Source organism: Emys orbicularis, chromosome 1 (genome assembly GCF_028017835.1).
Source record: "Emys orbicularis isolate rEmyOrb1 chromosome 1, rEmyOrb1.hap1, whole genome shotgun sequence".
In the NCBI taxonomy this organism is placed as follows: domain Eukaryota; kingdom Metazoa; phylum Chordata; order Testudines; family Emydidae; genus Emys; species Emys orbicularis.
Genome location: NC_088683.1, coordinates 214,268,405 through 214,412,583, shown reverse-complemented (window position 1 = coordinate 214,412,583; position 144,179 = coordinate 214,268,405). Strand labels below are relative to the sequence as shown.

Sequence of the window (144,179 nt, the reverse complement as noted above, 5' to 3'; positions counted from 1 at the left end):
CAATGCACAGTAACATCAATTTGGGGTTCTACTTAGCTCAGCCCAAACCTCCTCTCCCCACTCATCTCCACTCCCATACTCTGCTCTCAGCTACACGGCTGTAAAGCCAGAGCAACTCCATTGACAGCAGGATGACCCTGATTATCTTCAGTGTTTTGAGGGCATTACAAATAATTTCCATAAATGGGTTTGGGTAAAATTGGGCCTGTTACTAGAAACGTGGGTCACAGGAGGGAACACAGACTAGATTTGACTTAGAAAGCACTTTGGATTAAAGCAGTTTGGATAAAAGGGGTTTCACTGTACAGTAGACAAGGTTAGATATCAACTTTTGCAGAGAGAGAAGAAGGGTACTGATCCAAATAAGTAATTTCTGCAAAGAGCAAACTTATGTGTCCAAAGCTGAACTACTAACTTAGGGTATGTCTACGCTACGAGAGTAGTTCGATTTTACTTAAAGCGAATTTGTGGAACCGATATTACAAAGTCGAACGTGTGTATCCACACTAAGGACAGTAATTCGACTTTGTGAGTCCACACTAACGGGGCAAGTGTCGACATTGGAAGCGGTGCACTGTGGGTAGCTATCCCACAGTTCCCGCAGTCCCCGCTGCCCATTGGAATTCTGGGTCGAGCCCCCAATGCCTGCTGGGGCAAAAAATGTGTCGAGGGTGGTTTTGGGTAACTGTCATCATTCAACCCTCACTCCCGCCCTCCCTCCCTGAAAGCGCCGGCGGGCAATCAGTTCGCGCACTTTTCTGGTGATTGACAGCGCGGACGCCACAGCACCGCGAGCATGGAGCCCGCTGTGATCCTCGCTGCAGTTATGGCCGTTGTCAACACCTCGCGCCTTATCATCCACCTTTTTCAGAGGCAGATGCTGAGAAATCGGGCGAGGAGGCTACGGCAGCGCGGTGAGGACATTAAGTCTGAGAGGGGCACAGACCTCTCACAAAGCCCGGGACCCCGCGCCGTGGACATCATGGTGGCAATGGGTCATGTTGATGCTGTGGAACGGCGATTCTGGGCCCGGGAAACAAGCACGGACTGGTGGGACCGCATAGTGCTGCAGGTCTGGGATGAATCACAGTGGCTGCGAAACTTTCGCATGCGGAAGGGGACTTTCCTGGAACTTTGTGAGTTGCTGTCCCCTGCCCTGAAGCACAAGGACACCCGGATGCGAGCAGCCCTGACTGTCCAGAAGCGAGTGGCCATAGCCCTCTGGAAGCTTGCAACGCCAGACAGCTACCGGTCAGTCGCGAATCAATTTGGAGTGGGCAAATCTACCGTGGGGGTTGCTGTGATGCAAGTAGCCAACGCAATCGTTGAGCTACTGCTCTCAAAGGTAGTGACCCTGGGAAACGTGCAGGTGATCATAGATGGCTTCGCTGCGATGGGATTCCCAAACTGCGGTGGGGCTATAGATGGAACTCACATCCCTATCCTGGGACCGGACCACCAGGCCAGCCAGTACATTAACCGAAAGGGCTACTTTTCAATGGTGCTGCAAGCACTGGTGGACCATAGGGGACGTTTTACCAACATCAACGTCGGATGGCCGGGCAAGGTTCATGACGCTCGCGTTTTCAGGAACTCTGGTCTGTTTAGACGGCTGCAGGAAGGTATTTACTTCCCGGACCACAAAATAACTGTTGGGGATGTGGAGATGCCTATAGTGATCCTCGGGGACCCAGCCTACCCGCTAATGCCCTGGCTCATGAAGCCCTATACAGGCGCCCTGGACAGTGAAAAAGAACTCTTCAACTACCGGCTGAGCAAGTGCAGAATGGTGGTGGAGTGTGCTTTTGGACGTCTGAAGGGGAGATGGAGAAGCTTACTGACTCGCTCTGATCTCAGCGAAACCAATATCCCCATTGTTATTGCAGCTTGCTGTGTGCTCCACAATCTCTGTGAGAGCAAAGGGGAGACGTTTATGGCGGGGTGGGAGGTTGAGGCAAATTGCCTGGCTGCTGATTACGCCCAGCCAGACACCGGGGCGATTAGAAGAGCCCAGCGGGATGCGCTGTGCATCCGGGAAGCTTTGAAAGCTAGGTTCCAGAGTGACCAGGGTAACCTGTGACTATTACGTTTGTTTAAACAGAAGCTGAACCTGCCCCCGTTTCTTTACCCAGTTAATGTTGACTATCCTCTCCAGTTACCAACCCTCTTCCCCCCTTCCAACACACCTTTAAAAATAAAATAAATGAAACTTTGTTCATTAACACCGTTTTCTTTATTAAGGATTTCGCGGTAAGGGGTTGAAACTGGGACTCAGACTGTGGTGGGGAGCGGGTGTAGTGATGGAAAGGACGCTTCTAAACTCGAGGAATGACAGGCTCCTGCTCCTAGAGCGGTCCGCAGTGGTGGACTGGTTGTTTCAACGGAGCCTGCCACCCCTCCTTTTCGGGACTCTGTGTGTGGGGGCTATGTGACTTTGTGGCGGGGGAGGGCGGTTACAGATCCCCTGCTGCGTGGCTCTGTCATCCAGGCTAAGGACCGCTGCATAAGATCTGTAACCGCCCTCCCCCGCCACAAACTCACATAGCCCCCCCACACAGAACATGAAAACCACCTCCCAGACTGACCAGGGTGCCTAGTGACTACAATGTGTGTGTGACCTTCTGCTGAACCTGCCCCCGTGTCTGTACCCTGGTAAAGGTGACTGTCCTCTCCAATTACCAACCCCCTTCCCCGCCTTCAAACACACTGTCCTCTAAAAGAACATGACGGAAACAGTAATTAACAGAAACGTATTTTTTATTAAGAACTACACAGTTAGGGGATGAAACTGGGACGGGGGCTTGGGTGAGGTGCATTTGGAGGGAAGGAAAGGACGTATCAAATCTTTGGGAATGAGAGCCTTCTGCTACTTGAGCAGTCTGCAGGGGTGGAATGACTGTTTTCACGGCCCCTGCCGCCCCTCCTTCTTGGGACTTTGGGTGAGGGGGGTTGGGACTTTGTGGCAGGGGAGGGCGGTTAGAGATAGAATGCAGCAGGGCTCTGTCCTCCTGCCTCCGGTCCTGCAGAATATCTACAAGGCGCCGGAGCGTGTCTGTTTGCTCCCTCATTAGTCCAAGCAGCCTTTGAGTCGCCTGCTGGTCTTCCTGCTGCCACCTGTCCTCCCGTTCGCTGTGTGATCGCTGGTATTGCGACATGTTCTCCCTCCACTGGGTCTGCTGTGCCGCCTCGGCTCGGGAACAGACCATAAGTTCTGAGAACATCTCGTCCCGTGTCCTTTTCTTTCGCCGCCTGATCTGCGCCAGCCTCTGGGAGGGGGATGCCGGGGTAGCTCGGGAGACACTCGTAGCTGTGGAATGGGAAAAAGGGAGTGAATTCCTCACAAAGATACATTTTTGCGAACAATGAATATAGTCTTTCTCTGTGAACAAGACCATGCACAGTACCTATCACATGTGCACTCAGTACAAGGTCGAATTTTCTGTCTTCACATTGAGTGCCTGGGGTCTTGCTGTACAGATCACACAAGCGAGGCCGGACAACGGAATTCGGCTAGCAGGTGGCCATGGTAAGCCGTAGACTTTTGGCTGCTTAAAGCTTAATTTACAGCAGTGCCCTCCTTTCACGTTCCAAGCAATGCTCCTAGCGTTGGCCAGTTCCTGCTGCCGGCGATCCGGCCAGCATGAACTCTGCCCCTGTCCCACCCCCGTCGCGGCTGTCCCCGGGAAAGATCCCTGCATGCTGCCGGCGAACTGCTCAGCATGAACGGTTCGCCTCCCCGCCCCCACCGCGTGGCTGGGCTCGGGAAAGATCCCTGCACGCTGCCGGCGAACTGCTCAGCAGGAACGGTTCGCCTCCCCGCCCCCACCCGCGTGGCTGGGCTCGGGAAAGATCCCTGCACGCTGCCGGCGAACCGCTCAGCATGAACGGTTCGCCACCCCGCCCCCACCGCGTGGCTGTAAACCGCCAGTTACAGTTATTTAAAGGAACAGGCAATCAGTCCCCATACTAAAATTCCCCTAATTCAAACCAGGTCACCATGAGTGATATCACTCTGATGAGGATTACGGAGACAGAGAAAGACTGCATGCTGCGTGAATGCCAGCAAACACCAGGGCCGTATGCCGCCATGCTTTGCCAGGCAATGATACCGGAGTACCTGCTGCTAGCCTGGCGCGGAAAAGTTTCCTACCATGGAGGAGGCAATAAGGCCGCTCTCCCCAGGAACCTGATGCAAAGGCTTTCACATTACCTCCAGGAGAGCTTCGTGGAGATGTCCCAGGAGGATTTCTGCTCTATCCCCAGACACGTTAACAGATTTTTCCAGTAGCTGCACTGGCAACGACTAAAAAGTAAAGCGCCTAGGGCAAACTAATCATTAAAAACCCATTGCTAGCATACCATGCCTATTCTATTCAAAATAAATGTTTAAAACACTTACCTACTGATCCTTCCCCTGATTCACGGTCTGAGTTACCGCCTTGGGAGGGTTGGTAGGGGATCTCCGTGAGGGTGATGAAGAGATCCTGGCTGTCGGGGAAATCAGCGTTGAAAGCGCTGTCGACTGCCTCGTCCTCCTCATCTTCCCCGTCTGCGAACATCTCCGAGGAAGCGGCCGTCGACAATACCCCATCATCAGAGTCCACGGACAGTGGTGGGGTAGTGGTGGCGGCCGCACCTAGAATGGAATGCAGTGCCTCGTAGAAACGGCATGTCCAGGGCTGGGATCCGGAGCGTCCGTTTGACTCTTTGGTCTTCTGGTACGCTTGTCTCAGATCCTTGATTTTCACGCGGCACTGCGTTGCATCCCGGCTGTATCCTCTCTCCGTCATGGCTTTTGAGATCTTCTCGTAGATCTTCGCATTCCGTCTTTTCGATCGCAGCTCCAAAAGCACGGACTCATCGCCCCACACAGTGATCAGATCCAAGACTTCCCGATCAGTCCATGCTGGGGCCCTCTTTCTATTCTGAGATTGCATGGTCACCTCTGCTGGAGAGCTCTGCATCGTTGCCAGTGCTGCTGAGCTCGCCATGATGTCCAAACAGGAAATGAGATTCAAACTGGCCAGACAGGAAAAGGAATTCAAATTTTCCCGGGGCTTTTCCTGTGTGGCTGGTCAGAGCATCCGAGCTCGGACTGCTGTCCAGAGCGTCAACAGAGTGGTGCACTGTGGGATAGCTCCTGGAGCTATTAGCGTCGAATTCCGTCCACACTAACCCTAATTCGACATGGCCATGTCGAATTTAGCGCTACTCCCCTCGTCGGGGAGGAGTACAGAAATCAATTTAAAGAGACCTCTATGTTGAAATAAATAGCTTCGTTGTGTGGACGGGTGCAGGGTTAATTCGAGTTAACGCTGCTAAATTCGACATAACCTCCTAGTGTAGACCAGGCCTTAGACAATATTAAAGTGCAAGTATAAATAATAAATGGTACCTCCGTTTGTCACGCAGTAAAAAGAGCTAGAATGCACAACTGGGAATAGGTAGTTTGGAAAAAAGGCTAATGTGGAAAAAATAAGATAGAGTTGCACTAGTAATATAAAGTAGCCTGTGATTTATCAGTGTCTACTGTATTTCTAGCACTTTTTTTATTCAAATAAAGCCATGTTTTAACTCCTCTGAGATTACTTTTCAGCAACATTTAGCATGTTTCCAAGCAGGACTGAGGGTCACGAGTTCAAGACAGGACTTGTGTTCTTTTGTCCTCAGGCCACCCGATCTGAGCCACAGACATGACTTATTCAGCTGCGGTGAAGCTGCTGGTAGGAGGGGATAGTCTGCCTTGTGCATTAACGTCTCTTGTGAATTATCTAAGGAACTAAGACTGATATAGGTACAGACTGAGGCAGCATTTCAGCTATCATCCTATGCTGGCGAAAAGCAACAACTGATTAAAAGGAGGGGAAAGAAAAAGGGAGAGAAAAAGCAAAGATGTAATTTGGGGGGAGGATTTTTAAAATGTATATTATTTTCACAGTTACACAGAGGGAAAATCATATTAAATATCATATTCTTCTCCATCTTGAAACTATGTATGAGGATCTGCTTTTAGGTTTCTTGTTGCCATGCTTTTTATTAGTGTTGTACATTTTCTATTCCTTTAACTGTAAATTGCTTTCCAATCAACATTCCCTGACAAGGCTAAAGAGAGAGGCAGCCAGAGGCTGTTGCAGTACAGGGCCAGTCAGAGGGAGATGACTCTCATTCACATTGATGACACCACAGTGTTATTTTTCTTACCTTCTGTGACCTTAAAGATCAGGGGCCCTTGACCATATTGCTTAGGCAATGAAAAAGCACAAGTCCTGCTGGACTTGCAGGCTGGGGGAAAGAGAACCTCAGAAACTGGGAAAGGAGCTGTCAGCCTTCATTATTAATATCCAGCTGTTAATATTTAATGTCATAAAACTGCAGCTCCCTCCGCAGCATAGTCATCAGACATGCAGGGGTCACACCAGCCGGAATTCTTTAGACTGAAGATTCAGTGTCCCTGTGCTGTAGCTTCATGCCAGGACTGCTAAAGGTGTGCTAGATGTATTGGAGATGAAATGTTGGGAGCTTAATAAAGCCTAAAAGACAAAAAAAAAAAAAGAGGTTATGTTACTGTTTTCACAACCAACCCTGCTCTTTGAACATCGACCCTGTGCATTAAGCCACAGGGTACATGCATCATGTAAAAATAAATATGGCACTAGACAAAGTAGGGCAGCATTAGCATATTAAGGATGCCACCACTGCAGCTTAATGTGAACGATCAGATTGGTGTTCCATGACTTGTGGGGTGGGGGAAGGGAAAATTTGAACAGAGCAAAACACAATATAAGGGGAAGGTTGGGAAGAAGATGGAAGGATAACAAGGGAATGTTTGGACTCTTGATCATTAAAGATGCTGCTAGACGAAATAATTCAAACTAGTCTCGTTTGTGTGTTTTCATGTTTTTTTGGGTAGGTACTAAAATTAAAAGTGCAAGTTTGTCTGATTCCTCCATTTTGCAAATAAGGAGGGGAGGCAGAATTTTAGCCTGCCTCTGGGTGGACATTTACAGAGTGGTTATGTACCGAGCCTTCATTGTTATAACTTCATAGAAAAGTCAAACAGATGTGTTGTTACCAGGGAGCAGACTGTTTTCCTCTAACCACGTGTCCGAGTGCATCACCTGTCTTGGCCCAGAGCCCAGGATCCTAAATCCACTTCACAATCCTGTGTCCTCCTGTCAGCAGTTTGGTTTGCTCTGCCAATAAGATACCGCACGGTATTAAATTTTAAAGAATCCTTTCTCCTCCTCGGCATAGATTCAGATAGAGCTCCAGACGCCCATGTGTTCATGAATCTTAGAAGTCAAACAAATTGAACAATATTTTAAAGGCAGAATAGTGTAATAAAAAGTCTGGCCATAACATTGTGACATGCAATGTGAAAACAAACACGCTATGTTGCACTACATCTGCTGCTATGTGGCTTTTCCATGACTCACCTGCTTCTGCCTATAGGTCCTTAATCAAAGGAATTTACGTGAATAGGTGATTAGCATCAATAGCAATGACATCTGATTAGTAGGACAAGCAAAGCCCCACCTCTTTGTTCACCTCCTCTTCCAAGTTTTTGAAAAACTGACGGGTTGTAGCCCACGAAAGCTTATGCTCTAATAAATTTGTTAGTCTCTAAGGTGCCACAAGTACTCCTGTTCTTTTTGCGGATACAGACTAACATGGCTGCTACTCTGAAACCATTTACAGATCGTGAGTCACAGCCTGTGAATGATTGTATCTGCAGACAACTGCTGCAAACTAGGACAACATGAGAACTTCAGCTGTTAATTATAATAAATATTTTCATAATGGCTGGCCCTTCAAAATTAGAAAGAATAGTTAATGCAAGGATATGCCCTTTAACCATCCCATTTTATTACATGGAACACTAGGGAGCCCAGCATACTAAGATTTGCAAACGCAGATTTGATATTGGCTGAGAGACATTAAACTACTTACCCAGTGCTATAAAATGCATAGGTACAGTACATCATCTTTTCACAGGAATTTCATCTCCATTTTTTTTTAGTTAACGCTTCATAAGCACTTAATAGTTTGTGTTATTCAAAGAAACTTAGTGCACCAACACGCCTCTCACCACCCTGGAGAGACACAACTTAGCATTGTTTTACTTAAAATAAATCCCTCTGCTGTTACTAAATTTGGCATCTCTTGTGTAGATTCTATTCATGTGTCTAATGTCCAAGATGTTCCCCCATTAACTGGTTGTTAGGAAATTTGGCTTATGTTAAAGATCTATTGGGCCGTCCTATCCCCTGTTTATTCCACACAAGCTCTATGTAAATAAACCAGTTTCTTCAGTGGGGTAACATTGTATCATCCAAAATTATTTGATTATAGCAAAGTACTGTAGTGAGCTCTGAACTAATAAATAGTGCAGCTGGGCTGCTGGGGCTAGAACTCCTACATAGCACCAGCCCAGCAAGCAGTCAGAGAGGCTCACACATTCAAGTTTGGGAATCCAAGTTAGATACAAGGGTCTAGATCCACAAAGGTGTTTATGCTGGAAATGAGGAACCTAAATACCTTTGTGGATGTGGGCCTAGCTCCTTGGGCTGGCAGGATGTAGGTTTGCAGTGGACAAAGTGTGATCAACCCTGGGAGCAAGGAGAAAGGACTGGTGCGTCTCTCAAGAGCAGCCAGCCAGGGCTTAAAGTGACAGTGATAAATTCAGAAGGGGGCCAATCTTTCCCTCACATACTGTGGTCTTTGTGGCCTTTAAGAGCTAAGTATGGAGGAAAAGAAAGTAAAGAGGGTGAAATGGGACTAATCCCAGAAGACACTTCCTTCCCTCTCCCCATCCCGCCAATGTTTTTGTTATTGTTTTGTTTTGTTTTTGTTGCCCACTTGTCACAGGTGGGGAGCTAGGCTCAGCTTGGCCTGGGATGCATCAGCTACAATCCCCCTCCTCCCCAGCTCATCCTGAGCCGCTGAGGATGAGCTGGCTTAGGTCAGTTATTAGGCTCAGCTGGAAAGGAGATGGGTGATTTCCCTAACAGGCTGGAAGAGCTGGGGGAAGGGGAGTTTCTGTCACTGTCTCCTGGGAGCGGAAGAGGCTCCTGAGGCAGGCTATGGAGATGGCCAAGGGACGAAGGAGCAAGCCTGGGAGGAAACCAGACTGGGTGGAAGGGTGGCCCAGCAGGGTGGAAGACCCTTTTGTTTTATGTTTCCTTTGACGCTATTGTTTAAGCTTGTCAGTGGCCTGCCTGAGGATACTGACAGAGATGGTTGCCTGCCCACAACCTCGCTAAAAGGAAGATAGGCTATAGCTGAAAGCCCTGAGGCAAGGAGGGTTAATCTCTGTCTCATTAAATATCCCTGGGGAAACTGAGGTAGGGTGAGTGATGTCATTGTGGGCCACACGGGGGTGCTGTGGTGGTTGACCTTACCACACTGCTATACAAATCAAATTAAATGGGTGGTGGTTGCATTGTATGTTGTTTTACATGGTCTGTAAAAGGATTCATACTAACTGAATGTCACCCCAGGTAATACTTACTGCTCTCTCTTCCTAGAGGGTTGTGTTTTACCTTGGGAAAAGCATCAAAAGATACCTTCAGTCAAGGTACCAAACGTGTGTAGTATAAAAGCTGCTCAGGAGGGAGGACTAAGCTGTCCAAGCAATAGCCAAGTTTAGCCAATGGACAATTGCTGTGAAATCAGAGCCTCCAAAACATCTACGAAGTGTTTCTTCACATTCATCAGGTAGGGAGATTCACATGATTGAGGTGGGGCAGATGAAGGGAGTTACTCACCATCATCATTATTTAGTTGTACTACAGTAGCACCCAGAAGCCTCAACTGAGAGCAGGGTGCCTCATTATGCCAGGCACTGTACAAGACACCTCGTGAGTGCAAGGAATCCCTGCCTGAAAGCTTCAGGTGCTCTCTTTCATCTGGATCTGAGCATGCTGCTGCAGCCCTCCATAGAGACTTAAATCCCCTACGTTCCTCTGCCAGGCTAGCCACTTCTTATTTCGAAACATAAATATATTTTATAGAGAAATGAAGTCTGCCATTCTGAAGAGGGGAGTGTTTTCACACCCCCACTTCTCATCTAAAAGAGCCACCATTTGGCATCTCAGGTGAGAGTATGAAATTATGACACCAGAATTGACTTTAGGTTTTTCTGATCTTCCTTGGATGATTGCTTCTATAACTTACAGAGACAGAGAGAGTTTGTATTCAAGTGAACACATAAATTAATATCCATACATGAAAACGATGTGCGGGGAGTGAGGTTGGCTCAAGCATGAGTTCACTATAATGTGCAACACGCCAAAGGAATGCTTGCTAACATCGCCTTATATTGTCTTTGGAGAGCACACCTGTAGCAGTTCATAAGTATTTTGAAGTAAAATAAAACACTTTAGATGTCTTAAAGTGGCAGACAAATGTGTGGTCTTTTCACTCATGTCATTATGTGGGAGAGAATGCCCTGCTACAAAAAATGGTTCAGTCTTATGTTTGGTTCTTGATGTGACCCTAATTATGGACCAGATTATGATACACATACACAAACTGAGTATGACCTTACTCCATGAATGGCCCCATGGGTTCAAAGGATCTACTTGTGAAATGAGGCACAATTCATCATAACTAAGGATATCAGAATCTGGCCCTATAATGAATGGCCGTAAAGTTCTGCTAGTTTTCATGCTTGCTAAAAGCTTTTATTTTACAGCCAGGGCAGGGACAAAATTATTTGTTTTTCTTCTTTCCTCAATTTCCAACAGTAGCAATATTACAGATGTTAAAAAATAAATAAAATCAATGTGAGCAATAGAAAAACTCAATCCAAAGTTTGTTATAAACATGTCACTGACACTTTAAAAATCCCAAAGCATGAAATTCTGGCCACACTGAAGTCCGTGGCAAAATTCTAAGGAAAGTCTATGGGTATGTCTGCACTTCAATTAAACACCCATGACTCGGGCATGCGGGGTTTGGGCTAAGGGGCTGTTCAATTGCAGGCTGTAGGACCCTGCAAGGTGAGGGGGTCCCAGAGCTCGGGCTGCAGCCTGACCGGAACATCTACACCACAATTAAACAGCTCCTTAGCCCAAGTCTTGCAAGCTCGAGTCAGCTGGCACAGGCCAGTTGCAGGTTTTTAATTGCAGAGTAGACATATCCAATGAGACCAGGATTTCACCCCAGGTCTCCTTACACCATGTTATGTTAGAAACATCAATCAATAGGTTTTTGTTTGCTTCTCTCTTCTCTGGCACAAAACTTTTTAAAGTTTAAAATCAAACATTATATATGAAACATCAAAACAGTTCCAGACATGAAGGGAAGCTTGTCATGCTTCTTCTCCTACACAGCCATGGAACTGTAATATTCTGTGAGCAAAGACCGACAGCGAAGGTTCTCACAGTATTATGATCATCAAATATCCCTGCCATCAGAAAACAAGGAAGAGTTCTGTAATTTGCACTGGTGCTTGAACCAAATGGAAGCCTTGGACTCAGCTGTGACACTTGAGTTCTCCCCAGATTTGATGACAGTCATATGCCAGTTTGTTAGACTGGAGAGCTCAAAGTGATCCTGAGAGGAGCTCTTATTATTCTACGTACATTGTCTGGAGCTCATGGCAGAAGCCTCCGCTGTAAAAATATCAGCCAGAAACATGCTAAATAGTTGCATCCTGTTAACAAGATGCAATGGTGCTACAATCACACACATTGGCATTGGGGGAGGTGGCCAGTCAATGACTAAAGTGCAGAAAGCATCTTGCCATGCAGCTTCGGAACAGGATTTCAGACTGTTCTTGCAAGTGGAGTGGATGACCTCTGTCCATGAGATGTGTTTACTTCTCCTTACATTTCCTATGGATACCTTTAGGAGATAGCAAAAGAAAATCAGATGGAATGTTTTGGTTATCTCTGTCTTTTATATATCATAGGTGTTGGGGCCAGCTTCTTCTAGCCAAACACAAACACAGCAACTATTGGAGCTTTTTCCCAGGGGGCATAATCTAAACTTATTTACCTTACCACCAAATCTCTTCTTTGTATAAACTACTCAAGGCAAAGTGTTGCCTCCTGACCCCCTTACCAGCATGCTGTATTAATTGTAACAGATTAGTGTCTTTGTACAGTGCCGAGCAGGTGTGGGGCCCTTGGCTGGGGCCACTAACATAATACAAATAAATAATAATAATGTTATCAAGGGCTTTTTAGACTAAATCTCTCCCACATAAGATTTCCTGTAAAACAACAGTCACAAGGTTATAGAAATAAGAATAAAACTTTTGAAATCTCTAACACTTAGAACTACAAAGTAAAAATAATAGTAGGTTATAAAAATAAACAGTAGTATGAACTATATGAATGTATTATATATGGAAAGTGTGTGTATATATATATAAAGGGCCCCACACGTGCTCGGCACTATACAAACATGCTATTTCAATAGAAACATTAAATAGGGTGCGTGTGTGTGTATAGAGAGAGAGAGAGAGCTCTATTGTGCTAGGCCCTGTACAAATACCTATGAAGACATGGTCCCTGCTCCAAAGATATTACAATTTAAGACAAGCCATATGAAAATCTATCCAAGACAGCTATTAAAATCACTTTTATAGTAAACCTACACTTGCTCCGTATTTAAAACTTTGCTGCATATATAGTCTCAGATCAGACTAGAGTCATTCTCCAGCATGTCCGTACAGATAAAGTGGACACCCACCCATCTTCCTTCTTTTTCTTTGTTGTATCAAGGAGGAGTTATGCAACCTGAAACTATAATCCCTTTTTCCTCCAGGCTTACAGAACAGCTCAAGTTCTTCCCACACAGGTTCCCTTCACCATCTCCGTGAGCTAGAGCACACCTGCTTGACTCAGTGCCAAATGAACTCACGTCAGTTACCCAAGTCAGCAAAAAATGGCTCAAGAACTAGGATTTCTAGTTTACCAAGTGATGCTATGATGTCACCCTGTATATGGCTAGAACTTCAAAATGCATCACAGTGGTTAATGTAGAGGTGTGCAGTTCTAGCCTATAGGTTTACCTAGTTTGTTTGGAGGGGAGTGTACTTTTGGGGTTTGGGAAGAGTTAGCAACTATACATCTGGAAACGAAGTAAAATGTGGATAACAAATGTAATTTTTGCATTTCTTGTCTACATCTCTTGTACAAGATCTTGACTTTCCTTTGCGCAAACTCATGGGGGGAAAGATCCCCGTCGTCTATTCCTTTGCAAGTTATGGCAAAGCCATTAACACTCTTACAGTATGTTTTGCTTATGTGAGGCAGCTAAAAAAGGAGCAAAGAGGACATGCAGTGGGAAATATTATCAGCCAGCACTCTCGGGCATTTGAGTATCCTCCATAACATGCATAACGGAATCAATTTAAATCTAGTGAAAGGGACATTGTCTGATAAAGTAATTCCTCTTTGAACACAAGATGGCAGCCTTAAATAAATGCAACCCTGCACAGCTTTTAATCTTACACATCATTAAATTCCTAATTTACACATTATGTTTTCGTGGGCCAACCCATAACTCATTAGTGTTGAACTCATGAGTTGTAAAGATCAACACACTAGACAAGTGCTAGTCTTTACCTGCTTTTCTTTTGGCAGCAGTTCTCAAAGTGATAGTAAAAGGAAAGTTTCTTTTTTAATTTACCAGAGAACCAACTTTCAGATTCAACATTAAAAAAAGATTTTATCCTGTGTACTTTGTGCACCCCTTTAAAAAGATGAAAAACTTTCTAGGTGCTGTTATCTACCCACATATTTTACAATCTGAGAGAAGGATATGCAATAGCTCTTATTTGTGTGTGACACTGAAGTTTCTGGGCAGACATCTTTCTGTGGGAGGATTTCAAACGAGCCATGAAGAGAGAAGCTAAATGGGCTACAAAAACTGGAATTTTTGGACCGGCTGTCCTCACTTCCCCTTAATACTCCACACGTAAAACTGTGTTTTGTTTCTTCCCTTCTTGCAAAGTGTGTGTTGAAATCAAATGCCTGCAAAATGTCAAGCATAGTATGAACTGCTGCAAGACGTGCAGGGATCTAGCAGCAGTACTTTAAAATTACACACTAACCATGTTGTTCGTGGATCCTCACAATAGAGCGGTGGACAGTGATGGAAGATGATTGTGTGATCAAGTGTACAGTGTGACATGTTACTGCAGCATATATAATAATGTATTGTTTTAGAGCATGGAACAAAGACCAGGATATGAATTCAGGTCTTTTTGCTAAAACACAGGGCTGAGAGTCCAGAATAATGGTCTCTATTCCCAGCTCTGCCATACGTTTCCAATGACTTTGAACTACTTATGCAACTGCTGCATGCCTCAGTTTACCCACCCCAAAAATGGCCATACTACTACTTTCCTAATACTTGAAGGATTTATGTAGTGGTTCCATGCTATACCCCTGAAAACTCACCCTGGAATTAGAAAGTCAAGCTGAATTCTTTCCTTCCAATGCATCATCATCATCACTAAATAATCTCCAGGCCAAATGTACACCTTTCATGACATCAGTGCAACCCCATTGTCTTTAGCAGAGTTACACAGATGTCACTAATAACATCATTTAAAAACAATGGGATTGCATAAACATAAGGAGAGGAATGATAGTCTTGTGCTTAAAACACTGCTATAGGCCCCTGAAAAAATTGAGTTTAATTCCCAGCTCTGGCCAATAGTTTGGACAAATCAGTGAGGGCCAGATCCACAAAGATACAAAGGTGTCTAAATGCAACATTTAGCCCTTTGTGGATGTAGCCCTAAATTGGATTTAGGCACCACTGACATTCTCACAACCACCACTCTATTGCCACCTAACCCTCTAGGTGACTAAATTTCTGCCAGAGGCGATGTCCAAACCCACCTAAATCCTGATCCTGCCACACAGGTAACAAGCTGCTCTGCACCCTCACTCACACCTAATCTCCCACAGCATTCTCAAAATAGGTGTTCTCCCATGGAGCATTGCAATGCTTAATTCCCTTTGCAGACCTAGCCCTTCATCTTTCCAAGCCTCAGGGTATGTCTATATGCCAGGTTCATTGCTGTGTGGACTTCTGGACTTGGGCTAGAGCCCAAGCTCTGGGATCCTCCCACCTCGCAGGGTCCTAGAGCCTGGGTTCCAGCCCAGAACGGAAGTCTACAGAACAATAAAACAGACCCACAGCCTTAGCCCCACGAGCCCAAGTCGGTTAGCATGGGCTAGCTGTGGGTGTCTCGTTGCTGTGTAGTTATGAGCTCTGGTCAAGTGTAGGTAGTCTCTTGGTCTATCCAAGGCCGTGATCAAGTGTCTTGATATTTTGGTCTTTTGGCCTCGAGATGAAAACCTTGCCTTTGTTTCTGGGACCTTGAAGTGAAAAAATTCTCTAAGTTATACCCTCAGATCCCCATCTGCAAAAGGGGTCTAATACTTTTGCATTTTGTAAACGGGGCAGCTGTGAGAATTAATGTAAGAAGCACAGACACTAAGGTGATGAGGGCGGTATAAGTAGATGAACAGAAATAGAGCCGTTATTACTGGAGGAGATGGGAAGCACCTAGCTTCCAGAGCTGGCAATCGCAGTATTGCTAAGTATTGTGATATTTGGTGTTTTCCCTAAAGCCTCAGCATTCATGAAAAAAATGGTCTGGTCCCCATGATTGCAAAAAGCTTGAAAATTTGACAAGTGCAGCGCAACAGCTCAGGACTCAAAGGGCAAATTGACGGAACCCCACAATTCATTACTTTTTTTAAAAATCTCATGATTTTTCATCAAGCTTATGATTGGGGAGGGGCCTGATTCATGATTTTTGAACATCTGAGACTGGTGCTACTGCAATTAAGGAAAAATAGCACCCCTGTGAGCTGGGTCAGTAAAGCACCAGGGCGGGGGGGGAGGGGGGTGCCCTGATGCCTGGCAGAGCAACTGTACTGGTAGAGATGGCGCCCTGGCAGGGACCAATATTATTAACTTTATCCCTGCAGAGCTCAGCCTGCGCCTGCTGCCCAGGCACCAGGGAGATGGGCTCAGGATGTGCACAGAGCCAGGGAGGTAAGGAGCTGCAGAGGGCAGGCCATGCACAGAGCAGGGGGTGGAGGCTAAGGGGGTGCAGAGGCAGAGCGTGCACAGAGCAGGGAGAATGGGGTGAGGAGCTGCAAGGGGCAGGGCGTGCATGGAGTCAGGGGCTGAGGGGCTGCAGCAGGCACAGCCCCACGGGGCAGGGATTGGAGAATGCACCTGCCACAACAGCCCCCCCTTCCCCCACGCAGGGTCCGTGCCCCCCCTTCTCCTGGGGGAGGGAGGAAGGAATTAACCCTTTAGGCGCTGCAGCGGGCTGAGCGAGCGCGAGGCAGCAGCCGGACGGGAAGCGCGTGCCGCCGGCCCGCGGGGGGCTGGCTCTGGTGCAGCGGAGGAGTTGGCAGCGGGCGCTCCCGGGGGTGGGAGCCGACACCGTCACGCGCCCAGCCCGGCTGCAGCGGGAGGAGGAGGGTGCTGCCGCCAGCACCCCGAGCCCTCGCGTTCACCGCGCGCAGCCGGCTCCGGGTCCCCATATCTGAGCCTTTCCCAGACATACCGTGTACCCCCCACAACACATCCCCACAGACACCTCCCATAAACACCCCCAAACCATCCCCTCACAGACACCCCCAGAGACACAGCCACTTCCCCCCCACAAACACCCCTTGTACACCTGACAGACACCCCCCACAACACCCCTGTGCCCCACAAACACCCCATGCCCCCCCCCAGAGCCGTACCTCCCCACAGACACACACCTTGCTCCCCGATGGACACTCTGTAGCTGCTGAATACTCTCCAAATGCCCCCCTGTTCTGTGCACACCCTGCCCTCTGCCGCTCCTTACCCCTCTGGCTCTGCACACCCTGCGCCCATCTCCCTGGTGCCTGGGCAGCAGGCACAGCCTGAGCCCTGTGCAGGGATAAAGTTAATAACGTTGGTCCCTGCCAGGGCATCATCTCCATACATATACACACATACACACACACAGAGAGAGAGAGAGAGAGAGAGAGAGAGAGAGAGAGAAGCAAGGGAACAGGAGCAGGAAATAGGGTGTTTAGGGAGCGGGAGCATCATATACACCTAATACACTTGGGCCATAAGGCCAGTAACCCCCCCAAAAAACAAAGAACAATCAAAACAAAACTCTGCAAGAGTAAAAAAGCAGGCAGAAGTCCAGCAGCAGAGTGGGGACTACCCAGTTTATTGTACTGAATGCAGCATGTATGATTACCTCTGTTGTGGGCAGGTGACGTGTGCATTTGATGCAAGCAACTCATGACCCTCAGTGATGCAGTATGGGCTCCTGAGACCAGAGTGTCTGAATTGGAGGAGCTAGGGGAGACAGAGAGGTACTTAGCGGAGACTTTCCGGGACATAGTAGAACAGTCCCACACCCAGTCTGACAGCCTTGGTGCTGTTGAGGAGGATGAATGTCTTGGGGAAGAAAATCAAGCTGGAGTGGAGGGAAATGCTCCCATAGTTGGGACCCTCCTTCCAGATAATGTCATGGAATCCTCCTGCACTGAGGATACCCTTCCAGGGGAGGGGACCCCAGTTATTAGGAAGAGACAGGTAATAGGAATGGGGGATTTTATCATTAGAAATATAGATATTTGGATTTGTGACGACCAAGAGAACCACGTGGTGAATTGCCTGCCAGGTGCAAAGGAGGTGGGCTTCTTGAGACATCTAGATAGACTTATGTGCAGCACTGGGGAGGAGCCTGTGGTCTGGTATATGTAGGTAACAATCACATAGGGAAAGATAGGAGAGAGGTCCTGGAGGCCAAATTTAGGCTGCTAGATAAGAGATTAAAGTCCAGGACTTCCAGGGTAGCAGTCCCTGAAATGCTGCCTGTTCCATGCACAGGGCCAGTTAGACAGGCGGACTACAGGTCTCAATGCATGGATAAGACAATGGTATTGGAAGGATTTAGGTTTATTAGGAACTGGAGAACTTTTTGGGAAAGGAGGAGCTACACCTGGAAGCCACGGGAGAGGCAGTTCTTGATTTAGTCTTAAATGGAGCACAGGGTCTGGACCAAGAGGAGAATATAGCTGAACCACTCAGTAACAGTGTCCATGATGTAATTAAATGTACATCCTTGTAGGGGGGAATACTAAAGAACCCACCAGTAGCTTTTAACTTCAAAAAGGGGAACTACACAAAAATGAGGAAGCTAGTTAAATGGAAATTAAAAAGAACAGTCATAAGAGTGAAATGCTTGCAAGCTGCATGGAAACTATTTAAAAGCACCATAATAGAGGCTCAAACTAAATGTATACCCCCAAATAAAAAAAAAACAGTAAGAGGACCAAAAAATGCCACCATGACTAAACAACAGAGTAAAAGAGGCAGTTAGAGGCAAAAGGGCATCCTTTAAAAAATGGAAGTCAAATCCTACTGAGGAAAATAGAAAGGAGCATGAACTCTGGCAAGTCAAGTGTAAAGGTATAATTAGGCAGTGCAAAGAAGAATTTGAAAAGCATTTAGAAAACTAAACTAACACTAAAACTAACGGCAGAAAAAATAAAAATAAAAAATTAAGGACTTCAGAATCAGGAAGCCTGCCAAACAATTAATGGTATGTAACCTATCGCTTAAATCAGCCTCTGTACCAGATTACTGGAGGATAGCTAAGGTAATGCTTTTTGCTTTATTTTCCCCCAAGGCTCCAGATGTGATTTTGGCAATTATTGGCTGGTACACCTAACTTCAGTGCCAGGCAAATTGGTTGAAACTGTACTAAAGAATAGAATTATCAGACATAGATGAACTTGATACGTTGGGGAAGAGTCAACACAGCTTTTGTAGAGGGAAATCATGCCTCACCAATCTATTAGAATTATTTGAGGGTGTCAACAAGCATGTGGACAAGGGTGATCCAGTTGATAAAGTGTACTTGGACTTTCAGAAAGCCTTTGACAAGATCCCTCACCAAAGACTCTTAAGCAAAGTAAGCAGTCATACGATAAGAGGGTAAGTCCTCTCATGGATCAGTAACTGGTAAAAAAATAGGAAACATAAGGTACATCCAGACTACCCGCCGTATCGGCGGGTAGCGATCGATTTATCAGGGATAGATATATCGCGTCTCGTTAAGACGCGATATATCGATCCCTGAACGCGCTCCCCGTCGACTCCGGAACTCCACCGGAGCAAACAGCGGTAGTGGAGTCGACGGGGGAGCCGCGGCCGTCGATCCCGCGCCATGAGGACGGGAGGTAAGTCGGAATAAGATATGTCGACTTCAGCTACGGTATTCCCGTAGCTGAAGTTGCGTATCTTACATCGACACCCCACCCCACCCCACCCCAGTGTAGACCAGGCCAAAGGGTAGGAATGAATGGTAAGTTTTCACACTGGAGAGGTGTAAATAGTGGGGTCCCACAAGAAGCTGTACTGGGACCTGTGCTGTTCAATATATTCATAACTGATCTTGGAAAAGGAGTGAGGTGGCAAAATTTGTAGACGATACAAAATTACTCAAGAAAGTTAAGTCCAAAGTTGACTGGGAATAGTTACAAAGGGATCTCACTAAACTGGGTGACTGGAGAACAAAATGGCAGATGGAATTCAATGTTGATAAGTATGAGGAAATGAACATTGGAAAACATAATCCCAACTATGCATACAAAGTGATGGGTTCTAAATTAGCTGTTACCACTTGAGAAAGATCTTGGAGTCATCGTGGATTGTTCTCTGAAAACATCTCAATGTCCAGGGCAGTCAAAAAGCTAACCATGTTAAGAACCACTAGTAAAGGGATAGATAATATGACAGAAAATATCAAATGCCACTGTACAAATCCCCACCCTGAATACTGCATGCTATTCTGGTCACCCATCTCAAAAAAGATATTTTCGAATTGAGAAAGATAGAGAGAAGGGCAACAAAAATTATTAGGGGTATGGAACAGCTTCTGTATGAGCAGAGATTTAAAAGACTGGGAGTGTTCATCTTAGAAAAGAGAGAACTAAGGGGGAATATGATAGATATCTATAAAATCATGAATGGAATGAAGAAAGTGACTAAGGAAGTGTTATTTATCCCTACACATAACACAAGAACCAGGGGTCACCCCATAAAATTAAAAGGCAGCAGGTTTAAAACTAAAATAAGGAAGTACTTCTTCACACAACACACAGTCAACCTGTGGAATTTGTTGCCAAAAGTATAACTGGGTTAAAAAAAATAATTATGGTAGATAAATTCCTGGAGGATAGGTCCATTGATGGCCACTAGCCAAGATGGTCAGGGATGCAACCCCCATGCTCTGGGTGTCCCTAAACCTCTGACTGCCAGAAGCTGGGACTGGATGACGGAGAATGGCTCACAAGATAATTGCCCTGTTCTGTTCATTCCCTCTGGGGCATCTGGCCCTGGCCACTGTCGGAAGACAGGATACTGGGCTAGACAGACCATTGGTCAGACCCAGTATGGCCATTCTTTTGTTCTTATGTATCCCTTGAACACACCCTATACCCCCCACAGGCTCATACCCAGTACCCACTAAACACAGCCCATATCCCCACACACATACACACTCTGTAGTCCCACACACAGACACATACCTCATACCCCCTGCACAGTGACCCCATACCACTTGCACACACACCTTGTACCTCAAGCCCAAACCCTCTGCAACCTCGATACACTCATATATACCATGCATACACCTCCATAAACACCCCGCATGCACACCCTGTACCCCTGCATCCCTCAGATCCTGTACCCCTGAAACACAGACACACTATACCTTCCCATACACACATACCCTGCACACACAGATAACCACAGAAACCCCAAATTGTACTCTGCACGTGCACATCCCATCCCCCACTGCCCGGCACACAGACCCTCTGACCCCGGTACACACAGACACACCATATCCCTGCTAGCCCAGGCCTGCCAGGGCAAGTGATGCCAGGCCTTCCAAAGTGTGAGTGAAAGACAAGACTCCACAGGTCTCTGTCTGGGAATCAGAACCAAGATAGGATCACAGAGGCAGTACAGGTATGTGAACAAAATCTAAAAGAGTCAGCTCTCTCAGCTACCTATTAGAAGTAGATACAAGGTGGGCAGGATGGGGATTCACATTGTTTGGGTTTTATTCCTTGTATCCATTTGTCCATTCTCTTTCTAGTGATGGGTTGCTACACACTGGGAGCATGATGCCATCTCTTCCATAGGCGGCGAGTTCTATGAGCCCGTGGTGCCTGGGACCCAGCTCCACCAATGTTTGAGGCCAGGTCTCTCCCTCAGCCCTGCATTCCACCCCCGGGCACTCCCCTCCCCCCCCCCCCACGTGTCCCCTGGGTGATTTAAAATGGCCCAGGGCTCCCACCCACCACCGGCAGCGCAGCAGAGCTGAGCGGCTTCCTTCCTGGTCGCTCCACTTGGCTGCCAGCCCTTCCCTGCGGCCCCTGGGCAGGGTGGGTCTGTGTTTACGTGCGCTGCTCCCGCCCCAAGCGCCCCTGCGGCCAATAGGAAGCTGCAGGAGCAGTGCCTGGGGATAGCAGCATGCTGAGGCCCCCTGGCCCGCCCTGCCTAGGAGCCCCAGGTAAGCATTGCACCCCACCACCCCTTCCCAGAGCCTGCACCCCTACCCCTTTCCCACACACCCCCTCCCATCCCCAAACTCCCTCCCAGAGCCTGCACCCCCACCCCCAGCCCAGAGCCTGCACCCAAACTCCGTCCCAGAGCCTGCACCCCTCACCCCCTCCTGTACCCTCACCCCCAGCCCGGAGCCTGCACCCAGCACCCAAACTCCATCCCACAGCCTGCACCCCTCACCCCCTCCTGCACTCCCACCTCTTGCCCCAGCCCAGAGTCTGCACCCCAGACCCTCTCCCCCATCCAAACTCCCTCCCAGAGCCCAACCTCTCACCCCTTCTGCACCCAAACTCCCTCCCAGAGCCTGCACCCTGCACCCCTCCTGCACCTCAATCCCCTGCCCCAGCCCAGTGCCTGCACTCCAGACCTCCCTCCCCCACCCAAACTCCCTCGCAGAGCCTTAGGTAGGTGGGGGGTGGATTTTGGGGGGCGGAGTTTGGGGGGGCAGGCTCTGGGCCTTCTGGGCACCACCAAAATTTCTACAAACATGACGCCCCTGATCTCTTCTATCGCCACCCAGGGTTAGATATTTTTACCTCATCACTTTTTGATTAAAAGACTTTTGTCATTCCTGATAATGCAATTTGGACAGTGGAGAAGAAGGTGTTTCTTCTTGGTCCCTTTGGTTTTAGTCACTACTCATCCTTGTTTCTCCCTAGTTTCCAACTCTAGTTTATGGTCACTGGTTCTGTATTTGGTGAGAATGTATTGTACCTTTGCATCTTTTATTGCAATGGGGTAGTCTGCTAATGTGGGATCTGTAGCAGTCTAGGTTGTTGTTTTTTATTTGGTCTTCCTAGTATTTGTTTCTTGGTTGTTTAGATGTCTAGTGTCTTGGCCATTTTTCAGTTGAGAGCGGAGTTTCTTGCTGCATTGGTCAGAAAGTTGGTGTTGCTGAGCCTAGGAAGTGATATATGAATGGATCGTGCTTTCATGTGGATTAAAGTTTTCATCCTCTGGTGCTTTGTGGTGGAGTAAGCATGCGCTGCTTTGGCTGAGAAGACACTAAACAATCAGGCTTCATCTACCCTAGAGATCTGAGCTGAGATTTTGTTCTGTGCCTCCAGGACGTACAGCACAGAATGCAGAGCCCAGGGGGTTGGCGGGTTTCAGGCCGCCCTTGCACCCCTCTAATTCTGGACTGCTCCAAGGGGGCCAGTTCAGCTCCCCCTTTTCCCCACAACAACCCCCCTGACATAAATTAGATAAGTTGATTTGGCTGCCCCTGCTGCTAGCTCAGAGTTACATCCTGAGCCAGCAAAGCTGCTTTGATAAAGAGACGGATCTGTGAGGGATAGAAATAGGAGGCGGAGAAATTTCTGGAGAGGGCTTTCTAGGGGCAATTGCTATTCAGCTGACTAATCTCCCAAGGAGCTGGGGTCAGTGGGGCCTCTTCCAAGCACACATCTCCCGGACCCCCACCCCAACCCCAAAACACACACGTTGTTTGGAGAGCACCTTGCATAGGTGATAGTATGAACCAGTTCATAGATATACGGTCGGCATTTTATCTTTGAGTTGTTTAGAGGGAATCCTGGATGTAGAAATTGTTCCAAAAGGGTTGATAGGTCAGTGGCATATATGTTGGAAAGAGTATGGTTGGGGTTACATCCATGTTTTGCTCTCTTTTAGCAAGCTGCTTATTTTTAATGATGCCCTATGTTTTTCCACCAAAGCCATATTGTGGTAACTTAAGGGTCAGTCCTGAGGGTCAAACTGAGTCAAAAGCTGTTTCTTTGTCTATCTATGAAGTTGGCAAATATCTTTGTTTGTTTGTTTTACGTTTGTTCCTGATCAAATGTAAGGTAAACATGTGACCAGTGGTTCATTTCTCAGGGAGAAATCCAGTTTGACTAGCGGGAATACATTGTTGTTAGTCAGATAGTGCATTATTAGCATGCATGCTAGTGAGATGGTTTGGTGGTTAGCATGCCTGCCACACACTTCAGAGACCTGAGTTTGTGCCCCTGCAGTGCTGCAGACTTTGTGTGTGACCTGGGGTCAGTCTGTTAGTTCCCCATCTGTAAAACAGCAATAAATATTACTTCCCTACTTTCCCAGGGTATTGTAAGGATTAATACGTTCGATTGTGGTGCTTACATATTACAGCAATGGGATCCTAACGTAATAACTACCTAATAAAAGGACAGTCTATTTTAAGGATGCTACAGATGTAAATGCAAACACAGATTCCTCTATAGCTATATGGACTGAGGACATTTTTGCTTTTGTGTATTTAGTCCATCCGACCATTATCTCAGAGAAATGTCTGGACTGGAGTCCCATCCTGAGAACATGATAGCATGATCAGGTCATCTGAATGAAACAGGCAGATACCCCCTCCCACAAACCTCATATAAACTCTTCATACCCCCCATATTCCATGTGCACCCACATGCATGCCAGTACATCCTATATGCACCACATGCACACACCCAATATTTATCAGAAAGCACTATCATGTATGTAACCCAAATCCTCCCACACACAACACAGGCACCCTATATGCACCCCATACAATCTCCATACACACCTTTCCACATGCTCCTTTTACATCCCATACATGTGCACCCCATATAAAGAACATATGCATGTTTCATACATGCACATGCATTACATCCCCTCTAGCTGCTAACCCACAGAGAACAGCCCCGTACTGTTCTCAGTTAATGGCATTACTTCTTCAACTCAACTAGTAGAGGTCTGTGCTTTGGCATTGAAAGTTCCCTTCTGCTGACCATTGGAGGGAAAAATTAAATATGTGTTCCCTATAAACCCCAGCACATGCATACCCTATACCTTATATAGGTACATGCATACTGTACACTCCCTCTCTAGTACATAGGGAGTTTCTCTCTCTGCCATTTGAAGAAAATCCCCCATCTAATTTATATATTTTATTTTTAAATCAAGAAGACAATGTATCCTCTTCGCTGAGGTTCGGGGACAGGAAAAGGAATACAGTGACAAGATGTGGGAGGCAAGGCTGGGAAAGATATTTCTGGGGTTGGGTATGTGGATTCTGGGGGCCATTGATGTCAGCTGGGAAGCGAGAGAGACAAAAGTTCAAAACACTTCCCTGCAGCTGGGAACACCATGGCCTGCTTCCAAGAGGGGCTTCACATCTGGGAAGCAACTGCCTGCGGGTAATTGAGTTTGCTAGAGTTGCCTCTCTAATTAATAAGTGATTTGACTTGGAGATTGGAAATAATAGTTGAACTGATGGCATAAGCACAGGGGCATTGGGGCTGCTGCTGCACTATTAAGAAAGGCCTTTCCTGCAAAATCTAATGACACTATATGGCAGTTTGAGGAATGTGAAGTTGTTTGCCCAGGAGACCAACAATGTGATAATATTGGCATATAACCTTCTAGTATTTGAGTAATTAGTTGCTTAGCTACTTTGGATAGGTCATTATTTTGCAAACTGGAAACATTTGCAAGTGGTGATATTTTCCTCCTCTATGGTGAAAGAGCTAAACCTGTTCTGGCAGCGTTCAACTCCTAGAAATATATATGCATAAATTGTTTCTAATGAGACCATCTGCCTTTTATAGCCCCTTTGGAACTAAATAGTACCCAAAGACCACTCTGTCTTTTAGATAGCTGTGGTCAGAAAGCCTGCTCATGCCAGTAAAAGTATATAGGATTTTACAGATAAGGTAGCTTTTTTTATTCCTACAATTCTAGAAGGTTTGTATGTGTCATACTACTCATGTTTATTAAAATTATTAGAAATCACTGGCCCAGATCTCTTTAGAGACAGTATCTAGTTACTACTCTGCTAAATTAGGTAGTATCTCAAAGCTAGCACACATTCTGATAGTTCAATTATGGGAGGGGGGAGCTTTATAAGGCTTCTTTATTATCTCAATATGTCTCTTTATAAATGAAAAGCTTTGTTTTAAAGGGACACTCCATTTAAAAATCATGGCCCAAATTTTCAAAGTGGGCTCCTAAAATTAGGTGCTTAAATTTAGGCACCAAAATAAAAGTAGCCTGATTTTCAGAGGTGCTGCCTATCTGCAGTTCCCATAGAAGTCCATGCCATTCCTCTACAGTCAATGGGAGCTGCAGGTGCTCAATATCTCTGAAAATCAGAGGTGCCTAAATATGGCTTTAGGCACCTAACTTTAGGGAACCAAGTTTGAAAATTTTGAACAGGATTTTTTAAAAAAAGCTTTTCTTGACTTGTGTTCAGAACTGCCTACCTGTGAATACAGAAATAATTTCAAAGCTTACCACTCACACTGTTTGACTAGTTTCTGCATTTCTCTTGGCTTGAACAATTAAAATAAACTAGTCAGTTTTACTTTTGCTCACGGTTAATTTTTAGTGAGTTTCATGTACAAGTTCTTACACAGTAACAGAGATGTAATGTTACAAAGAAGGGTGTTTGTTTGTAAAAAGCTTCCACTGGATATTTTTGTTTTTTAAATTGTGTAAATGTTTGTATTGATCTTAGCTTTTACAAAAGGTGATTTTTACAAAACTTAAATTTTGGTCTAAATTATACTTGTACAATGTCTCTCTTTCAACATGCTTTGCAGTTTTCCTTGGAGAAGATATCCATTGTATGTTGGCTGTATCCTAGAGAGATGATCTGGTAAGTAGAAAGTAAACATGTTGCACATTTTTTCAGAAGCTCTGAGAGAAGTTAATGAAGCCTGCGAAGGACAAAACACCGTACTTTCAGTTAGACGCATAAAACAATGCATTATCCTGGTAACTTGAATAAACATGGCATCTAGTTTCCTTGTATCAGAATGCAAGTATCTTTGATTGGTTGGTTAGATGTCGTACACTGTGTCTGGTATTTTTCTTAAATCTCCTTCTTTCCTCCCATTTCCCCACATTGTATTACCGTTGCTTCTGCTCCACTGGTGGTAACAAAATTGGAAGCATCAGTGGCTGGATTACTGTAATTCGCTACATCTGAAGCTGAATGGGAAGACAATACACTGACTCCAGCTGATACAGAATGCAGCTGCCCACCTCCTCCCTGGCCTAGGCCCACTGTGAGCAGGTCAGGCCTGTGCTCAAATCCCTCCACTGGCTCCCCGGCAGCTTCTGATGCCAGTTTAAGGCCTTGGTCCCAATCTTCAAAAGCTATTCATGGCTAAAACCCCAGCTACATTAAAAACGGAATTTCAAGCAACAAACCACTGAGACAGTTGTGTTCCTCTCGGACAAGATCACAAAGCCCAGGACACAGCACGTGAGAGCTGGGGACAAAGCATTCTCTGTTGAGGGCATTTGGCTATTAAACAAACTTCCACAAGAGATTAGGCAAATCCAGAGTCTGACCATCTTTAGAAAATGCTGCAAAACCTTCCTCAGAAAATGCTGCAAAACCTTCCTCTGAAAAAGCCTTTTCACCATTGCAAGTATGACACTCGCAACATTGATAGGCCCTTTTACGCAGACACTGTCCCACCAAAAAAAATTACCCTTGAAACAAATACATCAACCGACCCACAAATAAATACATCAATAAAAACCAGGCAGAGTTTGTTTTTTTCACCCCAAAAAGAGAGAAGTTCCAAAGACTCCATGAAGTCCACTAAGGACTTCACTATTGCTATCCATTTTATATGTAAAGAGCTCAAATACTATGGTGATGGGTGCAATCTAAAACCCTAAAATAGATAGATTGGTAGTAGAGATAGACCAGCATCAGTTTAACCACGGTGTCATCTAACTGCTCAGATCATGTATAGATGACCCAGTGGTTAAACATTTGTGGCCTGTCTACACTAGTGCTACCACCAATGAAACTGTAATTAAAGGGACATTTTTAGAAAAATGGTAGCACAGACAAAGCCATAAAGTCCACTTCTGGATTATCTCTATTAAAAGAGAGATGCAGACACTGCTAGGTATGGAAATGCACAAAAGTGGGTTTTAGGCGGATGATTAGTAGGTCATCTTCCTTGAGTAAGTCGGATAGTTCTGTGATACTCTGTGTTGTATTAAATATTACCTGCCAGGTCATGTTAATTAACATTCCATCTGTCATAACACAGCAGGGTAGCGAACGGAGGGTGGAAAGATAAACACTTTTCATATTCGCTGCTAATTAGTGTAGTTTATAAAAAAAGGTGTGTGTGTGTGTGTGTGTGTGTGTGTGTGTGTGTGTGTGTGTGTGTGTGTAGAAAGGTAACTGAACTTCCCTGAGTGAGTCGGGTATTTCTAGCACACCCATGATTAATTCAAAACTATAGACACTGAGCCTGGTGTAGTCTAGTCTTACTTATGGAAGGGTGGTAGCCATTCTGTAATTGAGGCTGAAGCTAGCTTCCCATCATAAGTCTGAATTTTCAGACCTTCCCCCACCTCAGAAAGAAATGGTTCTCCTTGAAATTTCACTTGCCATATTTCATTCCAGAGTAGAATTTTACTGGGCAGTTTGGTAAAAATCAAATAAAGGAGTTTTAAAGTTAGTGTTTAAAAAAATTACCTCACCAACTTTTTTTTGGCTGATATTAACTCTAGAACAGCTTGGCCTAGATGTGCGAGGGGTGGAAGGAGAGCGAATGCTAATCAAGGTTTGTGATTCCCAGTTCACATAGACATACCTGCTATAGCTCTACTGGAGCTAGTGTGCTGAAAGTAGTGTAGCTGGCATAGCATGGGCAGCAGGTAAATATTTGGACAGCTAGCCCAAGCCGCTACCCTGGCTACACTGCTATTTTTAGCACACTAGCTCTAGCAGAGCTTGCATGGGTACACCCATGAGAGCTGGGAATCACACCTCCCAGCGCAAATGTAGACATCCCCAAAATTATATTTGAGTGACGCTACAAGGTAGACTGAGAGTGAGTGATGAAAGATTGGCAGTGGGAAACATGCTGGATCCCTTAGCTCAGAGGTGGGCAAACTATGGCCCACGGGCCACATCTGGCCCGCGGGACCGTCCTGCCCAGCCCCTGAGCTCCTGGCCAGGGAGGCTCGCCCACAGCCCCTCCCCTGCTGTCCCCCTCTCCCCCACAGCCTCAGCTCGCCCCGCCGCCGGCGCAATGCTCTGGGTGGCGGGGCTGTGAGCTCCTGGGGCAGCGCAGCTGCAGAGCCAGGGCCTGACCCAGTGCTCTGTGCTGCGTGGTGGTGGCGACTCCAGCCGGGCAGCGCAGCTATAGCGCCACCAGCCACTGGTACTCCAGGTAGCGTGGTAAGGGGGCAGGGAGCAGGGGGGGTTGGATAGAGAGCAGGGGAGTTCGGGGTGGTGGTCAGGGGGTGGAGGTGTGGATAGGGGTCAGGGTGGTTGGGGGGGACAGTGGGGTTGAATGGGGGCAGGGGTCCTGGGGGGGGCAGTCAGGAAGGTGGGGGGGTTGGATGGGGTGTCAGGGGCAGGGGTTCCGGGGGCAGTCAGGGAGAAGGGGTGGTTGGATGGGGCAGGGGTCCCGGGGGTGCCGTCAGGAATGAGAGGAGGAGTTGGATGGAGCAGCGGGGGGGTCCGGGGGCAGTTGGGAGACAGGGAGCGGGGGGGGTGGATGGGGCAGGGGTCCCAGAGGGGCCGTCAGGGAACGGGGGGGGGTTGGATGGGGCAGGAGTCCCAGGGGGGGCAGATAGGAGGTGGGGGCCAGGCCACGACCCCCTCCCCTAACCAACCCTCTATACAATTTACGAAACCCGATACGGCCCTCAGGCCAAAAAGTTTGCCCACCTCTGCCTTAGCTGTTCATTTCCAGACAACAGGATTTTTTAAAGGTGCGGTATTGTTTAAAAAATGGAGCATATTGATTGTGGTTGTAATTGCTAGCTGAATTCCATCAAAACACACTTTCAGTGTAATTATTTTTTTAAAGTATTTTTTGTTTCTGAACACACTGTAAATATCAGCATGGTAGGCCTGCTGCAGGACCTTAATGTGTTTGAAGGCCATCCATACACATGCACAATGCCACAAATATTGCTGTCCAGTTTGGAAACCATAACTGCTGGGATCAGAGAGAAACTTCCCTTGCAGCTTTTGCCATGGTTCCAGATTGACTTTGCTACAACACAAAACGGCAGTAATTTTGTTTTGCACCTTTTATTTTTAAATTAGAGAGGGGAGGAATTCACACTTTGATCAAGAAAAGAGGCTAACTCTCAAAATAAATCAACCTGTGCAAATTGTTTCATTTACATTTAGCACATTATGGGCAAAGTAACTGTTATAGACACTAATGAAATAAGGGCACCCAAAAGCTGTGGGGAAGAATTAAAAATAAAAGCTCATGAGAAAACCCCAGTAAATAGATTTGAAGGCCAGAAGGTGTTAGCCCGAGACAGTTGGAACTAGGTTTTCCTTTACTGAAGATGGGCTATCTGCAGTGTTCTACCCCTCCACATCTATCATCAGTAATTGTGTAGTTAAGACAGGGGTAGGAAAACTACGGCCCGGGGGCCGCATCCGACCCTTCAGACATTTTAATTGGGCCCTCGAGCTCCCGTTGGGAAGCAGGGTCCGGGGCTTGCCCTGCTCCAGCACTCCATCTGGGGAGTGGGGTCGGGGGCTTGCCCCGCTCTGCGCGTGCTGTGGCTCCACGTGGCTCCTGGAAGCAGCGGCATGTCCCCACTCCGGCTCCTATGCATAGGGGCAGCCAGGGGGCTCCACATGCTGCCCCCGCCCCAAGCGTCGCCCCTGCAGCTCCCATTGGGCTGGAACCATGGCCAATGGGAGCTGCAGGGGTGGCACCTGTGGATGGGGCAACGCACAGAGCCGCCTGGCTGCCCCTCTGTGTAGGTGCCAGATGGGGGACATACTGTGCTTCTGGGAGCTGCTTGAGGTAAGCACTGCCTGGAGCCTACACCCCTGACCCCCCTCCTGTGCCCCAACTCCCTACCCCATCCCTGATCCCCCTCCCGCCCTCCAAACTCCTCAGTCCCAGCCCGGAGCACCCTCCTGCACCCCCAACCCCTCATCCCCAGCCCCACTCCAGAGCCCACACCCCCAGCCGCAGCCCTCACCCCCCGCACTCCAACCCCCTGCCCCAGCCTGGAGCCCCCTCCCACACCCTGAACTCCTCATTTCTGGTCCTACCCCAGAGCCCGCACCCCCAGCCAGAGCCCTCACCCGCCCTGCACCCCAACCCCCAATTTCGTGAGCGTTCATGGCCCGCCATACAATTTCCATACCCAGATGTGGCCCTCAGGCCAAAAAGTTTGCCCACCCCTGAGTTAAGACAAAGGCAGACTGAGGTTACAAACAGTCAGGTGGTATTTATTAAGAGTAACAATAACAGGCTAGAACTCCCTGCAAACTAAGATAACGCAATAACAGCTCGGTTGTTAACACCAATGATGTAAATGGGGGTGAACCCCAGAGCCCCAAACCCTATACACAATGAGGAACACAGGACTAAACAAGAACGACTCTACCATATCTTGCAGACACTGGACAGGAGAACAGGAACAGGAACACAGACGAGAACCAGGATCTGAGGGACAGGTGGCAGGAACGGGAACACAACAGGAACTGGACCTCAGGAATTTCAGTGACAGGTAAGTAGATCTTCAGTATGTTGTCTTCTGTCTTCTATTCTTGATCTTGTCGTCCTGCATGCTGAATGCGAACGCTATCTCACGTGATGATGGAACAGGTGAGTGGAGGTAAGTGAAGGGAACCTTGGTAGATGTTACTGGTTCACCTCAGTCCTAATCCCTCAGGGCTCTAGCCAATAGCAGGACTGGTACACTGTGGGGGGGTTCTATGCCTCCCTGGGATGACCTACTTCCACAGCATCCAGAGACACAGAGAGCCCCTCAGAGGGTGACACTCCCTTATATGCATTCTCTGTTGCTAGGCTGATTCTACTGCCATGAGACACTATCTTTCCCGCCTTTTCCTTGTTTTGGCGCCAAACTCGAAAACAGCGCCAAAAGTTGAAGGAGAAGGGATGCCAAGATGGAGGACAGGTTGTCCTTTTACCAATCCAAAATGGCGACTATGTGCACTTAATAAATTGAACCTTTCCTACCCAACAAAGGGTCCACTGTAATCATCTAGTCTGAGCTCCAGCCTAACAGCCTAACATAGGCCATAGGACTTCCCTGAAATAATTGCTGTTTGCACATAGCTTGGACATGGGGCTGGCCCCTGCAGTGTTGTCATAAATGTACAGCATATGAGAAGTGAAAAATGTGACCGGGGGAGACGTGATGATGGTGCGGCTTTATCATTCATTCATTCTAACTGGGATTTGTGCATGTTAAGAGGGGCTTTACCTTTTAAAGACAGTTAAAGCAGGTGAACATAAGATAATAAACACGGGGTGAAATCCTAGCCCCATTAAAGTTAGTGGCAACATTCCCACTGAGTTCAGTAGGGCCAGGATTTCACTCAAGGGAACGTTATCAATGGACAAGAGACACTTGCCATCAGAGACAGTGTTTAGCACCCTTTTCAAAAAGAAGGAAGAAATGTGAGAGCACCCTCAAGACAAACCATTTCATTCACTTCAGTAGGTTTAGGCACTGAACAGTGGAATCCAAATTTGGGGGGTAATTGCTATCTCTTGGTATTTCAGAGGCATACACAGCAAGTATTAATTTTGACTTCCTACCATCTCTACTGCCTACCAGAAAATATTTACTGAAGTGTCTGTAACATCGTATATTTTGGGAAGTGAATAATATAAAAAATTTTTAGAAAATATTTCTCTCTTATATGGTGCTACAGACAGGTTGGCAGTCTTACACTGAAGGAAGTCTAATGAATACTTCTGAGTAACAGGATGGCTGTGGCTGTATACTTCTGGCAGGTAATATGATGCAAGATTACAATTCTACACTTCAGCAAGCACTGGACGCTCATTGTCTTAGTGAGTCCCATACAGTGTCATCTGAATACCAGAAGGTGAATTCCTGAAATTAAACAGACATCATGGAATGTTAAAATTGTCTTCATCTAACACCTTTTGTATTAAGTCCTGTTTTCCAGGCAGTAGATAAACCAAAATGGCCTATGTACTTAAATAGTCATCAAGTTGTGGACAGATAAAGCAAAGCAATCGCAATCTGGCTAGCAGCATTAATGGGTGAGCGTCCTTAGAATCAGCTTTTTTAAACCTTTCACTAATAATTTTTACTTATATTCAACCACATACATGATGTAAGAGCATTGTGTATCGTGTGCTTCATTTCCCCTCCTTCACCCAAACCTCTTCTGCGGATGTGCAATACATATGTGTCATCTTTTCCAATAAGAAAATTATGTTGCTCTCTAGCATCCCTGGTCAGTTCAAAGTTGGAGAGTGTGTGTCGTAACCCCTCACCTGCCAATGCTGGCAACATTTGCAGATTTATTTTTAAATTCTAAAAACAGCCAAACCCCCATTAAATCATAGCATCAAAATATTGCATAAAACAAACCCTTTATAAAATAAAGTAGCTTACAGTCTTTCCTCCATACATTTCCTTTTCCCTTTCTCTTCCTAGTCTTCACTTTTATCTCCATCATATCTTCAGTGTTTTCAGTGTCTCTCCTACAAATTCTTCAAGAATTTTTCATCCTCTTTAAGATGTTTGTCTTTGTTCAAAGACTCTTTTCTTTTTTGATTTGTCCCTTCTCCCCTAACTATTTTTACCTTTGGTGTTTTCTCTGTTTTGCCCTTTCCCCTCTGATGGAGTTTCTCCTTCCCTAGACTAGTGTTCCCTCCAGAGTCCCATGAGCACCCTGGGCCTCTTGTGATGGAGGTCAGAGTGTGATCACCTTCTATAAGCAGATAGTGAGTATTTTGGAGAGTGAATGGCTGACAGTGGATTAGAGGGTGTCATCCTCCAAATGCTGATCAGTGCAGCCCTCAGTATGGGAAGTACTTACCCTGACGTCTCATAATTTGTGACTGCCTTACAGCTTCTGTGTTTGGGAGGAGATGTGTCCTTAGCTTTTTCTCTTGCTCCAACTGCACTGTCCCTCTGAAGCTAGCAGTCTACCAAAATTGACTGGGCACCAAGCTTGAACTGACACGTTATTGTCTGCTGCTTGTCCAGAGGCAGGTCACTGGCTTCTCCCTGGTTCTAAGGTGGAACTTTATTCTTCTCCGTGTTCCTTTTACCATTGTAGATATAGAGAATTCACAGTTGCTTTCCCCATTGTGTTAATAAAAGAGCACCAAATCTGTTCATTTAATAATTCACCATTATCTGAACAGATTCCAGTTGGCTCTTTAGACTCTCAGTTTCCCCTGGGACTTTGTGGATAGCAAAGAATCTATAAAACACATTATTTAAAACATACATGCTCACACCCGCCATCAGCCTTGGTAACTGTCCCATAACTGCTCTTTTGCTTGTTTTGCTCAGACGGCCTGTCAGCACCCCTGCTTCTGAAGCAGTGTAGCTGGTGCAACTACCCCTTTAAGAGCTGCAGCCTCTTACAGCTGCCTCCTCTTTGAGGCTATACTCTTCCTCCTCCAGGCCCTAGATTCTCTCTCTGCAGGATGTCAGCTGTCCTCCTTGTCTCCTCTCTTCGGTGGGATGGCCTCCTTTGCTCTTACTGTGATAAGAGGTTTTGGTTTTTCTCTCTAATATACCCCCTAAGAGGCTGTTACTGCTCTCTGCATTTTTCTGATTTATACCTGCATTTATTTTATTTCTCTTAAGGTCACACTGCCTTTCTTTCTTCACCCAACGCAGTCCAAAAGAGCTCAGCTATAATACAATTACAACTAATAATATTCTGCTGGCTAAATGAAGCCGTGTTCAGTCTACCCCTTACATCACAGGAACTAACTGGTATTTAGCATAGGCAAAAAAATGCTAGTCTAAGATTTACTTGTGACTTTATTTGTTTAAGTGGCTTCCTTAATTCATTATTTCCAGGGAATTGTCAAACTAAGGAAGTGCATGCCCTGTCTGACACTAATTCTGACTCCATTAGCAAACACTTTTCACGTGTTACATTGACAGGTAAATCCTAGAATGGAGTTTGTTATACTAAATGTGTTCTAGCTGACCCTTGAGCCCTGTGGTTGTACTGTGATTGGTTCTGTTTCAGACTAGAGGGAGAAACGATGGACCATCAGGTTTGTAATGCCTCACTTCCCCAGTCTGAACAGTGGCAGCACTTTTTGCTCCAAAACAGAGTGCAGCAGCAGCAGATTCACATGGCCGTGATGTAGTTATGATGGTACATAGAACAGACTTCCATCTTGGCAAAGGTCAGTATGGGAGGATTTAGATTTCGTAAATCTGTCAAAATTGCATCTTCCAGCCTCGGTCATGCTTGGCCTTGTGCTCTACTTCCTTGGACCTCTTCTGCACATGGGGCATGACCCCACCACTGTAGTCATCTTGTTCAGGATCATCTAAATATCTCCTCATTTGTGACAATATCAAACCAACGGATGGTGAGAATACACCATAACTGTTGACAGTAAATATTGTTTAGTTTACTCTCCTCAGCTGTTTTTAATGGCCATGTTTCTGCTCTGCTCCATATAACAGAGTTGTCATCACTACTGCACTGAACTCTCATATCTTATGAGCATTCATATCTTAGTTGTCACATAGACATCCCGCCACCCAGAGGCCTTTGAAGAGTCTGAAATATTATTGATGCAAGACCAATCTGATGTCTGACTTCTTCAGATATAGAACCTCCTGCTGTCAGCCGACTACCCAGATAAATAAAACTATTCATCCACTCAGTGTCATTGCCAGCTACATGCAGTGTTGGCAGGTCATTCATTTCCATTTTGTAGGGGGCATGCATAGCTTTGGTTTGATCACCATTGATCTTAAGTCCCATAGATTCTGCAGTTTTCGCAGCTCTTCCAGCTGTAGTTGGTCTCTTCAAGTAAGGCAATACCATACACATACTCAAGATCCTCTAAATTATAAATGTCACACCTCCTACTTTGGCCTCAATCAGATTTGTCATCAAATAGTCTATTAGAACATTAAATAATGTAAGTGAAAGAATGCATCCCAGGCATACTCATGATTCTACTGAGAACCCATCTGTAATACATCCCTTGACCCATACCCAGGAACTGTGAGAGAGTTCCTCTCCACTACTCACATTAAGTCCTCTGGCACACCAGACTGGCATAGCAATTTCCAAAGTCCTGGTCAATGCACTGTATCAAAAGTGGCTGCAAAGTGTATAAAAGCTTCCTTTTGTCGCTCTAGTCATTTCTCAGTAACATTCTGCAGAGCATACATAGCATGGACTGTAGATCAACATGTGTGGAAACCACACTGGTTATCTCAACCAGTTTTGGGTTGAGACAGTATTTCAGTCAGTTCAGTAGTATGAGCATAAACACCTTCCCTGGGACTGACAGCAGCACTATTCATCTATAATTTGAGCAAGCTTATCACTCTACATTTTTTTAAAAAGGGATGATGCAGTCCCTTATCCAATCTTCTGGAATGTGACCTGTTTCCCATACTTTTAAGACAGCTCTATGAAGCCGGTGAGCTAAATTCAGGCCTCCACTCTTTAGCAATTCTGATGACATTTTGTCACTACCAGGCACTTTATCATTTTGTAACTGTTTGACTGCAAGCATCACTTCCTCTGATGTCATTGGTCTATTTTCCGCTGGATTCATTTTTGGATTAAGTGGTAAATTTACATCTTGGTGGGGATCTGTTAATTAATTCACAAAATGTTCATCCAATACTTAAGTTGTGCATCGACAGCCTGGCAGTATTCTTCATTTTTGTCCTTAACTGGCAGAAACCAGGAGAATGGATGCCGAGTTAGCACCTTCAGAGTCTCAAATACACATTTCTGGTCATGTCTTTCAGAGACTTCTTCCACCATACTATTTCACCATTGATTATGATCATTCCGACAGATCCTCTTGGCTGCTGGTTCAAGACATTTATTTTCTTCTACTGACTCAACTCTGAGCTTGCTGTGCATCTATTCTGCACCACACTTCTTTCTCCTCTCCTGCAGTTAGATGGTATCATCTGTAATCCAACGTTGCTTTTTCAGACTTCTTAGTCCCAGCTGTCCTCCAGCAATCTCTGTGATAGAATCCTGAAATAAAGTCCACTCTTCCTCTGGCATGGACAGCTAGTCATCTACTTTAGAATATTTGTTGGAACTCTCTACTGCATAACTATTAGTGATCATTTAATCATGAAGCATATCAACACTGAAGTGTTTCTATGCAACTGATACCCTTCTCTGGAACTTTATTAAACAGAACATCATTGTTGCTATTAGGAGTCGATCAGATTCCAGAGCAAGGTCAGTACTATTTGTAACTTTAGCGCCCTCGTGGCCAAGATGGAGTCTGCTCTGCAGGCAGCTCTGGCCAAGAGAAGGCGTGCGCAAGAATGCAGCAGGAGAAATCCCTTCCACCCCAGGGGCACCTGTTCCACACCCCCCAGAGTGAACACACCCACCCACAGGAAAAGTATAGTGAATATAACAAGGGAAATATTTATTTACAGAGGGATGAGAGGAGAAAAACAACAAGGGGAAATATAGGGGGAGCAGTAAAACAGGGCTGCATCCAAGCCAACGCTCCACGGGCCCAGTGGTAACACAGTCTGGAAGGGCAGACCCCGAGCAATGTGTCTGCACACAGAGTTCAGGAGTCCTGAGCAAAGTTCCAGTCCAGTAGTGAGTGTTGGGTGCTCCTGGTCGTCTTCGACGCCAGTGAACTTTGCCCCAACAAACCCCTCTGGTGCCCTCTTCTGCCGCTCTCTGCAAAGCCACACAGAGCGACCACCTCCCCACTTAACTAGCTACAGCCTCCCTCCTTGTTCCCAACGCAGAGTCAGAAGCCCCAGTACTCACAGCCCCATGCAGCTCTGGGCAGACGTGATACTGGGTCCTCCCTCTCCCTCTCCTTGGAGCTCCAGCGCTGCCCCCTGGGAGGGGGAGAGTAAGAAAAAAGGAGGGAAACTCCAGGGGGCAGCGCTGGAGCTCCAAAGCTTTGGACTGGAACTTTGCTCAGAACTCCTGAACTCTGTGTGCAGACACATTGCATCGTGTGGCACATATGTGCTAATAACTACCTCACGTCCTATTTTCAACCTGAAAATGGCAGCTATTACGCATGGAGAATAAGCCTGACAAGCCAGTTGTGCAGGTTGCACCCTCAGGGACAAAACCAGAGCAACTGCAATGTGTCCATCAGCTGTATCACAGGCATGCAGCAATCAAAAGTTCTGACCACTATGAGTCGGAGTTGTGCTCTCAATGTTCAAATTCCAATATGTCTCCTGCACACCACATATATCAACGTTCAGTCATTGTTCCACCGCTCTTAATGATTGAACATTCCACAATCCCATCTTCAGATACTGACGTTGCTGAAGACGTAAACATATGCTCTTTATATCAGGTGTTTTCCCTCCTCCCCCACCATCATCATATAGTCCAACTCTTCTACATATCACAGAATAGATGAATCTTGGAGCTTAGTTCTGCTGTGAGTAGCAGATGAAACTGCCAAAGCAGATGAAGCAGGTGAAACCACTGAAGTTTTATGTCCATTTTTTCCAACGTTGTCTGGGCTTGGAACCGGCACTAGGAATACGGAACTCAGTGGTTTGGTTCCAGACCAGAGTAGAGCTACTGGAAAACTGCCATTACGTCTGTGCAGGCCACTCACCATTTGTTAGCTCTCACGTGGATTTTGTGCAGGAGTAATACAGCAGTGAGCCACAGACCCACTGAGATTCTTCTAAAACCAAGCTCCATTAGAAACAAATCCACTTTTATGCCTAAAAGTTAAATATTTTGAAATGTGTACAAAAGCTTTTGTGGCCTGCAGCCGACATGTGAAATGGCCCTGGATTTTACTGTGCATATCTTCATATCTTCATATTAAAGGATACATTCAAAATAATGAAAAATAGACTTGACTTTATACAAGTTCTATAACAAAATAAATTGAGGGGAATGTGTTAACTTTTGTTTTATTTAACTTTGCCAACTTTCAAGTCAAATCTCAAGCACCTAGAAAGTTTTAGAAAATGTTTAATCTAGCTCAGACAATTTCCTGTACTCCCTTACTGGACCACCCCATTTTCTGAAATGCTGCCAAATCGTCTTACTTACTCGATGGCTCCGGCTTGCTATTCTTTCACAATTTCTTGTGTCCTCTAACCTCCACCCCTAAACTGTTGTGTGCTCCTTAATATAGTCCAGAAAGAGGAACCTCCTAGAATTCTCTGTAAAAGCCTGATTAAACAAACCACTAGCAATAGCCACCAGTTGTCACACAAGCTGTATCTGCTAAAGAATTGCACCAGCATAATAGCCTGACAGTCTGATTAAACTCGTGCGAGTGTGTCAGGTTAGTGTGTCTGCACTAACCATCCGGTATCAGGTAAACACAATGCAGCATGGCTACTCAAAGCTCTCCCTGCCAACACTGTGGGCCTGTGAATTCTTGCATCTAGCCCATAATGCTTGGCAAAGCTCCCTTGAGCATGTGCATAGAGTCTGGTTCAGTAGTCCCTATTTGCACCTGTTCACATTCGTGGTTTGTTCCAACGGATGCTTTGAATGGTTCTGTCCTGTACCAGGAGCCACACATGTGCTGTGAGGGACAGAGGCTACACCCGTCTACCTCACGCTTTTAGTGCAGATACTCTGGTGAAGAACCACTTGTCTGGCGCCTGAGCCACTGCAGGCCTGGGATACATAATGAGGAGTACCACTTCTTTCGGGTGGCAGGGGTCAAGGAGGGAAGGGGCCTGGTTTCATTCATTTTGCTCTTTTAGTCAGTAATTCTTATCATTGTGTTTGATTTGCTGTTGTTTGTTTTGCAGCTAAATTAAAAGCTTCCTTCTCCACCTCCCCCCATCCTTCCTATTAGCCCAGGTAGATCCACTTAACTCCCCAGGTGTGCTACCACCCATTTGTCATCCCAAGTCCCCTCTGCATTACATGTGGACTGGAAGAAAGGGGCAGAGTTCTGGAAGGCGGCACTCCCTCCAAACGTGGGCCTGGCTCACTCCTCTTTTTGGAGCTTAGAAGGAATCACCGGAAGGGCAGTTGCAAACCAAACCAAAACACACCATTACAATGCAAAGAATTACTGAAGAGATGAATTAAAAGAATGAAATCAAGACCCTTACCTCTGCAATCCCTCCCACCCACACCTGGTAGCCTCCCTTCATCATAGCAGGCCTCCAGACTCAGAGCCAGTCCAGCAGGGAGGCCAGTGACCCTCTACCAAGGCATCTGCAGAGGATGTAACTCCTGCCCTGCATGGCACATTCACAGCTCCTCATGCAGAACAGAAATAAGCACTGAACCAGTGCAAGTAGCACCAGTTCATTCACCCCAGTGCAGGCAGGAAATGGTGCATTTCTATAGTGAGACGCAGCCAGAGGAGGACAATGGCAAGGTGGAGTCCTAATGGTGAGCTGCCCTGCAGGGGCAAGGAGGCCTCTGGCAACAGTGTGGATTTGCAGGCCTCATATTCAAATACTCAAAATCCAGAGATTTCCCGTTGGAGCTGAGGGTGCATGCACTATTAGATGACCACACTCCTGCCTCTTCCATTCATCTGCAAATCTCTCCCCTGAAAGGGCTGGTAGGTTGGATTTCCAAAGCCTTGTGGGTTTTTTAAAATGTTTATTTTTTCATTCTGCACAAAATTTGCATGAAAGGGGATTAGCAGGTCTATACTTTATAAATAGGCTGCTTGGCAGAATTCAAGTTTATGTTTTCATAATTTTGACAGATAATATTGCTGTTTATTTGTAAGCATTTTTTAAATTTTTATCAATTTAAATTTTCACGTTGCACAAAATTATGCATTTTTTATTTTTTTATTGATTTACATTTTCATAATTGTGAGAAATTATGAAGCAGGTCAGACAATAATTATTTAATGACAGTAGCTGTTGAGATTTAAAAAGTTAAAGCTTGATAACCATTAAAACACAAATGGTCAACATCCCATGTCAAAAGATACAAAGTAAACGTCCTTACTTCAAACTCTAATAAGGAGCATTTTTCTTATTTTTGCCCATTTCTAAATGTTGATCATTATCGACTGAAATATTTTTTCACTGGTTTGTATGTGTGTGTGGTGAAATAGATGTTTATTAATATTTACCAGTAAAAATTTAATCCTTCCAAGCCTATTTATAATGCATGTTTGGATGAAGGATATGGTATAAGATATTACTGTATTATTACTAATCAAGCTATGAGATATCTTTAAAAGAAATTAGCATATTTAATAAATAAGGAACCCACCTTCCTCCTTTAATGGATTAAGGTGCACTATTCTCGAGTTTTCCACATTGATACTACAGAATCATATTCTAAGTTATTTAATACCCATCCCTAGTTTGTAAATAAATCTGATTTTAATTACATTGATTTTTGATTTAGGTATTTGTAGTTGATCAGTCAATAGTGTTGCAAAACTGAGGGCACGGTAAATAAGAAACTTTATCCATTGTATGTGTTCCTAATGCTCCCATCCTTAGGAGGCACATGTGAACATTCTTTTTTTAGCTCCATAGGATCCAGAAAACCCTAACCCCCATCTCCAGTTCCCACTTTTGACTTCAGAAAACACTCTGAAATGTATGTTAGTGAAGAGCTAATTTGGACCTGTTTACAATAGCATTATTATGAACTTTTATTTTCACAGGCCTTGTGTATCATGCCAGCCCAAAGAGATATGTGTAAAATGCACTGTTCAAATGAATACCTGGAATCTGTAGCTGTTGCCTTGAAGTTACCCGGGATATATCATTAAACCTGTAGCACTGGGGCTGGGGTTTGTGGACTCCGACTGCTATGGTTAGTAACTTTGAGAGTCTACATTTTAAGGTTAGTACCAGGAAATCAACTCTCCTGGTGTCATGGGGTTAAACAAATACCTGATAAGTAAATTTATTTGACAGGTTTATTTCTTTTACAGAGAGGCCTGGCACTGGAGGAGTCTATTTTAAAAGTATCTCTTCCATGTTCTCTCACAGACACTGACTGAGATGCTGAATCACTTTTGGGGTTTGAGTGAATGGTGACAAAAAAGGTGAAGAATTAAGGTAAGTAATAAACTAGCCCTTTTTTGTGATTAAATAATAACTATTGGACAGGGACTATCTTTTGCACTATGGCAGCAGTGCCTAACACACTTTGGGTGTTTCTGAAGAGTCAGTAATAATATTGCAAATGTTGTGCTGCAAAACGCAATAACCTTGTTAAAAAGCAATTTGCCCCCTCAAAACTCCACTGAATGTATATATATATATACACCTGAGAAGGGCAGATTAGTGTATTTTAGCCCTGAACACTCATCTCAGAAGTAAGCCCATCCTGGAACTGGGCTTTTTTCAGGGCTCAGTCTTGTTTCGTTTTCACTGAAACTCCTTCTACGTTCTGGAAATAATGAAAATATGAACATTTCAACAGCCTGATGCCCAAATGGGTAGATTTTATTTACTTCAAACAGCAATTGTGTGTGTGCTATGAAATAATCTTGGTGACAGATAAACTGTTTTGTCTACATCAAGATAAGATCTGGTCTGAATCGCCAGTGTCTCCCGAATAACACACCCTTTCCTCTTCTGTGCTTTCCAGCAGCAACAATCACTGCTTGCCTCGAGGAAGATAACAATGTGCCTTTATAATGCATTGTATTGACATCTATTTATTGACTTTGCTAATCAAACTTACTTTTAAGGCTTTGAAAGCAATGATAATCAAAGGCCCTTTGTTCTCTGGACACAGCTGCCATTTCAGTCACTGTAGAGACTGCACACCTTGCACCACTGGAGCTCTGACAATTTACACCAGCTGAGTCTCAGGTCCCTGCAGCACTCAGAGTCTAGAGTCACTTGTGACATGGTTCTGTTTTGATCCCTTGGTGTTGACAGTGGCCATCCCCGGTAAATTGCCTTTAATGGTGAGGAAGACTATGTGAAGCCAGCTAGTGTCTGATGTCACTGGTGAAGTGGCTATGCTTAACTCTAGCCCTAGAGTTAAGGATGTGAATTTTGAAATGGTTCTAATAACATCCAGGGTATCTCAATGCCATGGAGTAAGGCTGAACTGTAATTGTAGTGCTCCACCGTGATGAGTAGGTTAATGAGATCAACTGACAACTCGCCAACCCCACCTACATAAAGAACTCAAATAAGACCCCACACCACAATTTACCAGGAATTTTAGGGATTTCATCAAATCCTTCCCCAAACAACTGGAAGAGAAACTCTACAAACTCATCCCCCACGAACCCACCCCAGGGATTTTCTACATGCTTCCCAAGATACACAAACAAGGGAACCCAGGATGACCCATCGTATCTGGCCATGACACTCTTACTGAAGGAATATCAGGACTCATAGAAATCATCCTCAAACCACTCACCACACAAAGGGCCAGTTTCCCCAGGACACAACTGACTTCCTCCACAAACTCCTCAACATTAACAACCTCCCTCAGAACACCAGCCTCACCACCATGGATGTCACCTCCCTATACACCGACATCCCTCACAATGACGGCATAGCTGCCAGCTTCAAATATTTAAAAGTCAATGGACAATCCTCAGATATCCGCCCCAAACACATCACCAAACTCATCCACTTCATCCTCACCCATAACAATTTTACGTTCAACAACAAACACTTTGTCCAAACCATGGGAACAACCATGGGTACTAAGATGGCTCCCCAACATGCCAACCTCTTCATGGGCCACCTTGAAGAAGAATCTCTGGACAAATGCATCACAAAACCAATGAGATACCTGAGATACATCGATGATATTTTTATCTTCTGGATGGACGGCTTAAACTCCTTCATAGATTTCCACCACAATCAGCTCCCACAATGGAACCCTACAAACAATTATATAAAAGAAACCCATAGATCACCACATCTACCTGGCTAGATTCAGTAACCACCCTAAGCACACCAAGAAATCTGCGATCTACAGCCAGGCACTCAGATACCATACCACAGAATATGCTTCGAGGAGAAAGTCTGGGATATACACCTTAACACACGTAAAACCACCTTCACCAAACAAGGACATGCCACCAGAGAAGTAGATCATACCATGGAACGGGCCACCCAAATACCCTGAGAGAACCTGCTTCAACACAAAAATAAAACTTTCTCCGATTGCACACCTCTAGTTGTCACCTATCACCCCACACTGGAACCCACACGGGGTATCATCAAACAACTACATACCCAATGGGGGGCCGCATCCTGAAAGAAATCTTTCCTGAATCCCCTCCTCTGTCCTTCAAACAATCCCTCCCCACCCCCCAACCTCTCCACGCTCATCCTCAGAAGCAAGCTCCGCACAGCCCAGGACACACCAACTCAGAGATGCACCAGATCCTGCCAGAACAACAGATGCAAAACCTGCAGACATCTCTCCACTGCTACAACACCCCCCACAACACACCTTTCAGGATCCATGAGTCCGACACATGCCTGTCACAACATGTGGTGTACCGCATCCAGTGCACTAAATGCTCCAATAACAACTATGTGGGTAAAACCAGATAATCACAACACTCTTGAATGAACTCACAGTAAAATGATAAAAGACAAAAACCCTCTTGCCTGTCTTTGAACACTAGTCACAAAGCGATCATGCTACATCTGACCCATTAGCCCTCATCCTCAAAGGAAACCTGCACAACATTTTCGAAAGATGAGCCTGGGAGTTTAAATTCATAACTCTGCTAGACACTAGAAATCATGGGCTGCACATAGACACTGGATTTATGGCTTATTACAACACTCTGTCACCCACTAACCCCTGCTTTTTGTCCTAGAATTGCAGTGGTGTTAAGGGGCCCCTCTACCTTGAATGGGCCCTTAGGCTATGTGTTAACTACATATGCTAAACAATCTGCTACACCTTGCATTTAGCTGTGACACTCAGGCTAGGTCTACACTGGGGGGGGGATCGATTTAAGATACGCAAATTCAGCTACGCGAATAGCGTCGCTGAATTCGACGTATCCTTTCGACTTACCCCGCTGTGAGGACTGCGGCAAATCGACCGCCGCGGCTCCCCCGTCGACGGCGCTTACTCCTCCTGACGAGGTGGGAGTACATGCATCTAGATGAGACGCGATAAATCGATCCCCGAGAAATCGATTTCTACCCGCCAATCCGGGCAGGTAGTGTAGACTAGCCCTCAGTCTTAAATAAATGGAGATATACCTATCTCATAGAGCTGGAAGGGACCCCAAAAGGTCATTGAGTCCAGCCCCCTGCGTTCACTAGCAGGACCAAGTACTGATTTTGCCCCAGATCCCTAAGTGGCCCCCCTCAAAGATTGAACTCACAACCCTGGGTTTAGTAGGCCAGTGCTCAAACCACTGAGCTATTTCTCCCCCCTTGTCTTGAAGAAGAGTTGTGTGTGGCTCAAAAGTTTGTCTCTCTCACCAACAGAAGGTGATCCAGTAAAACATATTACCTCCCGGATCTTTGGCTCTCTAATATCCTGGGACTGACACAGCTCTGACGGCACTGCATACTGTAATCAGATAAGGCAGTGTCAATCATCTGCTGCAACCTTGTGGCTGTATCTACAAACTCATCACTGGCATCGTGACTGAGAAGAATAAATAAAATATGAATAACTCAAAGCCTCACTTTAGGTTCAATTTTTGTACTTTACTGTACAATGTCCTGCGGTAATATGGACAGGGGCAATATGGGAGGGGTGAAGTGGTACGCGTAGCTGTGTGCTTGGACCTAGCCGTTGCTGGGCCAAGTGTTAAGAGGCAGGATTTTTGGGGCTAAACACAAAAGTATTTGGAACTGATAATCTCAAGGGGGGTCATGCGATGTCTCAAACAGTTTAAAGCCAGGTTTGTGCCTTTGTAGTGTTATAGCAATTTCCAGCCACAGATCTCAAAGCCAACCATTGTTATCCCCATTTTACAGAAGGGGTATCGGCAGAACAGAGAGGTTACATGATTTGCCCAAGATCACACAACAAATCTGTGGCAAAGTTAGGCTTAGCAACTAGGTCTCCTGACGCCCAGCACCATGCTCTATCAATAAAAACATAGTTGCCTTTTACCCAGGCTATTTAAGAGCTATTCAAGACTAAGCCAGACTATTTAAGAGATGCATCTTTTGAGCATTCCAGCTATGGAGTTACATTTGCATAGTTTATTTGCCAAGGGTTATTAATGTTGATGAGTTGTTAAATAATCTGCCCTTTTCATTTCAGAGGCTGTCAGGACAGGCCTTCATGTAAATTGTACATCAGCAATGGTTTTACGGCACACAGGCATAGGGCTTTCATTGAGCCTTTTCCCTGAAATGTCTACAGCTACAAATACTGAACTGTAGCTCTGACATCTTGAGTGTCTGCTCCCTGTGTTGACTAGCTCTACATCGACATCCGCAGTACATTAAAATGGCTCCAACCAAGGAGCCCAGGAATCAGCCCTTAGAACCACTGACACTGAACAGGCCTGAGGAAGAGCTCTGTGTCAGCTCGAAAGCTTGTCTCTCGCACCAACAGAAGTTGGTCCAATAAAAGCTATTACCTCAACCACCTTGTCTTTCTAATAAACAGGCTGGAATTCCTGCCTCTGCTGGAGAAAAACCTAACAGATCAGATGAAGATAAAACCATCTGCACTTGAAAACAAAATGATTCTCTTTTAGAGAAAGAGCATGGAGATGTAAAGGTTGAAAATGTTCCTTAAAACTGCCCCACCTTGCACCATGCCCCCAGGGATACAACCACTGAGGGAATGCCTACACTACAGCAGCATACTAGACACTTCCTACATAGATGGAAGGGTTTTTTTCCATCAGCGTAGTTAATCCACATCTCTGAAAGGTGGTAGCTAGGTCAATGAAAGAATTCTTCCATTGCCCTGGCCTCATCTACACTGCAGGTTAGGTTAACCCAAATACAGAGATTAGTGTGCACCATTTTTCACAGCCCTGAGTGATGTAGCTAAGTACATCTAATTTTTAAGTGTAAGGTAGACCTGAGATTACAGTTCTAGTATATGTTCTTCACAGAGAATGAAACTACATCCCACCAAGGCCATAAAGTCCTTGGGTATCTTGAGATTAGCCAGCAATAGACTGGGCTTGGTTTCTCCAGAAGAGACTTCACTTCAGCCTTTGACCTATGACTGGTACAGAAATGGTGGGGGCTAAGTCAGAGGGCACCAGAAAAAGGAAGAGCTATAGGGACCACTTTCCAGTCGAATAGTTGGATAGCTCTGTACAATCATCTGGAAATTCTAGAGAGAGAAAAATAACATGTGAAGATTGAGCAGAACTTTGCAATAATCCATGTGTTCCCATGTGCCTAGTAATACTCATTACCTTATCAAATTCACAAAGCCAGAAAGAAACCTAAGTATAGGTTCAATGAGGTATTTAAGAGGGATTTCAACATGCACTGGGGCAGTGAAGGAACCATCCCATCACCCTCATTTCTCAACCTCAGCTGAGTCAATTTTGTTCTTCTTTCTCTGCTTCTAAAATGCCGGCCATGCTCAGGGGGAAAGAAAGCTTGTGTTTCTCTGTGTTTAAATAGGCCCACAGAAAAAGAAAGTGTAAGTATGCTGAAAGTGACTAACACAGATTACTAGCTGATGAACCACAATACAACTATTCAATACATAGCCCTTCATATGCATCCCATCTCCTCTCCCCTGGCATGTGCCAGTAGAGTTCAAGTGGCTATTGAATTTCTGAGTTTTTAAATTGATTTTCTGCAGAGCATAAAATAATAATGGTGCTTTAATAGCATATTCTTTGCACATGGGCATTTTCCCTTATTTCGCTCACCCTCCCTGCTTGGCATGTTATCAGTGGTCAGGGATGAAACACAATTACCCAGTGTCCTGCGAGTTAGAAGGGGCGCTGCAGCTAGCACCATCTCCCCAGTCCTGACTGGGGTATAGGCCTAAGATCCTACCTTTGGCTGAACCTTAGATTTCCGAATGGCCAGCCACTCTAAAAAGCTTCGCTTTATTTTACGCTGAATACATTGCCACACCATAATGGTGGTCTAGTCCTACATACCGCTCTTCCTATGGGGGATTGACTTAACAGAACACTAGTAAATGTCAACAGATTCTATGTGGGGAGTGCCTGACTGCAGAGATAAGGGTGAGTGGTGCAGGTCCCTGCTTAGCTGTGATTGAAACGTTTCCCCATGACAGCAAAGGACAGGCTATGGTGAAGTGAGAGTAAGATGAAACTGCGGAAACAACAGTGCATGCTGAGCCAGTCAGTACAGTGGTGAGTAGCTTCTCATCAGCAGCTCTGCGTGCTGCAGTCAAGCTCCTGGATGTGTGTAACTGTCTTTTTCCATTTTAAAAACAGACACCACACTGAACATGTAACATCTGTGAGAACCCTGAACATTGTTTGACAAGCAAGATGGACGTGTTTCGCTTCTCTTCCTCTGCCCTCCCAGCACTGGTGTACATTTTAACCACCCTAGACAGGGCAAAAGCAGTACCAAACTTTTGATTGTAATTTCAGTTTGCCTGTCTGAAACATACAGTACAGTAGCAACTAATCTGCCTATTGCTCACCCCACTGTTGAAGAAATTCTGCTGTACTCTTGCTGATGTTGCTGGTATATCATTCATTAGCCAAAGTTAAAATGTATAAATTGATTTTTGTATTAAATAGATATTCCTGTTCAATTATTGACAATTTTGTGACTGGCTTAGTATTTCAATTATTCTGATTTTTTAAATTACGTTATTTTATAGATGCATATTTACTTAAAAAAAACCCCACACAACTGCATCTATTAACATATTTAAGAGAAAATAAACCATCCAGGCTGCTGTAATGTACTGTGTAGCATTACTTTGGGTGCTTCCTAAGCTAGGAAAATCTTATTTGTTTAATAATAATTTCCTCATGAATATGTAAATCTGCATCAGTGCAATACTTCACTTCTGTCACTATTAATGAGTTGCAAATTAATGTAACAACAAAAGGAAAATCTATTTAGTGGCAGAACTGTACTTCATACCTGGTGAAAGAGAGCAGCCAATTCCCATCACTTCAGTCTCATGGAGTGTATGTGTGTGGGTGGGTGGGTGGGGAAAGTTAACATCTAGACCAGGGGTGGGCAAACTTTCTGGCCTGAGGGCCGCATCTGGTTTCGGAAATTATATGGAGGGCCGGTTAGGGGAGGCTGTGCCTCTCCAAACAGCCAGACGTGGCCCAGCCCCCGCCCCCTATCCAACCCCCACTGCTTCTTGCCCCCTGACGACGCCCCCCAGGACCCCTGCCCCATCCACACACCCCCGATCCCTGTCCCCTGACCGCCCCTGGAGCCCCCACCCGACTGTCTCCCGCTGCCCCATCCAACCCCTCCTCTCATTCCTGAATGCCCCCCCTCGTCCGGGACCCCTGCCCCATCCAACCACCCCTTCTCCCTGACCGCCCCCGGAACCCCTGCAGCCATTAACCCCCCCCCCATTCCCCGCCCTCTGACCGTCCCAACCAGTATCCATACCCCCACCCCCATACCCCACCCCGAACTCCCCTGCCCTCTATCCAACCCCACCTGCTCCCTGCCCCCTTACCGTGCTGCCTGGAGCACCGGTGGCTGGTGGCACTACAGCCGCACCACCCCGTTGGAGCCAGCCACGCCACCATGCAGCACAGAGCACCAGGCCAGGCCACGGCTCTGCAGCTCCGCTGCCCGGCCGCCCAGAGCATTACGCCGGCAGCGCGGCGCACTGAGGCTGCGGGGGAGGGGGAACAGCAGGGGAGGTGCTGGGGGCCAGCCTCACGGGCCAGGAACTTAGGGGCCTGGCAGGAGGGTCCCATGGGCCAGATGTGGCCCACAGGCCGTAGTTTGCCCACCTCTGATCTAGACTAACGCCATACTACACTATTTACCCAGCTGTGAGTTAACACTCGTATAGCACTTTTCACCATTTCCAGAGCCCTTTACAAAGCATTATCATTCCCATTTTACAGATCAGGGAAACTGAGGCACAGGCATTGCTGGGAGGAGAACAAGGAAATGTACCGTGTAGAATGAGGTAAGAATTGCAGCTGTATAAAGCATCAGAAGCAGCAAAAGATTTGAGAGTTCTTAGTGAAATCAAAGTTGAAAGGCAGTGCTTCTTGTACCAGTTCATCATGGTTGTCACTTGCAAGGAGATACAATCTCTCCACTCTGCAGTCAAAGTGAACCAGTACAAAGCAAACAAAAGATTGGAATACAAAACTAGCATGATTAACCTAGGAGTGAACATTATATACACACACATACATGCTGAGAAGCATTACATGCAACAATTATTTTAGATCTGTTGGGGTGTTTTTCATCCCCTAATGAGCCAATCCAATCTCATGTGTGTGTCCTGTCTGATTCCTCCCCAAAATAGGTGTATCTCCAGAATATGTAGAAATGAAATGTAAATACAAATCTGTTCCAATAAAATATCAAAAATTATATCATATTTGTGGCATCAAATCTTTTACCAAAAATTCCCCTTTTCTACCTGTGAATCAACATAGATGTAAAAATATAGTGCTCACAGACATAATTTTAAACTTAGACACTATTTTTAAAACTACTTTAAATTGTACAAGTTAAAAATAGTAATGACTTCAGTTTTCTTTTATAAACCAAAATAATCTTAGTGTTTAAAGACCGTTTCATCAAGTATTACAGAATCTGTAAGGGACTAGAGCTACTGCTGCCTATATTTACCTCACTCTGACTTACTGATCAGTTCATATTAATGCTTAGTCCACAGATCAGTTCTCAAGTACAACTTGTGCTTGGCACAGAAATGAAAGGGGGGGGAGGAGAGTAGGGAGTAGTACTTTCTCTATTATGGGATCAGCATGGCCTCTAGTTGTGGTTAGAGCACATTCACGGCTGCTCTACTTTACCCTCTGCTTCCTGTGGCCCCGAGTTCTACGCTGGGAGCTACTATAGGATTGCCTCAATAGCGGTGTTGCGGGGGTACTCCCTTACATGGAGGGCACTCCCCAAGGGCTGTTTTCACCACCTTTAAGCCACCAGATACCTTTCTGACATTCTTTCGCACCAGTTACTATGTCTATAGCTAGAAGTATTACTTTCAAAGCTCTTTGGAACAGGGCTTCAGCCAGGCCGCAGGATTCTGGAGTGTGTATGGATGAAACAAAACCCCAACAAACCAGCAGAAAAAGGGCACCCTTTTAGGGGAGAAAGACCCCAAATGGAAGACTGCATTTGTATTCAGGGACCTAAAGGAATATTCAGCCCTGTTGGGAGCTAGACGGGGCAAAAGGTAGGTTTAAGCATCACAGACCTGAGCTTTGTGCATCACTCTAAGGAACCATTTCCAGGATCAGACTTACTCCCCACCTCGCCTGGAGCAGAGTGTTTTCTAGACTTCCTCAGCCATCACCGAGTAAACACCAACCAAAATAAACTGTACACTGAGAGATCTGAGAGAGCAAAAGTAGCCACAGGCACCACCACAGTTCCCATCTGGTTTGTAAGCAGCTGAATCTGACTAATTACTGATGGGAATTGAGGGAAACTGTCGTGGGCAATGCCAGATTCTGAGCAACATGATTCCAGACAAGCAGGTGGGCAGACTCGGAACTAGAGAGCAGCTCCACTGCCTCCGAAAGATGTTTATCGAAGACAACTGGGCCAGCAAGGTCACCACAGCACATTCTGGCAGGTGTTTGGAAAGGAAGTAGTCCTACATGCTGCATCATAAAAGAGAACAACTTTTTTTTTAAACCACATCAGGGGATAAATGTTATAAGGAACTCCCCTACCATTGCTGTATTTATATAGCATAGACAGGTCCTTAATGTGCACACAAACTTTGTTACAACAGTGCAGGTTTCTAACTGTATTTGAAAATAAAGTTCTGATGTGGACAAGGCATGGGTGTATACTGAGCATTGTGAAAGGACCCCATTGGCTGATGCTGAAGGTTCTGACTAGGCAGATATTTATTCTGAGCACATTTCAGACCATTCCGAAGGAGGTGGTTCAGAAAAGGAAATATACTTCCATTTCCTGTTTACCCACTGAACATGAAACCCACAGAAATTTCCCTCCATTACGCTCCATGCCCAGAGATGTGGTCTCTGCCAATACACCATAAAGTGGTATTCAGCCGATAAATACCCAGAAATCACCAGCCAATCAGCAAGCAGCTGATCAAACAGGTCCAAGAAACATTTGTTTTTAATACTTACACACAACGTAATTTCTATGCTCAAACCCTCATTTCCACGGCAAGAGTAGAAATGTAACCAGCAACTAAGAACAAGAACTTGCCACTTTCAGCTGTTAGCAGACAGCCGAGCAAAGCAAAATGCCTGTTTCCAAAATCCAACTGCAGACTATGTATTCAAAAGAGGAGCTCTAAGACATGTAATTTTTTTTTTTTTTTTTAAACAGGGGAACTTGCATTTTAAATGTAATTTGCTTTTGTGCAAATACTGTAAAACTGCTTCAGTGAGTGCAGTTCTGCTAGATAACCTATGACCTTCTAGAGGCATCTTGGCTTCCGCCACCCACAACATGTGGGTGTTGGGCCTATTTCTGATCTCACATTGTCATAACTCCTCTGACAGGAGGTAGTCTAGATTTAAATTGGTGCCCAGATCAGAACTGGCCCATTATGAGTAACACTACTCCTAGCTGGGGGGAGGAGTCAATGGGGGAAGGTGCCAGAAGAGACTTTAACCCTAATGCTTTATGTATTCTCAGCCCTTTTAGGAGTCAGCCAACCTCTAGCATTAGTTAGGGCATCTCTGAGGTTGCACTAACTTCACTGCTTCTCATGGACCTCCATGAGCCCTGCGAAGCAGATTTCACTTGCACACTGTGAACCAGCCAGAACCCCTGTATGCCACTAGTCCTTCTTCCCTGTACATCTGGGACTAACACTGAGCTCTGCGGCAATTGGGGAGAACACTCAAGGGTACAGGAGGTATTCTCATGGATCCATTTCTCACCTCCTTTTTGGGCCTCATGCATTTAGAGAAATTTAGATATTCTTTTTCAGGAAAAACACTCAGTTATAACTTGCAGATGGCACGATATGAATCGTTGCTGTATTTCCCCAAATCTTAATACAATGGAGGAAGTGTCACAGTGCAGCAGTACAAAAGATAGAAAACAATCCAAGAAAAAATAAAAAACCTTACTGTGTCTATAGAAAGTCAGATGTTTGTATGACAGCCCTCAACAGTTCCTTTAGATGTCAGTCCTGTAGGCATTTTTCTTTGTTTGGCTAACTGCACTGCTTCTAAACCTATTTAAGCACATTATGGTAGTACTGGTCAGAGATAACATCCAATATATTGCAAAACAGACGTAAACCTCCTTATAAGTGTTTGGTTTTCACACAGGGCACACTTTAATATTAGAGATGGATCTGAAACAAAACTCGGGATCTGGTTCACAGTGGGAACCTGTTCCTCTAATGTACCAAACTTGAACACTGAATCAAAAGACCAAGACAGTTAGGAAGGTTTAAATCTACATTTGGAGGCCAAAACCCCTGGATTTGGAAGAATTTGGGTTTCAGGATATTTTGGTAAGGCACTTTATAAAGGTATGAAGTTTAGAACCAGGAATTTGGTTCAAGGCTGTCTCTAATGTAACAGGAGAGCACACATAAAATGCCCAGTGTGCTCACATACTCGATGCCTCTATACAGAAATTATCTAACAGAACATGTATCCTTTCTCTCCCCCTCCCCGCCCCCTTAGGAACCACTGAGAAAAAAATTCAATCAGTCCAACTTTAAAGATGACAAGTGGGAAAAACATATTAAATGGATTCACCGTTCTTTAACTAAAATGTACTCCAGAAAGTCTTGAGACTACTGGTTTTTAAACGTCTGACCCTGTAAAAGGCCCATGAGATATTTTTCTTTTGACCTTGATAGTAGAAGGCTAATATAGATTCCACATCATATTTTATAAATTGCTTCCCAGCACCTGCGCCATTCCTGCTTGGCTCCAGTAAATGAGATCAGATCCTCCTTTTACAAACTTTAATAAGTCAGTTTGTTTTATAATCGTGCAGAGAATAAAACTCATTTCAACATCTTAATTTTCTCAACAGTTTTATTGCCTTTAAGAAAATTTTTGTAAAATATAAATACAAAGGCAGGAGAATTTACTTACAAAGTTAAAACACAGATCTCAAACGTAAACACACAATTCAGAAAATTTTAGTTTATGTACAGTTTCAAGCAACTTCAACATATGTTAGTTTTTCAATATTTTACAAGATACAGAAAAAATAGTTCAAAGTCTTCTTTAAATAAAGAGCATAAAATGTTTAAACATATATAAACAATCCGGTTTGATGTGTGAAAACTAAATTTCACAGTTTTTAAATTAGGATATAAAAGTTCATACAATTAGTTGGTGTATATGGATATGGTTTTAATTTATATTACAAGCTATTGAATTATATTCAATAGTGCTTACCTGGCCAAAGCAGGTAATTCTGTAAACAAAAATAATATCATGAAGTGCCTTACCAAATTCTATCTCCCAAACAAGCCACATGACTTTGATCACATCACCTATAAAAGTATGTTCTGTGTAATCAGTGCTTTGTATGAAACAAAGTCAATGTGTGGGTGTGTTATATTTTTTAAATGTGTTCCAAGTAAAAACAAAAGTATCCCAAAGCCTGTGTGCATTTAAAGAAATATTATATAACAATTTTGTAAAAACTGATTAAAGTTCTTAAAAAAAAAAAAAAAAAAAATGTTCCAAAGTCCATCAAACTGGAATTCAAATCTCTTATATAAAGGAAAGATATTTTAATATTTAATAGTGTCCTTTCTTTACAGAAACAATTGCATTTTTAACACATATACATAAAGAATTAACTTTATATGGTACTATACATTAAATGGCCTGGTGGCTCACCAATGGATATCAGAGAGATTATCATCATCCGGATGCAACCACTCAAGTGAAGATCCAAGTAAAGTCTGAAGTTCACTTGTAAACTCTACTAAGTCCAAGAGTTCCTTGCTTTCCGGATTAAAAGCTTCAAGGTCCTTAGCACAAGAGAACAACTGACTCAAAGACGTCTGTTTGTAAAACTCTGCCTCGGTGATCGTGACAACTTCTACATTAGGGAAGTTGCAACGGAATATGCGGGATGACATTTTCAGCCTCTTTACTATGTCCGACAGCAATAGCCAGTTTCGTGGTCTGCAGAACAAACAAAACAAAAAAAAAGGGCATAAATAATTGACAAAGTTATAATCATCCTGGTTATGTAAGCAGTAGCTTTACATTGGTTTCAGAGTAGCAGCCGTGTTAGTCTGTATCTGCAAAAAGAACAGGAGTACTTGTGGCACCTTAGAGACTAACAAATTTATTAGAGCATAAGCTTTCGTGGGCTACAACCCACTTCTTCGGATGCATATAAATGCATCCGAAGAAGTGGGTTGTAGCCCACGAAAGCTTATGCTCTAATAAATTTGTTAGTCTCTAAGGTGCCACAAGTACTCCTGTTCTTTTAGCTTTACATTGTGTGTCAAATCCTGCTCACCATATTCCTGCAAACACTTTCACTGGCATCAATGAGACTAGCTGTGGGATTAGAATTTAGCAGTGTCCAGATGCATGTAGACAGACATACACGCATACTAATGTCATCCATGGCTTTTGGGCGACAGGCTGGTTGTATGATATATTAACATAGGCCCTGACCCTGTAAATTGAGGTACATAATTTTACACAGGTGGTGAATAGTCACACTGACCACTACTCACGTGTAAATGTTTACACGATGAAGCCTTGCTTTTTATTTAGCAGTCAAGAATTAGCTTACAGTTAAACAATCAGTATCTTGGGCAGCTATGAATTCTAAAGAAGCAATTAATGGGGAAAAACAGTGGATTTTTCAGATTAATATTAAATTTTTGTGTGTGTCAAATTTTGATTAATGTGCATTTAACCACAGTCAAAAAAGCTAGTCCAACATGGCTTATAAACTCTTCAGAGATAATAGGTTATGAAGAAACACTGTAGTTTTAAGTTATGCAACTGTTGCAAACTACGAACAGTTGTTTACTGAGCTAATTCACACTCAGGAGAGACTACACAACTGAAACAGTCCAGGTTTCTTCTTGTGATTAACAGTGTTCCAGTATCTGTATACAACCAACATGCTATAAGCCATTTCTCGATGTGTTTGATCCAATGCATTATTCATGGGTCAAATCCAGCTCTGCATCGGAGCGTTAAAACTGTAGTAACGCTGCCATGTCACTCATGAAGTGTCTATTAAGTGATAAAGAGATGCAAATTCACAAGGAAAAATTTCAAGATAAAATGTTAAATTACTTAATATTAATCTGCCAGAAGCAAATGTGTTATTTTGGGACCATCAAGATCCTTTTTTGGGTGGTGGGAGGACGTTTGATATGTCTTGGGTTAAAACAGTAATTCACTCTTTTCTGGGCTGTAAAACCAGCTGTCTATGCTAACAGCATTTTGTAAATCACTTTATACTGTGGCAAATACAGTTAGCACACGCAGAAAGTTTAGACTGCAATTTCTTTGCGTACCCTTACACTTTTGGAACTCCACCGTAGAGCTGACATATCAGCTTTCTTCCCTACCACCTCGCACAGTAGCACACTGCGTATGAATAATTGTATAGAAATACAACGTAGAGTTTAAATTGTGTTATTCTAAAAGCAGCATTCAGGCACTGACTCCTGCTACCCCAAATAGATTATTTCATAAAGTTATATCAGTTCTTACCCCTGAGAGAGAGACACTTGGATGTTGTAACATGGCAAGAGAGGCCCATCTGAAAATTCAAATTCAAACACATCGCTAAAGCCATCTTCATCCTCATCACTTGGGCCAGGGGGATTTGCCAGGATGTCAAATCCAGATTCATCTTTTGGATCTAGTTGGGAACAAAAAAAAAAAAAAAAAAAGCCAGGTCCAATCAGCATTAGGAGCATATTGCAAGTCTTGCTTTATCATCCTGTAACTGATGCAGTAAATAAAACTAGACACTTCCCTTCAAAACTTCCTCTGGCATATAGCAAAAGAACACCCCCCGCCCCCACATGCTAGATAATGTTTTGAAACTCCTTCACATAAAATAAATAAAGGATAACATTTGCTCACCGCACACAGAGCTGCCATAGAAATCCCAGTACAAACCAGGGTCATCAACACTTCGACCCTGCAGGTCAGTTAAATACTCTAGAGAGGGAAACAACAACAAAAACAAACTAATCAGAATGGAAAGCTGTATGATACACTGCCTGCTAAGCTTGCCAGATTCCAATATGCATATGTCATACCTCCTATCTAAAATCCACAACATAGTCTTGATGCACATACTATGAAGAATACCATTCTTCTGAATATTCCTGGAATACACTTTTCTCATCTCCCCCCTAGCCCCGGTGGGTCCCTTTCACCCACTCAAAAACATCAACAAAACCCAACTCTTTGCAGCGACGGATTTTGACCCATGGATTCCTGAGCTTTAAACTGCAGCATCTTAATTTTCTGAGAGATGCAATCCTGACCCTTGAAAAAGTTCAAACTTTTCATCCGCCACAAGTCTCAAAGATAAGGAATTTGGGAGGTAAGTAGCAGACATGAGGAGAAGGGAAAAGGTTTTCACACTAAGGGCTGGTATTCAGTAGGGATCCAGGCTGCTGCGATCGACTAAGAGGGGGAATTAAAAAAATTCTCTAAAACTGGACACTAAAAGGTAAAAATCTGTATCACCTCAATAGCTGTAATTAATTATACTTAACATACTGCTATTATATTTGGTAATTTTATTTTCGTTTCAAGCAAAATTTTATGTACCAATAGAAACTACACTGATCAATGTCCAATTAGCTGGTCTCCAAACAATAAAATCTGATGGCAGCATATCATACATCCCACATAGCATATAAGGAGACAGTACCCATAGACATGCTTCTAATTTCTACTACTCAGTGTTTTCTTGGTATGCAAAATATAAAGTCACTTAAGTGTGTTCTAGTAATTGTTATTTACATTGAACAATAAAACTTTGGTTGTTTGGTGCCTGGGAGGCAGAGACAGGAAATGTCACATTACATTCACAATAGCAGACAGAGTATAGAGTTACTCACCTGTTAGAAACGTTTCCATCAGTTCACTGTGTGTCATTTTCACAATAGTTCTACCTGAGTAGGTAGCAAGTGTTGGATCAGCGCCATAAGAAAGTAATAAGCGGACAATTTCTAAGTGATCATTTTCTACTGCATCATGGATAGGCCTAGAAAAACAATGTCTTAGTGTTAAAATTTTAGAAACAGTGGGCCAAGTTTACCCCCTTCCCCCCCCCCCCCGTTACCCCAGCGTAACTAAGGAGTGACTCCACTGACTTCAGATCAGGATTATACACACACAAAAGACAAATTAAAAAACCAACATAGAACTATCAAGAGATCTACTAATCACTACCTTGCACAGTTTGCTTGTGCATCATTGTTTCCATCTTTCCCCACACTGTCTTTTCAGAGCGAAAGCAATTTGGAAAAGGCACTTTTGCTATATGCTTGTACATTGCCTAGCACCTCTCAGTTGCTACTGTAATAATTACACTGATATAATGGAGTGCAGAAATTGAACAAAATTGTGTCACCACAATATACTTCACTATAGGCAAAGCACAATAACATTCCAAATTTCAGTCAATTTAACTTAATTGGATGGGCTGGGGAGGACACACTTACATATCTACCCAGAGGATAATTGAAAGTCAAAGTTACCCAAAGGTTCTAGCTTATGTACATAGGAGCCATCTGTGAAAACTTGCCATGAATTAATATGGAATAGTATATTTATTTAAGTGGTAGTTTATATATTCATACCATGATTAATAAATTCCACTTGCAGAATAGTATTCATCTAAAACTCAAAAATGCTGCATTAAGATTAATATATAGTAAAATTATATAATAAAGTTAGAAGTTTTACAGCAAAACATTAAGAATGTGAAAAAAACTAAAAATACCCTTTGAGCCTATAGAAGCAGTAATTATTATATTATGCATGCATCTAATTCTAAGTTAAGACCCCCCTAAATTGTAATTAATTTCGGTCTTTAAAAATACTGAGTACATGTAACTGGAGTTATTTTAAAGTCAACATAGTACATCATAGCATCTAATGAGAAACATGTCTTAAAATCCCAGCTTTTAGAAGGAAGCGAGTAGAGGAGGCATGTGGACCCAGAAGAGGTGTTTACATTCAACAGACTCTAAAGCAGAGTAAATTCACTTTCTCCAAAAAGTAAGAGTCCTTTTATAGACTTCCACTTTTAGACTCCCAGGTAGGAGCATTGTTACCACTAAACATGACACGCAAGGGAACTTAAGCTTTCAAACTCAAGTATTTCCAGACAAGAAAAAGTAAGATACTGTTTACAATTATCAGAGGGGTAGCCGTGTTAGTCTGGATCTATAAAAAGCGACAGAGTGTCCTGTGGCACCTTATAGACTAACAGAAGTATTGGAGCATAAGCTTTCGTGGGTGAATACCCACTTCGTCAGACGCATGTGGTGGAAATTTCCAGGGGCAGGTATAAATATGCAGGCAAGAATCAGTCTAGAGATAACGAGGTTAGTTCAATCAGGGAGGATGAGGCCCTCTTCTAGCAGTTGAGGTGTGAACACCAAGGGAGGAGAAACTGCTTTTGTAGTTGGCTAGCCATTCACAGTCTTTGTTTAATCCTGAGCTGATGGTGTCAAATTTGCAAATGAACTGAAGTTCAGCAGTTTCTCTTTGGAGTCTGGTCCTGAAGTTTTTTGCTGCAGGATGGCTACCTTTAAATCTGCTATTGTGTGTCCAGGGAGGTTGAATTGTTCTCCTACAGGTTTTTGTATATTGCCTTTCCTAATATCTGACTTGTGTCCATTTATCCTTTTACGTAGGGATTGTCCAGTTTGGCCGATATACATAGAGTGGCATTGCTGGCACATGATGGCATATATTACATTGGTGGACGTGCAGGTGAATGAACCGGTGATGTTGTGGCTGATCTGGTTAGGTCCTGTGATGGTGTTGCTAGTGTAAATATGTGGGCAGAGTTGGCATTGAGGTTTGTTGCATGGATTGGTTCCTGAGTTAGAGTTACTATGGTGCGGTGTGTGGTTGCTGGTGAGAATATGCTTAAGGTTGGCGGGTTGTCAGAACTCCACTGGCCATCACCTACAGTCCTCAGCTAAAACCTCTCCAACGCATCATCAGTGATCTACAACTCATCCTGGACAACGATCCCTCGCTTTCATAGGCCTTGGGAGGCAGGCCAGTCCTCGCCCACAGACAACACGCCAGCGACACCATCACAGGACCTAACCAGATCAGCCACATCATCACCGGTTCATTCACCTGCACATAGCAAACATCCTTAACTCTGACTCTGCATCCCGACCTGCTGTGCACTCCTCACTAGTAACTGAGTGTGAAATTCATCCCCATGCAGAGGGCCAACGAAAGTGTTGAGGGCCATTTACATCCTCAAAATGGGGCTTAACTGGGACTCTGGTGATGCACAGGTCTTGTGCTAACCATCCACAAGGGGTGAAGTCCTTCCTGAATTAATATAGTCGTCTTATGATGCAGTTTCTAAGTAACTTCAGGAGAGGACGTGGGTATATCATAATGGTGTAGCATCAGAAGCGCTGGAAAAGGAAGGTAAAGTGGTGTCTTCCAGCAACTCCATAGTTTTTCTGGTGGATGAAGTTAATTGGGTTGTCCATCTTAGAGTGTAATTACCAAAACTGTGTGCGCTTTTTATTCAATTCTACACTATACAGTGTCTTATACTGCCCTCATCACGGTAGCATCCAAGTACCTTCCAGAAGCACACGATGCAATGTGACTAACATCCGTCACATGTGATTCATTCTCGGTCTCATTCCCCAGATGGAAAATTGTGTTAGTGTGGTGTCTTACTTTTATAAATGTTATGTACACTATTCTGTGTGTTGATATTAGACAAGTGGAAGATGTGCACCTTACACTTGGTGTAGAAGCTGGTGAGGTTTGAGGTGGTTCTTGGTTCCTGTGGAAACTTGTCCCACAATTTTTTTTTTATTTTATTTATTTACTTTTTAAAAAAACAGGCCACTGAGAAAACTCTGCCTCTACTATACAAACAAATTTACCCTTTCAATGGACAGCTAGATTGTGCCAGAGGAATGGAGTTGTCAACTCTGGTCCTCATCCCACAGCTTTATGAGATCTTTTAGATATCCTGGTCCCAAACCAATGAATGCCTTGAAAATGTGGATTAAGACCATTAAGTTGACATGGTATTTTATGTCATATCATAGATTTTTAAAGTCAGAAGGGACCATTATGATCATCAGCTATGACCTGCATAACACAGGCCGTAGAACATCACCCAGTAATTCCTGCTTCAAGCCCATAGCGTAGTGAGCAGAGAACCAGTTCAATATGCTTCTGGTGGCCCATGCAGCCGAGGCTGCTATGGAGAAGAAGAAATTTTGGAGTTTCTTGCTTCTACGCTCCTCTGGCACAACGAAACTCTGTACAATAAGGGCAAAGCTGGTCTGTGCTGGAGACAAAACTTTCTCAAGGGCTGGTCTGAGACAGTGGAGTGAGATCCCCCAGAAAGCAAGGATCACCACAAACCTCACCACTTTCCACTCCAAGCACAAGGCGCATTTCTTTGACCTTGCCTTCTCCAACACAAACACATAGCAACATGCATTAAAAAGAGACAACCAAGTGTAAAACCCTACCAAAACAAGACACTCCACTACCCATGCTTTTCCTGCTGGGGAGGATGAGAGAACAAACAACATGTGACAGATGTATAGCCAAGTGGCTTAATGTACTACTCTAAGGCATTCCAATACTCTGGTGATGAGCATGGTATAAGAACGTATATAGAAGAGAAGCTAAAGTCTGAGTCACTGGCCCATATGTGACTGTTGAGCTATTGTGTATATCTGTATTGAGAATAGGAGAAGGGACAACATCTGAACTATGTTGAAAATGCACACAAGGTCTGGTACCTGTAAGGGAGTAAAGCAGATACTTGTTGCCTAGAGGGGATGAACACTGATAGCAGGTCAGAGTTAGGCTGTTTGCAGACATTAAGTACAAATTTTCTATTTGTATAAAATTAGTGAAATTTATTGGAGCCTTAAACTTTGAATTCTTTGGCTTCAGTGTCTTTTATCATTATGATTTTCTAACAATGATTTTAATGAAGTGATATTTATTTACAATCTTAACTACGTTTTAAAGAAGTGGTTTGTCTGAGATGTCCCTCAAAGTCGGTCTACAGAAGGAACATTGTCCAAAAGTTGCACCAGTGTCACTAAATCAATGTAGTGGCCCTGAGAGGGCCTACGCAGGGGAAGCAGTATCAGATCTGCTGTATCTTCTATGGGAGCATGCCGCTCCTGCTCCGTGGGTCACGCAGAGTGTGAAGAGGTCTTTCACAGCAGGTCTGACTGAGCAGAGGAGAGATCAGAACACCTGCTGCATTCATTGTCACCCCTCTGGGGCAGGCTTGGCTCAGGCAACTAGAGATGGGCGCAGAGGGCCAGCCCTGCTCCTCTATCTCCTCCTTAGTTACCGGCCTGTGATGACTGCAGCTTGCTGTGCAGAGCAGCTGTCTAACTTCCCCCACACCAGCAAGTGACCTGCAGGAACTGTTTCCCCTACTTTAGTGGTGCAGGAAGCCTGCACAGGAAGCAGCTGCTCTTCAGGGCCTCAGAGCCCTATCTTTTTTACGCACACACACCCCAGTGGCAAGCAGAACTGTTTGAGCTTCCTAACCCTCCCTCCCTGCCACCGAGAAGCACCTCTTTTTTGTCTCCCTCAGCTGTCTGCAGTTGGGTGAGAGAGTGTGCCCGAGTGAGGGAGGTGAGGACGCTGCTTTTTTAAAAAAGGAGCAGGAGTGACAAGTTAAGGTGGCTTGAGAAAACAATGGGAGATAAAAGACCATGAAGAAGGGGAGGGCACAACACAGGGAAAGGAAGAGAGAGCAAGAGAGACAGGAGGAGGAAATGAGAAAAGGAAAGAACAACACTCAGAACAAGAGGAAAATATACCCAGAGATAGGGTAGAAAAAGGAAAATTAAGAGGAGGAAAGATGGGAGAATAAAATATGGACAGTCGTAGCACTGTCAGCGTACGGGGTTAGCAAATGAAGCCCCTACCAAAACAGTGTAAAGGCACAAGCAGGTACTAATATTTATACTGATGAAGGGGAGATAAGGAGATTTCCTGTTTCTAGTGGAGTTTATTGCCCTCTCTGTAAGCTGCTAAAGGCCTTCTGCCAGGGATGACAACTTTTACCTCAGGTCCATAAAGATACACCAGACTGCATGAAATAATAGTTATTTTAAAAAAGTTCCCTTGGAATTCCCATACAGGGCTTTATTCACTACCACCCTCAAAAAGTATTTTTTATAGGAATTTCAAAAAGAATTGCTACCTATACCTACAGGTACAATTAAAGTGGTACAACCTGTGTGTAGACAACCCCTTACAAATACAGAAGGCCCCTCCTTGGGAACAGGGGTGGGCTGCTAAAGCAGTAGCATCCTACACAAAGCCTGGATTCAAATTCTCTACCATGTATCACCTCTTCTTAAAGGGAAATTTGCAAGCAGGGGTTTATAATTCCATCACTGGGTTCTGGCAATATGCAAGCCATTCAAATTTTGTGCTCAGTCTTTATGACACCATCAGAATTCCCTGGCTGCAATGATAGCCCTGTAATTTAGTAGTTTGTTATTTTATTAGGCACTGTAGTGTGTGTGCGCCAGATTTTTATTTAAATACAAACCTTTATATAAAGGGCTGTCCTATAGAGCATATGAGGTGCAACCCGCTTGGAGGGTGGCTACTCCAGTTGAAGTTCCTCTAGTAAAATTAGCTGTTACAGGAGATCATCTTGTCAAGATTAACACAGGAAAAAGCATAGGAAGACACCAGTTTTGGCATGGTCCTCTTAGGAAGAGGACTGACTAAATTCAGCTGCTAAAACAACAAAAAACTGGCTGTGAAGAGTGAGTCTAATGTCCTAGAGAACTGACCACAGAATTTGTGACAAGAGAGAGAGCCTGGTAATAGAAATGTATGGATGCAATGTGCATCAGACTTCAACATCCCCAGCCTAAAACTTTTAGGTTTAAAACAGCCTGCATCTCAGCTGAAGAATGTCTGCTCATCATGAAAAAATGGAAAAAAGTGTACATAGGGTTCTTACAAATAAGAAGGATGAGATAAGGCCCAACATGCCAATAATGGTACTTGCAAATATCAGATGGTTGTCTTACACCCGTTGTTGAGCAAATATATTCCTATCTGGGAAAGAAAATGTTTATCAGAACCCCTTACGCATAGTCTATCTACTACTATTATTTAAGGGGAATACAGTTAATAATATATTTGAGACATAACTTAAAGATCTCAACCTTTTCTACAATAATCTTTGATTAGCCAATAGTTTAGCAACAAAATAGACATGTATTCGCAAAGGCTGACACACTACAGCAATGACTAAGTATTCTAGTGAATATTCACGTAGCACTGGATTTCTAAAACCACATTTAACATCCAAAATCACTGTATTCAGTACAGGCTATTCTGCCACCTTTGTTCTCACTGAATGATACTTTAATTAGGGTTACCATTCGTCCAGATTCTCCCGGACATGTCCGGCTTTTTGAGTTTAAAAATAGCGTCCGGGGGGAATTTGTAAATGTCCGGATTTCTCCCCCCCATGCAGAGCGCGGCACGGCTGACAGGGCAGCCAGCCGGATCGAGCCACTCGCATGGGGCTCCGGCAGCCAAAGCCCCTCCTCCGCTTCCCTCCTCCTCTCCCCTGCAGCTTCAGATCACTCCCCTCCTCTCTCCCCCCCTCCACCTCCCTGCATTCGCAGATCGCCAGCCATTCGCATCGGGCCTCCAGCAGTCTGGAGCTCCTCCCACTGCTCCCCCTCCCCTGCTGCCCAGCGCGCCGCTCAGCAGCACTCTGCGAGGGCGGGAACCGGGCTACGCGCTCCGTGGGAGAGTGCGGCAGCGTGTCGGGCTCCACCCGCTGTTCTGAGCAGCACGGTAAGGGGGCCAGGGGGTCGGAGAAGGGGCAGGGGGGTTCTGGAGGGGGCAGTCAAGAGACAGGGAGCAGGGGGAGGGTTGGATGGGTCAGGAGTTCTTGGGGGGGGGCTGTGGATAAGGTTTGGGGGAGTCAGGGGACAGGTAGGGGGTAGGGTCCTAGGGGGGCAGTTAGGATGGGGGGGGTCTCAGGAGGGGGCAGTCAGGGGACAAGGAGCAGGGGGGTTGGGAGTTCTGGGGGGGGCTGTCAGGGGGCAGAGGTGGGGAGAGGGATCGGAGCAGTCAGGGAGCAGGGGGGTTTAGATGGGTCGGGAGTTCTGGGGAGGGGGCAGGGAGTGGTTGGATGGGGTGTGGGAGTCCCGGGGGTCTGTCAGGGGGCGGGGGTGTGGATAAGGTTTTGGGCAGTTAGGATGGGGAGGTCTCAGGAGGGGGCAGTCAGGGGACAAGGAGTGGGGGGGGTTGGGGTTTCTGAGGGGGGCAGTCAGAGGGCGGGAAGTGGGAGGGGCTAGGGCGGGGCTCCCACTGTCCTCTTTTTTTGATTGTTGAAATATGGTAACCCTAACTTTAATCCACAAGCAGTATCACTGATTTAAAATTACTACTCAGTGGGAGTATGGGTAACACGACTGTGCCCTACTCATGACACCAAAACGCAGTTGCACCATCTAATTTCTTCTGTTACTCAGATTTTTTTAGTTCAGCAATATTTCAAAGGATTTGGACCCTTCAAAAATATCTGGGTAAGTAATAAACAATAACACCCAAGTATTACTCAGGAAACTTTCTTCCATTCATGTACTTTGCCTTATTTTCTATTTTAAATATGTATCTCTAAAAATGCCAGAGACAAGAAGAGACCATCCAGTGACTTATCAAACCTAAGTTATTTTTAAAGTACATATCAGTATAGTACCCAGGCACTGAACATGAGGAAAATTATATGCATGACAATTGTCCATAGCAGACTTACAGTGATTTCATAAAACCCTCAGATTTCAGGAAGTCACAAAGACAATGTCATATCGTTCAGACTCCAGCAATAACCTCAGCTGTCACATCTTTTCATTGACAGAGCCAACCAACAGAGCTGACCAAAGGTAGAAGGCAATAACTAATTCAGATCCTACATTTGGTTAACTGGGATCAATTTGAAAGCCAAGACAGGCAGACCAGAGAAACAGATAATGCACGTATCTGTTGGATAATGCACTGTGGGTTGGCCTTAACGAACTCACTTCAACAATCTGATGGAACTCTGAGAATCATTGGTTGGCAACATCAGCGTTCCCCATCAGAGGGCAATGATGCATATTTCGTTCAGTAAAAAAAATAAGGCAGTCAACATTTTGTATTTGACTATTGTTCCTGGTCTGATAAGTGGAGAACATACTCAGTAGCAGAAGAGATGAAAAACACAAGGTGGCTGAGAACCTTTTTTTTTTTTTTGGGGGGGGGGGGGGAGGAGGCGGCGGCACATACAAGCTTACAGGGAAAAATACAGTTAAGGCTCCAAAGGAGAAATGGTATTTTTCTTATGACCAGCACTATCTTATACTCAGATATACACTTGGCTATACAAGCCAAAAAGGAGGAGGAGATGATCCTCCTCAAGGAATCCGTCACAGAAGCTTGTGCTCTGTATCCTGCTGAACTCTAAGAAACAAACCTAAGCAGATCTGATTTGGAATACACTATCCTATTCAGAAGCCTTTGAAAAAGCTAAGAGAAGCTGCCACCAGGAAGCAAAGGGAACCACAAGATGATTTCTGAGGGCAACACCTATGAGTGAGCTGTTAAACAGACAAGATGATGATAGATTGTATTTTAAGACACATTTTTTTCCAAAACACGGCAAAGAAATATGATTAGCTCCTGAGTGCATATGTACTAATATTTCTTCCCTGGCATAACTGTAATAATCTCCATTTGTGAATTTGAACTTATACATACTAACAACTGTTTGGAAACTTTCTTAAGACATTTTTCTATACGGATTATTCTGGCAAGTGAGCTAGAAACCATTTAGGATTCTTTTTTATCGCAACCTTACTTATGCATGACTGATTTAGGGAGTCCCAGAGATAGTAGAAAACAGTTTGGTGGAGGGTTTTTTGTTTGGATGTTTAAGATCTCCCCCTTTCTCTCTCCTTTGTATTTTTTAAGAGGTGGGTCATGGGAAAGGAATTTTTACTATTCAGCCCTAGATTCAATGTTTCTCCAGAAACATCTTTCCAAACTGATGGGCTGGTAATGACAGACCATCATGGACTTCTAATGGACCATCTCTAGCAGGACTATTGGAGCTTTGTTTTTCTGAATCCTCCCTCCAACTATTTCAAGTTGATATGCAAAAACTTTAAAAACAAAAGAGACAGATTCACAGTTATGCTAATTTTATGTCCTGGCGAGAAGGTGGGATCTGATAAAACATTCAAGTTAACTAACTGCAGGAGCACCTTACCCCCTAGATTTTTAAAAGTAGAAGAATATAAAATAACCTGCCCCCAAGAAATCATGCTCCTTAATACATTTAAGAAAAGTTGTCACCAGATCAGTTCCTCCGAAACGGTAGAGGATGAACCATTTACGATTAAATTCGATAAAGAACTTTCTTAGCACAAAGAGATACACATTCAAAGCTTGAGAAATCATGCATGGCAACTTCCTCAACCCCCACATTACAGAAAGAGGCTCAACATCTACTCAAAACAGGAACTAAATGCATACGGGGATTCTGAGGAAGGCAAGATATGCCAGCAGAGGAACCATCAACTCAAAACACCAAAGGAACAGACCTACTTTAAAAAGAGTCGTGTTTGCTAAATTAAAAGGAATTTGTTTTAAATTAAAAATAAATCAAATCAGAGTATCAACAAACACAAATATAGCTAACACAAGAGGGGCTCTCTTGGGCACAAATTTTAATGGAGGAAAAACACAACTTTAGCAAAAATAAAGGATGTGGAACGTATAAAGAGGATCATAGCCTTCAGGTATCGTTTCCTCTGACTGTTCAATAAGAAACTTCATAAAGCTCCAGAAAAGCAAGTATACTATTTCCTAGAAAAAATACCAGTATATCAAACACTATTAAAATTCACAGGTAAAACAAGCAGTAAATCAAACAAGCCACAATACAAAAATGTGTTTCCCACAGTGCAAAAGAAAGTGACATGAGCGTGAAGATTCTCTCACGTCAGTTTTGGACAATAGAAAAAAACAAAAATGAACTGGCAGTTAGAGGCTAGATGTGCTAAAGAAACATGAACAGGAGTACTTGTGGCACCTTGGAGATTAACAAATTTATTTGAGCATAAGCTTTCGTGGGCTACAGCCCACTTCTTCGGATGTAGCCCACGAAAGCTTATGCTCAAATAAATTTGTTAGTCTCCAAGGTGCCACCAGTACTCCTGTTCTTTTTGCGGATACAGACTAACATGGCTGCTACTCTAAAGAAACATGGCGTAACTATTTCAGAGGAGTTCTAAATTTTCTTGTGTATAAACTTTAGCTAATGCCAGAACTTACAAGACCAAAGAGTGAGAGATCTAGAAAGGACACCAACTTTTGGAGAAATGAATTTCCTTTAATCATTCTTTCAAAACAGCTAATACCATGTACGTGACATTAATCCCACCATGTGTTATTTCGTTAATATGCCACAAAGCACTAGTTATTTTATTTTAGTAACTATAACATTGCTAACCTGGTTCCATCCTGAGCGCTGCAGTTAACATCAGCCCCATACTCTAGGAGATGTCGCACAATGCTCAGCCAGCCTCTGGCGCAGGCCTCATGGAGGGCACAATAACCTGCATTGTCACGATGATTTACATCACAGACCTTGTTTTCCAAACAATACAGAACCACTTCCTGAAAATAGAGAAGGTGGGGGGGGGGGGGGAGAGAAGGATAGGTCATGTTATTTGTTGCTGTTGAGATGTGCATACCTTTAACATGTTTGGGTTCTCTCTCTTTGAATGAGGGGGGTGTGGGGGAAAGAATCATGTGGCTCTCATCCCCATAGAAGTATCATTTTGAAAGTCAAAGACCGCTATTTTTTCACAAGCAAGGCAGCATTGTATTGCGCAGCACTAAGATCTCTATGCACACCAGTGGGATTTTCTGCATTAAATAATGGTAGAAAACACAGAGAAAGGATGTACCCATTTCACACTAAATTATGGCCTCTGTTTCCTCAGAATTTGCTTGGTGTAAACTGTTAGAAAGGTTATTAATCTTACCCCCGTGTATTAAAATATTAATACGAAAATGTTCCAAGCACAGCAGTAATGCATTCAATGTTAGCTTGATAAAAAAAGTTTTTAAAGACATGAAGGACAATGGTTTCCATTAGAAAACTAATCATAAGAAAATCCTAGCCCCAATGAAGTCAATGGAGCCAGAATTTCACCCACAGTGATTTTCTTCATTCAGAACTAGAGCCAGATGCTCGTTTCCAATAAATAACCTATCACTGTGGGAAGCCATGTGGATTTAACACAATTCATCTTGCAGTCAAATGTACCATGGTTGAAGGCCTAGGCCATCCTCAGCTCTGTGCTCTCATGCAACCTTGAAACAATGACTGTTCCATCACTCAACCAAAAATTTGGGATTGGTGCAAGTTTCATTTATTTGTGTGGGAGGCAAACAAATGATACAATACATAAAATAGGTCATGTGCTCTAAGATTAGCTGCAATCCATTAATTTTGCATTCTTTACCTTTAAAGGTCAAGCAGTGAACTATCTGCACGTTTATTTGAAAGCAATGTGGGGTTGTTTCCTTTCTCAGACAGAAAGTAATAAAATGCTGGGTGCAATGCATATATTCTTTCAGTTTCAAAATCTACCGGAAAGCCTACAATAATCTGTGCTCTTGGTATACCTGACCTGAGAATTGGTATCTAGGATACAGCATGAAGCTGTTCTTTTAGCAGGCCCTCACTAACCAGACTAAAGTGGATAGCAGCAAGCTAATGAGCTGTCTATCCCAGCCAAGGAAAGAAACCCAGTCACATGACATTGGGATCAAGTGCATCAGCCACTTACTGCTGGTGCACCGATCAATTTACCTCGATCCCAGCAGTCTGGTGTCTCACCAACCAAAAGCTTTATTGTTCCTATTAATAATTCTGAAGGCCAAAATCAAAGAACTATGGTTTTACCTGAATTCCCCCATGTCTACCTGAAAGGGTCTGTATAATTAATTCTGGAACCCGAATTTGCTTTAAACATAAAAAATGTTGATTGAAAATTTTCAGACCAACGGATTTTTACTTTGGTAGAAATTCACGTGTGCGTGCAGAGACACATTTTAAGGGACATCATAAAAGGGACTGATAAATGCTGCAACAAATCGTTTTCTTTGGTAGTAATTTTTCACTGTAACAGGAAAAGATTTAATAATGTTGGTTTCAAATATAATACCGCTCAACTGTATATAGTTAAACACAATAGGCCAAATTATGCGCTCAGATTTGCATGTGCTTATTTGAAGGTGGAATATGGCACAATCCTCTTTAAAAGATGGGCAGCATGTAGCCCACTTACTGGACTCAGTATGAAGCCCTTACTGGTTGCAAGCTAGCTGCCTTTTAGCTAACAGCAGTTCCTATAATATTGAGCTGTAGTTTTAAAATGAAGTTACTCTTTAAAACAATTTTTAAGCCTCCAAATTTAGTTTTTATTAATTTTATTTTTATTTTTGTAAAAAGGAAAGACTTCCTAGGACAAAACGTTTACTGGACCAAAAGCTAATTTTGTTGGACAAGTTCATCTTAAGAGGCAACAAGAAGAAGGTTATTAACCACAAAATGTAAGCATGAAGACCATAAAACTCTACATTGTTAATTAATTATATGCCTCATTAACATTTTTTTAACATGATTTACTCAATTCGTAGAAAATTTAACCATCACTGCTGAATGTATGAACATGTGGCAGCACAAACATTTTGGATTCATAAGCCTCCCCCTCTTTAACCTTAGAGAAAGGTTGTGAAGCTCGCATGGGTCAATTTAGATATATTCACGTGGGCCATTTAAAGCAGTGATCTGAACATCACATGCTTAATAAATCCAAAGAACCAACTAGCTTGCCACCAGCAAAAGCTACACCATAGCTGTGGTCACTACCTGCAGTTTCTTTAGCTAAATAGTAAACAGTCATGGTAAGGAAAACACCACACATTTAAAAAGCTTTAACATATTTAAAATAACGAGGGCAGCTCTCTCTCCCCCCTCCTCCCTCCCAGATCTGAATGGGAATCTCTCCCTTTCCACATGAAAATGCAGGTCAGCTTTCTCTGTGCACCATGCTCTCTCACCCTGGACCCACAGACGGCTATATGGATTATCCTCCACCCAATCCAGTGTGGAAACCACTGGATAAGATAAAACAGCTAAAGTCTGTATTCCCTTTTCTGCTGAGCCACTCTGCACCATGGAGGTAGCCTCCTCCCGACCTAACGGAAGGAAACCCAGGAGAAGCGGCCAGCACAGCTTCCATGCAGCCTTGTGGAAAGGGGACTAGGGGAGAGCAACATGTGGCTGGGAGGTGGCACAGAAGCACAAGGCTCTGGGAAGATGGTCCTATCCTGCAGGGCATCATGGGGATCCATGGATTATGCAGGCCAAACCTCCTGCATGATCCATAATGAGGCAAACCCCATCCTCTGGTCTCCACTGAAACAATGGGTAGAGTCCCTGAGGGGAATTTCAGTCTTCTCCTCCCAGGCTCCTCCTGCATTTATTGCCCTCCCCTCATCAGCTACCAGGTGTCTCCCTAATGCCACTGCCTTTCCTGGCATGATGTAATCCTGAATTGACTTCGGGTGAAGACTGTTGAAAACTTTCAGGTACAAACACTAACTAAAAGCACCAAGCAGAATGAAAAGTAGCATTTGAGCTCAAATCAATTCGGTATGCAAGCCTTTAATGTGTGGCTTTATGCTCCCTATAGGCGGAAAAAAAAAAAAAAAAGTGTGTGCTTAAAATTGTACTTAAGTAATTTAAATAAATATTTATTTGATGGACCCGTACAGAATGTACTTGTAATACTAATATCCTAGTTAACTAAGGGCCTGATCCAAACCGCCTTGAAGTCAATGGAAAGACTCCCATCAATGTGCTTTGGATCAGGCCCTAAAGACATACAGGGCCAAAGCCTACTCCATCTTACTTGCTTACGTAGCCCTATTGGCTGCAGCCAGGCTACACATCTGCATAGATGCAAGCCAGATTGATCACTAAATACTTTGTGAGTGTGTGTGTGTGTGTGTGTGTAAAAGGTGAAACAGGGATATACACAAACAAATGCTCCAGTCTAGGGAAAGTGACGCTGTCCTAGTCATCTACACTGTACTACACAAGAATTAGAATTTAAAACGTTCTAACATGGTCAAGGAGGTAAAGTAAGGCTTCATTTAAAGACAAGTAAATGGACAGCCTGGGTAGGGGGCTTGTAGAGATTCTATAGCTTCCAGTGCTACTCTGCCCTATTGCAGAAAGAGACCCCTTTACTGCCAAACAAACCACTCAACTTTCTGAAATTCCAGGCATGTTCTTTATGCTAGCCACCTACAACAGGGTTTGATGGCAGGATTATAAATCATCATTCAGAATGGCAAGATTTTGGGGGAGAGGGGAGACAAAAGCACATTTTTACCTGGTAAGAAAGCAGAGGGAGAGAATAGTTTTATCAAAGACTTGTAAGCAGTGTCAAATACATTGCCTTCATTTAAAACATGACATCAGTGTTGTACCCTCTTCAGAATTATTTGGATTTGTCTACACTTCAGTAAAAAAACCTACTGCATGGCCACGGCTGGCCTGGGTCAGGTGAATTGGGCTTGCGAAGCTCAGGCTGTGGGGCTATAAAATTGGACATTTGGGTTTGGGCTGAAGCCTGGACTCAGAGACCCTACGAGGGGAAGAGGGTCTCAGTGCCTGGGCTCCAGCCTGAGTTCAAACGACTGCACTGCTATTTTTAGCCCTGCAAGCCAAGCCCGAGTCAGCTGACCCAGGCTCTGAGATCCAGTGCCACGGGTTCATCATCGCACTGTAGACATACCATTATAACCCCAAGGAGTCCTCCCCACTTTCAATGTCATGTGGGTGTGCAGAACTGGCAAGGGAATGAGTAACGACAATTGAGAGCCTCTATCTACAAGGGCACTGAATAGAGAGTTCCAGTAATTTCTCTGGATGAAGCTAAACTCCCATTTTCCAGTGATTCTCTCCTACTGTTTCACTAGATACAAAGAGCAAATTACAGTTAGAAGCAACATAAGCATAATGGGGTTCTTAGACCTATGCTATGCATCATTCAACTACATATCTACTGAAGGCTCCCTACATGCACATATAATTTATTTCAGCAAATGCAGCCCCAGAGCAAGGACTACAATAGAAGGACCTGGTCCTAGGTGGAGAGGAAGCTGAAAAGGGCCTCATTGTCTTGCTTTGCACAGAGCTCTGCAAATCACAGAGCTAGTCCTGCCTAGAGAGACAGATGAAGTGTCTTTTAAATTTATATTTGGAGTTATTTGCTGGTGACTCACAGAATGCTACACCGAGCTCTCTCAGTATACTTGGATATATGCTCTCTAGATCAGGGGTGGGCAAACTACGGCCTGCAGGCCAGATCCTGCCCGCCAGCCGTTTTAATCTGGTCCTCGAGCTCCAGCTGGGGAGCGGGGCCTAGGGCTTGCCCCCCTCCGGCGCTCCACGCGGCTTCCAGAAGCAGCAGCACGTCCCCCCTCTGGCTGCTACGCGTAGGGGCAGCTAGGGGGCTCTGCTCCGCACACTACCCCTGCCCCAAGCGCCGCCCCCGCAGCTCCCATTGGCCAGGAACTGTGGCCAATGGGAGCTGCAGGGACAGTGCCTGCGGATGGGGCAGCGCACAGCAGAGCCGTCCGGCCTCACCTCTGAGTAGCAGCCGGGGGGGAGGGGGGGGGAGGGGAGTGGAAAGAGATGCCGCTGCTTCCAAGAGCCACTTGAGATAAGCGCTGCCCAGAGCTTGTTTACCTTACTATGTGAGAGAGTTTTAGGCCCTGATTCTACCCAGACTTATGCATGTGCTTAACCTTATGCACTGTGTGTAGTCCCATTGGCATCAATGAGACTACTCTGAGTGCACATGAGCATCACACAGCAGTCTGACATGGAAACTGTGGGTCAGATACTCAGCTACTGTGAAGAAGCAAGAGGGAGAAAGACTCTGGAGCACTAAAAAGAAACCCTACGTTTAAATTTCAGGTCCCATGGGAACAGAAATAATGCAAATTATAAAGATTCCCACAGCAACTGCATAATAATATAACTCCTAGCTAAAGTGAGAAAACCCAGAACTAGAATATGTGTTTGTCTAGGCCAGGGGTTCTCAAACTGGGGGTTGGGACCCCTCAGAGGGTCACGAGGTTATTACATGGGGGGTTCTGAACTATCAGCCCCCACCCCAGACCCCGCTTTCCATCCAGCATTTATAACGGTGTTAAATATATTTAAAAAGGTTTTTTTAATTTATAAGGGGGGAGGGTTGCACTCGCAGGCTTGCTACATGAAAGGGGTCATCAGTACAAAAGTTTGAGAATCACTGGTCTAGGCTTAACAAAAGATTTTCCAGACTAAACTCAGCCTTCCAAAGTTGGAACAGGCTTCTGCCTAAACTGGGGTTCCAAACAAGACAAAATCTTTATGGGCTGGAGCAAATCTTTCAAGCTGGACAGGCCTCTGCCGAAACCTGACTTCCAGGCTGACTCAATCTTCAAAACTGGAGCAGGCCTCTGTCTAACCCAAGCTCCCAGGCCTAACTGCCTCTTTCAAAACTAGGGCAAGTTTTATAGCTCCTTATCCCTGCTCTGACTAAATACCATCAAAATCAGTAATCACACTCACGATGAACCACTTTTGTCACAGCAATACTTCGTAGGATTGGGACCCTAATATGATATTACAAAATATCCCCTCCCCCAATAAATAAAACCATGTTTCTGAGACAGCAGAGCTGGTGGATTCAGCAACTACTGATTTTTGTAGAAGCCAGGTCTGTTTGTTTAGAGCAGTATTAATGCTGAGAAGCGTCAAACTCTAAAAATATTTAGAACACTTTCTGCAATATATCCAAACACGCAAGTGGACACACCAAACATTACGTTCAGGCTCAAATATCAAAACTGTCCATTTTCTTTTGTAAATTACATGTCCTTAATATAAAAGGAAAGCAAAACCAGAGCTCATTAAAGCTCTCTGTACACCACACGGAACGTTAATTTGTGATTTTATACAGTGTCAGACAATATAGTGGTGGGGTTTCAACCCCTTATAAAACCTTCCTAGGTAGGAGTCCAGTTCTCAAGACACTGCACGCTCTCCACTCCCAACAGCTATAACCAGAGTTCAGGGTGCACAGCACCAAAGATTTAGGCCGGTATTGAACACACTATAAACCAAGAGAGTTATCAAGTTTTTGCTCCTCACCATCACTGTAAACATTCAAATTAAATGATGCTTTAATGAAAAATAAAAAAAAAAAATAACCCCCCCCCCAAAAGACAAGAAATGCATAAACTACAAATCTATTTGTAGCTACCTCATCAGTGCACCAGGATTACATAAACTAGAATTACAAAGTGACTTTAATCCTGTGTACAAATAAGACTTTTTTTTTTTTTTAAATTAAAGAAAGCAAACAGCTCCCGCATCTCAATTCAGAATATTTAAAGGGATTCTTGCCTCATATCCCAGACGAGCTGCCCTTTGCAGAAGAGTTTCGCCAGCATTCTTATTGACAATAAGTCTTCGTGCTTCAGGCGGCATGGGACGACTTGGGGTGGTCTCCTGAGGGGTGCTTGCAATCTGCAACTGCGAGGGCTGAGAGACAGGTAATAATGAGGAAGTCTGCTGCAGGCGATCATACAGCTTCTGCTCATATGATTTGGCTGGTGAAGAGTCACAGTCTGAAGTAGGCTCTGGTCGCTTTCTGAATCTTCTTGTTACTGTGACCTGTCAAAATCATTATTGGATTTTTCCCCCCCCTTTTTAACAATACACTGATGGGAATATATTTTGCCACTTAAGAATTACATTTCTGTTCTCATTACAAAAATCTACTACTGTTACTAAGTTTACAACTCCTCAGTCTTTATGTCCGCACTAGGCTTTATCTCAGATAGACTAAGAGAACAAATTCAAAATATGCAAATAGTAAAAAGGGGGAGGGGTTTGAATAAAATTACAGTCCACCTTCGCTAGAACATCCTTCATAATAATGACCCTTTGTCTATAACGACCCCGATGCCTAGATCCCACCTTGACCCCCACCGCTGTGGCAAGGGCTGACAGCATAGCTGGAGGAGCTGTCAGCCCCAGGGCTGGAGGAGCTGTCAGCCACCCTCCTGCCCCGGAGGCAGGACTCTTTCACTATAACGAACCCCTAGCTCTAATGAACAAACGGTTTGGATCCCAATGGGTTCGTTACAGCGAGGGTGTCCTGTATTGCTACATAGCACAATAACGTGTTAGAGTGTACAGCAGAGCCAGCCCACTCAAGCTGTGAGGTTAGTGGATGATTAAGTCTAAATAAAGATACCTTATCTTCAACATTTTCAATATCTGTGGTGTCATCCCCTGTCAGGGATGACCTCCTTCTCCTCTCCTGTAGTGCCAAGTGTTTTGTTTTACACTGACGTTTCCCTGATGGCTTCTCACACTCAGAATATCCCTGCAGCAGGGATGTAGCTTGGAAATCCTCCTCTTCATCTGTGCACAGCACATCTGTATTCCGGCTCTCTTTAATTTTCTGCTGTTTGGCAGCCAACCTCGAGGCTGGAGTACAGCTTGGCTGAGTCTGCCTTTTGCTGTTTGCATTGGTGGATGAAAGGCTCTTCACGGGCGGAGAGACCATGAATAGAGGCAATCCTAAATGGGAGGAAAGGCATTACATGTTGCATGGTGTGTTGAGAGGAAAACGCATTGTTAACACTTAACACTAACTCCTTTCCTGTTTAGGAGATTCACCAATTACATTTTCAATTCATTAATATTTCAAATGTTCTACATTCAAAATGTAAATATGTGAACTCACAAGTTGCTAAATTTAAAGTAGTTGTAATTGTCTGATAAAACTACTACAGGAAATTCTCTATTACTATTATGCCTAGATACTGCAGAGGCCTATCAGTGCACTGATACGCAACCTACACACTGGAACCTCTAGCCTCAGTGGGCAAAACAAGGAGCAGAAAGTCTCAACTGTGAATTTCCTGGTTTGGTGGGTGTAAATGACAAAATTAGTTTCCTTACCTGTAATTGTCTTATCTGAATGGGAACTCACCTTCTTCCTCAGGCTGGGAACTGCTGGTTTTTTCTGCCTTTTCCAAGTTTAAGTGGCAGGCAAGAGGTATATGGGGAGGGGAAGATATTCTGTGTTCTAGTTAAAGAACTAAGAATGGCCATACTTGGTCAGACCAGTGGTCCACCTAGCCCAGTATCCTGCCTTCTGACAGTGGCCAATACCAGATGCTTCAAAGGGAATGAACAGAACAATTATCAAGCGACCCATCCCATCATCTAGTCCAAGCATCTGGCAGTCAGAGAGGGTCATTGGAGGAGAGCATTGAGGGAAGACTCAAAGGACTCTATCCTCAAAGACAAAGGATGGAGAAAGTAGCAGGTCAGTTTCTTAGTGCTTTCCAAATAATTCTGAAATAGGCTTGCTGTGACTTTCTGCCTACAAAGTAGATGGATTCCTAGTGGAGTGAGCAACTATATCTTCAAGACTACTTTAATTAGATGCCTTGTAAAACTGGAGGATGAATTAAATAAACTATCTACATACAAAATATTTTGATGCTTTATACCCCTTCTACATTTCCCAGAGCATTGGGCTTCCTCCAGGGTTTAGTTCTACAGAAGTAGAATTTCACAGCCCTGACCACATGTAAAGTGTGTAGTTTTTCTAGGATGCAAGGGGGTCTAGGATAAAGTGAGGGCAAAGAACATGATAATTGTAAATAGAAATCTGAATTTCTTTTAAGAAACAGAATTGGGGCTGACTTCTGAACCACCTTCTTTGGAAAAAAATTAAAGCAAAGCTGTCTGATGAAAGGGGACAAAAGTTTCCCATCCGGATAGCTACAAAGAAGGGAAACTTCAGTCAGATTATATTGAACCACTTTCTGAGTCACTGGGGGAAGTGAGAGAGATTGCAGTTCTTCTTCCTAGATCCACAGGTTCTAAGACCAGGAATGACCATTGTGATCATCTAGTCTGACCAACTGTATAGCACCGGGCACAGAACTTCCCCCAAATAATCCCTACAGCATCTCTTTTAGAAAAAGATCAAATCTTGATTTTAAAATTGTCCATGATGGAGAAGCCACCACAACCCTTGGAAAATTGTTCCAATGGTTAATTGCTCTCATGGTTAAAAATTTACACCTTATTTTCAGTCTGAATTTGCCTAGCTTCAACTTCCAGCCATTGGATTGTGTTATAACTTTCTCTGCTAGACTGAAGAGCCCATTATTAAATGTTTGTTCCCCATGCAGGTACTTGCAGACTGTAATCAAGTCACCCCATAACTTTCTCTTCAGTAAACTAAATAGATTGAGCTCTGAGTCTATCACTATAAGGCAGGTTTTCTAATCCTTTAATCATTCTTGTGGCTCTTCTCTGAACCCTCTCCAATTTATCAGCATCCTTCTCGAACTGTGAACACCAGAACTGGACACAGTATTCCAGCAGCGGTCACACCAGTGCCAAATACAAAGGTAAAATAACCTCTCTACTTCTACTCAAGATTTCTGTTTATGCATTCCAGGACTGCATTAGCTCTTTTGGCCATGGCATCACACTGGGAGCTCATGTTCAGCTGTATCTCCCATGACCCCCAAATCTTTTTCCAGAGTCACTGCTTCCCAGGATAGAGTCCCCCATCCTGTAAGTATGGCCTGTGTTCTTTGTTCCTAGATACATTTATCCATATTAAAAACACATGGTGTTTGCCTGCACCCAGTTTGCCAAGTGATCCAGACTGTTCTGAATCAGCCACCTGTCTGCTTCATTATTTACCCCTTCCCCAATTTTGGGGTCATCTACAAACATTATCAGTGATGATTTTATATTTTCTTCTGAGCCATTGATAAAAACATTAAATAGCATAGGGCCTAGAACCAATCCCTGAAGGTCCCCACTGGAAACAGACCCACTGGATGATGATTAGGCCCCTACCAAATTCATGGCCACGAAAAACGCGTCACGGACAGTGAAATCTGGCCTCCCCCCATGAAATCTGGTCTTGTGTGCTTTTACCCTATACTATACAGATTTCACAGGGGGAGACCAGCGTTTCTCAAATTGGGCATCCTAACCCAAAAGGGAGTTGCGGGGGGGGGGGGGGGGTCGCAAGGTTATTTTAGGGGGGTTGTGGTATTGCCACCCTTACTTCTGCGCTGCCTTCAGAGCTGGGCGGCCGGAGAGTGGCGGCTGCTGACTGAAGCCCCAGCTCTACAGGCAGCAGCACAGAAGTAAGGGTGGCAATACCATACCATGCCATGCCATCCTTACTCTGCGCTGCTGCTGGTGGCAGCTCTGCCTTCAGAGCTGGGCTGCCGGCCAGCAGACGCCACTCTCCAGCTCAGAAAGCAGCGCCACCGTCATCAGCAGTGCAGAAGTAAGGGTAGCAGTACCGCAAAGCCCCCACCACCACAGCTCCTTTTTGGATCAAGCTCCCTACAATTACAACACTGTGAAATTTCAGATTTAAATAGCTGAAATCATGAAATTTACGACTGTTAAATTCTATGACCATGAAACTGACCAAAATGGACTGTGAATTTGGTAGGGCCCTAATGATGATTCCCCATTTACAGTTACGTTTTGAGACCTATCAGCTAGCCAGTTTTTAATCCATGTATGCCATGTTAATTTTATATTGTTCTGGGATATTTTTCTAATCAAAATGTCATGCGGTATCAAGTCGAACGCCTTACAGAAGGCTAAGTCCATTGCATCAACACCAATACCTTTATTAACCAACCTTGTAACCGCATCTAAAAAAAGATATCCTGTCAAACTAACAATGTGTTTTGCATAAACCTATGTTGATTAGCATTAATTACATTGCTCTTGTTTAGTTCTCTATTAAAACAAATCTTGTATCAGCCCCTCCATTATGCTGTCCGGGTTCAATGTTAGGCTGATAAGCCTATAATTACGGGGTCATCCGATGACTGAGGCTCCATTGTTCCCAAGTAGGGTGACCAGATAGTAAGTGTGAAAAATAGGGACGGGGTGGAGGGGGTGATAGGAGCCTATGTAAGAAAAATCCCCAAATATCGGGACTGTCCCTATAAAATCGGGACATCTGGTCACCCTATTCCCAAGGGCCTCAAATCAGGGGTCTCTGAAGTGATGATGCTTTCAGAAAAGGAAATGTGGATGAAGCAAGCTGGAACTAGAATAGAGAGGACACGTGGCACCCAGGACAGAGACCTGCACTTCAATCTAGAGTCTTAGGAGAGCCAGTAGGATGCTCAGAATCTCTTTTGGGATTTGTCTTCCTTCAGTTACCCATGTAAGCTCAATTTGCACTGGGCTTTCTGGATTTGAGAAAAGTCAACCATTTACTCTCAAGAGTCAGACTAGATGACCATATTGGTCCCTTCTGACCTTAAAGTCTATGAGCTATGTTCTAGGAGAAGTGTGTCAAACATCTGGCCCACCTGATGTACTTATTGGCCCATAGGATGCAAAAATCTATGCTTAAAAAAAAAAAAATTCAAAGTTTCTAGGTTTCCTGGCTATGAAAACCTTCCAAACATGAACAGCACATAACCGATGTGGTGTTGTCTTCCTGAATGTGCAGACAGCCTGAAACAGTAACTGAGGTGCAAACTCTCCTTCCCCTAAATAGTCTCATTGGTGTAACATGTGTAAAGCCCAATAACATCCTTCAGTGTCATCATTAACTATTTAATCGCCAGTTGTTTTAATGGGGGTGAGAATAAAACTGAATGGGGATACAGTGGGAAGATGGTGGAATTAAGAGTTGCTGCAGATAAAGAAATAGAGAAGACTCTCAGAGATGGGGAAGAGGGAGAGAAACACAGAAAGGGAGGACGGGAAAGAAAAAGAGACAGAGGCTGAAAAAGCAGTGGTCCCAAAGAACAGAAGGTCTTCCCACTGAGTGATGCTGAATGCAACAATAAGGTGCTGATCAAATAAAGTATAGTTAGTACATAAAGACTAGGTTCTACTCTAACTTTTCACAAACCTCCTACTGATAATCACTGAAATCCTAAATCTATACATCAGCACATGAACTATTACAAGTTGTACGAGTTAAAGGGCCTTGGTGAATAAGGTCACAAGAGATTGGCAGTATCCACAGCAGACATGCACATCAGTCTGGGAAATACAGGGCCACCAAAGGGTGATCAATCCTCCATCTTGTCTGATCTTTCTGGCTACTCTGAATTTGAGGGGAAAGAGTGGACAGGACTATCCTCAGACACCCAGACAAGGGAATAACCAGGCATTGACCCTATGTTGGCGCCAATGCTGGGAGCAGAATTTGGTTCTCTTTTTGGTGGACTGAGTTGCAAATGGGTCTGCTTGTGGAAGGAACCACCTCTGTGTAATCTGACTGAATGGTCACCGGTTTAGCATCCATCTTAGAACTGCTGAGCCAGACAGACTATTGGACTTGCTGTGGATGTATATGACTGAGGGGCAGATGCTGGTATTCCAGATACAGAAGAATCCTTCTGTTCTCTCTATTCTGGCTTTTGTTTTTTGTCTTGCCTAGGTGGCAGTGATATACCATAGTGGTTCTGTGGTTATCCTCCATATGAGTGGCTGCAATTCCCAGAGGGACTCTTGGGACAAGGTCTATTTCATTCCTCACTGCCCGCAACTCCAGGAGGCTAACGCTGTGCTGGGATTCCTGGGAAGACCACTTGCTCTCAGCCACATGAGGACCCATCTGCACTCCCTATCCTGAGAAGCCAGCATTGGTCATCATGCAGATTGCTAATAGCTCTGGCACAGGTCCGCCCCGAAGAGAAAACGGAGTGGACACCATCATTAAAAGGGACTCGTGCCTGAAGGGACTGTCAATAGACAGTCCATATCCTAAGTCTGCAAGCTCCAGTGCCTGATCAGGAAGGAGGAATTGCCCCATAGGCCACCTGGTGCCAACCAGCTGAGAGTACTGGTGTGCTGTTGACTGGAAGGCACTGGGGAATTGCTTGATGTGGGGTAAAATTTGGTCAAATTTCTCCTCTGGCAAAACCACGAGGCCCAGGTTGATTTTGAACAGGGCTCCCAAATGCACGAGTCTTGAGATCGGACAAGGGAGCTCTTCTGGTCACTCTCTATTAATCTAAGATGTTCCAGGACCAAATTTGGCAAGCATATTGTCACTTAATATGACTGAGTAGTCACCAGTAGGTTGTGCATGTAGTGGCAGATCTAGATGCCCCTGTTGTCTCAGTCCAGCTGCCTAGATGGCCATCACCATTACAAATCCCCAAAGAGAGGATGACATGTCCAAGGGCACTGCCTGGAACTGATAATGTTTCTTCCCAATTGCAATTGCCCCAGCACTGCAACACATAGAAGCCACTGGGTCACAGGGACATAGAAGATAAACTTGCTTGAGATCTATGAACCATGAGGAAAGTTGGGGGACTATTGGATCAGAAGAGCTAAGGCCGACTTCCTCCTCATGCAACTTCTGTGCATGGAGAGGCCTATCTAGATAACGATGGGGAAGAATTTCCAAGCCCTGGTAAATGGAGAAAAACAAATCAAAGAATTTACAGTTCAGTGGGGATGGAAGTAGCAGTTGCAGCAAAATGACTTGAAAGCCCTTAAGTGTCTCTCGAGAATGGGTGGGCCGGGCATAATTTAAATCAGGTCTAAGGTGCTATTAAGGGCTTATTCTTGTTTCACATTGTCAAAGGGTGCCAGGATGCCTCTGGAAATAGCATCAGCATCTAAAACCACATATTTCTTCGAGCCAACATGTTAAAGAGAAGAGAAGATCTGGCAATATCATACCAGGCATTGCAAAGGAAAGCTAGCATCAACATTACAGAATCCAGCTGTCTGGCCTCCCTTCTTTTGAGTTCTACAAGACCTCTTCTTCTGAGAGCACAAGAAGGAGCAGAAGATGGACAGGTCTGTCTGAGCCAGTGCCAGACACACCATGGTAGCTCACAAAGTAATAGAGAAGAGGCTTTGACTCTTCTAAGACAGCTGTCCATCTTCAAGTCCACCAAAACCTGCCCCATTGATTTACCATCAAGATCTTTTTCTTTCCCCCCTGCAAACAATCCTGACTGAGATGAAGGATGGACAAGAGGTCCCTTCCAACCCTGATATTCTATGAATTGTAGTTCTATAGTCTTTGGGACAATTTGGTAACTTTATCCAATTGGACTGGATACCATTTTAGAGACCTTATTGACTGGACTTCCCACCTGGCCTCAGCAATTCTCAAGAGATTCTGGTATGGGGCAAGTGGAGCGGCTTTCCCTATGCCTCATCTTGACGGGGTCCTGACTGAGGGTTGGTTGAGTTGCAGGTTTGGCTATCTTGAGGGTGAAATGTATCAAATCAACCGAGTCTGTTAGTGAACAAGCAACCTGGGACATCCGATTCAGAGTGCTCAGAGCAGGTGGGAAGCTCCTCTTTATCCTCCAAGAACTGGGGCAAATATTAGAGCTTGTCTACATTTAAAACACTGCAGCAACGCTGCAGCACTTCTGTGAAGACTCTACCAATGACAATGGGAGGGATTCTCCCATCAGCGTAGGTAATCCACCTCCTGAGAGGCAGTAAGTAGCTGGGTCAATGGCAGAATTCTCCCGTCGACATAGCGCTGTCTACACTGGAGGTTAGGCCAGTTTAACTACGTCGCTCAGGGATGTGAAAAATCCAACCCCCTGAGCAACATAATTATATCGGCCTAATTTCCTCATGTAAACCAGGCCTTAGTTACATCTAGGGGAGTCCTCAGAAAAAACAGACTAAATTTGCTTTGGGGAGGGTGGGGGGAGAAGGAGACTGCTTACAGCCTTTGATCTGCAAATCCTGAAAGGGAGACAAAGAAGAGCCTCATCCTCTCTTTCTGAGAGTGGGATGGAGGGAGAAGGAAGAGCTATCTGAGAAGATGTGGAGTCTCTGAGAGCAGAAACAGCCACATGGTTTGGGTTTGCAGGATGCCAGTCAAGACAGCACAAAGCATGTTGAGGATATCTGAGTGCAGCTGAGATTTTAAGTTGCTTAGGTTTGTGGGAGCGATACCTCCTCAAGTGACTGAGGTAACTAATCACTTGAGGTTTGAGAGCTGGGGAAGGGGAGAGAGAAGACAGAAATGATGCATGCAGGTGAATGGTGGGAGGGAGGGGAAGCAAAACAGGGAAAGAGCGGTAGTGCTTGGCCCCTCCCTGGAATACTGTGGGCAGCTGGAGCTGGCCACTGTGACAGTCTGGGGGAGGTCCCAGGGAGCCCACCTCTTCCACCGATTGGCTCAACACTTGCTGGCTACCACGGTGATGGAGCAGAAATAACAGAAGCGAGCAAGCCCCAGACTGGAGTAAGTAGGGAGACAGTCCTGCTTAGGAGAAGCCCCGGTTGTGGGAGAAGACTGCCAGCATGTGGAGCTGAATACAGGAACAGGAGCCTTTGATGCTGCTGGATGGGCCTTGCTCAGCTATTGAAGCAGTTGTGGGGGTGTTAAGGAATCATACTGCTAGTCAAGGGGAATCCCTAGATTCACTCAACCCCCCAGCCCCTCCACACAACCTCCCGGGAACCCTCTGAGGTCAGGTCTACACTTAAAATGCTTCAGTGATACAGTGAGGCGCTTCAGTGAAGAGCTTCTCCTGCCGGAGTACTTAATCCGCCTCCCTAGAGGCCGGTAGCTATGTCGACAGGAAAAGCCCCCCCATCAAGATAGCGCTGTCTACACAGGGGTGAGGTTGATATAACTGCATCACTCGGGGTGTGGATTTTTCACACCGAGCGACATAGTTATACCGATGTAAGTTTACAGCATAGACCTGGCCTGAGATGGAAAGTGAACTAGAGGAGCAGGAGAGAGAGAGAGAAAGAACCTGGCAAAATATCCTGAAGAACAGAGCCCTCAGTGAGTCACTGAGGAAAGCTCTGCGCGTGCGCATGGAAGAACACTGGGGAGCAACCACAGGGCAGTTCATCAGGCGTGTCTGTAGAGAAAGCAGACAGGCAGACTGCACTACGGGAAAAATCAGGGGTAACCTCTTGACTGCCTCTAAGCCTTTGAGAAAGCAGAAAAACTCAGCAGTTCTTAACCTGATGGAACAGCAGATTCCCATGATAGAGAATCAAAGTCTTCATGCTACTCATACTGGACTTCTTGTTTGTTTTTAATTATACCCAAAAGGCACTAATCCATTTAGCTATACATGCAGTAAGTATTCTTACATGGACTAACAACCTGAGTTTTTTTTTCTAAATCAGAACTATTCATGAATTATAAGAATGCCAAAAGCAACAGAGGGTCCTGTGGCACCTTTAAGACTAACAGAAGTATTGGGAGCATAAGCTTTCGTGGGTAAGAACCTCACTTGCATCTGAAGAAGTGAGGTTCTTACCCACGAAAGCTTATGCTCCCAATACTTCTGTTAGTCTTAAAGGTGCCACAGGACCCTCTGTTGCTTTTTACAGATTCAGACTAACACGGCTACCCCTCTGATACTTGAAGAAATGCCAAAACATCTGCAGACACAAATCTTCAATTTTAAAGTCATTTAAACCACAATTTAAAAACAAAAAACAAAACAAAAACCACATACACACCCATCTGACAAATTTTAGCTAGTGATTTTTTTTTTCTTTTTTTTTTTTTTTTATAGTGGAGCTGTAAGTCCTTATACATGTGGACTTCTATAAAAACTGCTGACAATTCCTTAACAGTGGTGGCAGCATGCATCACTACTAATGCTATGCCAGCTGATGTTTCCCTAGTAGTCTCTGCATACCTTGTTCATTGTCACTTGTTTTGAGGGACTCTTCAGACCAACTTCTATTGCTTTTGACCTCTGACCTTTTCCTGGTGTGCCTTTCTTCTGTGCAGTCTTTGACCTTTGCAGTGGCCTCTGGGTGAACAGCCTCAGCTAAATCTTTCCTGCTTTGCCGGCCCAACTTGCCGGACGGGGATCTCTCTGGTGACACCTGCTGCTCCCATAGTTCCCTAAGATGCTGCAGGTGACGCTGCTTTTTGGGATGGAGCCCTGTTAATTCAATGCACACCTTCAGGTTGGTCACCTCATTACAATTGGGCTCTTCTAAGTGGTTAGAGGAATTGTTTGTCATTTCCCTCTCAGGCCAGTCATCTAATGGAAAAATAACTAAAAATTAATCAAAAAGCCCCCTCAACTTAAAACAAAAGCTACATTTCACTTGCGGGGCATATAGTCTCAGCTTTACCACCACACTATGCATTTTAAAAGGTTTGGTCATTAAGGGTCACATGCACTAGGGTCATTTGCATTGCTATGGCTACCGTGTCCAATGACTAGTGCTTTACCCTCAGATACCAAGATATTATTTTAAGTGAAAAGACAGTGCTCAGACTGGTAACTATCAAGTTCATAAATGGAGACATTAATTCATAAGGATACTCCTTTCACAAGAAATTCTTTAAGGGACACCAAAGCAATGGAGTTACCTTTGGAGCTCCTCCTCTTTTTTGCCTTTGACACAGCTTCATCCTGCAGTTCATCCACAAAGTTTTCGTTTTGGCTGCTCTCATTCTGTACTCTCTCGCCAGAGTGTTTACGCTTTCTATCCAGACGTGGGCATGGATGCTGACTGATATCTTCTGTTGACTGGTCCCCTATATTTTCATAGAGAGGATGTCTCTCCAGATAATATTTCTCAGTTGGAGGGTCTCTTTCCTCTGAGGTTTCAAGAAAATGATCTTGGTTGTTTTCTGCACTATTAAAATCACCTAAAAATAATTAAAACACAAAACAAAACAAAAAAAGTCTATTGTGAAATAACTCATTTCTGATCTCTTCAATGTCAATCTCCTAACAATAGATCCTTATGATTTCTGAACCAAACAAGAAATAGTTTACTTTAGATCTAATTTTGCTACAGCCAGCTGTAAAACAGCAACTTTCCCAGCAGTCAAGTTGAAAACCAAGCACGTATGCAAATTTTTGGCCTTCAATTTTTAGCCAGTATCCAACCAGGCACTTCACCATACAAGTAGCCATAGAAATGCCACAGTATACTTACCTTTCTCTTTAATTCAGGGTTTTTCCATGACTTTAAAGAATCACCTTTAGATATCAAAAGCACATACTCTTTTGAAAGAGTAACCTTAAAAATCAGATAGCAATGCAAACTTCATTTCTGCAATGGCTTTTATAAAATTAATTTCAGCAGCTCTGATACTTTAAGTCAATGCAAGACTAATCATGCCAAACTGCAGAGCCTGATTACGAGAATTCAACCCCGCTACTGTGTGTCCTTGGATATACAAATGGGAAACAGAAGTGAATGCACATTCTAGCACTCACTCTGATAGGAAAAACACTTCAAGAATAGCTGTGAAATGATAAAATGCTACCTGAATTTATTTTAAGGTTATATGCAGCCCTGTATACCTGTAATAATCTCCCAGTCACCATATAGCAAGTTCCTTCATCTCTTCCTTCAAAAAAATCAAGCATTCACTTATTCCATGAAGCTTTCCAGCTACAGTGACCATATAAGCCTTGAAAAATTTACCTGACACTACTTGAGTAAGATTACTAGCCAAGGAGAAAAATGCCTGTGCTACCATGCCCCTCCAAACTTAAGAACCCTGATTCAGGATCAGCTTAAGCGCATGCTTAATGTCAATGGGACTTAAGCATTATACAGGGATTCTTTGAATAGAGATTATTTCTTGAAACAGGCCTAAACAAACAAAATAGGTGCGTACTACTTATTATGCACTATACAGAAGTAACGTGTCAATCAACTTTGAATTTTTATATTATATACACACACTTTTATATATTAGAGTTTAGGTCTCTCATAAGTCTTACCCTTCTTGGCTCACTCTCTTTTGTTTTCTTATTGTTTACAGTCCATTTCCGCTTTTCTTTCTCTCCCATCTCCCTACATTTCACATCCCTTTTGCTTCCAAATACATTGTCGTCTTTTCCTCAGCCCCTCTATTTTCAGTCTTTCTCCCATTTCTCTCCTCAAAACTACTCTCATGTACACACACAAAGTCCACTTAGTTTCTAATTTATCCTATCAATCTCTTCTCTTCAACCATATCTGCTCACCCACTACCCTCTTCCTTACACTCACCCTGGCCCCATTTACTCATCCCCACCCATCCCATCTACTTACTCATGCTTGCCCCTTCTTACACAGGGCTTGACACATTTTCCAGAAACCCAACTGTCTGTGAACTAGATTAAGGGTCCCCACTCTCCTTTTGGCAATGCCCAGGCAAGAAGCAAAGCCAGGCCCCACTGACTGGGAAAGGCAGAGGGTAAATTGAGCTGGAGTGCCACTATTCCATTTGCCAGTACTTCTCCTTGGTGCCTGCCTCCTCTGCTCCTGAACTTAAATTTATTTTTAAATGAACGCTTAGCCCTTTAATTCCTAGCCCTCATGATTACAAAGACAACCTTCAAAATGTGAATCAGCTATAAACCAACTCAATCATGTCTACCTGAATCTGCAGACCAAATGAAATAATGATGTGTAGTGCACACTATTTGCTTAAATGGGTGCTGGTTCTGAAGTCTAATGCTGACATTTACATGGTCTTCATTATTTACTATTTTACTGATGTTTAAAGCACACAAAGGAGGACTATCCTATTATGAAAATTTCAAAGGTATTCTACAAGCAGCATCTCATTGTGCAGGGATAGTCAATTATTTTTTGTCAAGGTCCAGATTTTTTGGTCAAGGTATAGTCAAGGTCCAGACTCCAGAGAAAATAATAAAAAAAACCCAACAATGATAATGATAATAAATAATAATAAGTAGTAGTAAATAAAAGGATTTCATGGTCCGTTCAGTCTGGTGATCTGGATTTGGTCCACGGTCTGCCTATTGACTACCCCGTCATAGTGTGTCGTAAGTGAACCGAGCTTGAGAAAGTTTCCCCCCCCCCCCCCCCCGGAGGAGTTTATGCTGGTTTTCCTACCAGAATGGTAGGAACCTGGACCCTGCTTGTGGCATCATCTTTTGTAGCCTCGAGCTAATAGGTTCCTGACAAAGCCAAGCACCCAAATAGTCTGGCTGTTGGAAGGAAGGGGGAAGAGAGCGTGTGTTCCCCCAACCTCTACCTCAGAGCTCTCTAACTACTACAAGGATGGTATCAAGTCCTTCCTTCCTTAGCCTTTGTCTATGTTCTGCCAAAGCTAAATTGACCTCATGTTTTTCAGTTTTACTGCTGCCCTTGGGTTTCCTTTAGCAGCAGTGATAGTGAAGCTGCCTCTGGTCAGTTTACACTTACTGCAACTTGGAAAAGCTCTAAGCAGCAGTTAGGGCACTTCAGCTGTCTGCAGGCTCCAGAAAAAACACTGCATAAAAGTTTAAACTCCATTTAGAAGGTTACAAACTCAACCAATAAAAGGACAAGAGGTAAAAGCCGGAAGCACTCTCTCAAGAAAGCACTATATTTGTCTTATGAAATGTTCATGCCCTGACCATACCTCTCTGTGGCTGTTTGGTATTAAGTGAACCCATTTTTTAGATTGTTCATCTTATACATAACACTGATACGTCTTTTTCTTTTTTTAAAAATACAAAGATTGGAAGAGTGGAGCAGCTACCTTAGTTTATTATACGCTTTCTCCAAAAAGTTACTGTCCAAAATCAAAATGCACTTGTAAATATTAGACACCTGCACATCTGGTAACAATGTACTAAGAATATCCAGCCTTGTATAACAACAGCACATCAATATTAATCAGATTTGTTCTGCACAAATTTAAAAGAAGTTGGACCGGCAACATTTTAAGTTATCACTTCAAAAATGTTTCTAAAAACATAAAATCAAATCTGATAAAGTGATCTACACTCTTATCATTTTGTGTTTCACTCCCTGAACAGACAAAGTCAGAGGGAATTTCACCACATTTCTGGTACACCTCTACCTCGATATAACGCTGCCCTCGGGAGCCAAAAAATCTTACTGCGTTATAGGTGAAACCGCGTTATATTGAACTTGCTTTGATCCACCAGAGTGCGCAGCCCCCCACCCCACCCCTAGATCACTGCTTTACCGCGTTATATCCAAATTCGTGTTATATCGGGCCGCGTTATATCGGGGTAGCGGTGTAGTTACATTTTTTAAGGTGTTCACCCATACCACAAATTATGTAGCGTCTTTCAGATTGAAAATCACTGTTATGGAACGGTCTCCCTGTTGATAATGCACTTTGGAATGAGAAAGGGGAGGAACACCCTGATTATTTCCTAGAGATCCTTGTAAGGACCTGGAGAAGCAGCAGTCCTTATTGTGACCATCCAGAGACTGCAGATGGGATTTGCAGGGAACAGCCATTTAGCACCCCCTAGTTACTAATGAAACAAAGTTACATCCAATTAATTCAACTCCCTAATTCTTTTTTTTCCAAGCAGGATCTGACCTAGAAACCCAGAATGCCCCACTATGCCTTGCAAAGGATAGCCCCAAGAATGAAGAAGTGGCGATGTTCAATTTAGTCTCATTATCATTAGTCCTCCATTCACAGAGTTTTTCTGGTGCATTGTTTCTAGAGAGAAGAGCAAAACAACTACCAATGCCAGTCAATGTGTGTGGCAAATAGCTGGTGGGAGTAGTTCCACTCATTCCTGTCCTCTCTCTGATTCTACCACACGGGCAGTAGGAAACTCAGTGATGCCTCCATGATGGCAGTGTGACAGCCTATTGCTGCCAAGCTAGCAGGCCAGTCCTTTACTGAACCATTTTAAAAGATTAGGAACATTAGATGCTCAATGTATATAAAATGTGTGACATTATAATCTGCCTATGCCAATGTTGCAAAGTGAGGGAAGAGATATAGTCAGGCAGAATTGTAAAGTTATTAAAATATTTTGGAAAGCATCTTGACTATACTGTATTTGCAGACTACCAAAAATACACTTTTCTACAAGTGCCTAAGTGAATGACAAATCCACAGGACAAACCAGAAACGAAAGTCTGAGCTGTCAGATGGCCCATAGTTTGGCACTGTCTTCTCAGGCATGTACTCTGCATCAAAGCATTATCGTTATGAGGTCTAGTTATGTCAAATGCCAAGAGGTTGTTGGTTTTTGTTTTTTGCTCATAAAAACTACAGTAGTTTCACAGAACACAACTCTATTCATATTTTACCACCAGATTCCACTCTGTCCTGAATCTGGTTTGGAAAGCCATCTGGATCAAAGACACAGGACTCCCAAAATCCAGGTATGAATATCAAACAGAAGTGCACTAGCACAAGGACAGTCTCCCCTCTTTGGGCCCATACGCAGAGTTTGGTCTTCCTCAGGCACTCACACCTCCTCTGTACCCTTTACTCTGTTAAGAAAGCAAACAGCAAACGCACTTCGGAGTTTTCAAATCATCACTATTCAAATAATAAGCAGCAGAAAGAGACTGATGGAATAGTAAATGCTAGTTTTCATATCAACACATCACATAAGAAAGTTCACTCTAAAACAGCAAATGCTGCTACAGGGAAGGGCAACATGTTCCTGACATCATTTGCTAACTTCAGTCCAGTCATACTAACTCAGCAACAAAAGCCACCTTTTACTATCCTGTAAAACTGGAAAGAATGACCACTCTACACGTATTGTTTTCTACTTGAAGCAGTATCCCCAGTGCACTGGTCACATTTTGTGAGGAAGAAATTATTAAAAACTTTTCATTTTCTCCATCTTCCTTTTCCTGCCAGCACAAATACTCTTTAACAACACATCTCCCATACAATATGAACAGGAAACACATACCTTAGTTTTTAAACTGCAGTTCTTTCTTTATAGATAAAGTGGCGACTAGAACCAGCTTTTCCTCTCCTCTTCAGTGACTTCTCATTGCAGGCATTTAAGTAAGATGCCTTTTAGTCCTCATCCCAACTCTTCACAGGACACTTTATCTGAACATGAACTAGCATTCATCACCAAGATCACAACAAAAATAGAACAATTCAGCCAAGCCACTTGTCAGGATAAAGCAAGCAGTGTTCTGACTATGTCATGGGGGGGGCATTTTCCCTCTCTGGATGTCTTCCATCCTTGTTTCCTTCACCTAAATCCATTATATTCAGAATCCTGAGGCTTTTTTGCACCACTGCCAGTCATAGCAAGGTAATTCTGACCAGGCCAAATGACAACAACAGAATGTTTGCTGTTTTGATCTTTCATTACTCAGCATGCATACAAACAAGAAACTGAAGCATTACCTATGCTGTGTGCTAAGGAACAGACACCTAGCAAAGAGGCTGCAGATCAGTTCTTAACATCTGAATTTTAACCTCCTTGCAAATAAAGGCATTATACTTCTATGCACAGAATTGGAATAATCTCCTCCTCACACCCACATTCCCCAAAATCTCTGGTCTTTAACATACCAGTTTTTATTTTTCTCTATTAAGGATCAAACAGTATTTCTCTACTGTAATATTAGAGGAGCATAACTACCAGTTTGTCTATCAAGACATTCACAGCTTGCAGAATTTATTTACTCTTACATACTTTTGTATGATTTTAGTACTGCTCAAAAATTGTGGTTATTTACCAACATGATTGCATCACATGACCTACTCTGAAGTAAATGTATCTGTATGCTTAAATCACTTGATCACTGAACAATTCTATGATTCACGACACACGCATCCCATAATTTATCGTGTTTGTGCTATGGAAATGCTCCATAGAAGCATTGCCACAGCAACATTTACTAGTCACCTTAGCAACAAAGCAGCTTCACTACTGTTCTCGTATTTCCCACTGAGTCCTAAACAAGATGGAAGAGTATTAAGACACTTACAATTTACCCCTCTATTTAACCAAGTTTGAATCTTTGTACTCTTCTGCAGAGAGAGAGAGAGAGAGAGAGAGAGCGTGCCTATTCCTAGCAACAGTCTGCATTCTAAACACTGAAGAAATATTTTAGAAGTCATTAGACAACGTGGACCAGTTTATTAAGTTATCATAAGGTTTTTTGGGAGGGCAAGGCTTTACCCATGTGCCACTTGACTAAATCCCCAAGACAGCCCAGGAAAAAAAAATTGGGGCTGTCAGATGGCTGTACTAATTCTCTTAAAAAAAGTAGTCAGAGTGGCAAAAATATTTATTATACTATTATTATTGCTGTAGGAGGCAAGGGTTATAGAAGTAGTGTCTGAAACAACCACTAGATCTTAAGGCAATGATCCTGTATTATGTTCTACGCACAAAGACTACTGAACCCTGCACAGAGCCCCACTGACATGACTGGGGCCTTGCCAGGTCACAGCAGTCAAGCTGCATACCACATGTTACAGGATCAGGCTTTAAATTGTATTTGTTTTTCTTTCAAATGCACGTTAGCCAGCTAAAGGTTCACAGCAGGGTGCAAATTTAACATTTTACCAGAAATTACTGATTAATCAATTAATTTTGTTCATGAATTTCCTGCTAGCATCGGAAAGGTCTACTGCTGTAATATTGGATAGAAAATTATGTATAAAACAAAATGTAGCATCTTTTCAGCATCAAGATCCAACATAGGAGACAGAGCATAAGCTGGGGGAAATTCTGAAATACAGCTGTTTAAAGTTCTATTCAATTTTAAACCTTTCAGCGGAGATCAGGAATTGGAGGGGGGAAATGGAATGAAAGTATTTACATTTTCTCCTGTGAGCATCCTTGTTGAAAGCCACAGCTGGTAAACTGAGGAGAACACTAGGCAAGGTTTATCACATCTTTGCCAGTTGTTATTCTGTTAGAGAGATGTGTCAGGATTCCCAGCAATTCAAGCTGCACCAGAGCACCAAAAAGACTATGCTAGAGGCATTCAAGAAGTGCAAAATTCATATCCCTGATTTAATCAGCTGCTATACCAAGGAGCAGAAGGTGAAACAGGGCAGTAAAAAGTTTTACTGAGGCCAGGTCTATACTATAGACTTACACCAGTATAACTAAGTCACTCGGGGTATGAAAAATCCATACCCTTGAGTGACGCAGTTATACCGACTTAACCCCTGCCGTAGATAGTGCTATCTTGACAGGATGGCTTCTCCCATCAATATAGCTACCGCCTCTTGCAGAGGTGCATTAACTACACCAATGGTAGAAACTCTCACGTCAGCTAGTAACATCTTCACTGAAGCTCTACAACAGCGCAGCTGCAGCACTTGAAGGGCATGTATATACTACAAAAATGATGTTGACTTAAGTTACATTGACGTACAACCACCGCAGTAATTAAATCACTTTTGCATAGCCACATATATTATGCTCCTTGTGTCGACGGCGCACAACCTCACCAGGAGCGCTTGCACCGATTGTACAGTCAGCGTGGGGCATTGTGGGATGGCTTCTGAAAGCCAGCAACAGCCCATGTAAGCAAGGCAGTGACACTGCATCGACCTAACTATGTCAACCTAAGTGCTACGCCTCTCACGGAGGTGGAGTTTTTAAGTTGGCATACCGGACGAGTTACATCATCAGGAGCAACATTTTAGTGTAGATTCTTACAGAGTTAGGTCGATGCAAGGCAGCTTACGTTGACCTAACTCGGCAGTGTAGACCAGGACTAAGTGCAGACCTGCCTTGAGAACCGAATTAGTATCTGCAAGTGTAGTCGCTGCAAAGCCCATCATGTGCAAGAGAAACTCCTTTACTAAAAGAAAGCTGCATTTTTAAAAGTTGATAGATTTAGCAATTTTAACAAGCCTATAAAACTTCCCATCAACTCATAGCTAATTAATTGCGCACAAGAACATACTCACAAAAAGTCATAATACCCTTCCCACTCCCAACAATTCTTTATCAGTTCCAACTGCATTTCATCCAATGGAGTCTCGTGAGCCAGAACACTGCTAAGTTATGGATTTGAGAAAACTGCAAATTGTACCGTTTGGGGTTTGGTTTTATTTTTTGCTATTTTCTGCATCATCAAAAGTGTCATTTTAAGATTACATTATAATAGTGAGGGATAATCCTCAAACAAGTCTGAGCATCTGAAAACAAGTGCATCTGAAGAAACTTTTCTCTCTCCTTCCCTCACCCTCCAGACTATTCCCTGTTTTCTCTCTCAATCAACTTGATCTACTTTTGGCAATAGCCTATTCTTCCCTTCATCCTACCCCTGTGAGCACTTAGGTGACCTGCCCTCCCTCCAACAGTGGCATCCAGGTGGCAGGACCCAGATGCTGCTGCTCTTACAACACTTTGATATTTCAGAATGTGTGTGGGATTTAATGGAGGACATTACAAGTGTGCAGTGCACTCTGTGGTGCGAGTAGTGCTGAGAACTGAAGAAAGCTCTAGCAGTAGCACCCTGTAGAAAGTCTATCATGCTTATGACCAGGCAATGGGATACTGTAGAACAACAAGGCCTCTTTGCTCTTGGAAACTCACTCAATACACCTTGAAGGGAACAGAAGGCTGAGGTTCTAGAAGCTAAGCTTGGTTGCCATTTTGATACTCGCTGTAGATTAACAATGAAATCTTCACTGTTATTTTGCCAAGCTACTTTTTTGTTCACATATTTTTATTTTAGTAGCCACAGCACCACAATAACTTGTCTGAGGTGAGGAACTGAGCAGGTGCAGATCATCATCCTGTCCACCAAAATTATTAAACTAAGACCAGGACAATAACTCACAATTATTAAATTACTTAGATGACATTTTCTACCAGCCCTACTCCTAAGTCCTCGACTATGGAGGAGCACATCAACCCAATTAATTATACATATACTATAGACCATCCAGTGTTCTACTAACATTTTTCTTGAATTGCAACTTTGAATTTTCTGCAAATACGGAATAAAACAGTGATCAGCTCCTTAATTACTTTGTTACAAGCTGTTGCAAGGAAAACAGTTTGGAGACTGATGGAACCCAGACTACTTGCTATGAATTAGAACTAATTTTACAAATATCCATTAAAAAATTAATATGACTTAGGAAAAAAGTGCTTTGTGCCTTTTGCAATAGAGCTCAATGACAGTACTTCCACACACTGTCCCACGCTACTGCAAAGCCTCTTGCCCTTGGCCCAAACAACAATGCATCAGCAACAGACAGTTTCACAGCATGGTGACTGCCCTTGAGGACTTCTGATGGTCTAACACATACATACCCTGCCACAGTAATAAGTGGAGGGGATGAGATAGTTACAAATGCATTTTCAATTTCACAGCTACAGTTTATTTATAAATAAGTAGATGTGGTAGATTATATACTTGACTTCCCCTGCAACCCTTCCATTTTGCCTGCCCCCATAGAGTGAAGGAAAGCTACATTATTGGAACTGAACAGTGCCACCCGTTTTTAAACAGAACTTCACAAAGGGAACATGGGAAAGTTCTACTTAAAAACTAATGGTGCAATAAGACCCTGGGTTTTTAGTTTCAGCTGTTAAGGTACTAGTTCATCTACTGCAAAGTAGATCTGTGTAGGGTGATAACTGCTATGACAATAACCTGCTATTTTCACAGAAGCTACACTGCCAAAAGGTGCAACTTTTCAACAGACATTCATAAATCAAAAAAATATGCATGGAAAACAGCAAAGGTCACAACTCTATATATGAAAATGTGACTGGATATTGTTATGTAAATTTGTATTAGTTACTGCTGTCACTATTAATCACTCTTATTTACAAAATTCTGTAGTGATAAAAATTCTACTAGTTTCCATGTATTATGTAGTTTTAGGACAAACTGCTATAGTATACATACATACACACGCACACACACTTCAAAAAGCCATCTTAATGTGCTTACATCTATCATTGTCATTTTGATCAGCAATGGCATCTTCCAGAGTGACAGACTTTGGCTTCTTTTCATTATTTCCTTTCAAGTTTTCCCAGTCTGCCTGGTTGAATCTGCAGACCTCTGAGTCTTTGGTTGCTGTGTGGCCTTCTCTCTCTTTCATCTCCAACTCTGAGAAGCGCATCATTGCACGCTAGAAAGAGAATTGATATGAAAAAAAATCTCACAATAAAAGCTACTCCATTTACCTTACCTTATATGAAAGTATTTCCAAAGAAAAATCTGCTCAAAACCAAAGTTTGAGATATATCTAATATATAAAGTTTAAAATATCTCAGTTGTATAAAAATATTCAAAATTTCTAGTATCTATATGTAAAAATCCACACAATTCTTTCATATATAAAGATATACTGTATATAAACAAAAACATTCTGTTTTGGAGGTATAAGAAACAAAACAAAAACATAAAAACAGAAACTGCACAATGAATAAAGACGACCATGGCCCACAAACTTCCCTTTGTGTATTTGGAAATGAAATTTAACTCAAAGGTTTATGTAAGATTCTAGTAATAAAAATTTGAAGAACTGACCTCACAGTAAGCAGCAGGTAGACATAAAATACTGTCCTCTTGTAATCCTTCCATCTATGTAATTAAAATGGGCACTCAATGGATCATTTAAATAATTTCATCCATTTTTATAAGCATAAACCAATTCTTTTCTTAACAATGCACAACAATTTGGTTTAACTCATCTTTTAATTAAAAGTAAAGTATCTTAAGGAAATTCCTATACAATATCTGTCATCGCTCAACATCAAATTCAATACTGCTTCTATTCCTTTACTACATTCTTGATTGGTGAAAAGGTTGCATAAAAGTTGCATAAAACCCACCAACACATGGCTGCTACTCCTCTCCATCAAATGTCACGTATGGTATAGTAATCAGAACTTCTGGATACCCTTTGCTATCTTACAGTACTGGCCTACTTGAGAAGCTAAAGCAACCACTAGTCTAACATATCATGCATTCTTCAGCTCCCCTAACTGCAGAATATTTAATACTTATGTTATCAGCACTTTATCAGTTCTCATTAAAAGCATTTTTTAAACTGACTAGTGAATACATATAGTTCACATCTACTACTATTCACATAACCTGGCTTCACAATTTTATAAACAAAAAATTATTGTTACCATTTCTGGCAACATCTAGACCAAATAACATATTCCCCACCTGTGTAGGATATATCAAATTTAATACTTGACTGTGACTTTATAAACAAAAACACAAAAAATGCTTTGGTAGTTAAACCTCACAGACTCACCTGCAGTGCCCGCTGCTCTCGGCTGAGTTGACTAGAATCTGCATACAGTTCAGTTGTAACACACTTGAATCGATCACCTACATAGCCAGCAGAGTTTGCAATTCTTTTTGCCAATTTAGACGGCTTGGGTTTCAAAATTTTGCCATCAGTAGATTCTAGATCATCAGTTCCATCTTTGGTATATGTCTGATTAGACTCAATATTGGACTGTATATTTCCCATACAAAGTTGTTTTGCACCATCCTGTACTTTGCCAAAACACATAGCTGGACCATCACTTCCATGAGTATTCTCTAAGAAAGCAGAGGAAGGCTGAACTGGTAATCTTTCTTTATTTTGGCTTCCTGATACATCCTCTTTCCTTAAATTGAACAGTGATGAATTCTGGGACTGTTTAAAATTATAGGTTTCGTGGAAATCATTATTTCTTCCAAACTCTTCTCTCATTACAATAAAATCTCTGTGCTGCAACACTTGTTCTACCTTGCGCTTCGTGGGGTCACTAGTTTGAATACGGCTTTCAGTAGTAAAGCCAGTTTTTGCTACATTTGTTTCACTTTTCACATCTTGTTCATCTCGCAGAAGATCTGAAAAGAGGTGTTTGTCACTTTTGGCCGCGTTCTTACTATGACTTGAACTTTGGTGTGATTTTGTGTTCTTATCAATAGGTACTTCATAATGTGTCTTTGTACTGGTTTCCAGCATCTCTGGCAATCTGTTTCTTGTAGCAGGATCCTCATAGCGGAGCCTTTCGTGTGACCTAGATCTTCTTTCTGATTTTTCATCCTTATTTATTTCCAAAGCTGAATGCTGTAACAACATAGGATGTACCATCCCCATCCCCAGGGCATCTTGATAGGTCATAAACTCTCCTCTAGCAGCTGGCAGGGTGTATGGAATGCCAGGTTTTGGTGCCAGATGCCCAGGGAAAAGACTGCCATTAGGTAACAAAAGTGGATGAGGATACACGGGTCCTTTTCCATGTAAAGATAAAGGGCTTATAGCTATACCCTCTGGAACCGGAAATGGGAGATAACTTCTTGGATACGGCAATGGTGGAGATCGGAATGCCTCATTTGGAGGTAAAAACATGGAACTTGATGCAAGGGCATTCTCATTTGCTTTGAAACTAGATTCTTGATTATTGGATTTAGTCACTTTACTGTTATGTTTTGCAGACGTTGCTAAAGGTTGTCCTATATGCTGTATGACAGACGCAGTACTTTCCATAGCACTCCTGTTTGTCTTGGTGCAATCTACATTGGGGTTTGGGGCTGGCGAAGCAGATGCTGGCCGACCTCCACTTGACACAGACCCTGAAATATTACTGACTACTGCTTCTGTTCCACCCATCCTAGGGCAAGAAGAACTTCTCTGTTGTGGTATCACCCAGTCTAATGCTTTGTTTTTCAACTGCATGTTTTTACCACCGGTATCTTCGTTCGGACTTGGACCAGGAACAACCCAGGATGAGGGTGCAGTGCTAATTATTTCAGGTCTATAGAGAGGACAACCATTTCCCGAAGGAAAAATAGTTTCTTTCTGAACATCGCTTCCATGTAAAACTAATCCACTTCCACCTCGGCTATGACCTAAAACAGTTGGTGCCATTTTTTTAATAAGGTCAGATTTGGTTGTCTCTGCATCAACAACTTTTGATGACAAGTCTAGTGGCTTGTCTAGGACATCTTTGGCAGTTGTTTGTTTTTCTAGTGGCAGAGGTGACCGGCTGTCCTTTCTATCGTGACCTGTTTTTCTTACATGTGTTGTAGCTTGCTGTGAAATTTCACCAGTGTCATGTGTTTTGGGAACTTTTCCATTAGACAGTCGTGAAGGAGGAAATTCATTACTTACACTCACATATGGCTTTGGGAGCGTAACTGAAGAAGGAGACGTCGAAATTCTGGTAAACTGTTTGTGATACTCTGAGTAGGTATCCCCAACTTGTGTGGGCAGATGAACTCTAGGAGATGGTCTCGGTGAATGAGATAACAAGCTAGCAGGGTCTGTCGACATATTACCAGCAGCTGACTTTGCTGATGGGACTCTGGGCTGTTTGCTGTTCTGAATATGTGGATAGGCATGAGAGTCAACAGGATTTCCAGGACTGACTCCCATCTTCCAAGACAAGCTTTTATCTGGACAGTGTACTAGTGGGGGAATTGTTGGAGATGCTGAAGCAGCTGAGATCCTCATTGGTGAAGCTAAAGATGATGGAATGTGGGGAGCAACGTAGTGAGAGGGCGGCAGATATAAAAAACGTTCACCATTTGTACATACAGGTGAATATGTCAGATGTTGTGGTAAGCTGTATGTGGACTGCTGAGGTAGCAATGCCTTATACATGTTCAATGAATACTTATTTGGTGAGTCAAGAAAAGGATATAGAGCGGGTGTTGCACCCTCCATATAAGGATTTACCCAGGGAAGCCTTAGGTAACTAGCACCATTGACATTAAGAGGACTTTGTTTGTCACTTGAAGTTCTGTCCAAGCCTAGCGTTTCCCCTGTTGGAACAGAATTTTTTTGTATTCCAGGTGGTGTTTTATATATAGCACTGAAGCCATTTGGGGGTTTTCCAGAAACAGCTGCATTTTCTATTGCTTCGGAGGGATTCGATTTGAACTGTATCTCTGGATTTCTTTCAGAAGTAAATCCAAGACCAGCTATAGAACTTGTAGCATCCCGTGCTTTCTCTGAGCCAAGTCCACATAAACTGGAATAGACAATACTACTGGGGACTCTAAGTCCTTCCCGCATAAGTCCAGACCTGTCCATGCTCAGAGCTGCAAGACTGTCAATGCGATGTGCTGTAGTTGCATCCACCTTTGTAGAATAAGAAATGTGTTATTTTTGCATGTTGTTAAAACAACATTACTCTAGATTATAAACACATCTTTAATTTCGAAGAGAAACAATACTAATACAAATACACTGTTCATTGTTAAAATGTATGTAGGTTGATTGAACTGGTGAACATGGCTGCCGGAAATAAATCTAATTAATTAAGATGTTGGCTGCTTCATATTTGTCTTGGAGAACCTGACAAGCTGTAAAGGGGAACCATTTAGTAAAACAAGTTTTAAAATTAATAATTTGACAGATGTGTTGACCCTTTTACACTTGGAACCTAACTATGTTAATATTGCCTTTAAATAATCATCTCCTTAAATTTCCACTTCTCAGCAGAAACCATTACTACAAGACAGAAGACAGCAACTATGTCATCCCAAAAATGCAATCCTTTCAGGGGCACAAGCCTTTTGAAATATCCAACAGGCATCACTTTTGCAAGTCTGTCTGCAAGGGAAAATCCAGGATAGGAGGCTACATGTGCTCCACACCCAAACTCACCACCCCTTTTCTACAACAGTAGTAGTGGGGGAAAAACAATCTGACTTGTTTGGAGATGGATCTTAATAAATGTATTAACAAGATTATATAAGGGGGTCGACAGTGATAGCAAGGGGATAGACTCGATAGTACTGGAAGAGACCTCCTGGGTTATGTCTCTATGAAAAGTACATCAATGAAACAGTGCTGAAATTTTTTTATTTCTACTTCCAACTTTTTAAACAGAGCGCCAAATAGCTGGTGTTTTGATTTATTTTGTGACTTTATAAACTAATCCTGCCAGAATCACAAATTTGCCACAACACATTATTCCTAATGGCTTAGAAATAACAGTGCTGGTGGTATACCACTCTGCATACAAAAGATTAACAAGATAACAGAACAGAATGAAAGAAATTGTTTCTACCATGAGGCCTTCTTCACACCTTTGAAAAATAAAAAAAAAGTAACCTTTTACCACAGCTTGAAGAAGGCCTCTTATCTGAAGCAACTTGTGTCTTAATTGTAGTCCTAGCTGCACTCAAGATATTTTAATAATTTCTTTAAATGAAATGTCATCACACAAAAATGAAATAAAAAATAATCAGATGCTATTTCAGTCTAAAGCTATTAATCTCTTACCACACTGTGATTCAGGTGATTTTCTTCCCTCAATTCCAGTCTGCTTTTCGGAGCATCGCCATCATTTACTGGAATTTTCCTATTAAAAATGTAAGCTTACTATTTGAAAATATTCCTTGCATATAATATTAATAAAAGATTGTAAGGCTCCATATTTCAATTTTCCCATAACAATCCCATATGAAATTGTCTCCATCCTCTACATTAACTCACAAAAAAATAATGATATTTAAATACTGCCTGAGAACAGATTCAAGGTAAAAAAGGTTTTGACATTAAGAAAATTTTAGTCCACTTCAAAAGAACTTATCCCAAAGGCAAGTGACTTCTTTGTTAGTTTTTTTTAAAACTTCATATCTAGTGATAATTATGTAATTTAATGTACCATATTCACATACCATCTCTAAATGTTAGAGAAGAGAAAATTAAATACACACTAACATTCATGCTAAAGAGTAAGCTCCACATCTGCGCCATACCAGGGCTGGGAATTGTTATCACAGAAAGCACTAATAAAGAATATACCTTAGTGCCAACTTTCAAATCCCATGAATAAAACAGCTGACATGAAGCAGAAGGAAAGTTTCATCATTACCCAGAAGAGACCATTTCAATCATTTGATATTTAAAGAGCTAACAATAACTTGAAAAAAATTAAAATTACACTTCTGATTTTATAAATCTGTTAACGATACAAATAACCCCTAATATTACTATACCTGGAAACAATTAGGAAAAATAATAGCAAAACTTTTTAACCCAGTTTGTTTATTTTGTGTTTCCACAGAGCTGGCAAATAGTCACTTTCACTGTTTTTCCCTGTATATATCACAAACACCCTGCTTCTGTGGGGCTATCAGTCAGCAACAAAGGAGAAAATTGTTTAAAAAACAGAGGAGGAGCGGGGAAGAAACAGGAAATTATATATATCACAAAAGTTGGCAGGGTTACTCAAAGTTAAGTGTAGTCTCTGAAAGTACTGTTGAGGCTTATTGTTTTTAAATAAACTAGATTTCAAGTTGGTGGTGTCCCTTTAGCCATAGAGTCCACTTGGAAAATATGTATTAAGAAGCATAACTAAGATTCTTGAATTAATAGTATTAGGAGAAAAAAAATAACATATGGGGTGACAATAAGGAATCCAGTACCTAGATAAAAAGGCCATTGTTTCGATTTTTAATCACTGGGCAAGCCATTTGTTTTAAGGCACTGAGAGGCAAATCACATGGGACTGGCATGCCTAGCATTTATAGTTAAAAGAATATGTATTTGGATTAATACTCCTTCATAAGAACAAAATAATAAATTAAGTGTAAAAGTGCATTTAAAGGCTGCTTAGGGGAGTAATCTTTTTTGAAGGGCGCTACTGCTTCACTGAACCAGGTTGCCTGTTAAACAGTAAATCACTAGCTGGTCTACTGCTGTCACGCACATGTCTCTCCCCCCCATGCTGGCCTGATCTCGATGCAAGAAGGCAGCTATCTACTCAGGCATTAGGAAAGCGAATGAACTCTGAAATCTCACATCACAGAATCTCGCCGTGGTTTAACTTGCCAGAAGCTTAAATATTTACCTGTCTTCATTAATTCCACACATGCGGACCCTTTCATTGCTCATCCAGCTATGAACGTTGCCATACAGGGGAGTTGCAGAAAGCATGACGTCGTCTTAAAAGCGCTGCTTTTTCTTCACGATTTTATATTCTATTAAAACAAAAGTTGAGAAGATTGGTCTAGGAGGAAGTGCAAACAGCACAGTGGAGCAGCCAGCCAGCCTCCCTCCGGGTAATTAATAATGAATGCAGGATTGGTGTGGGGAGTGAGCTGCCTACGCTAAACGCTAAGGGAGAGATACCCTGCAATAAAGGAGCAAATTGAGGGCATTTATAGGTCAGAGGAGATGGATCTTTTCCCTAGTGCATAGCCACAAAATTAAGAATCACTCCAGGCTATCGACAATTAAAAAAAAAAAAGTTTCTCCAATGCATTTAATTTGAACTAAGAAACGATTGGACTAGCAAAGTCTACACCGATCCCCAAATATGTCCCATGCACCTTACGTACACCCAAATAAGGAGAGATTCTGCATGCTGGATAGTGCGTTTTAAACTGGAAACAAATCTACATTCGGAATACGCAATAGCAGAAAGCGCATTACAATAACAAGTATATACCTTCTAGATCACCCACCCTACGAACTGCTGAGAAAGCTTGTACAGTACGAGTTAAACTGAAGAGATGCCTCTGCGAAACGGATCTAAAGGAAAACTCCCTCCTAACGTTTGCACATGGGTTAAAAATAGCAAGTGGGTTGCTGAGCTCCCACCCCTTGATTTGATTAAGCACCAAACCCTGATGGCTTTTGCATTGGAGCTGCTGCGAGTGCTTTCAGTAGTTCAAATGACGCCTGCTTACTCCAGGGAAAGAAATCATTAGCGGGCTCGCTGGAGGAGTATTAGCAGTCCGAGAGGATAGGCGCTGTGTGGTGCAGCAGCAAAGGCAGGTGAAAGGTAACCGGATTGTCGCGGAGGGAGAATGCCTTTTCTTCCTTTCTTATGCCATCGCCACCCCCATTAAATTCTAGTTTGCTGCATGAGTGAAGTGTCAGGACAAGCTGCGTTTTATTAACAGGATTATCGCGGCGCATGATTTATTCCAGTGCAGGATTTTAATTGCTCTTTGGAGGTTGAGTCGTTTCTTTTGACTGAGCTTCAGCCTGCATCCTGCTGTTAAATGCTGGGTTAATAAGTAGGGGGAGACTTTAATGCACAGGATATCCCTCAGCTCTTCCTCTCTTACAAAAATAGAGTCCTTCAAACGGGAGGCACGGCACTCTTTTTACACATGCATACAAGCCAGTAATGGATGGTTGACCATGGGGAATTTAATCCAGAACGTTTCCCAAAGCATATATGCTTCTCGAGTAAACTCACTTCCTTTGTCAGAGTCCACGATATGCAAATGATTACTTTGCTATTTAAGGGGGAAGAATCCCAGATTGTGTGTTTAACACAACACTTCACACCCGTTCAGCGAGATTCAGGAAATAAAACGGCAGGCAAGCCCCGTGTTCTCAAACATCCTTCCCCCCCCCCCCCCCTTAGAGAAGTCTATTGTGTAAAGCCCCATGCCTGGAACAAATGTATATTAATGAAATAGCACGTTCCCCCTCCTCCCTCCAGAATAGTTTCAATAATGAAGTCCACAAAAATCTGTAGAGATTAGATAGCGCACTATCACTCAAAGGGAGTTATTTCACTGGAAAGACGGTTTCTGGACAGATTTACTGGTTTCCAGATGCACCGCTCGTAATGTTTTCAATAGAGCAGCAGCATGGAGAGAGTGATTTAGGGTTTTACAGACGGTTAGTAGCCGCCCCGTGTGCTGCCTCATCTGTAAGGAATGGACACAAAGTCCAAATAGATAGGGCTGTGTGTAAAGGGGCCCACTGCTCTCCCTTTTTTAAACGGAGGGCACGAAAGGCAGACTGATATTACTCATTAGCGGAACTGCTAATGCTCCTCGTTTCCTCGCTGGAAGTGTATCATTAACATCAGCTGCGGTGCCTGAATTAAAGCCTGTCAAGCCCCTGCCATTTGCAAATAATGAAATACTAAAAATTACGTTCGCGGCTTAAGGGTTCACTGGCTCGCTAGATCGGGCAATACGAGAGATCAAACTGAAAATGCCCAATAATAAGACAGCCAACGCCCGAAGTATTTAACAAAAAAAAAAAAAAAAAAACCCTACTTTTCGACTGCAAGCCAAGAACCTCCCCTTCTCCGCCAGCTGCACGAAGTTTGCCTGAGGCCGAGGTGTCTGTGCCGGCAGGCTGCGCGCGGCTGGAAGCACAGACCTGCTACTGAGCGCTTGCAAAGAAAAATGTTGCAATTCCCTCTCCAAAGCAGCACTGCAGTCCCCTGAGCGTGCGAAGAAACGTCTTCCCCCCACACACACTCGTTTCGCGTGTGCAGCTTCTCCAGGGCGTGCAATATTAATGCCCTCTAACAGAGCTACACTGATCCCAGTTATCCTTTCGGAGCGGAGGGGGGAGGCAGTGGCTTTGCGATCGCTTTCGGGGTCGCGCTGTGCTGTGGATACGTACGTGTGGCTGTATTTATAATCGCCGCCCTGATGAACTTTTTGTGAACTGTTTAAAAGTGGAGGTCTGTTGAACAAACAGCGGCGCCACTGCCAGCCATAATTTCATTGCAACAAGCAAGAGACTTTAACTCTTCCGACTCCTTTTTTCCTTCTGCGGACAAGGGGTCGCAAAATGAAGGAGGGTGACCCACAGCCCTCGGGGAGGGTGACCCACAGCGTTACAAATAATCCACCTCCCCCAGCACCCCATTATCAGCAGGCAAATCCCTCTGTAAAACCTCTGTCGCTTCCACCAACCTTCAAGCATTTAATACGCAAGGGGGGGCTCCTGCCCTCCATTTACAGCGGGTCTACCACCCTCCCCGCAGGGAAGGGGAGAAATCCGGCTCCTGTGGTATTTTCCTCCGCGGATCGCCCCGATCTCTAACCTGGAGCGTTCGCGGCCGCGCTCCCAACACAGACCTGTACAGGCGCGTGTGTGACTGCAGCCAGGGGAATAAAAGACGCGTTTAAACCCTTGCCCGCCCGCCCGCCCACCTCGGATCCAGTTTCCCGAAACATCCACAGAGCACACCACGGCAGGCTATTTCCAAGCTGGTTTATCCAGTCCGGAGTCAGTCGGTACGAGACCCCACCGCCTCCGCACGAGAGTCAGCGCTGCAGTTGCTGGCTGCTGCCATGCCGCTCTCGCGTACGTACCAGCACCGACTGGAAAGCCCGTTCCCCTCGGGGGCAGGAATTACCGATCGCTGCTCCGCCAACTCCTCGGAAACTAGCCTGCTGCGGGAAGGGTGCCCAGCAGAATTCAGCCTAATATGAGAGAGCACGGAATTTCCTCCCGGAGGTGTCTGGCTGGGCGAGCCCTTTGGTGCTATATATAGAGCGTGATACACACACAATTTCAGAGCAATGCCGGCATGTGAGACGCACTTAAAAACACTAACCTGGCTCCAAGCGTGCCGCTGAGCTGCCCCTTTGCTCTCTTGCCCCCCTCCCCGCACTGCCAGGCGTGTTCGCTTTACAGGGCAGCCTGAGACAGCAGCGCTGGTGCCCGGAACACCCAGTTCTCGGCGCTCTCCGCACGCAGCCAGAGCTCCGCGATGCAGAGACAGGCACAGACACACACAGCGCTGTTTGGGCATTTGATTAAAAAAGGGAAACGTTTGGGTCTCCCTCGCAACGTCAACAGACTTTTGGCAGCCATTGACGCCAGCAGCAGCAGCAAAGTTTTGTTAACACACTCCTGGCTTGGAAACTAGAAAAACCCGATGCCGGGGGCCAGGGGACGCCGCCGCTCATTCTTGCCTCTTGGGCAGGGAAGCCAGTGCAAAGTGGTAGCGCCCCTCCCCCCGACATCCCTTGAGTCACTATTGTGAGGACGTCTTCTTGATTAGGAACAAGTGGAAAAGGTGAAAGCAGGGTAAGGAAAGGAGAGGAAGCCCGGCTGGGGACAGGCAGCTGCAGAGAGCCAGGAAGGGGAGAGAATGCAACGGCGCACGAGTTCCCTTTTGGCGCCTTTACTCTTTCCACCTCCAGCTCCTTCTGGCAGCTCGCCAGTTTCCACTGCAAAAGCCACAGACCCACCCTCAGTGCGACTGCAGGCGGCTAGAAAGCTTCATGGGTTAAAGTCTGCGAGTAATGTAGTAAGCAAGTGGCACCGACAGAGCAAGAGGTAGTTAAACAATCTGGCCCTCGGAAATGAAAATAGTGCAATAAATTACCCCGTCCTGATTGTCTCCAGGCCCCTGGAATGATCATTTCTAGGTTTGTGAAAATCCCTAAGAGAAGTGAAAAGCAATTCGGGATTCATAGCAATCGACTTCGATTAGACCAAACTGTTCAGCCAGACTTTGATTTATAGGGCAGCAATCCTACAGTATTTATAAGCTTAAATACGGACAGCTACTTATAAACGTGTTTAGCCACCGCGTTTCTCTTATACCTATGGCTAATATATTTACAAATTATACATTTACCGACACCAGAGTTAGAAATGACTTTAAAGACACCATATTGCACAGTTTAGGATACCTAGTGTACAGCTTTGGGATAGGCGGTTAAAGGGGAGGGTATTTTTCTTTTTAATAAAAAATACCCAAGGTATATTTTGCAAGATCTACACAGCATCACTGATTTGACACACATTTTTGCAAGCCAGGCTAGGAAGCAGCAGGCTAAGTAGCCGCCGCATGGCTCTGCGGATTAGAAAAAGAAGTTTGACCTTTACCCGGGACGTGTGGCATTTCATTTAACCATAAAGCTAAGTACAATGTGCCAGCTAGGTCTCTAAACCGATTTAAAATACATATTGAGTCATGCACAACACTAGTGCATTTCGGTTTAAGAAACACACACACGAGGGTCGGTGTCTATTTTAAGATTTTAAAACAAGCTCTTTCCTCTGCGTGTTGACTCCTCTTTCCTGCCGAGGCTCCCACACAGTCACGTGTAGCGAGGCTATCAGGACTTTCTACCGTGTAAACAAAACGCGGCGGAGCCATCTGAGGGCAGCCAGAGCTGCTACTCGGCATCAGCTACATTGGGAAGAGGACGGGGACAGGGGTGCGCCCAGAGGGACTCCACCCACAGACAGACAGACAGACGCTGCAGCCGCGGGAGGGGGAAGTGGGGAGGCAGAGATGACTGTGGCCTCTGTCTGCGGCTCTCCAGCTGCCAGCGATTGGATTCGCGGGGGAGGGCCACAAAGGGCAAGCCCCCGCCCTTGGGGCAGACACGGAGGATCAAAGGGGGGAGGGGAAGGAGGGATTAGACACTGGGGGGCAGAGGAGGGTGTTCCCCACTGGGGCGAAGGATACGAGGGGCTCCCGGGGACGGGGGACATGGGGAAGGAAGGAAGGCAGGCAGGCCAACGAGGACTTCAATCGCTCCCCATTCACGGCCAGGCACTGTCCCCCCTGCCTAGCCCAGTGACGATTCCCTGCCCCATGAGGGAACCCTCCCGCATGCACCCCTTCCTCCGCCTCTGTGCGTGATCGGGGCGCGGGCAGGGGGACCCTTCACCGCCAGACGCGCCCGGGAGGAGGCAGAGCAGCAGCGCTTGGTTCACGTGCGTCTGCTCCGCTCGGTCTCTCGCGCGCGTCCGAGCCTGCCATAGAAAGTAACTCCGCGGCGGCCGCCCCGCTCCCCCCGCCCGCCCCCAGCAGCTGCCTGCGCTACCAGGCGAAGCGGTGCCGAGTTCTCACCGCCATTTGCAAACAAAAGTTTTAAATTAATGATAAACCTGGGATCGGCGGAAGGGCGGCGGAGAGGAGGCCAACGAGGGAAAGTTAAAATGGCTGGCGATCCTTCAAATAACCCTGGCCATCTCGCCCACGTACGCGACAGAGTCCCAGTCTTCCCTGCCAGCGCTGGGGAACCACCCCACCTATTTTAGGGGGAACCCCGCGGCAAAAGGGGCGGGGAAGGGAGCACGCGGCTCACTTTGGAGAGTTCACAGAGGTGCCGGCGTCTGCAGGTTGTTAGAGCTGGAGCACGGTGAAGCACATGCTTGAGCCCCCCACTAAAATACACCGAGGAGGTGGGGGGAAGGAGGACATTTTATTTGCTGAAGCAGAGACACGGCTGGCACCCACGTTGGGGTTGTTTAGGGTGAAGAAGAGGGGCCTTGACACAGGGGAGCTGACCCTCCACGGGCCACCCTGTGAGAGTGTTATAAGGGTCACCGCTGAAACGTGTACTTGGCAAGCGGTAAGTGGCGACACCAGTTCCATTGCGCTTCTGCGTCTCTCCCCCCGCCCCCGCCCCACATTTCCCTTGTGTGAATGGCGGAGCTGAAGCGGAAAAGGCTTCGGCTCCACGCGGGGGAGGGGGGGTTTCTAGAGTATAAATCGCGAAGGGCAGCTTCGCATTTCATCCTGCCACTTCTCCAGCAACGACATTAATAACGCCCCCTCCTCCTCCAGGGAGGAGATGACTGGGGAGAGAGGCAGCTAGGCGGACATACTTGCCAGAGAAGGGAGCTCCTGCACCATACGCCACAGAGCCACTAAATCTGAACCCCTTTTATCGATGGCCCTTAGCCACCGTCTGGCCCCCCTTTCCAAGCGATAGTTTAGGCTCCCTCTGTCACCGACCCCCTCTTCTGCATCTCTCACTTCCTAGACCGTCCGCGCCATTTTAGAGACACACAGAGGAGCGAGGGTTTCCGCTGCTGCTGCTGCCAGAGACAACAGGCAGCAGCCGAGCCTGAGCTGCGCAGGAGGAGCAGCAGGAGAAGAGAGAGAGAGATACAGCCTGCCTGGCACAAATGTGCATTTCAGGTAATTAAGCTAACATTGCATCCGCCGAGCGGAGTCTCGGGGAGAAGGGAGAGCGCGCAGGCCGGGCTCCCCCACCCCTTAACCCTTCAGAGTCCTTACAGCTCAGGAGCTTGCCATGTTGGGTTGATTTCGTATGGCTATTGCTTTGAAGAATAAAAAAACACCTTTAGCCACCTTTCCCTCCACACACACGTCTGGCTTTGGCGAGGCTCACTGTGCACGTCTAACTCAGCTCCCTGTACAAACGCATTTTCCACCCCACCCTTCCCCGCTTATTTTGCCGACAGGAAACTTCAGGTTGGAAAAAAAAATACCCCCACACATTGAATAGATAAGTCCGCCTGTTTCTGAGAGAGCCGAGCGAAATGGTGCACTCATTTCCGCAGCATTATCTGGCTATAAATACCACCGTTCCGGGCCCCTTCTCCTCCCCACACAGCACCCCCTGCTAGAATGATTAATGGGACATACGCCCTTGGTTTTCCTCTGACCGCCCCTGATCCACGTTGCTTTCTCTCGCAGTCACCAGTTCAAGCTGTACCGTACGGTGGGAGAGCATCCCTCCCCCCCCCCCCCCCCACACACACACACAGTATCCACAGGGGACGTTAGCAGATATTGATCACGGGCGAGTTGATTTTGCATAATTGTGGCTGACAGTGCCTGTGGTTCCCTCATTTACGGAGCAACAGCTTTGAGAGGCTGATTGATTAGGAGCAGCCCCCTCCCCCCCTTTCCCCAGACAGACACACAACCCATCACCAAGAGGAGGCAGTTTGAAGGCGATTCTCTCCGGAGAGTAAAGCAGCTCCTCATTATACAGCAAATGGCCGGCGCGCCGACAGCGAGATATTAAACTTGGTCCCCTGTCTAGCATATCTAGCTTAACTAGCCTGGGATCCGTCTGCTCCCCGCAGGACTTTGTCTATGCAGCAAGGTTTGTTTGGGGGGGGGGGGGGGGCGTAACTCAACTGCACTCTTGTAGGCACAAGATAGACAGTTATATTCAGCGATCATTTAAGAAAAGCGCTTGGGAAGTTGGAGCGGCTTATAAACAACTCAGTCGGCGTATGTTTAGCAATACTTGAAGAGTACCACCCCGCCTCTATATATATATATATATATAGTGTTTACAATGCGAATGTTCCCCCCTCCTGGGAAATACTTTCCGAGTACTTCTGAAAATCACGGAACATTTTAGACCACAGTTATAAACAAGGAGCTGCGCGCACATCTACACGTTTTTACATAACTACTGGTCCCAAACCCTCACATCGTCTTCTCCAGACCGTTTAAAGAAATAGTTATCCTATAGAGAGCAGGTAGGCATGTGCCAGTCATCTGATTTTACAACTCTTGTTCAAACAGCAGAAACGTACGTTTATTACGTGAATCCGAAAGTTACTGTAAAAGCAAAGTCAGGCTTTCTATACAAAGTTTTGCGATGTTCCTCTGGGTTAATACCCCACAGTTGTATGAAGACTCACACACACACATCGGTCATACAGGGAAACACTAAGGACCATTGCAATCTCTGTTTTTTCATCTTAGAACTCAGCACCGAAACAAAGCACTGAAGCAACTGCTATGCAGATGGGCGGCTATGAATTTTTGCTGCTGCTTAGAGCTTTAATTACTCGCTCTTGATCCGTGGGACTACGACACTACACCGCCAAGGTTAAAATGCCCTGAACAGCTCTGAGCAGATGTGAGCGAGTTGGCAGACGCGCAAATGAGGTCTGCCTCTAAGCACGATAACAAGTGACTAATACATTGCATATCTCTGAAAGAAAATTATTTTTCTCTAATTTGCATTAGCTTTTTTTAAAGCCAGCGACAGTCCCTCCGCAGAGGCAGTACTATAATCCTGGAAATACTGCTCCGTGACTTTAAAAGATTTGGAAGAAGGAAGAGAGTGCCAGTATTTTGGCGACGTAGACTTGTTTATCTTTCCGCCTTAGCTTCAAGGCGAAACTAGTTTCGCAAGCAACGTTCCTACAGAAATGGCATACGTCATATAAAAGATTAATTTATAGCATTGACGCTAAGATTATTGAATTACTATTGGAGTAACTTCCGCCGTCAACAGCACGACATTATTCATAAAGACCCAACAGTATAGAGCTGGGGGGGGGGGGGGGCGGAGGGAGACTGAAGAAAAATAAAGACAGTCACCCTTAAACGAAGATTATACCCACTATGTGAAATTTTGTCTTTCTAAAGAGTTCCAGGCCAAACGAAAATAGATTTTAGAGATTACTTTGTGTGTAAAAACATAACGATTCTCTGTTGCAGTTAAAACTACCTAATTTGAAAATATAGGCAGACCCTACAGTTCTTAATCATGCGGGCTGGGTTTGGATACATAAGGAAACCTTAAGGACAGACAGAATCAGGTAGTGAATTTCTCTTTAAGTTTAAAACGCCTTTGTTTTAAGAGATCTAGCCTGACCAATTACTTTCTCGTTTTTACTTTTTTGAAGCTGTTTTTGACCCAGAATCTTACATACCGTCCTGACAACATACTGTCTAGTTGATCAGAGAATGCCTACAACTGATCTCAGGATAACAACTTTCTTTTACAGCAGCACCTGCATTAAAAACAAAGGATGCGATTCACCATACTGTTTTGAGAAATGCTGTCCAAATTGGAGTCATCTCACATTATCAGCTCAGTCCAAGGGAAATTCAGATCATCATCATCCCATGTGTACAATCCCCTGCACCACAGGGCCTGCTTTTCTTCTCACGGAATTCAAGGGGAACTTTGCTATTGCCTTCAATAGGATCTGGCCTGGTATATGCACATTTCAGCACTCTATCCACTTCCAGGAAAGGGAGCAGGGCTTAGTAGCCAAGATTTTTTTTTTTTTTTTTTTTGCCAAATTCCGAGCCCGCTGTTGTCCCTGCGTTTGCCCTTGCTGACGGCCAGGGCAGAATTTGACCTTTAGACTCTCTCTCAAGCTTAACAAAAGGAATTGAAGTCATTATCCAGTCTCTTGTTTTAGAGAGACCCTCCACTCCAGGAAGAGCTTTTCCCCTACAGGTGTATTACTCAACTGCGATATCAAGGGGTCTGTCTGAAATTTAGCCCAGGTATGTGCACACAAGTTATGATGAGAAAAATCACCCCTCTCTCAAACTATTACATTAAAAAGCAACATACACACACCAGCCCAGCTCATTAGTTCTTAATCCGCGCCGCCGCTATCTGTGCGAGCGCTCTGAAGTGCTACTGCTGCCTACATAGTGAGAGCTTTGTTGTAGGTGCCGAAGAGGCGCAGGCTACTCGCGCTCCAACAGCTGTCACATTATTTGCACTAGCTGTAAACAGCCTTCACATTCTCTCCCCCCCCCCCCTTACCGCATAGTTAAATCCAGACTAACAATCCACAGTTCGAGATCAAACCAACAACAGCAGCATTGTGTCTGCCTTCAGTGCTGTAGCATCAACTACTGCAGCTGGTTTAGTCCAAACAAGGAACCCCCTCTACCCCACTCCTACTGTGGAGAGAACCGTGTTTGTTTCATCCGATTTTTCAAACAGAATCTTGCTGCTGTCCGATACAGTGGAGTTCCTTTTATTAATTTCCCCACCAGACGATATTTCGGTTTTTCTCCAAACTCGAGACAGACCAAGCACGCGCACACACTCTTCTCTTTGATAATAAAGTTTTGTCACAACTTCAATTGTTTTTGATTTCCCGTCAAAAGAAGCCCCAAAGCACAGCTGCAGCTTTGACTTTCTCGTGTAAAGTACGCCGTGCCCCTTACTATGTCTCGGTCATTGGAGCGTTTGGAAGTTTAAGGCCCCTTCTTCTGCTGCAGAAATGTCATGACTGAATGGATACCACTGGCTGCCCCCATACGGGTGTGGGGGGGGGTGAGGACAAGTTTCCTTTATTTTGTATTAAACTGACTTTCCATAATCGTCAGTATCGGTGCAAACTGCACCCCCAGCTCGTCTTTAATTAAGATATTTTTGTTATAAAGTTTCCCCATCATGAAGGCCTATAGTAAGAAACAACCCTCTTTTGCTGCATTACAATACCGAATCTACATAATGGACCATTCCAGATGGCTTTGCTCAGGTTGATATCCCCAGTGACTTTAGGAGCGAGTAAGGCAACTACGGTTAGATTTTAAGATATTGAGTCAAATCTGTTTGCCTTTAGTTTGACATAGCAAATGAAACGGGCTGTGTGTCATATTTACATGACTACCCTTGGGTTTCCTGCACCCTTTCACCTCCCTCTTGCTTTGAGCTCTGCACATATATTGATTATCCCACGATGGACATCCCTTATTGTCCCAAAAACTTGAACAGAAGAAGTACTTTATTTTCTATCTCCAGATGTCCAGTTAAAATAAACTGTCACCTCTATTGATCCCACTCAAGTCTTAAGAATGTTTCTAAACTGAATCTTAAATCATGCACGTGCAGTTTCTCCTTTCCTACTTTAAAAATCTACTATTCTGATGCAAATCAGACTTTACTTGTGAAATACTCTGTACAATAATTAAACAGCACGTTGGCTATAAGTTGCCTGCTCTTTCATTGATTACACTTGTGCTAATATCTCTCCCATTATGTGTAAATTTTCTATTGCGAAGGGAAAGGTGGAGATTTCGCTAGAACTGACAAAGTATATTTTCTCCCTTTAATTTATTCTTGGCTAAATTATGTATGATTAATTGGAATGTATATCTTTACAGAAATGTTTAACAGTAAGCCATTTTGCCTAAGAGTTTAAAAATAGATTAAATTTGATAAAGAGACTATGAGAACCGGCACTGAGATGCACAATATATAGCTCCCGGATGCACAATATATAGCTTTGTGACCGCCGACTGCAAGAAAAGACTGACGATTTTTTGTTTTGTTTTAAAGAGCATTTTCATCTCGGCCCAGCTATTGCTATAGGTTAACGTTTCTCAAGGCAGGCACAGTGGCTACTACTGACGCGGTGGGTCTGCACTGAACTTCCCAGCCAGCTTACCCTGTAAATTATTCCAGTAGGTATTTGCAGGTTGGTGGCATCGACTATTCATTGCCTGTACGGAGCTAAAAATCTGCTTGCCTGGTAAAACCCATTGCTAACAAAACAATGTCAGCAAAGGCTGCAACACATTCTTGTGAGAGACCAGCGATTCGTGCCTACTGAAGCTCTTTCAGCACAAAGGCTTTTAGAGGAAGAAGAGAGAGAGGGAGGGAGGGAGAGCTCTCGTGTTTCAGGGCTGCTGTCCCCTGGGAACCAAGAACCAAGTGTAGCTTCAATCAAATGCTCACTTCTCCTCCGGGAGCTCAGTCGGAAACCTGATCTCACTAGCTTATGCCTGCCTCCATGCATATAGGCTTGCTTTTCTTTCATACCAGCAATTTGTATAAAGAGGAGAGCCAATACAGTTTATTGAAAATGCGATCTCATAGTAACGGATTCTTTCTATAGCTAAAATAAAACAACCTTGAAATGTCTGCTCAGGAGGGCCCTCTCCTCTTTCCCAACCTCACTAACTTATGGGGAAAGTGATAGTTTAAAACTTACATCTCACATATTTTCTTCTCTGACTGGATCATCTGACTTCATCTACCAACAGCTACTTTTTAATGGGCCCTTTTAATGTCAAGTCACATAGCCATTAAAATGTTTACCATTAAACACACTACAGCTGTTTTTTTTTTTTTTTTTTTTTTTTTAAAGGCAGATGTACTTTGGGTCAGCTTTAGCTGAAGTCTACCTCAAACATGCCTATGCCAACCTTCCCCTCAGGCCCCAGCCTGGCCAAGCTGTGGGAGCCCAGACCTTGCCCATCTTCCCGCAAAGACATAGGCCTTGTGGAGGATTTGCTAACACGGCTGAAGCAAATGTTGGCCACACATAGGTAGGACACAATTCACTGGACCAGAAGAAGTGGAGAAATGAGGGGAAGACCACTTCCTGCTGCATAGTACTGTTCTGATCTACCTAATTGCTTTGGCTGGAATTGGGAAGTGTTATTTCCCCTGATTTTATATCCAGGCAGACCTTGGAAAGCCAAAGTACAGTATATGGGCCTTTTTTGAGTTCCAAATTGATACCTCTATAGTTAATTGTGCTAATGAAGCCCCTACATAAACCTGTAAAGTGTTTTGATTGATATATTTGGGGATGTATGTAAAAGATACTGCTTCCTGAGGGGCCAATTAAATTTGACCCTAACATATAATGTCTGGGAGTGACATGTTAAAAGTAATTCCCACAATGAGGGCTAATACAATTGGATATAGGGATGAATGAGTTAGGGAGATTCAGAGTGCAGTTTGTGTGCAAGCACACACACTTCTGTTCACAACTATTTTAGTAGGCAAACTATGGTACCCAGATTATAGGTGATTTTAAATACCCTGCTAAATGTTCAATAGTGTGACTCTAAAAACATGTTACTGTCTGTCTTAGCAATAATATGTGCATTAAAAGGTCCCTATGAATTTAGATTCTATAGCACCAGTGGGTGGATTAAGGAACCCTGGTGGTACCTATCCAAAATCCTAAACTATCATGTGAAGATGTTTGGGTCACAGCAGCATCAGATCTTCCAGTGAAAATGGGTTTGTCTCTGTCCCTTCTAATACCATTAAAAAAGTTTTCTGAGAATTCAAAGCAATACTGAGAATCTGCCTCTCAATCCTTAATTCACTTCTGTGTTTATATGCTGCAACATAAAAAAAAAAAAAAAAAAACAGATTAACATCAGCTAATATCCAACCTTAGCAGAGGAAGTGCAACTAACCAAATATAAAACTGGATTAATTTAATTATTTCCTCCTTCCCATTGGGTACACAAAAGAAACCTCCACACAGGTAGTGTTTTTGTTTGGGTATTAGTTCTAACACAAAGCATGAACCTAGATGTAATTTTAATATTTTCTTAGTTATTTAGGTAAAATGTCTATAGGGTTTAGTGCCTATACTACAGAACTACTGAGTGGTTGGACTTATACAAAAATATGATTCCTGATGATGTGTGAATGCAAACATCAATTACTTTAAAAGTCCCATTGCCTGGACTTTTAAAACTAAGAACATGAGCCTAAGTATTTTGTGGTATAAAGCTATTTAACGGCAAGGGTCACTAGGTGATATATTCCAGAGTATTTTAAATGAACACTTAGGATAAGAGTTTTATCTATTTTTTAAATTTTAATCTATTTTAAAGTTGAGCCAGAACTCTTACAAGTAACTGCTAAATGACAGTATTGACATACCTATGCCATACTAAAATACATTGAGACATCTGTAAAGTGAATGACAGCATAGAGATTTGTTCTGTTATTGCAGTTTTTAATGGCATGAGAGTTCTACATGTTTGCTAAGCATAATTTAAGGGGAAAGTTTAATTTGTGGCCTACTGGATAGAGCACTGGAGTGGGACTCAGCAGACCTAGGCTCTAATCCTGTCTCTTCCATTAATCTGCTGGGTGATCTTGGGCAAACCACTTCACCGCTCTCCCACCTCAATTTCCCCAACTGTAAAATGGGGATAAGGATGCTGACCTTTTTGTAAAGTGCTTTGAGATCTACTTATAAAAAACACTATATAAGAGCTAGATATTATTAAAAAAGTGATCTTGCTGATAATAAATTAAGGTGATAATACATGCATGAAGTACTTACTGGTGTGAGTGCTGATGTAGAGCGGAACTTCTAGCCTACTCTCTTTCCTAAGGGTTACACTCAACTCTATACAAAGAATTTCCAGTGTAGTTGGTGGAGTCTGTACTTTCTACTTTAATTGTTCTATTCAAATAAAGCATGTGTGTGTTTACTGTCACACTAAGGAAACAAATCACAAAGGGACTTGGGGGGAGGGGATTGAAAAAAAGCAAGGATTTTATTATACAATTTTTTTTTAAAGTAGCAATGCTTACATGACACAGAATTGGCATATATACTTTCGGTCAAAACTGGGTATTTACATTCCACTTTTTAAGAATATGTAATTTTTAAAGGGACTGGCAATGTAAACATCTTTCCTCTCCAAGTTTCAGATTCTTAAACTCTACCCTACACTTTAACAGGTCTTTTAGTTTGCACCTAGACAATAAATTTAGTTTAATTTAGCTTCCGGTCTTTAATTTTAGCAGGTCTCCTCTCTGCATGCAAATCAATATGGCAATTACCATCTAAAAGCTCGCCCAGCCCCAGGTCAATGTAAATTGATCATTGTCCGCCTTCTACAAAATAACACCGGGAGTCTGTGGTGCATAATGAGATTATACTGGAAACTGTCTTTCAGATCACAAATTATATTTTATGCTGTCAGGGTCTTCTCCAAGCGGACTTCCTTGCATGCCTAATCACAGGGCACCAAATCTATTAATGTATAAAGGTAAATTTCATACAGAAAAATAGCACCAAAATAACCCCTACAGCATATACATATACAAGGGGGGGGGGAGTAATGCAAAAATCTTAACTTGTCCCACTGGTGAAAGATATATAGGAAAATCTTAATACTAGCTGAAGGTTGTTTTGTTGTGCGACAAAAAGAAAAAATAGAAGCGCCTCCTGCAAATTAACAGAACTTCTCTAAGAGAACTGTTTTCTGTGAGCTGGTGGCCTTCTTGCTTTCTGTCCCTAACTAGTCAACTCATCCATTAAAAGGCGCTACACATGACAGAGAAACCCTTGTGAAACATTCATTAACTTCTGCTTGAAAGATCGTTCAGGCTTCTAGCTAAAGGTTCAAGTCCTGACAGCCGAACAGGTCTGAGGGAAAAGGTCGATTCAGAGTAATACTCCCTATCAGCCTCTTCGGTGAAAGGACACAAGGATTACATATAGCCAGTGCTGCTCACGGACAAGGGAACTCCCCCTATCTGCAGATGAGGCCTCCTCTGCCTCTCATTATACACACACAGCGAGAGCTTTTCGACGTAGTTAAAAGGGGTTAGTCTGGCTCGCTGGAAGGAATCTACTTGATCTCTAAGTGGTTAGATTACTGCAAAAAGCAAGAAGCATAACATTCATCCTAGCTACCATTTATTTTTAAACATCAGTTTAAGGAGGAAGTATTAAGCCTGCTGTTCCTACCCTATGCACTGCTGTTTAAAGGCCCACACTAAAATGTGCTATAGATGTAGACGTAAGAGACAGTATCACATGTCATCCGTGTAATGAAGTGTATTGCACTATCCAAGTCCTACGAACAGATAGCTGAGTGGCCTTTTGTGTACATCAGCCGACATTAAAAGGCCTGAGTAAAATAGGAATTAACTCCCTTGTCAATGGAATTACAGTATTTTACACCCCCACTACCAGGATCAAGATGAGGCCTCTAGACTGAATTAGTCCTTTAACCACTCAATTTTCAAAGTTGTAAGGTTCTTGGGGGGGGGGGGGGGGGGAGTCACAGATTTTCATTCCTATAATTCAGACTTTTGTGTCCTATTGTTCAATTTTTTAATGGTGGCCTTACATTTTTTATGTCCACAAATTAAGAACCAATGGGATTTAAACCTTGTGTATTGTTTTTCAATCCTAGGACTAACCAAAATTCTCCATCAGTGATTCTACTGAATCCTCTAAATACTAGCCTAGAATGGCTATGAACCGTCCTGATTTTTTAAAGCCCCTGTTTATGAAGAAAGTGAACTGTTTTGGGCAGGGTTGTTATGAAATTAGCTAAATCGCAAGGCGTCTATAGATAAGGATCGCATCCTGGTACTGAAGGATAGGGACTCAGTGCCTATTGCACTCTAGCCTGTCCACCAGCCTAGTATAGACCCCAGACATATATTAATAACCACTCACACTGCAGTTTGGGCCCTCAGTTCTCCTACCTTAAGTACTACTTTAACATTAGAATAACCTCAAAATAGGTCTGTGTGGTTTACTACGAGGTTATTTCAGTTCAGTCTCCAGATTCTTGGCTTGGTTTTCATGGGCTCTTTCTTTTTTTGGGGGGGGGGGAGAGAAGAGGGAAAATCTGTAGGGTCTATTGGTACTCGTCTCTATTAGATATGCAACCAATCTACCATTTCCGGCGTTGCTTCTATCTAATTAGAGATGTATTTAGATGTGAAGTGTAAATAAACGCTGAGCTGCCTGCTGCCCTGGCTCTGCGCTGACTCCTCGGGAATATTTCCAATAAGGCTGGAGCGCCCGGAGCCAGGGCTCAGACAAAGAGGAATGAGGATGGTCTGCGCTGCAGGCAAATCCAACACAAACCAGCTTTTATCTACGGCTCTGGAGCTTTAACTCCTTTTAATCTGCACCGCATAGGCTTACACAACACGATCGCCTGTATTCCACTGACAAGGTCTTATTACAAAAGGAAAACCCATACGCCACTCAAAGTAACCCAAACAGGAACGGAAGCCTTAGTCCCTGTTTGCCTTTTCGGGCCACGAGGTATGACCCTCCCTGTGAACTCCGCTGTGCTTCAAAACAACCTGAGGTAGGTTTGTCTGCCTTTCAGTGTATACATTAAACAAACCGAGGGCAGCCCGGTGCTATAAAACAAAATCGACTCCCTCCCCACCCCCAGGTCATTAGGGCTCCGGGGTGGGAGGGGAGAAGTTGATCCGATCTGAAAAGCTCTCGCGGAAACTCGCTTTCCTTTCGGTATTCGCCCGGAGTGGTTGTGAATCTCCGCTGTGGGTTTTCCATCGTGACCCGGGGGAGGGAGGCGGAGGGAAGAGATGGGGAAACACTAACTGCGTGCTCCGCTCGCTCGCTCGCTTGCGGGGCCCCTTGCACGCCAGGCTCAGCCTGTGTGCGCCTCTCTGTGTTGGTCTGGCCCCGCACCAATCTGACACGGGGTTAACGCGCTCCTCGGAGTTTCTAAACAGAGGAAACTTCTGGGAACGAAATAATCTGGCACTCGCCTCGTAAACTCTCTTCCTGTTGTGGGAAACAGCTCTTAAAATGCAATTAGATGCATGGGGGTAAGCCCACGATCCACAGCGCTGCCCCCTTTCCCTCCGGGCTCATTCCAATCGCTTCTCCGGTTCTTTTAACCGCACCAGCCATCTAGATTTTCCTCATCTTTAAGGGTTAACAAAAAATATCGCGGTGACCTTTTCCTCTCGGTTTCCCCCACTCTCCCTTTCAGGCTCCGGTTCTTGAGCTCGCAGGGAGCCTGAACGGCTGTCTAGACCGATCTATCACAGACGGACAAACAATACCAGGAGAAGCCCTTTCCCGGTCCCTCAGCCTCCGCCACTCACCTTAGAAATGGCGAAGGAAATAAAGAAACAGTGTCCGCAACATAATCCTTCACTGTACATGTGTAGCCTTCAAAACAGCCCACCTTCATGCCTCACAAATAGGATTTTGTCTGCTCTTTTAGCGTTTGCTACGACACACACTTTTTCTATTCCACGATCATAATACTTAGCTCAAAGTGCCAGGGCCTTCCCCGCCCTTCGAGAGAGATAGGGTCAGCGTGGAAGGCAGAAGAACAGCCCGCTCCGCTTGTGAACAAACCTATTAACCTGAAAATTTAAGTGTTTCTTAATCACGCCCTTTCACACCCATCCAAGTCAACCGAAGTGCTGCTCTGTCTCTAGCTCTCCCTAGGAGATGCGTATTCAAGAGGGACGGTATTAGAGGTGGAGGTCCAATCCTGCAAAAATCTGGGGAATAGCTAATGAGCTGTGCAACTCATTGATCCAGAGCATACTTCCTAATTAACTCTCAGTCACCTATTTGTGACAGCAATTCAAAGAGCTGAACTGGAGATAAACCGCAACCCCTGCCTGAAAAAAAATAACCCCCCTCCCATCCCCCCAACACACTCGCCTTCCTAATCCCCTAAAAGCAGTTAAGGTGCCCGTTGTCTTGTCTTCCTCTCAGAAAAACCGACGGCTTCCACTTAAAAACTGAAAGGGAAATTAATCCGTGTACACCAATGCAATTGCACCGAATCCTAGACAAATATATAAGCACTAACGTCTCAGTGAAGAAGCTACATTAATGGACTCGCGTGACAGAAGCAGCCAGACACGATTCTCCAAGGTTAACAGAATGTAAATGTTCTGCGATATGGGGTAAAAATGCAATTCTGTTGGCAACGCTGAATTAAACACCTAGTAACAATTGATTTCGGTGGCTGGTGTCTGTTTCCAACGCCACGGCAAGAAATACTCAAGACTGCACTTAACACCACCTTAGGGGGAGGTTTCCTTTTTATCTTTGTTCCCAGATCGTACTAGTAGGGTCGGCTACGCAGCCCTTTGCCAATCCCCACTTTATAGGGAGCGATGACCTCTTCCCCACGGAAAAGTTCATAAAGCCTTGAAACAACCAGGCTCTGCTCCCAGATTGTAGGCGAGCTAGGCTCTTTTCGTTTTTAATACAAAACACAAATGCAAAGCTGCAGGCTCCGCGGAGCAGAGGAAAGCAGTGAGCGGACTTTCTGCAAAAGATGCATTAGAAGAAATTAATGCTGCAACAAGCTCTGAGGCGAGACCATTAAACACAATCCCACAGTTCGTCAGTGTTACCAGTCACTGATCCCCCCGCCGCCCGCAACCTCGAATCCAACACACATCGCGGAAAGAAGAAAGAGAGAAAAAAAGAGGAACGTGAAACCTTCGCAAATATCGCCCCCGGACTCGCTTCACGAACATCAAATACATGCCCCATATGCTGCGCAGACCAGCCTCGGAGTTGGCGAGGGCTTGCAGAAAATAGACCTCTGTGTCCTTCCCCGATCGGCCTTTGATAGCAAGTTCCTATCCTCCCTCTAGTTCTCTTTCCACAAAAAACTAGCTTTAAAATGAATAAACTTCTACATCAGACTGGACCCCACACCAGCAATGATCTTTGAACGGGTAACCACGGTGACTGCCCCCCCCCCCCCCGCGCGGCCCCCAGCTTCAAAGAACAAAACCCCTTTGCATTCGCAAATCAACGAGAAAACCTCACGCAGCTGCAGCTCCTTTAAAAATAGTGTTAAAAGTCCACCCTTTACCTGGCTCTGGAACAAACAGCGCCCGAAAGCCCCAGCCTCTTCCCCATGAATGTGGCTAGTCTCGCTTGGGCTTCTCCACCAGATGCACTGGCGTGGAGGGGAAGCCGAACGCGAGGCCACAGAATACGTGCCCTCCCTCTCCCCTGATTTGAAAGTGCCCCCCACCCCCTTCCCCCGGGAGCCAAGCCGTGGCGGCTGCCAGAGGTGGGGCTTTCACAGCCCTTTCCAGAGCGGAAAGCGAGACACGACGGGAACCCCCCACCTCCTCTTTCCTGCTGTGGAGCAGACAGAGCGCGACCGGCAGCTTCCCCTTCGCTTACCCCACCCTGCCTCCCTGGGGGCATCTCTACAGGCCAACAGCCGACAAACTTCCACTCCGCGGCACCCACGCCCGCGAGGCGCGCCCCAGGACGCCCCATCGCCCCCAGCGACTGCTGCCTGCCACCCCCTCGCCCCGCTCGGCTCGCTGCCCCTTTCATTGCTTTTGGCCCTGCCACAAAGCGAGCCCTCGCCCCACGTCCCCCAGGGGAGCGCCAGGGCGGGCCGGGCCGGGCCGCTCCCCAGAGCCCAGCCGCCCGCGGGCCGGGGGAAGGGAAGCTACGGACTCCGCGCAGCACCGAGGTTTCGAGCAGCACTGACCTTGCGCTCCGGCTGGGAGAGCAGCAGCGCCGAGTGCGGCCGCCTGGGTCCCGGGGCTGTAGTCCCCTCCTCTCCCCGGAAGGGAAGCTCAGGCTGGGTGGATGCAAAAAGTTTGCTGCTCCCCTCCCCCTCCCGGGGCGTGTGTCCGTGCTGCGGCGCTGGGCTGGCGGCGCTCCGTGCCGCGCGGGGGGCAGCAGAGGCTGGCGGGGCAGGTGGCCGCGGCGAGGGCTGCCTGGGCTCCGCAGCCCGCGAGGTTCACTCGGGCTGCGGGCGCTGGGCTGGCAGCGCCATGTTGCTGGCCGCTCCGGGCTGAGTGTCCCCTGCCGGCGCCGGCTGCCCTCCTACATCGCGCTCCCGCCGCGGGGCCGGCGTCTCCAGTGGCCTGGCCGCGGCTTTGTGTGTGTGGCTGGGGATTTAATCCCCCTCCGCCGGGAAAGCCGCTCTTCCTCCCCTTGCCGCTGGGAGCCCGGGCTCCGTGTGCTGCACGCCGCGCTCCCCTCACATCCCCCCCTTCCTCCTCCTCCTGCTCCAGCCGCCGCCTCCCCCCCGCGGGCGGGCGCTGAGCTCAGGGAGCCGCCGCCAGCAGCAGCAGCGCCGCCACCGCGCTCTCCCGGAGCAAGTTACCCCCCGCCCACGTTTCCCTTCCGAGGCTTTTCTCGTCCCTTAATTGATTCTCTCCCTGCCCCCGGCCGGCCGCTCCCCCTTCCCGCCCCTGCGGGCTGGCACTCGGCCCCCTCCCTCCGCCCCAAAGCTGAGGGCGTCCCGGGGAGACTCCGCGCCCTCCTCAGCCAGCAGCGGCTGAGAGGAAAGTGTCTCCCCCGCCCGCGCCGCTGCTCCCCTCGCTCGCTACCCAGAAGGCCAGTGGAGAACCGCAATTACCATAAAGCTCCGCTCACTCCGCTCCGCCAAGCTGTCAAAGCCCGGCAGCGGCAGCAGCTCGCTCAGCCAGACAGCGCGCCGGGTGCCGCTCAGCCCCAGCACGCTGCCGCCGGGGAGCGCCCGGCCAGCTCCGGCCCAGATCCACGCGCGCTTCCCCGGCTCGGCCCCGCTCCCGCGCGTGGCGTGGGCTCTCGGGCCCCCTTTCCGCGACTCCCTCCGCCGCACACCTTTTAGCCTCGCTCCCAGCCTCCTCTTTCCCCCCAGCGCTCGTCACTGCTCCACGCCGTGTCTGAGCAGCCCCTGGCTCGCCGGCCTCCCGCTGCTCCCGACACGGAGCCTCTCACAGCAGCCCCCTTCCCGAGTGGCAGTGTTGGGGGAGGGGTAGCTCTTTATTCCCTGCTCCCACTTGCCGGTCTTACTCCGAATCGCCTGCGCTTGCTCAGGTGAGGGGACGCCCAGCCCCCCCATGGGAAGCGCTCTTTTTCTTCAGCCGCCCCAGCCCCACTCGCAGCACCCCTTCCCCAACCGGAGTGCCTCTTTGTTCCCTCCCGCTCGCTCTCCTTGGCACTCCCGAAATACTGTTTCCTGATCAAGCCCGCCGCTGCCCCATCAGCCTCTTCATTCTCAGTCCCAGCCCTCCCGGCCCCCCAAGGCTTTCCCGGCCCTCCCCCGCTTTTCCTTCACAAGTGTTTTCCCGACCTCCCCCCGCGCCACAACACAGTCACTCTTTAAATTCTCATTCACAATCGTCCTCGAGTGGAAGATTGCCTGTTTCCCCCCGCTCCGAAACACACTTTCCACTTCGCTCCCCCCCTCCTTCCCGTACTGCGTCCATCGCCCTTCAGCCCTTTTCCCAAAAATGTCTTTCTCCACATCGCAACGCTCAGCTTCTCCTTCTCATCAACACATACCCCTCCACTGGACTGCTCTACTTATCCCCACATTTCTCTTCTTCTCCCGTTTCTCAACGGCTTGCTTTCGGTGTGGAAATGCCACCCTGATTATCAATCTTTTGCCTGATCCAAGTCTGAGACTCCTTAACACATTTTCATAGCGTGTGAATTGTTTGGAAATAGTGCGGTGGGGTGGCGCGTGAAGAACGCAGTTCTCCTTCCGGGATTTTCTACTGCCGATTTAAGATTTCTGCATGGGTTTTGGAGCCCTTCAATCGCTGGGCTGGTGGTTATCTACTGCATCTATTTACTTTGGCAGCGCAGCTTTTGGCTCAGGCAGCTCAGCTGGTAAATTTCATGTTCGTAACGCCCGACTTGACAGATACTCATACATTTATTTGGTTGCTCTGCGTTAGCGGTATAGTTATATAAAGGGCTAGGTAATTTTTCATAGCGTTAGTAGAAGAGAGACTACAGCATAGCCCTACCCCCATTTAAGGATGCTTAAGGTGAAATCCTGCTCGCTTTACTCACACAAGTAATCTTTGGAGCCCGATACCGGTCCCATAGAAGTGACTTGGAGTTTTGCCATTGCATCTAATGGAAGCAGGATCGGGCCTTTATTAGTACTGTTCTTTGTTAATTCTTTCCAGATAGAGCACGGTTAACAGGCAATTTAGCCTATTGTATTTTTCATCTCTACGTGGAGGATTCAGTGTGAGAAATTTCATAACGTGTTTACCTTAGTACTTTTACATACCTTTAACCTTGATTTTAAAAGGTGCCTATTCAATACGGGCACAAAGGTATTGGTTCATAAAGGTTTATTTTGTAATGATAGGAGTGACTTATCTTTAAAGGTGGAAAAACAGAAGTTCCTAAAGAAGACTGGACTAAAAAAAAAAATGAAGTTGTGAATCTTAGTTACCAACAGTGTTTTACCAGTCAGATACAAAATAAAAAAGTTCTGACAATAGAGTTGGTATTCTGTGAGATTTTATTCATACTATTTTAGCTTTCGGTATGTACTATTTAAAAATATCGTCCCTCTCAAAGCAGAAGTGAAATATCAACTGTTTGAAACCCGAAACTCTAGACACACAACTGAATTGCCTTGCCCTGGAGCCTCTAAAAACAGCTGATGCAAATGAAATGGGATTTTTAAGCAGTAGGTAGCTACCTAGGCTTAAGGAAACAGTGGCAAGTGCCTTACAGATATACTGAGCATCTGAGATGTTTTCCGCTGTGATGATACTAAGAGTTCACATTCAAACACTGAAAAAAGTTTCTATATTTTATTCCAGGCTTATGGGGTTTACATCTGAAAACTATCCCACAGGTTTTTTTAATCTCTGATAACAAGCAGAAGGACACCTGGCCCATTACCTTGTAACGCTATTTTTTTTATAAAGACGTTTTAGGGCTAGACATTAAAAGTTATTAGACTGAACACACGTGGTTACAGACACAGAGCTGGAGGAAAGGCCTCTGGTATTTTTGTTCCCCTGGGGAAACAACTAATTAAATTGCTTTTTTTTTACTTGAAAAGTAGAACTATAGGTTCCCCTCTCCCTGTGGGTAAAGTCTGCTATTGGACTGAGTTAATTCTCTGTCAAAAAAATATTTTCTTTCTTTACATTTCCTGATTCACAGTGTATATAAAATCTACATGTTGTAATGAAACAGTTACCCCGGCCCTTAGTTTATAAAGGGCCCTGTTTCACACGTATTTTTAGAACTATTCCGTTCAAATTATCTTGAGAAAAGACCAAACGGATCACTCTTATTTTTTTAAAATTACTTTCTTTAACTTTGTTCGTTGTTCAGAGGAACAGAAACGTGTTTGTTCTTCTGTCTGCTTTATTGTTGTTTTTTCACGTCCCAAAGCTTTGCAATTGGAGAGTGGCAGATGTGATCCACACTTCCCTGTGAAGCCATTGGAGCTGCAGTTCAATCCCTCAACCGGGTTGGCTCGGTTCTTCTGAACACACAGGGCTGCATTTCCTTCAAACCGATGAAGGCAACGCCTCGGTACATTCGGAGCATAGTGTTGCCTGCAGACTATCAGGCCGCCTTCCCCCTCCCACAGCCCTTAAGGGAGCTGACCTGGAGGTCAGGCCGCTGTACACTGCATTCAGTGAAGGGAGGATTTCAATGAAAGCTTAGAGAGAGCGCCGCCGTACACAGACGCTGGGGTCCTTGCGCTGATGTTTTTATAAAGTATGGTGAGAATACGTTCACAAACACAACTGTTCCAATAACGTGAAGCACTTAACAACCTCGTAAAGACAAATCCTTTGTTAACGGTAGAATGGGACTTCTAACATGAGGCCTGGAAAAGGGGGTTATTTCACTCCCTCTTTAATTTACCTGCCATTCCGTGGTTCACAATAGTACAAATAATACCTTATTCTGAAATCTAGAAGGTGACGGGTTAAATCCCATACCAGCACTCAAACAAAATCGTATGGCTAGTGCACTAGACTGGGACTTTAATCTCTGTGTGCCTCAGTTCTCCATCTGCAAAATGATAATAATAATACTTCCCCACCTTACTGAGAGGATACATTAAATAATGCATGTGTGGTGCTCAGAAACTATGATGATTAGTGCCATGAAAAAGCCTACGAATAACAGATCACTATCCTGAGCTTTGAATTGTCCTGCCAGTGTGTGTCTTAAACCAAACCTTTATCCTTGCAAATTGTAAGTCTGTTTTTAATGGAAGTGGAGAAATCTGAATCATAAAGCAAGACAACCTTCAGTCGGCCTTATGCAGGGTCAGTACAGTAGTTCTTTCAGGCCTGACACAACGCCAGCATATTGTTACAAAATCCTACAAACTCCCATTGAAATCAAAGGGAGTTTGCATATTACAACTACTATAATTGTATTTTGTAGCACAGGGCAATTCTGTTCATAGTAGATCAATTTTTAGTTCCTTATGGCTAGCATCTGAGATTGTTTCCAAAGGGAAGTGACAAAAATGTTGCTTCACACCCTTCCCCCACCCAATAAAACAGTATTGATGTTTTTGATATCTCCCAACTATGTTTTAAACCATCTTAACTAACAACAAAAGATTCACTTTTATAATTTTTGTTAAGGGTTTAGGTCTGATTACTTGGAACCTCACAGTTAAAAATCCTGAATAATAGCTATTATAATGGAAACGTCTATGGCTTGTACAGATCAGCATAATTCAATAACCAAATAGGAAAAAATATGTTTAGGTTTTGTCAAAGTTGTGACACTCATCCACAACAGAGAGAAAATTTAAAGTTGAGGCTGTTTTTCTATCCTTAATTTATAATATTAAGGAAACAAACCCAGCAAAAGAGTTAAGGATAGTATGTCAGCCTTGTTTGTCTGTTTCCTGGCTGGTTTTGGTACATGGCACAAACCACAAAAAAATGTAACAACTAGTTTAATAATTCCCACCTTCCTGAAATACTCTGTAGTCACCAGACTAGTACATCTAACCCTCCATTCTCTCTACTTAGGCAGTTTTATGTATCATGTACCTGATCAGCTCCTTGAATAGGTAAATTACATAAAAATATGTGCTTCCTGGACAAAGAAGACTGTCCCTTCGAGTTTTTCTTTTAGGAAGCATATTGGAAAAAACATGACTAATATCTCCGAAACAAAACCATATATAGCGAGTGAACAGTAGCCACCTCTAGAACTTTAATATTTCAGCTATTTTGATTGTTTGCTTGGTTCAAAACACTAGAAATAGTTAGGGAAGGCACTGCTGAGCAAGGAGTAGCTTTTTCTGCTGGCACACTGGAGAGCAGAGTTGTGTTATCAGACTCTGCCTGTCACTTCTAGGGTGCCGGAGAAGCAGCAGCATGCCCATCCCGAGGGGGGGGGGAGGGTGTTCGCCTCCCAGTGCTCTGACAACCAATCAAGGAGCGATGTTGACAGGTTCTGAAAGGACTACTGTCTGAAATCCTGTCCCGTTTTCCTAGCAGGAAGATGCAGCTGCGAAGCAGGGCCCTGCAGGGGAGCGGGCTGAGAATTCGTAAAGGGAATAAAAAATAGAATACACTATTTTGGTTTTGCAGCCCTTTTTATACTCTAGTTCGCAACGCAATGATCTAAATATTGGTAGCATACACGGACTGTACATGGAGACACTGAAACTACTACGGAGAGAATCTGAGCTCTAAACAGAACAATTCAATCTCTGTGCGCCCTAATCGCTTGCTAAAATTCGTGTTTAAATTAAAGCCCTTTGCGTCTCAAGTCTGAGTCTGCAGCTAATTTTTGCAGTTGATTTATAAACGCTCCATGATGGGGTTTTATACTAGAAACACTGATCAGACCCTTCAGTATGTACCAGGCATCTCTGTAATGCGCAATACACAGCGCCTGGAATCCCAGCCATTAGCGGCCTGCATGTGACACAGACAAACGAGCAAATATCCACCAAGCTCCAGAGTTTAAATATCATACAATGGAAGGGGGAAACGCCATTATTTGAAAGCGTGTTTTTGCAGACACTAGCTTGTATGTTAATAATTTGATACAATCGGTGAATCACCTCCAGCTACCTTTTTTTAAAAGGGGTGCGGGAGGAAAGTCATGAGATAATCCTGTTTCTGAACAGCCAGTACAATTCTGCTATTGGTTTCATAAACGGTGAGTTTATTCCATCTATTTTAGAGGTGACTCTAAATTCACACTTTAGAATTAAACGTGAAAACGACTGAATGTATTGAGGCCTCCAGAGTCAGTCGAATGCACCAATGAATCGTCCTTGTGGGCTGACTGGTATTAATAGTGGCTGGATTTTCAGTTCAGCTGAAAGCCCAGCAGCACCGGTTTTCCTAACTTGGATGCACACGTATGAGATGGAAATGTGCAGCCTTAAAGCACGGTGGGGGGAAAGCATACGAGGGTTTCTGTGTTTGTACAGAGAACAACATCTCCAAATTTGTAAACAGAATTATTTTCATGGAAGACACCGAGAGATTCCTTAGTCCTGTACTTAACACTTCGCAGTGTTTTTAGCAATTAAGGCAAGAGGGGGGTGGGTACAAAGATAAACCACTTTTTTCGCCCTGCAAGTGTGAAAGATAAGATAACAGTAAGCTGGGGCAAAACGTCCGCTTACAACCTCCTCCCCCCGCCCCCCCCCCCCCAGCGATTTTGATCTGTCACCTCTTATCTCAAAAATGTTCATTTCGAAAGCAGCTTCAAAAAGCCAAAGGGAAATAAAAGTATTTTCAGTTTAAAAAAGGCATTCACAACCAAGTTCCCTTCCACCGGTTTCTATAACTAAAACAAAGCAGTAGCTCCGTCAGTAAAGGTTTTCTTCTAAATGTGTCTGTTGGAAGCCAGAATTATTCACGTAATTGATTAAATTAAATAAAACTAGGAATAATTAAGATTTACTGTGCATCAGAGCTCTTGTTCTCACTCACTACACTGAGCTACTAGCCAGGCTTTTATTTTCGAAGTTAAGGAACTTGTCTTTGTTTTACTAACCACTCACTGAGTTGAAACTAAACAGGTAGCTCTATTTGGGAGGGTCACATAACAGTGTCAACATATGGTGATTGTTAATACAAAATAAGAGCCTCTACTGACTTTTTACAGGCCTTTTTAGAGTTAAAAACGGGGGAAATGCCATAGGACTGGCTGCAGATTGAACTAGTGCAGAAGTGGATTTTAAAAAAAATTCACAAAAGAGAGGGCTTTCTCAGATTTATACATCTAGTTAAATTCTACAATGTCACCCCATTGTATATACTATCTGCTTCTCATTGGAGCTAATACAAGGCGGCTTCTTCCCATTCCCTGTTGTAGGCACATCCCCAGACACCGCGGTCTGGAACAGAAGTAGAAGGACATGCAGCCCCTTTCTCCAGCCCGACAGGCCCAGACACACAATTTATCCAATGTAACTTTTGGAGACATTCAGCACCTCTGAACTCGGCAGACAGTGAGGAAAGAAGCAGGACATACAGCCCCCAGACACACAGGCATACGACCACCAGCATGGAATATGAAGTGACACTCCTCAGAGCAACCCCCATTCCCTCTTTCCACCAGGACAGAAGCGGGACATGTTTATCCCTTCACTCATCCCCTAGCACCAGACTTTTAATCCAGGAACACACACACACTGCACATCGAGCGCCAGGCATCTCCTCCACCTCCTCCCCTTCCCACACATGCTGAGAACAGGGCCCAGGCATGAAGACACCCTCTCCCATCACTCCAAGAAGCCAAGGCCACAGGGCCTGGTCCTGCTGAGTCTCAGCCTTCAGCAGCGCTTCTTTACTTCTCTCCCTCCAGTCCTGCCCCCCAGGGTGCAGCCCCCAATTCGCTGGCTCAGTCTAGACAGGCGGCGCAGCCCTCCGCCATAACATACCCTTCCCCCACCCCGTCCCTTCCTGGTTGGGAGCGCACACGCGGAAGCACACCGGGCCCGGCCGGCTTAGCAGCCGCGCCGAGGCAGTTGCTGAGGGCGCAGAGCTGATCTCCATGCGGGGAGAGGGGAGTTCCCCGAGGCCAGGCGCGGCCCCAGTCTCCTCCTTCTCAGAAACCCGCCGCAGTTATTTTCACGTAGCGAGTGGGTCAGCAGCTGATGACAAAAAACCACCTCGCTAAGCCCTAGCCCTAGGCGATTAGTCATCCCCAGAGTTCCCCTAAGTCACAGCAACTTGGCAAGCCCCCAAGCCCAGCTGTTAGCAGGGTCTGTGTCTCCTGGCTCCCCAGGCACCCTCAGCTACTGAGTCTGGGGCGACTGCGACAGAGGGGGGGGCTATACAGGGGAGCAGGAGTGGGTGTTGGGCTCCTTCCCAGGCGATTCTCGCTCTCAAATGATTGCGAAGCGTTTTATCTTCACAGTCACATCAGCAGCTAACGAAGCTCGGCGGCTGCAACCCACACGACTCTTGTTCCCTGCATTTATCCTTCAATAAAAGCCGATTCCTTTATTAGAAACAGGAGACTTGTCTCCAACCCGCCCCTATCAAATCCCAACTGGCAAGGCGCAGCCGACACCTCTCCCCCCCCCACCACCATCTCTCTCACACACAGCCCCTGGCCAGGGGCAGCCCACACTCCCCATCAACTCCCCAACCTGGGGCAGCCCACACTCCCCCCATCAGGGCTAGCCACCCTCCCCCATCAAATCCCCCCTTGCCAGGGCCAGCCATCCCTCCCCCATCAGGGCCACCCAACCCTCCCCCACCAACCCCCCCCCCTTCAGGACCAGCCAACCCTCCCCCATCAAATCCCCCCCACCAGGGCCAGCCAACCCTCCCCCCATCAAGTCCCCCCACCAGGGCCAGCCAAATCCCCCCTCCCCCCACCAAATCCCCCCTCACCAAGGGCAGTGGCTGCCCCCATCTAATCCCCCCCTCGCCAGACGCAACCCACACGACTTTCGTTCCCTGCATTTATCCTTCAATAAAAGTCCTTTCCTTTATTAGAAACAAGGAACTGTCTCTCCCACCGCCTATCAAATACCCCTCGGCAGGCGCAATCAACACCCCCACACCACATCCCCCCCTCACCACCAGGCGCAGCCCTCCTCTCCAAAAAATTCCCCAACATGAGCGGCAGCCGTCCCCCCCCCCCATCCCCCTTCACCAAGCGCAGCCAACACCTCCCTCCCCGTTCTCTCTGGCTCTCAAATCCCCCATCACTAAGCGCAGCCAACCCCCCCCCCCTTCCCCCGGCTCAGCCAACCACCCATCAAATCCCCCTCACCAGGCTCAGCCCCCCCTCCTTTAAATTCCCCACCCACCCCCCGGCAGCAGCAGGTCTGCGAGGCGGCCCCGCGCTTGGCTTGTGTGTGACTAGTAGGAGCCAGAGCTGCCGCTGCCTGACCAGGCTGCGCGAGGCTTCCCCGGGCGAGCCAGTGTTCAGGGTGCCCGCGAGCTGCCTGCCCCTCCTCCCGCGCCCCGGGGAGGCCGGGCTGCCGCGCCTGGCTCCAGTGGAGGCAGGTGATTCTGCCAAGCACAATGAGGGGTTTGAGCGCTGGATAATAAAGCGCTATTCAGGGGGCTGTGGGCAGCGGTGCCCGGCCGCGCTGCCGGCTCAGGGGCCAGAGTAGCACTCGCCCAGAGAGACCCACCCACCCAGTGTCGGGCCCCAGAGGCGGAGAACTCGCAGCGCACCCCACCCTCGCCCCGCGGGGGAGGAGGCTGCAAAGGGCTAGCAGCAGCCGGCGCGGGGCCTTGGTTCCCCCTCCCCTAGGAGGGAGCGTAAAGCTCTAGGGTTGCAACGCCGGCTCCTCCTTTCCCTGCTGCCGGGCGGGAGGGGATCGCCCAGCTGCTTCCCCGCGATAAGGTGCAGGGTGTGAAAAGCGAGAGGAATCAGGGGCCTTGGCTCTCCGCCCCCGCTGTCGGAAGCGGTGACCGCGCAGCCCACCCCTGGGTGCGGCAGGGCCAGGGCTCGCCTCCGGTGCCAGCTGTGCAGAGCAGGGGGCGCGGAGCTCCCGCTCTAGGGGCGAGTGCCCACGCAGCAGCGCTGTTACACGCAGAGAGGTCGGGGCCCGCGAGGCCCCAGCTGCCCCCCACTCCGGGGCCTGGCTGGCCGCGCCGAGGCTGGGGCAGGCGTTGTTTTGCGATGTGGCTTTGCAGCGAGAGGCTGAGCGCCGGGATCACGCGGAGGGAGGGGGGAGCGAGCTGCGGGCTGTGTGGGCGCGGGGCTGGGAGGGCGGCTCCGCCTGGCTGCCTGCTAATCGCACGTTTTCCGCTGCTAAAAAGAAACCGAGAGACACCGTGGCCGAGCCGAGCGCTGTCTGTGTGGCTGTGCCAGGAAAAGATGGCGCTGTCTCCCCTCCCCCCCTTCGCTCGCTCGGCTTCCTCTTCCTCCCCGCCAGGCCAGCTGAGCCGGGCAGGTTTCCGAGCCCCCTTGTTCGGCCGGACCCCATTAGCCTCCCAGCCGTGCGGCGCGGCACCATCTTTCCCAGCCGGTATTGGCGGGTCCCCTTTTCTCTGCAGGGTTCGCCTTTGTCTGGCGCGCTGCTCTCTGGCCGGGGAGGTAGTTGGGGGGGGGGGAGACTCTTCCAGCAGCTTCCTCCCCCCTCCTCCTATTTCTTTCCTCTCCCCACGGGCAATAGGGAGGGGGCCGGACCTCGCAGCCGGAACCTTTGGCGGGGGATCTGGCTGGGTTTGAGACACAACGTGACCTCGCTGGGCTCCAGCTGGCTCGCAGTGGGCTGCTGCTGCCCTGGGCTTTGTATGTGACGGGGCTCCCCCTCCTCCTGTCTCCATGGTCTCCCAACACCTTTACTGACAGGGAAAAGAAGTGCTGTGCGTGGGTGCGCGCCTGCGGGGAGTGGGCAGGAGGTGCGTCGCGCTGGTGGCCTGCTATTGCAAGAGGCACGCCAGGCTCGGAGGAGTTTTACCTGTCCGGAGTTGTTTTATGGGGCTGCACACAAAAGGCGGCCCTGGCGCTTTGCATTTGCCCCTGTTAAACCTGCTCTGCTGGGGGAACTCGCGGAAGGAGCGTGTCACCCTCCAGGGCAGACAGACTCGCTGATCTAACAGTTCTGGGATCTCTCTCCCCCTGTACGACACCCTCAGAGTTGCCCAAGTGCTAACTTTTTTTTTTTAATCTGCAAATTAAATTCAGCGTTGCTCTCTCCCAGTCCTGTTCTGTTAATTGCACATGGCATTGGGGCGCCGCTCGCCAGGGATGCATGAAGGCCTCAGAGATTAGTTGCAGGCTCGTTCCAGCCCTTCCTAATCGGACTTTTCTTAAAACAGCCCTGAGTTGTGACTGATTTTCAAGGCGTTTTCACGGATAATATCTGCTCTAGGGACGTGGTGTTTTGAGTTAGCCGCTTGCCCAAGCTTATAGCTACGAACTATGTAGGGAGAGGTCAGGTCTGCAGGGGCTTTGTGTGCCTGCAAATCTATTTGTGTAATGATGATTTGCATTAAAGGAGCACATACCCCCCTCCCCCCATGTAAAATGCACAATCAGTGCTGATGTTTCTAGGCAGAGGCTTTATACCACAGTGTGATTTCACTGAAGGTGTCTACAGTATTTTGTCTTCTGTATAAGAAGAGAAATAAGACACCTTTATCAATAATTTCTGGCGCCATTATCATAGCTAATTCCGTGTTTTATCGTCGTTTAAATCTGGATAGCATGTGATTTCTTTCACATCCCCTATTCCGACCAAAGATTTTTTATTTTTATTTTTGTGCGTGGTCAGCTGTGACTTGTAAAATTAGCCTGTCTAAATCGGCGGCAGCTAAAGGGTTTGCATGTGGCCTTTTCAAAATTTTCCTTTAACCGACGCCTACTTCATCTATCTGGTGATCAAGAAATGGTGTGTGGAGTGACTGAACCTAATAACTTGTTAACTTGTTCATTTCAGGGACGTTGATTTCTGGTTCCAAGGCACTCTTAGCAATGGCTACAGTTGCGGGGCATTTTACTGATGGCCTGTAGCCTAGATAAATATAAGCGAGAATGTGAATGTTATTAGCCACATAAATAAATAAATCATTAATTTATGCACAATGTTATTTTAGCATAATTTCCAAAGAGAAATTATACCCAAGTTGCAGAAGGAAAAGCAGCACTCGGGGATACTTTGTCCTATGTGTTGGGTTTTTACTTCCTCCATTTTAAATTTTGCCAAGAGCCTGACTGGCAAACTCAGTTGTTAAACGAAGGGAAATTCTACATCGTCTAATAATGCGCGGGTTAGAAAAATCTCGAGACTTTTCACTAACCTGGTCTCTCATTCAAGATTGAACATTAACAAATTTCGACCCCCTGGGGCACACCCGGAGGCCTTGCCTTTCAGACCTTTGTCTGCTTTTGGCAAGGCAGACACCAAGCACTTTCCTCCTTAAATGCAGTTGGGCTAATACGATTACAGCAGGGCTAGTTTTAGATAATTTTTTAGATTAAAAATCATGCGGGCTGACCCTCGGAGCCATATTACTGAACCGATACACTTACAGGGGCAAGTGCCTTGTCTGTTGACTCAGTTAAATGTTCAAAATCCCATTTGCATTTGATTCTCGGCATATCATAAAGGTTTGATCAAACTCTCTGCGCCTAAGAAAACAGTGGCAGTAAACAGGCAGAAGTTTGCACTGCTAAGCAAGCACAGGGTAGGCAGGTTTTGCCTGTAAAGTGGAAGGGGAAAGAGTCGCCCAAACCTTCACTTAACTACGATCCACCCTGTTCAAAAGTCTCCAGAGAGCTGCAGTAAAACCATGATTTGGGAGGACTACCAAGCCGATCTCACTTTGATATTCGTCGCCACGGGGGTTCCTCAACTGATTTGTAATCAGGAAAATGGGAGCTGCTCTCACGCTCACCATAATAAACGGCGAACGCATTTCTGCGGGCTCCCAGAGTAAATATTGCATAGAAAACAGACTGTGTTGGAAAGCAGAAATCTTCCACTTCTTAGCACTTAGCAACCGAGGGAAGCGTTGTACGCTCTCCCTTGAGCCAGGCTCGATGTGATTTACTTTCTGGTTGTGAGGCAGATATTCACTTGTCAGTTCAAGGGCAGGACAGAAACGGCGCAAGCGGAGTTTTCTGGACAGAAATCTTATTTACAAGGCTCTGCTCTATCCCCAAAAGCCACTCTCCAGCATCTTTGTTCTGCGCGCAGCTGCCTTTAGTTTCACCGTTCTACCCTTCTCCCCTGCGGTTCACTCCCTCCTCAGACGGGTTCGGGGGGCTGGGGTGGGGTTGATTATAAATGACAGGGGAAATGACAAGAGCTGAAGCTACAGCGAGCAAACAGAAACGGGCTCTGCTCTCTGAGGGCCCAACCCCGTTTATAGCCATGGCAGTTTTGCCTGTGTCATGAAAGCAGGATGGAGCTCTACACGCAGACTGGATTTCCCAAGCAAGGATAAACACATTTAAGTCACCTGGCCTGACTATTCGGTGCCAGGTTTATATTTGTGTTACAGGGCTGCTTCTCAAAAAAAAAAAAAAATCTATACAAGTGTGTAATGACTTATCTGTAGGGCCCTATCAAATATCTGTTGTGGGGTGATGAAACTAAGGTAGGCACTACCCTTATTCATAAAACGATCCTCAAAGACCAGTTATGGGACAGTTCAATTTAGGAGATTGTTACAGAAGAAATTAAAGAAAGCGGCAGTATGACGCTGACGCAGCAGAGAACCTTGGGTGAAGTATTTCTCTGTACTAATGCGAACCTGCTATTTAAGCCATTTATACAAGTCTTCGTGTGATTGTGTCAGCAAAGTGGTTGGTGAGGACTGGGAGGCTCTGAGCACTGGCTAGGAGGAGAGTATGTAAGCAATGTGTTTGCTACGTGACGCATATGTCACATAGTAAGAGCACAGAGTAATCCACAGAAGTATCAAATGGATAGTGACAGCCAAGAGGAGTGGGGGTGCTCCAATGTCCTTTCAGCACCTGTAGTCTTCGCTGGCTTGGCAGAGATGTGTCTTGCAGCGGGGTGGTGTATAGCTAGCTCTACCTCTGTGGCAGGAGGCTCTGACTGGCATTTGTCTCAGTCTTTGCTGAAAAGGGAGGACTCAGTTGGCAGCACAGAGATGACACACTCAGACTTCTAGACTTCTGTCGAGTATTTCTAGAAACACGGAGCCTTAACGAATCGACTCTTTGGAGCCCCCCTTGTTGGACCCTGAAACTAAAGGTTCTCGCCTACTTCTTACACCATTGAGTTCTGAGAGAAACGTTTGACTAATTCTATTGTGCCCCACGGGGCGACTCTTGGGGGAAATGATGTGTCTTGTTTAAACTGCATTTGTTGCCGCATAAACACTAGATGATCCTGACTACCCCGCCCTCTGCTATCAGCAGCTAATTCAAACTATGTGCATTTAACCTGGAGCCTTTTCCCCGAGCACCCTGATTATGGTTTGGCATTCCAAGTCATTAGCAACAAATGGAGCTGGTTCTTCAACAAGGCAATGGCCCTCAATGATCTAGCCTCCCTGCATTTTCTGGGGCCCTGACGCTATGCCCTGCAGAAGTCAGGCCTGGAGTGCTTGGGGGGTAGGAACAGCTAGCTAAGGTAGTCTATTTTTAATTCCTTTTGTCCGATGAGGTCAAAGTTATTTTTATAGCCACATCTCCAGATCTCCCTCTCTGGCTTCCAAGGAGGTCTTAGACCAAGTAAGTAAACATACACCACTAGCCCTAGATGTTAAGTCCAGTTGAAGGCCTATGTCATGCCCAGGTTCTTAAGCAGCAGGCTTGTCTTATTATTCTCCAAAATCCTGCAATTATGCAAATGTTCGGGATGTTTTCCCCTTTGATGTGAACTTCCTCAAAATTATCCCTTCTCATTACGGAGCATGAAAATGCCTCTTGGACATGTAAAATGAACTACAGAGCTCCTTTCATCCTCTTGTGTTGTGTTCCTAACAATAGTCTCTCAAGCCCTGCACTCTTAAATTCTTTGAAATTGAATTAAATAAGCTTCCACAAGACTTCTCTGCCATGACTATGTTAGGGGCCACTCTGTGCAACCGCTGGATGTTTTGTTTGGGGAAGGACTGAAGGATCGTGTCCTGACCTAGGTCATTGACTTGGATGTAAATTTTACTTTCTGCTTACTCCTCCAGTTCCCAAAGGGTGTGGATTCTCGCATTGTTATTCTGAGAGCAGCATAGATTTATGGTAGTATGTTATGACAAGTTGATCTGTGTTCTCAAATTATGTACAACTAATGGGTTTACGCCCCTATCCAGCTAGGAATTCACATTTGCTTGTGCTGTTTTCTATCACCGTTGACCTCCCTATCTCTCCCATGTGCAGTGAGTGTAAGTTGATACCCTCTTATCTACTAAGAGAAGCTCATGAACAAGTCACTAGAGAGCATGAAGCTGACCAGAAGTTGGTGGTCAGTCATATTAATTTTATCCAAAGTGGACAATTTGCTCCGTCTGCCTGCCTGGTGAATTTGCAAGGCTTCCCTGACATCATTCCCTTCTTCGCTGTTTGCACATGAAACACTCCAGTGTGTGTTTAAGACATCAAATAACAGCTCAGTCTCTGAGACACTTTTAACTCAGTGTTTTGTTGCACCAATTACCATCTCTTGTTCCATTTTTGATGAGGAAGATTAACAAGGCACTGAATGTACCTTATATTTAGTATCTCCACAGAACAACAGGTATGATTTACAAGACCCGGGAGAGTCATAGCAGGTTTTCTTCATATAAGGGACTAGAAACCAAGCTGTGTCTTGAAAACTTACCTCCTTCCTCCCCCTTGAGAAAAATATTGTGGTTTAGTAAAGACAATTGGCTGGAGGTATTTTTATGAAACCTCATAATGGTTAATAGCTTAAATAATCTCAAGCATATCTAGGTGTCTCTCTAAACCCCCTTACCCTTTCCCCTGCCATTCATTCAGACAAGCTACAGGGCTCTTTAGGCTAAATACCAGTCCTGTTAGAGAATGGATTTCTATCTTTAAAACAGGTCAAATTGCCTTTTGCCTTTTTCTGCTTCTTTGTGATGTATAAAGAAGGGCTGAAAGGAGATTTTAAGGGGCAAAGGGGTGGCACTCAGGAGTGTTGGCTGCTTATTTATTTATTTATTTTCATTAGCATTTCAGCTCTTACGTAACCTGTAATATTATGGCAGTTAGAGAACTAGTGAAATTGTGGCATCACAAGACAAAGCTGCTCAACTGGAAGTGGTTTTTGTCAGACTGTTTTAGAATTCTTTGTCTTGTTTGTTAACCACTATTTAACTCCATTGCCCAATGAATGTTTGAAAGAGGAGTCTATTTTAAACAGATGTAACACCCTTGCCTATTTACAATTAGGATCTGAGTGTTCAGAATACACATCTTTGAGACCTTTGGGAATATCAGGGATTAAGAGACTTGAAATAGCTGATTCACAGATATTAAGGAAAGGACCATTATGATCATCTACTCTGACCTACTGCATAACACAGGCCAGTGAATTTCACCCAGTCATCAGACCCATAACTTCTGCCTGAACTTCTAGGAAAGCATCCAAGCTTGATTTAAAGACTTTAAGCGCCAGAGAATCCACCATATCCTTAGGTAAATTGTTCCTCGTTGTTAAAAATGTGCCTCTTATTTCTAGTCTGAATTCATATCATCAGTATCTAACCAGTTTATCTAATTATGCCTTTCTCTGATAGAGTAAAGACCTCTCTAGTATCAGAAATCTCCACCTCTAGATACTGGTAAATACCATATCAAATCAGCTCATATCCTTCTCTTGGGTAAACTAAATAGATTGAGCTTCTTTAGTTTGTCACCCTAAAACAGGTTTTCCAGACCCCAAATCATTTTTGTAGCTCTCTTCTGAACCCATACTAATTTCTCAACATCTATTTTAACATGCAGACACCAGAACTGGACACAGTATTCCAGTAATGGTCTCATTAATGCTGGAAACAGGAACAAAGGCACCGCCTATATCTACTCAATATTCCCCTGTTTACACACCCAAAAATAGTGTTAGTCTCTTAGCCATGCTATCACACTAGGAGTTAATGTTCATTTGTTTTCCAGCATGGCCTCTAAAGTCCTTTTCAGAGTCATTGCTTTCCAAAATACAGTTCCTCCATGCTGGAACTGTAACCTACATTCTTTGTCCCTTGATATATAGCATTGTATTTGGCTGTATTAAAACATGTAGTTCAAAGTGAGTCCAGTTTACCAAATAATCCAGATCGCTGTGTAGAACAGACCCATCCTTACAATAAGTTATCACTCTGACAATTTTTGTATTATCTGCAAACTTTGCCAGCAATTATTTTATATTTCCTTTCTGATATTACTAAGGTTTAAAAAAACAGAAAACAAAGAAACAGAAAAAAAAGCTTTGTTTTGAAAAATAAAGTAAAGACGTCATTCAGGCCTTCTTTCCCCAGGATAAAGAAGCAAATGAGTGCAAATCAATGTTTAAAATCCTTCACAGACCACCTTTAATAGTTGTTCTCTGCACTATAGACTCTATTAAAAACACTGACTTTGTTTAGAAGTCACCCATCTGCATGCAGGATATTGTTTTCAGCATATTGGGCATCCGTTGATAAAACTAAGGAGCATTTGTTTTGCGAGGTAGGCATTATTTTACACTGGTTGACCACCATAAACTTTCACAGTGGCTGCAGAAGTCTTACAGACAGAGTGAAGTGCTTTTTCCTCAAAACTAGCTACTTAAAGGGCTTTCAGATTAGTGCTAACCCATGAGATCCGTTAATCTATTGAAGCACAAAGAAGCCACTGCAGAACTCCTGCATTTTCTGCCTTTCCTCATCAGTAACACCTGAATCCAGCTGTAACTGTAAATTATAAACATGAGAAAAGAGGTGATAGTTGACATTACTCAACAAACCCTCGTTATGTTCATCCTTTTTATATTCTAGGTCATCTTCTGGAGCTAAGGGTGACCCTATCTAGGGGCTCAACTTGCCTGTCTAAGTATGTGAGAATATCAGTCAAAGGTTCCCGGAGGATAGATGTCTTAACTTCACAGCACCTACTCCCCTCTTTATTCTCAAGCTACACCTGCAGTTTAACTCAAAGACAGCTGAACAGGTCACCTCAATGGATGCCAAAAGATTAGATTCACCTACATAAAATAAATTATGATTTAACTCCAGCTACCTCTTATTATTTGTATCACAGTATTTCCTAGCCACTCTATCAGAGATCAAGGCCACATTGTGCTAGGCACTGTACAAACATACATTGAGAGAGTCTCTGCCCTGAAGAGCTTTCTTATAAATTACCTGTCCTGAGTCTCATAAACAGGCTTCCCCTCTGCCCTCCTCCAAATGTTGCTTCTTTAGCATACACAGCTTGGACATACATTAATATTTATATTACCCTTTCTACCAAATATGATGGAGACTAAGTTTTGTTCTAGATTGGTTCTTTATATCTTTTTAGAAAAAGTACCCATTCAGGGAATGAGCATACACTCTTATATCATGGTCATACACCATCCTAGAGAGATGATTACAATCAATACCAAGCTCATTGGCCTAGGAATTGCAATCTAGACCAATCATTCATATATTCACAATGGACCAATAATACATATATACTATGTCAGAGGTCATAGTACAAATTGGAGACTTTGGCCAGATCAGCTGGTGTGGTGTGGCTGCACCACTCACATGGTCTGCTGGTAAAGCTGGTTTAGCTGGCCCAGGAAAGCTCACCCTACATAAGGGTGATCATCCAGCAGCATATAACTAGGGTCTCCTCTGCAACTCATCTTCCCTGCTGCTTGTGTAGTGGTGTAAATGGGATGTGGCTACAGGAAAGGGGACATGGCACTGATATACCTGCATTATGCAAATCCCCAGATGCATCTTTGCCCCCATGTGACCTTTAAAACCTGGTGTAAAGTAGAAGAGCCTCAGGCTGCTGTAACACAGCACAGGGGGATGGTCCAGCACAGAGCAGCACCAGGATCAGGGCAGTGCAAATGTGAGGTTTAAGCCACCTTTTTGTACACACACCTTGTATATGCTCTGTGCAGCATAACTGCCCCAGATGTTCTGGTCCCTTATATTTGCGCATGTAGGGGAAATTACTTTTGCAGTGACACATGGTACAGCTTTCAGCTCCTAATAGCAGCAATCATTCATTTGTATATTCAGATACCCGCAGTTCATGATGACTGAGATCATACAGGTTTGGCCTGTCTACATACAGCCCAAACTTTCCTAGCTAAGAGAAAGCTTGTGTCTATAGATATATTTGTCTATCCTGATCATGGACATCCTCTCACACAGTTGTTATCACTGCCCTCTAAAAGACTGTTATGCAGACCTCACATTCAAAGCAGGTTCTTAGTTTGCCCTCTCTATAGAAAGTGAACATGGAGTAGTCACCTTTGTTATAAAGCACCATTGGGTTTTAGCAAAAAGAACAGGAGTACTTGTGGCACCTTAGAGACTAACAAATTTATTAGAGCATAAGCTTTCATGGGCTACAGCCCACTTCTTCGGATGCATAGCAAGTGGGCTGTAGCCCACGAAAGCTTATGCTCTAATAAATTTGTTAGTCTCTAAGGTGCCACAAGTACTCCTGTTCTTTTTGCGGATACAGACTAACACGGCTGCTACTCTGAAACCTGTCATTGGGTTTTAGGTAACTCACATGGGCTCCACGTTAATTTCAATGCATCAAAATGCAATTTGTAATTTTATAAAGCTAAAAAGCTAAATACAAGAAGACGTGCAGTTTTGGGTCACTGTATGCTCTGCTCAGGATCATTTCTAACCTTTCTAGTTTACCTATTGTTGCACATAGCCAAACTGCTCATTACAACATGTTCTTTCTTACATTCAGCTATGAGGAAAGTTATTCTAGTTTGATGTACTGTTTCTGGGCCTGCTCCTGCTCCCATCTGACTCTCTGGAGATTTTGTCAGTTTCACGTGTCTAAAGCCAATATTGACATATCCTTGTTTAAATATCTTACATCAGAGGGGCCCACAGGAACC

General features: G+C 44.7%; 1 protein-coding gene and 1 long non-coding RNA gene across 2 annotated transcripts; one reads left to right on the top strand and one right to left on the bottom strand.

Moving 5' to 3' along the window:
• Nucleotides 1-53,623: 53,623 nt before the first annotated feature.
• On the bottom strand, nt 53,624-123,987 carry BCOR (BCL6 corepressor). The gene is made up of 15 exons (XM_065399019.1): nt 123,945-123,987; nt 103,536-103,665; nt 101,963-102,041; nt 97,988-100,813; nt 97,249-97,302; nt 96,664-96,847; nt 86,384-86,665; nt 85,695-86,048; nt 76,253-76,581; nt 75,397-75,666; nt 68,365-68,531; nt 57,683-57,828; nt 56,691-56,768; nt 56,313-56,463; nt 53,624-54,749 (listed from the first exon to the last, which is right to left on the bottom strand). The coding sequence occupies exons 2-15, from the start codon at nt 103,619-103,621 to the stop codon at nt 54,455-54,457; spliced, it is 5,301 nt and encodes a 1,766-aa protein (XP_065255091.1). The 5' UTR covers nt 103,622-103,665; nt 123,945-123,987; the 3' UTR covers nt 53,624-54,454.
• Nucleotides 109,605-112,386, top strand: LOC135874249 (uncharacterized). The gene is made up of 3 exons (XR_010561145.1): nt 109,605-109,773; nt 110,188-110,345; nt 111,897-112,386. It is a non-coding gene; the product is annotated as an uncharacterized LOC135874249 (long non-coding RNA).
• Nucleotides 123,988-144,179: the final 20,192 nt, after the last annotated feature.

What these genes read in the sequence shown, in the direction of transcription:
- BCOR (XM_065399019.1), bottom strand. Translation starts at nt 103,621, where the DNA reads ATGCTTTCTGCAACTCCCCTGTATGGCAACGTTCATAGCTGGATGAGC. An exon ending in GAGAGCAGCGGGCACTGCAG is followed by an intron (nt 97,303 to 97,987) that starts GTGAGTCTGTGA and finishes TTAATTACATAG; the next exon opens with ATGGAAGGATTACAAGAGGA. An exon ending in AGCGCTCAGGATGGAACCAG is followed by an intron (nt 57,829 to 68,364) that starts GTTAGCAATGTT and finishes TTGTTTTTCTAG; the next exon opens with GCCTATCCATGATGCAGTAG.